The sequence below is a fragment of the Cetorhinus maximus genome, chromosome 2 (genome assembly GCF_964194155.1).
Source record: "Cetorhinus maximus chromosome 2, sCetMax3.hap1.1, whole genome shotgun sequence".
Taxonomy (NCBI): Eukaryota; Metazoa; Chordata; class Chondrichthyes; order Lamniformes; family Cetorhinidae; genus Cetorhinus; species Cetorhinus maximus.
Window position 1 is genome coordinate 194,713,087 of NC_135880.1, and position 125,174 is coordinate 194,838,260.

The 125,174-nt window shown below is 44.7% G+C and overlaps 1 protein-coding gene across 2 annotated transcripts; it reads right to left on the minus strand.

Annotated features, from left to right (window-relative positions):
• Window positions 1-38,139: 38,139 nt before the first annotated feature.
• On the minus strand, window positions 38,140-116,550 carry fez1 (fasciculation and elongation protein zeta 1 (zygin I)). 2 transcript variants are annotated; one of them, XM_078531261.1, is made up of 9 exons: window positions 115,863-116,550; window positions 94,046-94,145; window positions 69,236-69,337; window positions 67,153-67,300; window positions 58,910-59,181; window positions 49,367-49,447; window positions 48,355-48,430; window positions 40,684-40,749; window positions 38,140-38,550 (listed from the first exon to the last, which is right to left on the minus strand). In XM_078531261.1, the coding sequence occupies exons 1-9, from the start codon at window positions 116,183-116,185 to the stop codon at window positions 38,534-38,536; spliced, it is 1,185 nt and encodes a 394-aa protein (XP_078387387.1). In that variant the 5' UTR covers window positions 116,186-116,550; the 3' UTR covers window positions 38,140-38,533. The 2 variants fall into 2 exon arrangements, with proteins under 2 accessions (XP_078387387.1, XP_078387395.1); XM_078531269.1 differs by lacking the exon at window positions 49,367-49,447.
• Window positions 116,551-125,174: the final 8,624 nt, after the last annotated feature.

Below are 125,174 nucleotides of genomic sequence, written 5' to 3' on the forward strand. Positions count from 1 at the left end.
TCTGTGAGAGTTAAACAAAATCTGTTCTAGCAGTTTCAATAGCTGTTTGTTCACATAACCCTAAGCACTATCATTATAGGATTGTTACTGCTTGACTGCTTTTTACAACCTATCCTTATCACAGTTTGATTGACAGCTCAGGGAGGTTATTAAAGTTTTTGATGTGGGGTTATGAGTACAAACATTTATGTTTATAAGGGATTAAGTATTTGAGGGGATTTAAATGGGCTTTCATGAATGAGAGTGTTTTTTTTTATATACTGAAGTCTGTAATAGTTTTTTAAACCTTTATTTTATTTAATCTCAGCATGGCTCCTGAGTTCTGCCCACGGTGGATACCGGGTGAGCTTGCATGGAGGGTGTAAGGCAAAAGGTGGTGGGTGGGTGTCACAAGTTGGCATGAATTGGTATTGGATCTATAAAGGGACCATGGAGATGTGTGGGGATCATGATTTGGCATGAGTTGGCACTAAGTTGGCAAAGAGGCTATAAAGTTCCATGGATTGGCATGGGGGTATGAGAAGCCTTTGGGTGAGGAGAGGGGCATGAGTTAGCATGTACGGGCATAGGGAGTGGGTGGGATTGAATGTTTGTGAGGGGTGAGGGCTAGAGGGCCAAATGTTTAAGAAAACAATAGCGATAAAGTCCCAGTGAATCAAGGTGGGCCTTTTAGACAGCCCACCTCAGCACTCAGCAGCCGTGTGGCTGACTCTGATCTGTGTCCGGGAGTGTGTGCCCACCCCAACCTGCACCCGCCTCCCTGCAATGAAGATCCCACCACTTGGGCACAATTTCCTGACTCTGTGCAACTGCATTGGGAGAAGAAATCTAGGTCTATATTTCATAACCACATACTTTAAACCCGAAAATCTCAACAGGACACTCCTCATTCAACTTTTATTTCCACCCAAGGTTTCGCCTATACTTTACAGGATCTTGAGAGCTCCTTCACTTCTCCTGGGACCAAACCAAAGTATGCCACATCACTCAGGAATTCACTTTGATTCTAATCAATGTTTCCGCTATCTTCTGAGGTATGAGGTTTCTTGGGGTCCTTCCACTAGCATAAGGCTAGGCAAACCCTCCAACTCTCCTTCAGCACATCACAATTATGGACTCCCCAGCTCAAGCATGGGCCTCACTGCATTCTTCCTTAGTGACCTCAAATCAGAAATGTCCCTGGTTCCTGATAGCCCTCTGCTCCTGGTCCACTGCTCCTGGCGGACTCTCTTTCTCTGCCTTTTCCAAACTGCTCTGGGCCCAGACTTCAACTGCCTCATTTTGTGACAAATCACTCAGATAAAACCCAAAATCAAAACAAAAAACTCCCTACAATCTAACGTCCTGGCAATGGGCCACACTTGGGATGTTCTAGATGGAGATTTAAATTAAGCATCTCCAAGTCCTAAACCTCTTATTTGTTCTGGGAAACCATTTGAATAATTGAAGCCCCCTTACTGAGAAGCTGCAGACATCCTGCCTTCACCAAGAATCTCAGAGAGATAGCCCATTGTTTACTTTTCAATACTTCCCTCTATGACCTTATTAAACAAACATAGGCCACCCTTTGATTTGCAATTACTTCAGGTTTGTTTAACAGCTTCTCAAGCCAGGTGTTTTCATTTACCCTGCATTTAAAAATTTCAATCCCCAAACTAAACATTATGCCCAATAAACATGAATTATGAAATTACATATTTGTAACATGCAACACACCCACTGCCATACTTCCGTTTCCTTAAGGACAACAGTGTGCAGAATCGCAGGGTGAAGAGCAGGTCAGGTGGAGGCCAGGCACGCCTGCATCTTCTAAGCCCAATGCAGCAGATGACGTTCCACAACCATTAGAGAGTACATTGCGTCTGGCAATGCCGAGAAGATTGCAGACAACAAATTGCTCCAGCCTCATGCCCCTTCTCAACACCCACCCCAACCTCATCCTACTATCTGACATGAAGTGCAAGGCTGTTAATGGCGCGCCCATGGACTTTTCTCTTCCTGTCTCACCCTCAGCCTTCCCCTTCTGCTTTCTCTCTTTCAGTCGCCTGTAAGTTGTTTTGGGGTGGTTAGGATTAGTTTTTAACTTGGGGGGGAGGGTCAGTTTTTATCAAAAGAAATGAATTAACCCCAAACCCCTGACTAAGTAATGCATGCATTGATTAAGTTACAGCATTGATTAATACTGATCTCAATTCTACAGTATTGATTGCAGAAGTTTAAAACTTTCAGTTTATTATGTATTGCAATGAAGGCATACAATTGTCTGTGAGACAAAGGCAGCATGAACTCCAGTGATCCCTTGCAAGTCTGCGATTGAAAGTCCTTGATATAGCCACTTTGTCAAAATGTACCAGCGGAAATGAATATTGTATTAGAGAAGTGAATAGTCTGTTGTACTGCATGAATAGGACTCTGCCCATCTCACACACAGGTCTCTTATCAATTGAAAGTTGCAATTAAAAACCAATCAAATTAGGCTAGTAATAGACAAAGCCGATTACAGTTTGATTCTGACTGCAAGCTGGTGCGACAGTCAGAAAGGGGTTAAAAACAGAGTTTTGTAAAGTCTCGTGGCACAGTAACAATTACAGATCCTGGAGGCAGCAAATCATGACAGACAATGAGATCTCAAGAGTAGAGGCTCAACTGAACAAGGAATTCTCCATGAATGGTTTCAACATCAAGTCCAGAGGGCCTGAGAGGGTCTACGTCGTGTGTGTGAAGCGGAATGTGTAACCAGCTATCCTGAGTTTTCTATTAAGTATAATTTTACATATTGTTTTACTTCCTAATAAATTTCCCCGAATTACTATCCAAGAATCCTGATTGCCAGTTGGTGAAAGTCTCATATGAACAAGGATTAAAAGGATCTTCTTCAGACAGGAGAGTTAAGGGTGTTTTATGATCTATAATTGATATATTATTTATACTTAATATTTATTATTTACGCACCCAAAACTGTTACCTACTGGGCTACCACAGCCTCAGGGGGAAAAGTGAGAGATGCACCACTCCACAGATGGAGAAGCACAATCACTTGATCCGACACACACAGCCACCAGGTACTTGTGTGAACCTCAGAGGGTAGCGCGAGTTGGGATCTGCTCATTGCGAGTTACCAGGCATGGGAGGGCTGCAGCCAGGGAGGGGGAAAGGATAACTTGTGTGCCAGCTCACCAAGGGCGAGGTTGTACACAGGTTCTGCTATTGGCAACTCAGATGAGGACTTTGATGGGGTCAGCCCTCTAACTTTCCTTCAGCACCTCACAGCTGTGGACTCCCCAGTTCAAGCATGGGCCTCACTGCATTCTTGCTTAGTGACTCCAAATCAGAAATACCCCTGGTTCCTGATAGCCCTCTGCTCTCTGATAGCTGATGAACATGAATACCATTATACTTGGTGCATTGGCAGGTCTGTTGTCGCTGTCAAGGAGAATGGAGGAACCTGACTCTAATGTGGCATTGCATGGAGCTTGAAGCCCATCCTTTCCACCATGGAAACGGTGACCAACTCTTTGACTGCCCTTGCAGACCCAGCTGTGGTGCAGAGTCTGGCGGCTACTGTCTCAGCTATCAAGGCAGCACAGGTGGAAGCCACCCAATATCTTAGTGTGCAATGGTAGCTTGGATGGGACTCATGAGATCCATGTTGCTGCAATGCATGATCAATGCATGGCTACGGATTTCATGGGATGCGAGCATTGCTGGCTAAGCCAGCAGTCGTTGCCCATCCTCAACTGCCCTTGAGATGCTGATGGTGAGCCGCCTTCAGTCCATGTGGTGTAGGTAAACCCACAGAGCTGTTAGGATGGGAGTTCCAGGATTTTGTGCCAGTGACAGTGAAAGAACGGCGATATATTTCCCAAGTCAAAATGGCGTGTGGCTTGGAGCAGAACTTGCAAGTGGTGGTGTTCCCATGCATCAGCTAGTCTTGTCCTTCTAGGTGGTAGAGGTCCTGTGTTTAGAAGGTGCTGTCAAAAGAGGCTTAACAAGTTGCTGCGGTGAATCTTGCAGATGGGACACACTGATGCCACTGTGTGCTGGTGGTGGAGGGAGTGAATGTTTAAGGTGGTGGATGGGCTGTTGTTGTGGATGGGTTGCTTTGAACTGGGTGTGGTTAGAGCTGCACTCATCCAGGCAAGTGGAGAGTATTCCATCACGCTCCTGACTTGTACTCTGCAGAATTTCCAGCCTCTGACCTGTTCTTGTAGCCACCACATTTATATGGCTGGTCCAGTTCAGTTTCTGGTCAATGGTAACCACCAGGTTGTTGATGGTGGAGTTTCAGAAATGGTAATGCTGTTGAACATTGAAGGGAGATGGTTGGACTTTCTCTTGTTGGAGATGGTCATTGTGTGGCACTTGTGTGGCATGAATGTTACTTACCACTTATTAACTCAAGCCTGAATGTTTTCCAGGTCTTGCTGCATATGGGCAGACTACTTCATTATCTGAGGAGTTGTGAGTAGAACTGAGAATGGTGCAATTATCATTGAACATCCCCACTTCTGATGGAGGGAGATCATTGAAGAAGCACTTGAAGACGGTTGGGCCTAGGGTACTACTCTTAGGAGCTCCTGCAGTGACGTCCTGGGACTGAGATGATTGGCCTCCAAGAGCCGCAGTTATCTTCCGTTGTGTTAGGTTCGACTCCAAAGAGCGGAGATCTTTCCTCCCCAATTCCCATTAACTTCAATATTCACCCTTGTGCATTCCCATAATGCCTGTCTTGCGAGTGCCTTTGGCTGGCCAATGCAGTGCCCAATGCAGTGCCAGCATAGCTGGTGGAAGACTGTTGAAACTGCAGATTGTCTCAGGATGAAGGCAGGATAGTGGGTATTCACTGACAGGATGTGCATGGTCGCACACCAACTGCACATTGGTGGGATGATAGTCCTTGCAGTTCCTATACCTCTCCCCATTGACATGGGGTGCAATAGAGCCACATGAGTACAGTTGATGGCTTCCTAAACCTTTGGGAAACCTGCTGCCCTGGCAAATCCACATTTCCCCTCCACCTACTTCTCTCTGTTTAGAGAGAGAAAACAATGAAATCACCTCTTCCTGCATAAAGGGCCTCCACTGCCTCCCAAATATCACAATGGATTGCATACTGAGATATGCTTGCTATATTACCTGCTTCCACCTGAAGGAACCAGTGATATAGAAGTTTAATGTTATTGGCAGTACCATCCTCATCCTGGTATGAGGCTACAGGTCCTCTCGATGAAGGTGGCATAATTCTGTGACCATCTGCTTGTTGAATCTGTGGTTCCTCAGGCACTTCTCCTGGCTGAGGTAGAGGCATGAGAAGTGCTCCCTGATAAGCCATGGTGGGTAGGACCTTCTGTGGAGAGCCATCCTCCTCCTCCCTCTGTGCAGGGTTTTGCCTTTTCTGCAACCTCCACTCCATTTACCTGTTATGTTGCAGTCCCAAATGCAGCCCCCATACCTGTTACAGATTTGGTGTGGACAGGTGACCAAATCCTCCGCTTTCCCTGTATGGATGCATCAGCTTAGAACAGCACCTCCAAAAACACTCCAGAGTACTTCCACAAACTTTGCCACAGCAGAGATAAGTCAAAGGTACCTCAGCTGAAAGTTGGATAACTAACCCTTTAAACCTTGAGTGGGGTGAGTGGGGGGGTGAGGGGGTGTGCTCCCTTTTACAGCTGAATGCAGGTTCAGATGCGAAATGATTAGCACAGACATTCACTGGACATACATGGTCCGACTTTCAAAAGCATGTGTCAAATCAGCCAGAACGGTTGACTGGCATCCCAATCTGAGCATCCCTGATGCTCCTGGTGCGCACATGTATACCTGTCCTAGTGCCCTTCCCAACATGGGGCGCACATGTGTACCTGTCCTAGTGCCCTTCCCAACATGGGGCGCACATGGGCCATGCCAGAGCGCTTCACACCGCTTTTCGAGAGTTCGGAGCTCTGGTAATGCTGGTACTGGGAATGCTGCTGGGCCCAATTTCAGGGCAAATGTGTTGGCGTGTGGCCGCCAGGGTGTGAGGGAAATATTTAGAGTGCCAGAGAAGAGCTACTAGGAGGGTCAGAATAGACATCTTCTAATCTTGTGAATTTCTGCCAAACATAGGGTGGCAGAAAAGTGGGTGAGGGGGTAGGGTGGCAGGTAAAAGGGTGAGAGGTTAGGATGGCAGATAAGTGAATGAGGGGGTAGGGTGGCAGATATGTGGGTGAGGGGGTAGAGTGGCAGGTAAGTGTATGAAGGGGTCGGGTTACAGGTATCTGGGTGAGGGGTTGGGTGGCAGGTGGGTGGAAGAATAGGGTGGAAGGTTGGTGGAGGGTAGGGTGGAAGGTAAGTGGATGAGGGGGTAGGGTGGCAGGAGGGTTGAGAGTTCAGATACAGGAGAGTTGAGAGTTGACAGGGTCTGTGCTAGACTTTGTTGGAGTGGAGATTAAGGTTGGTACCCTGATCAAACTAATTGAACAGGCAGGTGGTGATCAGCTCCTGATCAGTTTACAATATCATCTTTTAGATTTCATTGACAGATCTCACAGTATTGTGTTGAATTCTTACCTGGGCGTGAGACAGTGGATGAGCTACTGACGGGATCTGCAAGCAAGGAGGAAATTATTAAATTGAGTACCTACAGTGAATGAACACTGGTTACAAGGGGATTTTCCAGTCCTTGTGCCAGATACAATTGAAGTCCTGGAGAACGTGTTCAGGTTACCAGTCAAATTTAAAGTGTAACTATCCCCATCCTTTGATTTAATTTCAAATCCACCCAATCTTAAACCATTATCTAATCTTTAAATTCTAGTCTACCCTAATCTATTTATCTAACCACTCTGTTAACTGACCTCAAACATGAACCTGACTATCAGTTGTTGCTTGAGGCATTACCTAGCCCTCAAACACTAAGTTGCATAGCCCTCTGGTCAGACACACCTTGTGTACAATGTGTCCATTTATAGTTGCCAGGATACAAGGGGAACATTCAAGTGTTGGAGACGAGTGACAAGAATGATCCCTGAAGACTTTGATATGAGGTAAGTCTGAATAAACTTGGATTTTTAGTCCAAGGGGCAAGACATGATCTCGTAGAGATAGCCAAGAATAAACGGTATGGAAGAGATGTGTAATCATTATTGCTCATTTTAAGCTGTTTGGCTAAAGTCAAGATTTACCCACTTGCTTTGAAATGACTCCAGGGATTTGCCTTTTGTTACTCTGCCCTGCAGGCCTTGGAAAAATATTGCCTTTACTTAACATATCTGAGAGAATGGTGTTATATTCCTACCTTGGCGGGAGGCATTGGATGACAGAAGGTTCTGGCAATCTGGAAAAGAAAAAATATTGAGAAAGCAATTGATCGGGTTACATGTGGTGATCTAACCTCACTTCTAAGGTGAGATTAAGGTTCTGGTGCTTTATATTGTGTAAGCACGAGAGCTTGGTATTTTTAGTCAAGGAATATAGATCAGGTAGGGTAGCCTCCTGGTCTCCCAAATGAGAGATTGTCCCAGGTTTGGACACTTTCCCTCTGGCCTCTCACCTCAAGTTTTGCGAGTCAAACTTTCTCAGCTCATGCCTCTTCGATGAGGCTTCCCAGATCAATGTCCTGTGCATAACAGGCATGTAAGTTCTAAATTCAATGGACTTTGGAGGTAGTGTTTCTGAGTTACAGTGTTTAGAAAATTGCATTCAGTTCTGGGCACCATATCTCAGGAAAGATAGATCGACCTTTGAGGAGTTGCAGGCTTGAATGAAAGATTGTGGGGTGATATAACTGAAATGTTTAAGATAATTAAAAGATTTAAGAAGGTAGATAGAGAGGCAATATTTCCTCGAATTGGGAAATCCAGAACAAGAGGACACAACCTTGTAATTAGAGCTAATGTCTAGAAGAGCTTCTTCACACAAAGGGTAGCGGTAACTTGGAACTCGCCTCTGAAAAGCTATTGAGGTTGAGGGTCAACTGAAAATTTCAACTCAGAGAACTCTAGTGTTTTATTCATCAGGGATATTAAGGGATATGGAAGCAAGGCAGGTAAATGGAGCTAAAATCAGTCATGATGACACAGTTGAATTGCAACACAGAATATGAACATCCCATGCCAATTCATAGAATCCTTCCTAGATGTTTCTTTTCAATACAAGTTAAGGAATAAAAACAGAAAATTCTGGAAATGCTCAGCAGGTCTGGCAGCATCTGTGGACAGAGAAACAGAGCTAAGGTTTCATGCCAGTGACCTTTCACTTATTTTTTACTTGTTTTTATTTCAGATTTCCATCATCTACAGTATTTTGCTTTTGTACAAGTGAAGGAATATTGAGTGCATCTACAACTTATGGTCCATTGCCCATGCAATTAGTAAGAAATTCTTACAGAATTTTATGGAGAGAAAACTGAGATCCCTTGAAGAGGCAAACGGAGTTGAAATGGAGGATAAACTAAAAATAGTCTATTATTTTCTAAAGTATTTTCAGGAGAACACATTAGTAGCATTCCACTAATCATTGTCGACAACTAAACCTAATGGTTCGCACTGGCCAGAGGAGTGGTCTTTACACCGGAAGAGGAAGACTGGAGACACGCCTGATACTGGGCCTCAGGCTTCATTTAAATGAGACCAGTGTGGATATCCACTGGGCTTTCCCAGGTAACTCATTAGGGAATTGGTATTGGATTCAGGGTCGGCCTGGCACTGTGCTCAAATAGGATTTTGGAAGGGAAAGGAAGGTAATCAGGAGGAGCAAAAAATTGGGAGGGGGGAGAGTGATCGGGGCAAAGGAGGCAATCAGAATATTGGGAGATCGGGATGGCGGGAAGCAATCAGGAGAGAGGGAGGATGATCAGGTGGGAGGGGAAATTGGGAGTGCGGGGGTGGGGGAGGGGAAGTGAACAGGAGGGCAATCAAGTAACAGCCAGTAAAGGTCTTTGGCTTTACATTTAGCTAAGTTTTTTTTTAACAAACTTATCTTTTATGGTAGAAGAAAAGAAAATGCTGGAAAAACTCAGTAGATTTTGCCTTTATCTTTTATGGTGTTGGTCTCCAACAGTCTCCTTAAGGATCTCTGCTCATGCCAAACATTGATTATGTTTTTAGGACAGTCCAATTTTGCAAATGATGCCACAAATAGGTGTTAGGCACCAACATTTCCATATGTTTCAAGTAAGGGCCCGCCCTGATTCTTTTTCCTGGTGTAAGTGTGATCATCGAGAGTTTGGGCCCCTAGATTAAATTTCCTCAAACATGTGAAGTTTGATGCCATTGTGCCAATGCTAGGAACATGGGGTCATGAATAGAGCTCTATTGCAGACCTCAGAGCATCTGGATAAATTACATCTCCATACTTGCACACATAATGGGGAGGTGGTGGTGTAGTGGTATTGTGTCTCGACTGGTAATCTAGACGCTCAAGGGACCTGGGTTCAAATCCCACCAAGGCAGCTGGTGGAATTTGAATTCAATAAATATCTGGAATTGCTGATTGTTGTAAAAACCCATCTGGTTCACTAATCCCCTTTATGGAAGGAAATTTGCTGTCCTCACCTAGTCTGGCCTATATGTGACCCCCAGACCCACAGCGATGTGGTTGATTCTTTAAAAACAGTGCCCTCTGAACAAGGGCAATTAGGGATGGGCAATAAATGCTGACCTAGCCAGTGATGCCCACATCCCATGAACAAGTAATTTTAAAAAACACCGGTAACTTCACTTTGTGCAATATGACCACTCCCATACAGTAAAGGCTGGCTTTCTCTATGCTCAACAGTGTGGGTATCACCTGCCATCTATTTCACATATGTAACTTGTGGATCCATCTCTGCCATTTTTCTCTTCCTACTCAAATCTGGGACTAGATGGCCAAGTGCATAAAAGCCTTCAGAAAAAGAGGAAGGTAACGTAAAGGAACCACACAGGCACCTGCTAATGCCACATTGATTTTAAATAAAGTAAAGGACAGATGAATGATATACAAACGTGATAAGCTTTCATCCTCTAATATTATAGGCAGTCATGCTTGAGGTGCCTTCATCAATGGTGGTGCACATGCCTCCCACTGATGCCAGAGCATCAGTAACCACAGCTGGAACTTCTGAATTCTCTTCCTAAACCTCTTTGCTTCATTTGTTTCCGCTCCAACTCCAAAATGTTCTTCAAAGTCTCAGCTCTTTACCTCTTTGTGCCTTTGATCATCTCCTCTAACCTTTCTTCCTTCTTCACAATTCCTTAGGTGCCTGAAACTCATCCAGAGCCATGGTTGTGAAAGATAGTCCAGATGCTCAAGCTGTTGCTGTTAATATGCCTCCAACTCCAGCCTTTTATTTGAAAAGCATCCAGTATTTGGGTTCTTTACTTCAATCTTGCATTATTAAGATCTTTAATGTGTGTTTATGTTCTGCTTTGATGGAGTTCTTTTCTTCCCTTTGGTCATTCTCCAGGTTCCACATACCCACAATTAAAGTCTTATTACTTCCCTCTCTAAATTTGTCTTTTGAGAGAAGCTTAACATTTTCCTCTACATTTGTAGTTAGTCCATTTAGATTCAACGCATGTCTCCTCTATCAGACCAAATTTACCTCAAAAGCAGTCTCAGTTATTCATAACCACTCGACCTGGGCTGGTCAGCCACTCATTATCACTGACCAGTTATAATACATTCTTACCTACACGTGTTGCAATGCCAATGGGTTTGTTGTTTGTACCTGAAAGAAAGAATGATATTGTATCATTAAACACATTAGCACTGGCAAGCTAACAGCCCCAGTAAAGTGAAGTAACAATTCTAGCATTATAGACAGTGGATGCTTGGAAGTTAGTCTTTGTGCTGGCAAATCAAGCTTTCAGTACACATTGGTGGTAGCCCAGGACTGCTATGGCTCCTACTGATAAGTACAACCAATTGGGAGGAGCGTTTTCTGGATCTGGAGGTGTCATTGACTGGGGTTGGGGGGTATTGCAGCATAAAATACATGGGGGAGAAATTGAATTCATTAGTGCCCATTTTTCAGATATTACGAGTGTTACCAGAGTATCAAAATGGTGCCTGAGGCACGAGTATGCATTTATGAGGTGAATCATGATGGGCGCCATATTGATGTCAGTGTTCGTGTGCAGGTAATGAACACCTGTTGGAAGTATGGCGAGAAGGCATGACATCAGTTAACATGGAACTCTGATTTGAAACTAGCGGTGTCATTTTGGAGCTTGGTGCTCCAGTCAGTGCTCTTTCTTAGCCTCACACAGCTTAATGCACATTCAGCAACAGGAAGGATCTCCCACCAGCACTATTTTAAAAGATCATCAACTATAAGTGGGTTATTTGCTGGTTGCCCTCTTCTGGATACTTCTACAATTCTACAAGTGTTTGGTGCTTTTGAGAGTCCTTTAAAATTGCTAACATCTACAGCAAGTGCTGTAGCATGTGCTGAAGAACCTTTTGCTGACTTCAGACTGCTATACAAATCATTTGCTCCCACACATGGATGCACTAGTAAGCATTCTCCTTAGATCACATAATGACTTGGAGAATGGAGAGAGGGCTTGCAGAGCAGGACAAGCTGCTAGAAGAGGGAGGAGGAGGAAGGGGGAGAAGGCCTCTCAGCAGGAGACCATATCTGCCCACTTGTTCAAGGAGCAATTCTGCAGCTCATGCTTTACTGAGGAACAATATGGGAGATGTCTGCACTTCAATAAGAACATCCCCACCGAAATCCGTCACTTGATGCAGCCACAATTACAACCTCAGAGGAGGGAAAGGGTCACATTGCCATTGGCTATAAGGGGAACTGTGGGGATCAACTTATAAGTGTCTGACTTCTTCCAGGCTGGAGCTGGAGATATTTGCTACTTTTCATGTTTGCCAACCATTATTGTGTAAGGGATGTCACTGGCACTCTTTATTTAATGTGAGCTAACTACATTTTAGTTATTTTTGCCAGAGACCAGTAAGTAGAGCAAGCAGGGGCTTCACTGGTATTGCAGGTTTCCTCATGGTGCATGATGTCTTTGACTGCATGCATATTGCTTTATGGGAGTCACATGTTGACTTTGCCCTATATTGGGATCAAAGGGATTCCCCTTCCCCAATGTCCAGCTGGTATGTGACCATAGGCAGCGAGTCACAGAGATCGATGGCAGATATCCTGTCAGCTGTCATGATTCCTATATTCTGCGAGTCCACTGTGCAAGCTGCATTTGACCCACCATGGCAAAGGCTGGCCACTGGAAACAAGAGCTGTCCACTGCCAACATGGCTGATGGCTCTGGTGCCCAACCCATGCACACATCTGCAGTATGCATACAGTGAGAGCCATCCTATTGCAATGATATGGCAGGTGGCATTTGCCAGGCTGACCAAATCCCAGAGGGAAACTTGGCCAGGCCATTACAATGATTTTTCAATTTGTATTTATTACGAGAAGATTTGTACACTGAAGTCAGAAGTAATGAGTCCACTATCACCTTTAGAGATTTTAAAGATTAAATTAAAACATTTATTAACAAAAGAAAGAAAAAGTTAAATACACACAAGATTACAGTTACATAGTTATCTTCAGTTTTATAACAGTTCTCACAAGATTTCTACTTAACTAGACTCCCAACAACAACCCCTTTCAGGAGCTAGTTCAAAATAGATTATTAATCTATAAAACATCCAGCAAGGTTACCACAAGCATTAACTGTTGCTGTAAGGGAGGTGTCTCACAGCTTCTTTCTCTCTCTCACTAGACAGTGAAACTCCAAAGGCTTTTAACATAACTTTGGTTACTGGGGCAACAAACTTCTCCAGAGTGGTTGAGGCTGTTTTCCACAAGTCTGTTTCACAAATTGCACCTTTCAAGATCTCACAAGACCACACCCATACAGATTTCCATTCTTCTCTAAATATATTTCCTCCTTTTTGATCAGTAAATTCCACTGTCTCAACTTGTCTTTGGATGTTACTTTTCCCAGAATATATAAATCTTTTAGGTTGTCATTGTCGCCAGCACTCTTGGGAAAAATAAATGTAATAACTTTTCCCTATTTACCTTGCCAGTTGTAAACATCTTACCATGTGCCTTTGAAAAGACAACAACCTCTCCATTTCTCTAAAAATGCAAATACCATTTTACTTAGCTCGTCCACTAGCATTTCAAACACTTGTTTTTTACACTTAACCCCTTTGAAGATTCAAACCTTGCAGTCGAACTGTCCGCAGTTTGCTTAAATTATTCACAGAAACATACACACACACAAACCTGCTTTAAAATATCTCACAGTAATATCAGGAAAAATATGATAGTCCCTTTACACAATCACACAAGGTGAGATAGAGCAGACAACGGGTGCACTAAAACTGTGCTTCCACTGCCTTGGCCACTTCAGTGCCTTGGTAAAGAGTAGGTACCAAGAATTATGGTGGCCTGTTACAGGCTGCAAATCCTCACCATCATCGAGGGAAGCCCTTGCCACCGGTGATACGGTGAGCAGCTGAGGAGCAGGAGCACAAGGAGGAGGGGAAAGAAGGGGAAGAGGAAGAGAGGATCAAAGACTGCCTCCTTTCAGCATGTTTTCCTGTAAGTAACTTGGCCTTTATTTTTGCATTGCGCCTGAGCAATGTGTCCGCAACAAAGTGAAGGCTAGATGTGGGACTGTTCATGAATGGGGTTAGGATTGAGATTGCTGGTATCACACTTAGGCAAGTTATACACAAAATATACCATCTGAACCAAAATTTATAAATGAAATCCTAACATATTGAAGACAAAAATTGGCTAGTGGCTTCTGCACGCTCCCTTAGTGCTTGTCTTCCACATGCCTTTTCCTTGCCTAGTGCTGCTACACAGTGCTACCCCAGTGGCTGCAGCATAGCTGGTGATAGGCTGCTGATTTTCAGTGGGGGGAGACCGCAGGTGGCCTGGAATGATGACCATGAGCAGTTTTGGGCCTAGAAAGCTTGGCTGCAGACTACGCCATCTTGGCCTGGGCTGGCTGGCTGCAAGAGCACTGGCAGAATGGCAGGGCTGGGAACAGGGGTCAAAATAAAAGTTTTTTCTCGAGGGCTGCTTTTTGATTTTTTTGGGAGCTACTTTTTGGCTTTCAGGGGCTCCTTTCTTATTCTCATGAACTCCTTTATTGTGATGCAGTCATGCAACAACATTACCTTCTGATTTTATGTTGAATTCTTTTTAGGGTTTTCTTCTTTAGATAGATAAGAAACCACAAATACCAAAGATTGTATATATACTGATATATATTAGTAAAAGCTTTTAGCCTGGAATCTAAAAATATGTTTTGTTAGTTTATAAATAGATTATAATTATAAATAGATCTCGCATACTCCATTTGCAAAATGAAAATTCTAACTACTTGGCACAAGGTAAGTTATTAGGAATGAGTCTCACATCTAGAGCCCCTTTTAAAATTTAATTACAAGCATCCTCCAGCACTCTTTGGCTTTTGTCTGCAAATTTCAAGGGCAGAATTTTCTGGGTGATGTGCAGGGGAGCAGACCCCGCACGTCAGCGCTTAAAATGTCGCGCGCTGACATCAGGCGAGCGTGCCGATGTCAGCGCACACCACCGCGATATTTAGCTGGGCGAGCGCGCGATGAAGCGCGACGCACGCCCGCCATTAGTTAAAGGGCTTGTTAAGGCCCTTAACTCGGCAATCAACGCCGATTTTGAGGCACCCGTGCGATCTTCGGCTCGACACACGGGCGCAACGGGCAGGTGGGTAAGTGACTTTTTAACAAAACTCATCCACGGGCGGGATATGTGGGCTCAGAGGGGTTGTTAATATTTTATGTGGAGTATTTATTGCAGAAAGTGTTTTAAACTTGCCTGTGTGATTGTTAGTAGTTCAGATCGATTTCCAGCAGCTTTCTCTGTACTTTGAAGCTTCAGCTCACAAGTCTGCAGACAGTAATCTTTATCGGGCCTGCAGCTTTCCAGAGGTCTCCATTTAGCCTGGGTATGGGTTCTGACATCTCCACTGGAGGCAGCCCCTCTGAGGATGAAGGGAGGGCTAGAATAAGGAGGAGGCCAGGAGTGGACAATCAGCCTCCAGGGGAGTCACCTTTGGGAAGCCAGGCGCAGGCACAAGGGGCGCAGGGCCAAGAGGTTGTCCAAGGTGGAAGTGGCCATAGAAGACCCCACCATCCTGCTGCCAGGGTATACAGGTGGCGAAGCAGCTACCTCAATATGACTGAGGTGCAGTGCCGAAGGAGGCTCCGACTGTCAAGGGAGACAGTCAACTACATCTGTCAGATGATTGGCCCTGAGATATCTCCTCACCGTGTGGGTGGACACCCAATGCCAGCAGCTCTGAAGGTCACAGTTGCCCTCCACTTCTGTGCATCTGGCTCCTTCCGGGGCTTGGTGGGTGATCTTTGCGATGTCTCCCAATCAGCTGTCCACACTTGTGTCAAGCAGGTCACAGACGCTCTGTTCAGACGGGTATTGACCTTCATCCACTTCCGCTACGACCAGGCAAGTCAGGCACAGTGAGCCAGAGGCTTCGCGGCCATTGCTGACTTCCCCCCGCGTCCAGGGTGCAATAGACTGTACACATGTGGCTATCAAGGCGCCAGCGGATGAGCCTGGTGCCTTCATCAACAGGAAGAGCTTCCACTCCATGAACGTGCAGATAGTGTGTGATCACAGGATGCTGATTCTACAAGTCTGTGCAAGGTACCCAGGCAGCTTCCACGGCGCTTACATCCTCAGACACTCCCAGGTGCCGGGGCTCTTCAGTGCTCCGGCTCAGCTGGATGGTTGGCTGCTGGGTCACAAGGGCTATCCCCTCAGAAGGTGGCTCATGATGTCTCTCCGCCATCCAAGAACAGAAGCTGAGCAGCGCTACAATAGGAGCCACGTCTCCACAAGGGCTGTGGTGGAGAGAGCCATCGGTCTTCTCAAGGTGTGCTTCTGATGCCTGGACTGCTCGGGGTGCATTCCTGTACCCCCCAGATCGTGTCTCTGTGATAGTGGTAGCATGCTGCGTCCTGCACAATCTTGCGCTGGAAAGGGGGGATGCAGTGGACGATGAAAATGTTGACGCAGTGGATGCGGCTGCACATGATGAATCCAGCAGTGGCTCAGAGGATGAGGAAGCACAGGGTGATGATGAGGGGCAGTACACCGACCCGCAGCTACACCAAGGAGGCAGGGACACCCGGGACACTTTAATCCAACGAACCTTCAGCCACACACATGGATCTGCAGGACCAGCATTGCCTGGCGCTTCCACACGTGGTACTTAAGTGCTACATATTCCACCTCATCAGCTGCAACTAAGGGCTTAGTACAGAAATATCAATGTCCACTAAAACACTCATGATGTGTCTGTGAAACAGACAAATGCAGCACAAAGGAAACACCCTCAGCCATGGTCACAAATGTGGATTTTATTCCCATCTGTCCGATGGTGCCACAAAATACATAACAAAACGTTGCTCCGACGTTGACAAAAATAAATTCCCTAATCTCGGGGCAACAGAAAAGCACCAGTGACAAACCCGTGGAGTGCCTAACGTGCCTTATGCTTAGGTTTGCGGGTGCTACGTCTTGGTGCCGCCCCATCGCTCAGAGTGGCTTGTGAGCCAGCCTGCTGACTCTGCTGTCCTGTTGGCCTCGATGACCTTGGCGGCCGTCCTCTGGCCCATGGAGCCTGTGCTGGCCCCGCCTGGGAGGGAGTGGCCAGTTCCAGAACTGGCATCTCCCCAGTTGTCGCAGCCTCAACGGATGCAACGGTCACTGGCAGAGGGGTGGAGGAGCTGCTGCTCTCATCCAGAGCGCCCTGAGAGGAGCTCGCAGCGACGACAGGCAGCTGCTGCCCCAACGTGAGGGCACATTGGACCTCCCTGCTCACCGCAGATGGAAGGGCACCAAGCGACAACACTTGGTGCCCAGAACATCTCCCACATTGCAAATGACCACCAGTGGCCATTAGTGCTTTGAGGGTTTGCAGGTCAGAGCGTAACCCAATCAGAAGATTCTCAATCCGATTGAAGCCCCTCTCCATGAGAGTCGCCAATCTCTCAATCTCTGGTGGAAGCCTGATGATCTGACATGAGGTTCATGCCATCACTGACACTCTGCCTGGATTCCTCCACCACAGAGACCAAGTGAAGCACACCGTCATGCAACCCTGCCAGATGCTCCCGTGCACCCGGCCGTTTGTCCTGCAGCTGCTGCATAGCAGCCAACTCCAGAGGCACTCCTGTCTGGATCTGGAACTCCGCCCTCCGGAACCAGACCGCGAATGCCATCAGCATTCTCTGTCCATGCCATCTCCTCCAGCGATTGTGAAGTGCCCTCTCCACTGTGCCCCGGGACACTAGCCGATGTTATAATCCCCACCGATGTAGTAGTTGCTGCGCTGGTGCCCGGCTGGCTGAAATGATGTGACGCTCGTGCCAATTGATGCCCCTCTGGTGTGGAGGGGGGGCTCTGGACTTCGTGCTGGTGGCCATGTGGTGGTGATGCTGAAATTAACAACAAGGACAGTGATGAGTTAGCGTTCAGTCAGTAACACCATTCATCCCTTTCCCCTACAGGCTCATAATGCGCTCAACCTTCAAGAACCTAAGGAGACGAACATTGGTGGGGTGGTAAATAGTCAAGAGGAGGCCCAAACATTACACACGCATACAGACAGGCTGGTCAGATGGCCTAAGGAATGCCACACGGAATGTTATGTGGATAAGTGTGCAGTTAAGCACTTGGGCAAGACAAACAAGGTACGGGAATACAGGAGTAATGGTAGGACCGTGGAAAGTCAGGATGATTACAGGGAACTTGCTGGGCAGACCCGTTAAGGTAGCAGAACAGGAACATAAGGTGTTTAACAAGGTAAAAGCCAGACTTACCTTTATTAGCCGAGGGATAGAATGTAGGAAAAGGGAGGTCATGTTGCAAGTGCAGAAAACACTGTCGAGGCCACAGCAACACTTATGCGTTCAGTTGTGACCTGCACTTCATGGGAGGGATGGGATTGGAGTGGAGAGAGTGCAGAGGTTCCTGACCAGGATGCATGCTGGCCTGGAGAGTTGGAGTGATGAGGAAACATTGCAAACACTTGTGACATTTGCCGTGGAGCACAAGAGATTGACAGGTCACATTATTGACCTTCATACCATTATGAGGGGCAGAGAACGGGTGGACAGGACCTCTCGCCACGCTGCTACCACCTCGAGAAGGGCAGCAAGGCAGGCATCAGAGAAGCAAGGGGCACATTGCCCCCCCCGCTGGCCTACCCTGCAGCCTGCCCTCCTCCTCTGGCCTTCCCTCCACCGGAGCCTGCTGTGCAGACCCCCTGCACCTGGAGCTGGCCATGGTGAACAGCCTAAAGGAGGCTGCCTGGCCTTTCCTTATACAGACTGCTGGTTCCCCATTGGAACCGGCGGCCTGAACACGCCCGCCGCAATTTTAAAAATCCCGTTCTCCACGGGAGTGTGAAATGCGCTGGGTGGGCCTTAATTGGCCCACCCGCGCAAAATGGCGGCGCAGCCCGGATCGCCGGTAGCAATCGGCTCCGCGCCCACCCACCCAACGAACAGAAAATTCAGTCCCAAGTTTCTTTCCTCTCAATATTTAGATTTAAAGTGAGTGCTGACAAACATGTCAGGATACTGATTTCCAAAGGTCCAACATTGTGCAACAAGAGGAATACATACAAATTATTGCTGCAGCACCAAGCTAACCATCAGATAACCAATAGGTTAATTCACAGTGAAGGAACGGCGATATATTTCCAAGTCAGGATGGTGAATGGCTTGGAGGGGAACTTCCAGGTGGCGGTGTTCCCATCTGTCTGCTGCCCTTGTCCTTCTAGGTGGTAGTGGTTATGCATTTGTAAGGTCCTGTCTAAGTGAGTTCCTGCAGTGCATCTTGTAGATGGTACACACTGCTGCTATTGTGCGTCGGTGGTGGAGGGAGTGAATATTTATGGATTGGATGCCAATCAAGAGGGCTGCTTTGTCCTGGATGGTGTCAAGCTTCTTAAGTGTTGTTGGAGCTGCACTTGTCCAGGCAAGTGGAGAGTATTCCATCACACCCCTGACTTAGCCTTGCAGATGGTGAACAGGCTTTGGACCAATTTAAGTTAAAGCACATGCTGTTTATTTACACAGGTAACAGAACTCTAACACAATGTGTGCTTCTCCAACCAGGCCTATTCTAAACTACTGATTAACATTGTAGCCCACACGACAAAGCCATTGGGTAATACAGTCACATTGTCAATCTACTCACATTCTCTTAAAGGTCTATTGCATCTCAGATTACCTCAGTCCCAATAGTCCAGGACCAGGTAAGTTTTGGGGGTCTCAGGGCGGGGAAGGTAGGTGACGCCCAGGGTGAGGGGTGGCGGGGGGTGGGGGGCGGGGGGGTGGGGGAGTGGGTGTTGGGATATTGCTGGAGAGTTCGGGGGATGCGGGAGAATGATTACCTCACAGGGATCAGACCTTTTGAGGAGTGCCCGATGTTAAAAGGAGGCTGCTGATGGAGCCCCTCCACCACCTCCTCCTTCCCACCCGAGGCCCGAACAGGGTTAATTTTCAGGTATACCCCCCGCTGCCCCTGAACTCCTCCTGTCAGCCTGAAAATTGAGATTGGGTGGGAAACGGCTCTTAAATGGTCAACAATTGGCCACTCAAGGGCCTCAATTAAGGCAAGGGCAGGTGGGCCTAGGCCTCACCCATACCAGTTTAAAATTGTGGAGCAGTGGAGGCGGGCATGAACCCAGTGGGAAGATCCTCCAAAAAATTTTGCGATCAGCCCTCCCACCTACAAACCCACCGCTGGGGAACGTAAAAACCTGCCGGTAAGTGTGAAGGTACCAAACAAACATGGACATCCTTGTCACTAAGATTGAGGCCATCCAATCAGTTACCTCTGTAGCTTCCCTCCCTTTCCCTTGTGATCCTGAAAATACTTGTGCTTTGTTATAGGAGATCCCTGGAATTTTTATAGCATGGGATGGGGGTGGGGGAGGAAGAAGGCGGGGGGCAGTGGGCACAGTGTGTCAGAAGCAAAGAAGTTAAGAACCCTTGCCTTAAAGTGCTTCAAGAGTGACACATGTGGTTTTTTTTTATTCATTCACAGAATGTGGGTGTTGCTGGCTGGGCCAACATTTATTGCCCATCCCTAATTGCCCTTGAGAAGGTGGTGGTGAGCTGCCTTCTTGAACCACTGCAGTCCATGAGGTGTAGGTACACCCACAGTGCTGTTAGGGAGGGAGTTCCAGGATTTTGACCCAGCGACAGTGAAGGAACGGCGATATATTTCCAAATCAAGGTGGCGAGTGGCTTGGAGGGGAACTTCCAGGTGGTGATGTTCCCATCTATCTGCTGCCCTTGTCCTTCTAGGTGGTAATGGTCATGGGTTTGGAAGGTGCTGTCGAAGGATCCTTGGTGAATTCCTGCAGTGCATGTTGTAGATGGTACACACTGCTGCTACTGTGCGTCGGTGGTGGAAGGAGTGAATGTTTGTGGATGTGGTGCCAATCAAGTGGACTGCTTTGTCCTGGATGGTGTCAAGCTTCTTGAGTGTTATAGAAGCTGCGCTCATCCAGGTAAGTGGGGAGTATTCCATCACATTCCTGACTTGTGCCTTTGTAGATGGTGGACAGGCTTTGAGGAGTCAGGAGGTGAGTTACTCGTCGCACGATTCCTAGCCCCTGACCTGCTCCTGTAGCCACAGTATTTATATGGCTAGTCAAGTTCAGTTTCTGATCAATGGTATCCCCCAGGATGTTGATAGTGGGGGATTCAGTGATGGTAATGCCATTGAACATCAAGGGGCGATGGTTGGATTCTCCTTTGTTGGAGATGGTCATTATCTGACACTTGTGTGATGCGAATGTTACTTGTCACTTGTCAGCCCAAGCCTGGATATTGTCCAGGTCTTGCTGCATTTGGACATGGACTGCTTCAGTATCTGAGGAGTCACGAATGGTTCAGAACATTGTGCAATCATCAGTGAACATCCCCACTTCTGACCTTATGATGGAGGGAAGGTCATTGATGAAGCAGCCGACAATGGTTGGCTCTAGGACACTAACCTGAGGAACTCCTGCAGTGATGTCCTGGAGCTGAGATGACTGGCCTCCAACAGCCACAACCATCTTCCTTTGTGCTAGGTATTACTCCAACCAGCGGAGAGTTTTCTCCCTGATTCCACAACATCTCATGGATGTCCAACCTTGAGTTGCTAGAGTCTGTTCGAAATCTATCCCATTTAGCAGGGTGGTAGTGCCTCACAACACGATGGAGGGTATCCTCTATGTGAATGCGGAACTTCGTCTCCACAATGACTATGTGGTGGTCACTCCTAACGATACTGTCATGGACTCCAGTTTTGCTAGGGCTCCTTGATGCTACACTCAGTCAAATGCTGCCTTGATGCCAAGGGCAGTCACTCTCACCTCACCTCGGGAGTTCAGCTCTTTTGTCCATGTTTAAACCAAGGCTTTAATGAGGTCAGGAGCTTAGTGGCCCTGGCAGAACCCAAATTGGGCATAAGTGAGGTTATTTCTAAGCAAGTGCCACTTGATAGCACTGTTGATGACCCCTTCCATTACTTTACTGATGATTGAGAGTAGACTGATGGGGTGGTAACTGACCGTGTTGGATTTGTCCTGCTTTTTGTGTAGAGGACATACCTGGGCAATTTTCCACACTGCTGTGTAGATGCCAGTGTTGTAGCTGTACTGGAACAGCTTGGCTAAGGGCGCGGCAAGTTCTGGAGCACAAGTCTTCAGTACTATTACCGGAATATTGTTCGAGCCCATAGCCTTTGTAGTATCCAGTGCCTTCAGCCGTTTCTTGATATCATGTGGAGTGAATCAAATTGACTGAAGACTAGCATCTGTGATGATGGGGACCTCCGAAGGAGGCCGGGATGGATCATCGACTCAGTACTTCTGGCTGAAGATTGTTATGAATGCTTCAGCCTTATCTTTTGCACTGCTGTGCTGGGCTTCTCCATCGTTGAAGGTGGGGATATTTGTGGAGCCTCCTCCTCCTCCAGTGAGTTGTTTAATTGTCCACCACCATTCACTACGCCATCGCCTCCCCTAATGCAATATCATACATGCCAAATGAGGCAAGAGTTGCAAGTTTCCAGCTTTACTGAGTTCAGCTTCAAAACCTGCCATGATGGGTTCTGAACTCAGCTTTTAGACAGTTGGTTTGTACCATGACTGCATTACCCTACCCTATAAATATTAATAATCACTGCTCTAATATCGTTAGTCCGCTGACGAGCTTGATCTTGTAGCATTAGGACAACTTTAACATCAAATTATAACAGTGAGTTGGTTTCTGTTTCTGTTTATTCCTTGCTTCCTTGAATGGAGGCTTAGATACGCTGATTTTGTCTGCACTCGATTGTGATTCTTGATCCCATTATGATATTTTCCAATAGTAATTATGAAGTTGGGACTTGTGGCTCAGTAGGTAGTGCTCCTGCCTCTGAATCAGAAGCTCTAGGTTCAAGTCCCACTCCAGAACCTATTGGCCATGTAAATAGTGTTCATGACACGGCCAAACAATCTGATAATCAGCCTGCTAATCTTCCCAACACACCCATGGCAGGTGATAAGAGTGAGAGAGATTCCTGGATGGCCATGCTTGATATGGAATGGTGCCCCTCAAGATATAACCACCTCTCCCTCTCTTGGGGACTACGGTTAATTATGGGCAGACTTTGAAGTTATCAAGATTCACTTATAAACAAACCTGAACTCGTCCAAAATCACATGCATGTACATTAGGATGGGAAATATCACAGATCATTCCTACCCGTCTTGGGAGACGAGCTGCTGCCGGCTTTACTCTTTCTGATGAATGATGCTCCCCAATCATACAGTGCTTCCCCTAAAAGAAAAACTAACCAGGTCGTAACAATCATGATCTTCCCGCCTGGTCTTTGGTGAACTGACAGCGCACTCACTTGCAGCTGCCTTAAACAGGCTTTGAGATTATTGTGATGTTTGCTGACACTGTGAAGTGTAACAATGGTGTGGCATCACCAGATGTAACCTCTGCAGGAAATCTTTGATTTTTCTGCCCACTAACTACCGATGTTCAGTCTGGGTTCTGCCAGGGCCGTTCAGCTCCTGACCTCATCACAGCCTTGCTCCAAACACGGACAAAAGAGCTGAACTCAAGAGGTGAGGTGAGAGTGACTACGCTTTGCATCAAAGCAGCATTTAACTGAGCCTGGTATCAAGGAGCCCAGCAAAATTGAAGTCAGTGGGAATAGGGTGGGTGCCAGGGTCGGGGGTAAACTGGTTGGAGTCGTGCCTAGTAAAAGGGAAGGTGGGTGTGGTTGTTGGAGGCCAATCAACTCAGTCCCAGGACAATGCTGTTTGACTTCCTTAGGGTAGTGTCCTAGACCCAACCATCTTTAGCTGCTTCATCAATGACCTTCCCTCCACCATAAGGTTAGAAGTGGGGATGTTGGTTGATGATTGCACAATGTTCAGCACCATTCTCAACTCCACAGATACTGAAGCAGTCCATGTCCATATGCAGCAAGACCTGGACAATATTCAGGTTTGAGTTGATAAATGGCAAGTAGCATTCACGGCACACAAGTGCCAGGCAATGGCCATCTCCAACAAGAGAATCTAACCACCTCCTTTTGACTTTCAATGGCATTACCATCACTGAAATCCCCACCATCCACGTTGGGGATCACCATTGATCAGAAATTCAACTGGATCAGCCAAATAAATACTGTGGCAACAGGAACAGGTCAGAGGCTGGGAACTCTGAGGTGAGTTTCTCACCTCCTGATTTCCCAAAACCTGTCCACCATCCATAAGGCACAAGTCAGGGGTGGGATGGAATATCCCCAGTTGCCTCGATGAGTGCAGCTCCAAAAGTACTTAAGAAGCTCAACACTATCTAGGATGAAGCCAAGCACTTGATTAGCACTCATGTACCACCATAAACATTCTCCTCCATCACCAGTACAAAGTGGCAGCATGGGGAACCATCTCCAAGATGCACTGCAATGACTCACCAAGGCTTTTTTGACAGCACCTTCCAAACCTGTGACCGGTATGTACAAGGGCACTAGGTGCTTGGGAACACCACTGCTTGCAAGTTCTTCTCCAAGATACACACCATCCTGGCCTGGAAATATATCACTGTTTCCTCACTTTTGTTGAGTCAAAATCTTGGAGCACAGTCCCTACCAGCACTGTGGGTGTAGCTACAACATATGGACCACAGCGGTTCCAGGCAACAGCTCATCACCATCTTCTCAAAAGCAATTAGGGATAAACAATAATTGCTGGCCTTGCCAGTGATGTCTACATCCCGTGAATGAATAAATAAGAATTAGTTTCCATCAGCTTGTGCAAGAACATTTGGACCTTGTGTTGTTAATTTTCCCTTCTTCCCGAGGATGTACTCTGCCTTTATTCCTCCCTGAAATGGCCACACTGGGATTATGAACAGGAAAACAGGGAATCTTAATTTCACCAGTCAGTAGAGTAGCAATTAGCTGCAACACTAGCCACACTGATTATTCTTATGTATTATGGTTAGGCCATTCACGCATTGGCGTGTGTCAGTATGGGTCAGAGCTAACCATAAGACATAGGAGCAGAAATTAGACCATTCAGCCCATCGAGTCTGCTCTGCCATTTAATCATGGCTGATAAGTTTCTCAATCCCATTCTCCCGCCTTCTCCCCGTAACCTTTGATCCCCTTACCAGTCAAGAACCTATCTATCTCGGTCTTAAATACACTCAATGACCTGGCCTCCACAGCCTTCTGTGGCAATGAATTCCATAGACTCACCACTCTCTGGCTAAAGAAATTTCTCCTCATCTCTGTTCTAAAAGGTCTTCACTTTACTCTGAGGCTGTGCCCTTGGGTCCTAGTCTTTCCTACTAATGGAAACATCTTCCTTACGTCCACTCTATCCAGGCATTTCAGTATTCTGTAAGTTTCAATCAGATCCCCTCTCATCCTTCTAAACTCCAGCGAGTATAGACCAGAGTCCTCAAACGTTCCTCATATGTTAAGCCTTTCATTCCTGGCATCGTTCTCGTGAACCTCCTCTGGACCCTCTCCAGGGCCAGCACATCCTTCCTGAGATACGGGGCCCAAAATTGCTCACAATATTCTAAATGTGGTCTGACCAGAGCCTTATAAAGCCTCAGCAGCACATCCCTGCTTTTATATTCTAGTCCTCTCAAAATAAATGCCAACATTGCATTTGCCTTCCTAACTACCGACTCAACCTGCAAGTTAACCTTAAGAGAATTCTGCACTAGGACTCCCAAGTCCCTTTGCACTCCAGATTTCTGAATTCTCTCCCCATTTAGAAAATAGTCTATGCCTCTATTCTTCCTACCAAAGTGCATGACCTCACACTTGCCCACGTTGTATTCCATCTGCCACTTCTTTGCCCATTCTCCTAACCTGTCCAAATCCTTCTGCAGCCTCCCCGCCTCCTCAATACTACCTGTCCCTCCACCTATCTTTGTATCATCTGCAAACTTAGCCAAGATGCCCTCAGTTCCTTCATCTAGATCATTAATATATAAAGTGAAAAATTGTGGTCCCAACACTGACCCCTGCGGAACTCCACTAGTCACTGGCCACCATCCTGAGAAGGACCCCCTTATTCCCACTCTCTGCCTCCTGCCAGACAGCCAATCTTCTATCCATGCTAGTACCTTGCCTCTAACACCATGGGCTCTTATCTTACTGAGCAGCCTCCAGTGTGGCACCTTGTCAAAGGCCTTCTGGAAGTCCAAGTTGATAACATCCATTGGCTCTCCTTTGTCTAACTTACTAGTTACCTCCTCAAAGAATTCTAACAGATTTGTCAGGCATGACCTCCCCTTGATGAAACCATGCTGACTTTGCCCTATTTTATCATGCACTTCCAAGTATTCTGAAATCTCATCCTTAATAATGGACTCTAAAATCTTACCAACGACCGAGGTCAGGCTATTCGGCCTGAAATTTCCCGTCTTTTGCCTCACTCCCTTCTTAAACAGGGGGGGTTACATTAGCGATTTTCCAGTCCCCTGGGACCCTCCCTGACTCCAGTGATTCCTGAAAGATCACCACTAACGCCTCCACTATCTCTTCAGCTATCTCCCTCAGAACTCTGGGGTGTAATCCATCTGGCCCAGGTGATTTATCCACCTTCAGACCTTTCAGTTTTCCTATCACCTTCTCCTTGGTAATGGCCACCATACTTACCTCTGCCCCCCGACTCTCTTGAACTTTGGGGATGTTACTCATGTCTTCCACCGTGAAGACTGACGCAAAGTACCTATTCAGTTCCTCCGCCATTTCTTTGTTCCCCACTACTACTTCTCTAGCGTCATTTTCCAGCAGCCCAATGTCCACTTTTGCCTCTCTCTTACCCTTTATATATCTAAAAAAACTCTTGCAATCTTCTTTTATATTACTGGCTAGTTTACCCTCATATTTAATCTTCTCCCTCCTCATTTCTTTTTTAGTTGTCCTCTGTTGGTCTTTGTAGGCTTCCCAATTCCCACTGCTCTTCGCCGCATTGTATGCTTTCTCTTTAGCTTTTATGCTGTCCCTGACTTCCCTTGTCAGCCATGGTTGCCTCGTCCTCCCTTTAATATGCTTCTTTTTCCTAGGGATGAATTTTTACTGTGTCTCCCAAATTACTCCCAGAAACTCCTGCCATTGCTGTTCCACTGTCTTTCCTGCTAGGCTCATCTCCCAGTCAATTTTGGCCAGCTCCTCCCTCATGCCTCTGTAGTTGCCTTTATTCAACTGTAATACTGTTACATCTGATTCTATCTTTTTCCTCTCAGATTGCAGGGTAAATCACCTGTACCTCAAATACCGCAGTACCTCAGGAAGGAAGTCTTATTGTATTTATTCTTATCTGTAAAAAGGATCACATTGTAGAATTGTTTATCAACAAGTTACTTCTGATTTGCTTCTTCTGGTGAGTGGGGAGATTTTAACTTATGGTTAAAATTGCAATGGTTAACATTCCTGGCCCATTCTCACTCACCAACCATTTTAACTCGATCTTTCCACTGGGCTGCCCACCTAAATTAGACAGGAACCTCATTCATCTATACAAACTGGGATGTTATGATGTATGCAGGACCCCAGGGCAATTCAGAGGGTGCAGTGTACACAATGAACACTCCATTTAGTGAAGTCAAGAGGAAGAGGCACAAAAAGGTGAGCACCAACCGAATCGGGCAACCTGCAACACTTCACCAGTGACATAAATCAGGCTCAGGCCTTGATTTGGCTTCAGTTTTCTACTGGCGAAAGTGAGTGGGTGCCCAGAGCTCTCTGCTAGCAGAATCTATGCTCAGATCTTCCTAGGGATATAGTCCAACTTCCAGGCAACCTTTGGTGGAAAAGGGAGGGATACCTTCCCAAACTGAAGTCCACACCCACTTTGTGCTCTGATGGGCTTCTAGTGGGCAAGACCATTATCAGGTTGGGGGAGGGGGTATCACCTCAAAGAGTGGGACTCTTCACTTGAAGAGATGCTATTCTTGCATATCAATATGGTCCTGCATGCAGACACACATCACCTTGTGCAATGTGCATCCAGGTGGCAGTCGGTAAGAAGTAGTCTGCTCCTAGTCTGTGCATCAGTAGCGAGTCCAGTGCAGTGCTGTGGCATCAGCTGCAAGTTCATTATGCAACAGAGGACTGGCAGTGTGGATCACCTGTGGCCTGAAACTTGACTCTACCTCCTGATGGCATCTTGAAACACTGACTTAGGGCGATAGTGCCCTGGAGTGACATATTGGGCCACAGCCAACAGGACTCATTCAACACCCCCTCCACAGCAGCAACTGTGTAACACCGCCAGTGTTGAGGGGGGAAGTGGTGGTGGCCAGAACTGGTCTGCAGATTCCTGGAATCAAACAAAATGGATCAAAGTTGGGTAAATGGTGTTGAGGTACAGGTCATCCATGATCTAACTAATAGCCGAGCAGGTTTGAGTGGTTGAATCATCTTACTCCCATTCTTATGAAAATAACTATAATGGGGCGAGCTTTCCTTGTTTTCACTGTTTGCACTAGAGGGGTAATTTCACGACTTCATTTTACCAGTAGAATGCCTCACCCATCTGGATTAGTGTGTTGGAAATTCCACATGAATACTATGCTTCTATTGGTTAATGTTGTGGTGTGGATCATGATCGATGTTTTATCGTACAGTGAAGGAGGCGCAGTAATGCTACAAGGTGTCACCTCCTAGTGGGAATTCTCCACCTTTGTACTGCTAGCAGGAAACTTGGCACACCTGGGACACATCAGTATATACCTGGTTCATTTCACACTTAGACAGCTAATGGCACTGGAATGGTGCATTGCCCACCTGTGTATGAGGAAGTTCATACATGAGTAAGAAAAATATGAATGATAAAAAAGGATGATATTAACTTTGGCTGATTTCCAACCTCACTCTTCACTAATACCTCTACTGCCTCCATGTCCAGAACCTCCAGTGTCCCCCAGCTCTGTGAGGAATCAAAGATTGCAGCTTAGTTGCTCCCTCCCCATCCATTCTGATGCTGATTATGTGTAGCTTTCTCCTGTAGATGGATAAGGGAGATATGCTGGAGGAACAAATAAAAGCTCATGTTCATATGACTCAAATGCCCAGGCCATCAATTACTTTAAGTGAGTGTGCAACCACAGAGTGTACAGACACCTTGTGTGAACAGTGTATTTTTGTGCCTTGCTACCTTTAATGGACACATTATGAACTATCTTAATAAAACATTGACAAACTTTAGTCACTGAAGTTTAGGTGAACGGCTATGAAGTTATGCTTTGACTCTCAGATGCAAATTCGCATTGAAATGCTATCAGGAAACCTTGTCAGAAAATATTGCTAAATTACGCAAAATATGAATACACTTACCATGCCAACAACTTAACCCAAGTGCATTTCTTCTTTGCCTACTTGCTCAGGTTTCTGCCATAATTGAAACAGTATTGGTTCTCTCTGAAGCAAGATGTTCCTGTGACCCTTCTGTTCCACTCCAAGAAGATCCACTTTTCTCTGTAGCACTGTCTGCAGAAGGAAACACCTCCAACCCAGCATGTCAGAGCTGCACTGTTCAGTCTCCTGCCATTTAAAACGTATTGTTCTGGAGGCGGGTGCCCCTTTAAAAATGACCAACAGTCCTTTAAGAGCTGCTAGGATCAGACATTTCTCCCCCTGAAGTACACAGAACCAGCATATTGTGCCGCAAAATACATTTAAATAAACTGAATGCTTTTAAAAAGAGTGAAGTTCCATTATGCACTGCAAGACGGTGAAAAGCTTAGGTAGCTTTGTGCTGGGATATTATTGACTTCAAAGATTATAACAGCTGGTGAGATAGTGCCAGATAGGTAACATATTAAAACAATTTCTGAAGAAATGTATTGTTTATATATAATGTATATTATAAATGTATTAATGGAAGTAATAATTATACAAGTGGAATGTCACTAAATCCATCTTCCAGTTTATGCACTTCAAGCAGATCACCCTCTTCCTCCCGCTTAATTTGTTCTGGTGATCTTATTTTAGGTTTCACCCTCTGTGTCAACTGATGGAATTGACTTCTGAACTTTTTCTTGACCCCTGTACTCCAGGTCTCCAATCTGCTGATCAGTTTGAATTGAGAATTTGCTGTTTCGTTGGACATCTGATGTAAAGATTCTGGGTCAACAGTCAATGGTTTCAACGGCTCTGATGTTAATGGGGGATCCCACAAGGTGGACCAGAGGGACAGGTCCTGGTCATTATAGAAGATAGGACTGCTGCTGCCTGTTGATAGGGAATCGGCGTCACTCTCCGAACTGACTGAGCCACTGAAATCTGCTGTTGCTATTTGACAAATTAGAATGATCGGCTCAGATAGCGCCTCAGTGTTTGCACTCGTTCTGCAAATTTTCGTCTGTACCTTGGCAATATCTTTCATTATTGTAAAATCTCCAGACTTCTCACTGGTTAACTGAATCATCACCTCCTCATAGCTGCCTGAGTCTGGGACTTCTTTCACCTTGTCATTCAGGTCCTCATGCATTGCAGTTACCTCCTCCACTTGCCTTACTTGCAGACTGTACACCTGCTCTCCTTTTGCAGCCACTGAGTGTTCCTTGGCACCAGATGATATATCACAGCCCTTTTCAGTGTTTAGGGATTCACTTTTTGCACAGCTGTTAAAAACCTTTTCATTTTGGGGAACTTCAAACCCTTCTCGAGTTCCGTCTATACGTCTTTGCTCTGGACTTTGTTGCCCACGTCTAGTCCATGGTTCTACCATCTTGTCTCATGGCTTATTGAATAAAAAATCCTGAGATGCCTCCTCATATCCTTAATTCTTCTTCTCTGTCACCAGCTATTACCTCAACCAGCACCAAAGCCAGTACTGAATAAATCATAATATTGACCCCACATTTAGCAGTTGCTTCAAATACTTGTGTATATGGCTGCTTTTTGGGCTTTGTGATGTTAGGTACAAATATGATGGCTTGTAAGTTGATGTAACAGAGTAATTTAACATCACTAGGCATAACCTGTCTGGTCAGGTTTAAACTTTTAACCTCTAGCTAGCTACTATAAGTACAGTAAGCCAGGTTAAGGGATCACCTTCCTCCATTTCTAAAGCATCAGCAGTGTCTCAGTGTGTCTCACTGCTGCTTCTCAGTCAAAAGGTTGTAGATTCAAGTCCCACTCCAAATCCTTGAGTCAAAATCCAGCCTTGACACTCAATACCTTTCAGGTGAGATGTTAAATTGAGGCCCCATCTGCCATCAATGGAGGATGTAAAAGATCCCATGATACTATTCTGAAATAGAGCAGTGGAGTTCTCCCTGGTCTCCTTGCCAATATTTTCCCATTAAACAACATTATCCAAACAGATTATTTGACCATCATAACCTTGTGATTTTAGGAACCTTGCTGTGCACAAATTGGTTGCTGAGTTTCTCACAATAGTGACTACAAAAAAGTGCTTAATCATCAGTAAGGTGCTTTGAGATGCCCTGAGAACGTGAAGGCGCCACATAAATGCAAATCTTTCTTTACACAATTTTCTTTCTGGAAGCAGGCGGACAGGAGCCCAGGACATCTCATTGCATGGGGCTAAGTTCTATACTGCATGGTTGAATGTGGAGGATATGTTTGTATGTGTGGGATATGGTTGCATGTGGAGGATATGGTTGAATGTGGAGGATATGGCTGTATGTGGAGGATGTGGTTGAATGTGGATGATATGGTTGAATGTGGAGGATATGGTTTAATGTGGAGGATATGGCTTAATGTGGAGGATATGGTTGTATGTGGAGGATATGGTTGTATATGGAGGATATGTTGAATGTGGAGGATATGGTTGTATTAGCAGGATATGGTTGAATGTGGAATGTATGGTTGTATATGTGGAGCATATGGCTATATGGACGATATTCTGAGATTTGTTTTCACAAGGATGGTCATTTGGTCATAATTCTTGGCAGAGTTCCAAACTGAGTCATTACCAAACAGTAAATAATAAAAATTATATTTCACTCTTGGTTGTTTAACAGCTGCAGTCTTCACTTTAAAATTAATTACTTTTACAACAAATGTGGGAATTAGCAGCGGGACTCTAATTCCAAATCAGTGCTGATTTCTCTCAGCCTCAATCCTTCCATCTGTTTATATTGTTCCGTTTCCAATGGTTTAGTAGATTGTGTTTATTCCTGTGACTCCAGTCCTTCAACATGTCAGCCTGGCACATGGCTTTTGATGTACGACTGATGGCCACTGCTCAATGACACTAGTAGTTTTGCAGCAGAAGCTGGAGATGCTAAGAGCAGGCAAAGGAATAGTAACCTGCAGCTTCTCCAAATACAGGGAAGGCAATCTGAGGAGGAAGCACCACATGGTGGAAGTTGTGAGACCTGACTCCAGTTTAGGATCTGGAGAGTCTCCATCCTATTGAGTCACGCACCCACTGGTATTGAAGCATACATTCAACAACAAGTCTAAACAGGGATTACAGGTCAATGCTACAATTCGTCCTGTGACTGCCTACAGGCCACAGGAAATATGCCAATGGCAAGAGCAACCAGCAATATGGACCACCCCTCCTTTTTAAAGTGGGTAATGTCCTTTTGATTAACTGACAGGGCATTACTGACATAAAAATCATCCCTGGTAACACTGCCAACGTAGCACCCTATCAGCACTGACCCAGTGCCAAGCCAGATTACACTCATGCCCTGGTTTGGACTTGAACCCATAACATTCTGATTTATAAACCTGAGCTGCTACACATGCTGCGATGTGGCAGGATTTTCACTTTGAAAAGAGTTGGACTAGTTCCATGTGTATAAAACATTGCAAACCTTTATTGTCAATTATGTTAACATTTTCAGTTACAACTTTATCATGTCTAGCAATTATCTGACAGACATTAGTTACAGAAGTATAATTTTAAAGAGACAATATCGCTTTCTTTTTAAATGGACTGCAAGATTGAGTTTAAATTTGTCTGTAGTGGTTTTAGCGAGTAGCGGATAATGTGTTGTGGTTTTGTTGCTCTAGATGACCCCCACCATCTACTCTTAAACCCAGCAACTCCCTCTGTGATGAGTCGCAGAATTTCCTATTACTAAGGAAAAGGGAATCGTTCCTGAACTGGATCATCCCCTCTTGGAAAGAGTTGCGGCATCCATTTCACTCCATATAAGTTTAACTCTTGCTTTGGGCTGGGGGACAGCGGGGCTCTTATGTCAGGGGAGAGGGAGAGAAATTTTGTACAAAAATGTAAAAAAAAAACTAGGCAGCCCCCAGTACCAGGGCAGGAGATAAGAGAAGATCCACCTCATTCCTTATTGATGGTCTATTCAAGTCCTTGGTCTGCCTCTTATTCCATTCTGCCTGCTACTGAAGGTGGTGAGCACTGTCAATCATTGCCTGGGCCAAATGTTCTAATTTGCAGAATACTCCACTGGTGAGGGGTGGGGGAGTGGGGGAGCGAGGAGAGAAAAAACTTCCACAACACACCACATGCTGACCAATCATAAAGCACAAGTGATATTGTCCGGGCAGTGGTGCGGGAGGGGGTAACTATGCCTATAGCTACAGTACCAAGTCCCATTGACCGTATGCAAGCCAGAGGTAGGTCAATAATTAGTGCATTGGAGTGTCAGGCCCTGAAGTTGGACATCCAAGTGAGTCAGCCAGAGATACTGCCGGAGCAAAATGCGCTGGTGTGTCAACAGAAAGTAACACTGGAAGGTGTCTGATCTCTGAACAATTTTACCTTGTCAAAATAATTCAATAACGTGAATGTGGGGGAGGAGAGGATGTCCAGACTGATTCAGCGCACAAGAGAGAAAAACAGGATACATGGGTATTGTCTCTTTAAAGGTGGAACACTAGAAGATGTGTACACATCATTACAGGAAAGCAGTCAGACAAGCATTTGTTTGGCAGAATCTCTGTTTCTATTCTCTCACAAAAACAAATCAGCATAATGTAACGATCACTACTAATATTTGTCTTCCAGTATCAATGAAATACATTCACTTATTGACCAGTGTGACACCATACTCAATCCAGGTACTTTAGCTCTCTTTATTGACAGCATCCATGAGCCTTTGGAAAGCAAAACCAGAAAATACTCAATTACACAAAAAGGTCCACCAGCATCTGTTAAGGTGGGTTAATGTTTAGGTGGAGACCCTTTCTCTAGACTTGGACTTGCTATGTTTTTGGCACTTCCTTGTTCTGATTTTAGATTTCTAGCATTATGCATCGTAGTTTACTTGGAGTCCAACCAATAGAATGTAATTTTTTGGGGGGGGGAGTGAGGGGGAGGCATGTGAAAGTTTTAAGTTTAGAGCCTCATTATTCCCCCTGATCCACAACCTTTCATTTTGTGTGAGTCCAGCTGTACACATGTTCAAGTGACAAGAGTTTTACCATAAACCACAATCATTGCTTAAAATAAGATAAATCGTGAGTTACAGCTGCAGCTGTAAGTTCGAGAATTGACACAAGGTTTTTCTTTATTTCTGTCTTTGTATGATTTTTGTTTCAAGCCACATCTTGGTGGAACGCTTTTTAATTTTAGTGTCTTTGCTCTGGTTGGATATTCTCAGGTCTGTGAGAGCATGCGTTACAAGCAGAGTGAAGTTCCTTTTAACTGTCCCATCGAACACTCCCAAATCAGCTATGGCACTGGTAAAATGCAGAATAACATTTCTACTACTCTTCACAAACAATGCGTCTTAATCTCAATCTCAGCAAAAAAATGCTCTCACCCCTAGACCAGAATAACATTTCCAACTCTTTCTCAGCAATCAAACAGCCCATTTGATTGGCACCACATCCACAAACATTCACTCCGTCCACCACTGACACACAGTAGCAGCAGTGTGTACCATCTACAAGATGTACTGCAGGAACTCACCAAGGATCCTTCGACAGCACCTTCCAAACCCACGACCATTACTGTCTAGAAGGACAAGGGCAGCAGATAGATGGGAACACCACCACCTGGAAGATCCTCCCCAAGTCAATCACCATCCAGACTTGGAAATATATCGCCGTTCCTTCACTGTCGCTGGGTCAAATTCCTGGAACTACCTTCCTAACAGCACTGTGGGTGTACCTATACCACATGAACTGCAGCAGTTCAAGAAGGCAGCTCACCACCACCTTCTCAAGGACAACTGGGGATGGACAATAAATGCTGGCCCAGCCAGTGAAGCCCACATCCCTTGAACGAATAATAAAAAAAAAATCCTTGTAACCTCTCTGAGGGAGACCATCAAGTTAGAGCCTAATCAGTGTTAAATTGTGAGCAGTTTTGCACTGTGGATTCACACACTGGAAACTGGTTGGAATCTATGAGAACTCATGTCATTTAGGGGTGATTTGTAAACCCATTACACCTTGGATGCACTTGTCCGTGGGACAGAAAATTGGGCAGGGACCCAACAATCCAAAATATCATGTCAGGCACCTAATTCTGACTGACTTGTACAAGTAACTCTCAACAAATCTTCAATGTGCATAATTCATAGTGTCATCTATTTCCTTGCTGCAGTAGGATATGAATCGTCGCCATCAATGTTTCACCCAGGAAGGGTGAGTAATGTGGGTCGTAAGGTTAGATTTCTCAAAGCCTCATATTCTGTAAGTCCACTGTCTAAGTGGTTACACTTCCTTCTTTACATAAACCACATTCATTTTGGAAATGAATAACTAGTCAGAACACCACTAAGATAATACTGAACTATGACTAATCTTCAGGTTTATTGGGCACGATTCTCTCTTCAGAAACACTAAATTTGAACAATGAAAGGTCGCCATCAAACACACTGTTTAAAGTTTGAATTTCACTTTGTAGAAAGTGTTCTGGTTTGGATCACTGTGATGACTGAGGCTCTTGCACATGTTTCAAACTGTACATCCACCTCTGCATGAGGACCGGGCCAGAACAAGACTGATGGAGACTTCCTTATGAAAGAGTAGTTTTCCCAATTGCTCCACGTAGATTGAATGCATGCTTCAGGGAAAAAGCACAAAGCCTTTGTGAATTTCAGTAGCCTACAATCATCGGAGCATTTGGTACAGGGGTAGGCCACTTGATCCTGTTCCACCATTCAGTTAGGTCATGGCTGATCTGCATCTTAACTCCATCTAACCCTGCCTTGGTTCCCCAATCCCTTATACCCTAACAAAGATCTATCAATTTCAGTTTTGAAATTATCAAATGAACCTTCGCCTCAACAGTTCCAGATTTCCACAACTATCACAGGCAAACGTTACGGTCAGTTTAAGGTTTTCAGCGCCTTTAATTTTTAAAGGTTTCTTACAGCCTGGGCCCTTATAAATATCACACCCAGGAAGGGTGAGTAATGTGGATCGTAAGGTTAGATTTTTCAAAGCCTCATGTTCTGTAAGTCCACTGTCTAAGTGGTTACACTTCCTTCTTTACATAAACCACATTCATCTTGGAAATGAATAGTCAGAACACCACTAAGATAATACTGAACTATGACTGATCTTCAGGTTTATTGGGCACGATTCTCTCTTCAGAAACACTAAATTTGAACAATATTTACACAATCTGCAACACACTGAGCAATCTATCTTTGCCATTGAGGACGTGGATGGTACAATGAAGCATGAACGCGTCTGCTGAAAGAATTCTGGTTTCTTAGGCAACACCGAATTCAATAGGAGCAGGATTATAAAGCGCTAAGGAGCAAGCATCAGAAGTCAGAAAGCAATTTTCCCCTCTATTGGAATTTTCTCCTGAATTGGAGCAAATTTATTTGTGCTGACTGCTACCCCTCCCTCCCCTAATTGTTCCGTGGTTTCAACCCCAGCGTCTGTTAACGCCCGATTTCTCCCATGGTGTAAATGTAGCAAATTATGCCATGGGAACTCACTACACTCACAGCAGCAGCACCTAGTGAGATAGGCTTGACATTTGAAACCAATTTGAAAGCTGGGCACTAGAGCTCAATATGTACCCGCCCTTGCCAGCCAACAATCCTGCAGCTTCATTGTTGCCATAGCAACATTTACTTGATTTACGTGCATGGCTTATGCAAAACAAGCCCATGGTCAAAAATGCAAGCATCCTGCATCATAAAGGGAAGCAGTCCACTGAGATCAAAGCACAGATTCAAACTCCAGGTGAGATGGAATCAGGATACATAAGGAAATTGAAGTTAAGGGGGCTGAATTTCTGCAGGAATTCACACAAATATTCACTACTACACTAGCAGAAACGTTGTTTCTCCAAGGTTTCCATAAGTGATAAAATTCTGGATTGGCTCTTTCAGTTTTAGTGGAATGACCGGATGCTCTGAATGTTCCTTCCTCCATTTATGTCCTCTTTTGAAATTCAGTAGGTTACATGAAAGGGGAAGAGTTTGGGACTGGAGAGAGGTCATATCACAGAGAGAGAGAGAGAGAGAGAGAGAGAGAGGGCTACTTAACAGGCCATCTCAGAGAAGTTTCTTACAAAGAAAGGACATGCTTATATGGTAAAGGAATATTACAGAGCGGGCAAGCTACAAGATGGTCTCCTCACTTAGAGATCACCGCAAGAGTCATATTGGACTCGAAACGTTAACTCTGTTTCTCTCTCCACAGATGCTGCCAGCCCTGCTGAGTTTTTTTATTATAAAAGAGGCAAGGTGTGTTAGAAAGGACACATTAAAGACATGGCATTTTATATAGAAAGGTCACTTTATGGAGATGACCATTACAGAGCATTGAACAGAGGAAAGAGCCAATAGATACCTTTATAAGGTAAGAGAGTAGAACTGAAATGGTAAGCAGCCGGGCTTTGTATTGGTCTGGCACGGCACAGCAATGGAAGCTGCTCGCTGCAGCGTGTTTTCACTGTGCTCTGATCATGTAACAGGGAAATTGTTAATGGCTTCACTGACCAGGGAGATGCTGGGACTGAAATTTTGCCAAATAGCATCTTAATTGAGTTCCTTTTGCTGCTGACAGTAATGCTGGCCGGCTGGTCATTCCACTCATGTTAGTTTACAAGCTCACCATTCGATGACCAACTATGAAGACCACCGTCGGAGATGTTTCCCTGAAGTCATAAATGATGCTAAAACCATGAATGCGAATCATCCCAGATATGAAAACTCTTTCCTATTCCAATGGAGCTGTCCCCACTAGAGAATAGCTGGCACAGTGAGAGACTTTGGCTCTGGTGACTTCGGCACAAATCATTTCCCAATATCTGTGCATCAATATGGATTGTGGTTCAGGTGAATACTTCCATTTATCTGCCCAAATATCTGTTGGAGCAAGAACGAGCAATTGTGAGATATAATTGTCACTTGGTGGCAACTACTGGAAGTTATCAGGTCTGCCCTGGTAACATTGTTATTTGCCCTGTTGACCACCTCAATCTCTGCAGTACCTCTGCTATTTGAAACACAGTCAACTTCAAAAGATTTCATAGAGGATTCCTCACTATTCACTATTTTAGGTCTGCGGCACATTGAAATATCATGACAACCCTGTGGCTTTAATGAGACTGCCACATCTTTTGACCCTTCAACCAATAACAAAAGATCTGTGTGATCCATCATGGAAGCGGAGTTAACTCAGAACAAATGAAACAGCAACAATACTTACTGGAAATCCCCAAAAGCAGGACTGGATTATTATACAGGCTTTAATTTCCATAACCCCAGCACAGAACATGCCCAATGATCAAGACGAGACAGATTAAGTACAGCTAGATTGTTCCTGTTAGTTTCCATGCTGTTTGTGGATGCTTTCTGCAATTGGATTATTGACATCAACCCCAATATCAGTTGATCCTTAAAAATATGTTATTTACAAAACCTTTCCCGAAGCTTAAGAAACCACATTCTTTTCATTTTGGTCATTCCCATTCTTCTAGTTGATGGAGACAGTTTCACGTAGTTAGCAGTCGGGAAATTATTTTGGCCTTGGAATGCAGCCTGCAAGCGGAAATCTGGCAGCCCAGTCAATCCTGGCTTTCCATGGGGACAATGCCTGGATTTAAGTTGGGCACAAAACTGGAAAGGAAAAGAGACATGTCAAAACAAGATGGAGATATGAAGGGCAGACACATGACATACATGTCAAAACAAGATGGAGATATGAAGGGCAGACACATGACATACATGTCAAAACAAGATGGAGATATAAAGGGCAGACACATGACATACATGTCAAAACAAGATGGAGATATGAAGGGCAGACACATGACATACATGTCAAAACATGATGGAGATATGAAGGGCAGACACATGACATACATGTCAAAATATGATGGAGATATGAAGGGCAGACACATGACATACATGTCAAAACATGATGGAGACATGAAGGGCAGACACCAAATGACACACATGTCCAAATATGTTGGAGATATGAAGGGGAGGCACCACATGACATTAACAAGAAGCTAACAAGACCCAAAATTATTCTGCCAAATTGCACACAATATCTTCTTAGAATTCTCCAGAAGGATACAAGATCCCAGATATTCATTAAACCTTCATATTAACTTCCATCTATTGTTTTTGTATTTATCATTCGACCTGGGGGGGGGTGTCGGGAGGGGGGGGGGGGGGTGCTTAACCACGTTCAGCTGGCAGACTTGCTGCTCCACATCCTGTGGGCCTCCATTCACAGTCTATCCCCTTGTGGGATCTTGGCCAATCTGAGACTCAGTGTTCATATCAGCCTTCATTTGGTGAAAGCCCACTATATCAGAAGGTCATGGATTAAAGCCCCACTCCAGAGATTTGAACACATATCCAGTCTGACTCCAGCATGGTATGGAGGGAGTGATGTACTGTTGGAGATGATGCCTCTCAAATAGGAAAATAAATGGAAACCCTAACTCCTCACTCATAATTCTTTGCTGCTAACGGAAGACTAGCAGAGGAGGTGTCCTGACCAACATTTATCCTTGAACTAACACCACTAAAAGAGGTTATCTGGTCATTAGTTTCCTTGTTATTTGGGGACCTGATTGTGTACAATTTGGCTGCTGTGTTTCCCTATGTTACAATAATAATAGTACTTCATTGCTTGTGAAGTACTTTGGGATAAGAACATAAATACATAAATAGATATGAAATAGGAGCAGGAGTGGGCCATTCAGCCCCTCAAGTCTGCTCTGCCACACAATAAGATCATGGCTGATCTGATGATGGCCTTAACTCCACTTTGCTGCCTGCCCTCCATAATCTTTGACTCCCTTGTAGATCAACAATCTCCATGTCCTGAGGTTGTGAAAGGTGCTATATAAATGTACATTCTTCTTTTTGTTTGCTCTCAAGCTCTAAAAGAATGTAATTAGGAGGAAGAATGAACTCACTTTCTACCTAACAAGTGAGAGGGCCATATTAAGAATTAGAATCAGTTAAGTGATTTTTCTCAAATGGTCTCCATTTGGCAGGAGCAGGATTGAAATCGGGAGGTGATGATATGGGGAATCACGTCCATCATTCTGTCGTATAACAGCATCCTGACTGTGGTCTTAAACCAAAACCACAGCTAGGTCTGCGGCCATTAAGAAAAAGTTAGTGAGTAGCACTACTCCTGCAAGCATATTTCATAAGAACTGACAGATACAATACTAATTTTTGTTCTTTCCCAGTCTCAATTTCCTGCTTTTATACTTTACATTCTCCAGGTCATTTTCTGAGTAACTGCTCAACTGGAGAGAAATCAATTCTTAATTCCCATCCATGAGGATCAAGAGGGACTTGCCTCTCCTGACCTTGCTGAACCAATGCTGGCCAACAGGTATCCTAAGGTAATAAGAGGGAAAATATATAAGCAATCTCAAACTGTATGACTCTTGCAGCTAAATCAACTCCTATAGTTTTAACCGTCTCATGGTGATGTACCAGTAACCCTGTGTGCTGCACAGCCAACTGACCAGACATTAGTCAACACCAATTATCCTTCATACATTGAGTCTCCCAATCCATAAAGCCAAGAACCACAGATGAGCATCTTCCCAGGTTTCATTTTGAGCACTTTGGGGTGGCCAGGCTCAGCAAAACATTGGTGGAGGAGGCTAATTGCTTGCCAGACTGAGGACGGTGTGAGGTGTGGACAAGAAGAGAAAGAGGGCAAAGAGAACATGTTCATTATATATACACATTTCGGTATTTTAAAAAAATTCTTACCTTTTAAAATGTAGTCTGTCAGTAACACTGGAACCTTCTCACTGTCCTCCTTCATGGCCAGAAGAACTGAGGGAAGATCATCATTTGATTAGTGGCTTCAAACTTTTTGGTACATGTCCACCACATGTTCTCTGTACCTTTGATGCTTTGGGTTCCATTTTTGAACACTCTACCCTACCCCACTCCTGGGGCAGAATTTTACGACTTTCCAGCAGCGGTTTTGTAGGCAGGGGGCCCCGTAAAATTCCTCAGATGGTCTTCCCACCAGGATCCCGCCCACCCTGACCTCTCCATAATTTTAAGGTGGGATGGGTGGAGACTAGGTTGCTGCAACAGCCATTTCCCCAATTGAGGCCCTTAAGTGGCCAATCAATTTTCAGGCTGGTGGGAGGAGTTCAGCAGCTCAGGGGGTGGAGGGGGAAGAGCCCAGATGGTGATGCTGCTCAGGCCTTGGGCAGGAAGTCTATCAATGGCCTCCTTTCAACATCGGACACCCCTCACCTCTCCACCAACAAGGTCTGTCCCACATGGGTGCTCTCTCCCCACCCGCGGTCTCTCCGCCAACATCCCCAACCCCTCTGCCCACCTCCCCGAGCCTCACCTCCCCTTCCCACCCTGATACCCCAACGCTTGCCTGGTCTTGGACTCCCGGAACTTAGTTTCTGGGGATTGCTTGTGGTCCCAGCCCTGTCCACTGCAGCTTTTGGCACTGCTGGGGCTATCGGCCGGCAACTCCCTGAGGTGGGGCTTCCTCCCAACTGAGGGGTGGAAGACCCGCTTCCAGCCAATTAACGCTCCTTGGAGGAACTCCTTGCTTCTGTTGGACAGCTAGTATCTACGGCGATGCGTTCTCCAGAGACACTTCAGGGTGGCAGGATGGGAAACCCCACCATCCTAAAAATCCTGGCCCTGACGTTGCTAACTTGAGCTGTGAGAATCGCCATTCCCTCAGCTCTCCCCACCCAACCAGCCATCGTTCCGATGGCTGCAGTTTTTGCCAACAGGAGTGACTGGATGGTAGTCAGAACAGGAGTAACTGGATGGTAGTCAGGGCAATAGTTCCCCTCAAATTCAACTAAATGGCCCCCACCATTGCTCTGGCGGAAGTCAGTTAACTGAGCACAGAAAGTGGGAATTTAGTCACAGGCCTAGGCCCAGATTTTTTTGAGGAAGGAGTTGTGAAATTTCCCAACTCAGCAAACTTGTCTCCTTGATAAAGACCCCCAGCCACCACATTTTCACTATTGGGAGGTGGAGGCAGGATGGAGTCAAACCCAACGCAGCAACGTGGCGGGGGAGGTGTGGGGGGTGGGGGGGGGGTGGTGGTAGATGAAAAGGCCTTGCAAGCTGGAACACCCACCTTGGAGAATGAGAGGGCACAGAGTTAAAGTGAATAGTGAAAGGAGCAAAATTGATACGAGGAGAAAACTTTTTACACAGTGAGTGGTTAGAGTTCGGAATGCACTGCCTAAGAGTGTGGTGGAGGCAGATCCAACTGAAGAATTCAAAAGGGAACTAGATTGGTTACCTGAAAAGGAAGAGTGTGCAGGATTACGGAGAGAAGGCAGGGGAGTGGTACTAGGTGAGCTACTCATTCAGAGAGCCAGTGCAGGCACAATGGGTTAAACAGCTTCTTCTGTGCCATAACAATTTTGCAATTCTGTTTACTGGGACATCAGCCTAGTTTTAATGATGAAAGTCTGGCCCTCAAACTCTCACCATCTCTCAACCCCCACCACCCACCCACCCCACATGCCTCCTTATATCCCTTCTATGCCCCTCATATTCCCAAAGCCCCTTCCTTGCCCACCCATGCATTCTCCATACCCACTCACCCAGTATCCATAAAGTACAGAACAGAAACACTGGCAAGTCTTGAAAGTCTTTGAAGTAATCCTAATGTTGACACAATAAACCAAGACCTTGGAAAAATCCTTTGAAAATAAAAGCTTACAACCTATTTAAAGTGTCAATCAACCACAGCCATTCATTGTATCAATGTCAGAAGCTTTAATCCACTTTGGACATCCTAATCTTGTGCAAATAAACACACAGGTTATTACAGGGTTATAGAGATCTATCAATCAAAGTTTTCCTTCCCCTCTGCAGCTGTATAAACATTACTTCCTGAGATCTAAGTGCATTAACCATTCTTGGAGTTCAGCCAAGCATTGATAATGAGGACATCTGACAACTGTATCAACAAAAGCAGGCTGAACAGATGGCTTTATTACGAATGCCTGGCTGAGCTCCAAGAATGGCTAATGCACTTAGATCTCAGCAAACAAATGTTTATACAGATGCATAGGGGAGGGAAAACTGCATTTGATTGTCATCTCTATTACCTTGTAATAACTTGCTGTTTCTTTCAAGAGCTTTTCCATTGCCTGTCTGTTTATTTAAACAAAATTAAGAGGTCTGAAGTGAAGAAAAGCTTCTGACATTGATACCATGAATGACTGTGATTGATTGACAGCTTTGAGAAGATAACAGGGCCAATGTATTTCAACGGGAGTGCCAAATGCCTGTTTTTTGCTTTAGTTGATGACAGGAGACTGTGGTTTCCCCATGGTTCACGACGACTCAGAATGGGTGTGATTTACATCTACCTACAGAAGGGGGCCTGATTCCATCAAAATTAGTAGGGTTTGGGTGGGGGTGGCGGAGGTGGCGGTTGGGGGTGGGGGGTAGGACGGGGGGGTGTTGGGGTGGTTGTTGAGATGCTCACCTCTGCAATGGAGCCTGCAAGGTAGGAATGTTCCGTGCAGGCTCCTACCCACACCCTTATCACTGGGTGACCAAAATTGCCACAAATGGGAATCGGGTGGGAAGCCAGGAATCAAGTCCCATCTGCCATTTTTAAATGCCTCCTGAGTTGGCCTGACTCGGTGAAAATCCGTGCCCTAGTATCTGCCAGGCTTTGATAATTGAAGTTAGAAGCTCATCAGAACAACAAGTGTGCACTCACTTCATAACTTTGGGCTATATATTTAGGTGTCAGCTATGACTCAATGGGTAACATTCTCAACTTGGTGTTAGAGGTTGTGGCTTCAAGTCCTACTTCAGAGAGTTGAGCACCAAACCCAGGCTGGTATTCAATGCAGTACTGAGGGAGTACTGCACAGTTGGAGATGTCCTGCACTCAAGGAGATCTGCACTGAAGGAGATCTGTACTGTTGGAGATACTGCACTGTTGGAGGTGCGGTCCTTCAGATGAGATGTTCTATTGAGCCCCGTCTTCTCTCTCAGGTAGGTTAAAAAGATCCCATGGAATTATTTTGAAGAAGTACAAATAAGTTTCCCTGCTGTTGCTATGACCAATATTTATCCCTCAACCAACATCACTAAAAATGGTGATCTGGACGTGATCAACATGGCAGTTTATGGGAGTTTTGCTGTGCATAAATAGGCTGCCATGTTTCCTAAATTACAACAGTAACTACTGTTCAAAGGTATTTAACTAGGTGTAAAGCACTCCAGGATGTTCGGCGGTCATAAAGCGAATTCATAGAATGATACAGCACAGAAGTTGGCCATTTGGCCCATCGTGTCTGTGATGGCTCTTTGGCACAGCTATCCAATTAACCCCATACTCTGTAAATTTTCCCCTACGAATATTTATACAATTTACTTTTGTAAGTTATTCCTGCTGATGCTTCAACCCCCCCCACTTTCAGATCACAACAACTTGCTATGTTCCACAATGTCACCTCTGATTCTTCTGTCAATCACATTAAATCTGTGTCCTCTGGCTACCGAATCTCCTGTCACCAGAAACAGTTTCTCCTTACTTCAACAAATCCTTTTCCGATTTTGAACACCTTGATCAAATTTCCTATTAACCTTCTCTAACCCTAAGGAGAATAATCCCAGCTTCCCTCGAAGCAAAATACCGCGGATGCCGGAAGTCTGAAATGCGAACAGAAAATGCTGGAAATATTCAGTAGCTCAGGCAGCACCTGTGAAGAGAAAAACAGAGTTAGTGTTTCAGGTCGATGACCTTTCATCAGATGAAAGTCACAGACCTGAAACATTCACTCTGGGCTGAATTTTCACCTTGGCGTGCGGGCACGCGTCCGACATGTACGAGCGTGAAATAGTGCGCAATGATGCTGGGTTGAGCGCCCCAACATCATCGCGCACTCACGCAATATTTTGGTCGGCGGACGCGCGCGGGAGTCAGCAGCGAGCCTGCCAACAATTATGAGGGCTGTTAAGCCCAAATCGAATTTTTCCCTGCCCGTAAAAACCTCACAGTCGGCGGGCGGGCGGGCGAATAGGCCAAGCGGCCTTTGCATTTTTTGCGAAACCTCATCCACGAGAGGCATGAGGTTTCGGAGAGTGATTAAAAAATATATAAAAGCTTTTAAAACTGATTTTTAGCACGTCCCTGCTCATGTGACAGAGTCACATGAGGGGACATGTTTTCCTTAATTTTAAAACATTTATTTGTAAAGTTAAAAACCTTCAGCTCCCTGAGGCAGCTCTCCGCCTTCAGGAAGCGTTCACTGAGCACACCCGCGAGCATGCGCCTGACTTCCGCACTTGCCCTCCTCCTCCTCTTCCCCACACCCAAGAGCGTTTCAGCACGCAATTCACGCTGGCCGGCTGTTAATTGACCAGCCAGCGTGAAATCGCGGTCCGGGCCCAATTCCGGCCGACGGACTGTTGCGCAGCTGCTCCTGGGCCCGCCCGCCCGATAAGGGGAAAATCCTCCCCTCTGTTTCTCTCCACAGATGCTGCAGTCTGTTGAGTATTTCCAGCATTTTCTGTTTTTATCCCAGCTTCTCCAGTCTCTCCACAAAACTGGAGTCCCTCATCCCTGTAAATCTCTTTTACACTTTCTCCAAGACCTATAAATAAAGGCAAGCCTTTCTTTTTTCTTATACACAGGTCCAGTTTTTGACCTTTCTCAGCATCAACCATTCCAAGGTCAGGCTTGACATAGACACAGAGCACAGCTCCTTTTATTCCATTTCAGAAACCTGTCTCAGTACTACTATCAGAAGAGCATCAATACTGCACTAGAATGAGAATTTGGTGTCCCATAGTAACCATTCTTAAGGTCTCTCTGACCGATGTTCATTTATCATTGACCTCTGCAACCTTTCACCAGCTTTGTGCTGTTTACCTCAAGCTCTTGACCTGTGCAGGAATCAGATTCAGTCCCTAGAGTCTGACTCACAGCAACAGCCAGTTCTGAAAAAATGCAACACTTAATGACGCCACAAGAAAGAAAATTCAGAATGCAAAATAGAAATGATAAAAGATAATTGCCAGTCATTCGTACCCTAATCTAGAAGGTGGTTGATTGAAGAGGGCATTTGGCTGGGAGCACAGAGGAGCCTCATCATTAAACCCAGTGTGTTGCTCCCAGCCAGCTAACAGCATTGTCTCCCCCTCGCCTACTGAACATATGGCTGCCATTAGACAAAACCATCAGCTATACAGTGAATGAGCTTGCAAGTGGAGGCCTGGGGGTAAGATGTCAATACCTCCCGTCAGGATTAAGGAACCCAAAAGAATTTCTTTTAAAAAAACACTTGAATGGTTGGTATCAATTAGACACTTGTTACAGTTTGTTGACCCAAATGAAATCAGCCTCTCGCCAACATTTTGAGGAGGATTATTCTGGTCACCGCACAGGGACAATACAGATATGCTCGCGAAGGCTGTGGTTAAAAAATTCTAAAATCATAAAAAAGTTTCTTTGAATATCTTTATGACGTTGCTGTGTAATTCATCCCCAGTATGTCTGGAGAACAAGTCATTGAATAAGAAAGCTTTTGATTATAGGAGAGAATTAGGCTTTTGGATGCTTTGCGGCTGCATCCCCAGTATAAATACATACGGAATGTACACTGGGCAGCAGTCCATTGTGGAAAATAAGTCACCAACTGATGTACAGGTGGAGGAATAAGGACCATGGAACACTGGACACATTCAGCAATCCATCATTATTGCAGCTAAGCATATAAATCTTGCCCTGCACATCCTTGAGTATTTCTTTGAATGTATACATGCTACCTGTTACTGTGACCAGGTCATTTTCTAGAGTTGAGATGCTATGATGCTATGAGATGCTATGCCCATGGCCTGTGGAATGTTGCTCTCACTAATCAGTAAAAGATTATAGAACTTATTGTGCACATCACAGAACAAGACGAGGAAAGGGTGACATGGTGAATTGGAATACCGATGTTCACTGATGTTGAAAGCAAGGTCAAAGTATAGGTTTAATCCCTGAGCTGCTTTCTTCCCAGTTTGAGGGTAATTTTCTGAGAGAAAGCTATAATATTCCTCAAATTCATGTGGGGTGGCCGGGGTGGTGTTGGTGAAAAATCAGAGAGGACAACAATTCCATTAGGTTTTAGAATGTCTCTCCCCAGCTAGTTAGAGGGGGCACCAGCAGCAGGGTGACCATCATCAGCAGAGGGGACTAGGCCACAAACAAAAGAAATCACAGCACAAAATATTGAAAAATAGAATGAAAGTGAAGCACCAAAAGAGTTGGAGGCATGAAGAAAAGAATAAGGACACATGAGAGAGAAATATGCCAGGAAAGGGACACCAAACCAGCAGAAAGAGTGCAAGTAATAGACCAAAAACAAAAATAACTGGAAAAACTCAGCAGGTCTGACAGCATCTGCGGAGAGGGATACAGTTGACGTTTCGAGTCCATAATGTCAACTTTATCCCTCTTCGCAGGTGCAGTTAGACCTGCTGAGTTTTTCCAGATATTTTTGTTTTTGTTCTAGATTTCCAGCATCCGCAGTATTTTGCTTTTATGTAAGTAATAGATGTTTTATGTGGAACAGAGTGGCAACACTGCAATAGCCTAAAGGCAAGATATTTTCAGTGTTACCTTTATGCAAACAAAAAGCAGAGCTGAATTTCAGGGAAATGATCCAGCAACTACACTTCGGCTTTATAACTCCTGTCAATGGATAATCAGGAGATGAAGAGATATTTCTCCCAGGTTATTCCAGCTCTCTGGTTATGTGACTGCTGCATTACAAATTAAATGCCATTACTTGTGGGTATAATCATTGGCTATGAGGTCAATTGGCAATAAACTCTCACTCCTGCTCCTGGGTCCAAGTCCTGGGTGATGTGATGGGGTTCAACTGGAATCATTGGCCAATTTGAACCAAGTTGCCACTAAGCATAAAAATGTCATTCAGTGAGATAAAAAAAGAATGACTATGTTTAGTGGAATTAGCACACTGGTGATGTAGTGGATTCACTTTCCACTGGATTAAGGGGGACTATTATGGCAGATTATTACTCCAATTCTAACCTTTGCATTACACACAGCTCCAAAAAAACACAAAAAAATGCTGGAAATATTCAGCAGGTCAGGCAGCACCTGTGGAGAGAAACAGAGTTAACAGTCGGTTTTTTTTCCAGTCCTGCCAGTGGCAGGCAAAGTCATGGGCGGGACGAGGAAATTTGGAGTGCAGTCCAAAAGTCCATTTTTGGCCGCTTTCCAAATTTTCCCACCCCACTGGCAATGATACCCTGGCTGCTGGCAAGACCGGTAAATCCCAAATGTTTCAGATAGAGATCAGAACTGACGAAAGGTCAGCTCAACCTATCCTAACAAAAGTGCCAATCTGATCGAAAAGTTGTTTCAGTGAAAAGTGAAGTATGTGTTTTTAAGTAACTCACTTGTGGTCAGTATTTGAAGGTCGTCGACTGTTGGCGGGGTGTTTTTCTTCTCATATGGTATTACTGTGGTTAGGTACTGGATACAAAAAAACACATTGTTAGTATAGTGGCAGAAGTTTTGGTACTTTCCCTCCATGCACTAATGTTGCTGAGCACAAACTTCTCATAACTGGAGAAACGAAACATGATAGGAAAAGGAGCAGAGGGGGATTTTCAGGCAAGTAATGGCCACAGTGCTTGCAAAGTGCAAGATTCAAATATATACACATTTCAGGCTACTTATAAACACAGTGATAAATCAATATTCTCACTTTCCATACTGATTAAGTTTGTCAATAATACTTTGTATTAAATATTCCCCCTTTGACACCTATAGGAGTAACCCATTCAGATTCTAATGAATCATAGACAGAGATGCAGACAGAATGATTGTATGAGCCACCACATGTTCTACATTCTTCTGTAGAAAGAGTGGCTTTCAAAAGGGTTGTGATATATCAATTTGAGTATAAGAATTAACAGTATCCCCTCCGTACTGCTGAGTGCTTCAAAAATATTGCAATTGGTCAACCAGTTAGAAGCAGTAAGCCAGGCTGCAAGGTGAAATTTGAAAGTTGCCAGAGAGCTGCCGACTGCTATTGTTTTTTAAGGCATAATAAGTCCAATAACTTTCCTTTATCCTCCAGTGGTGGCTCATTATAGGATTGCCAACTCACGTATTTCTGGGTGTTTCATCATGTGGCTCCTCGCTTCCAACCACCTTCCCACTCCAACAGCATCTCCAGTAATTTTATAAATTAATTAACAATTCTCCTCAGAGAAAAATGAAAGCAAAAATAAACACACCATTTTATTCATTGATTTATCCCACGACTTTTCTTCGCGGCTCCTTGTAGCGATGTCCAGGAAATTAATCTTTAATTTCTAGAAATTTCAGGACAATCTTAGAGTGTTGGCAACCCGTAGCTCTTTACCAACAATATAACAGGGAAACAACACAAAGAGCAGCTACCTGTTTATCGTTGCCTGAGTTTCCAAAGGTCTGTCGAATGCCACTCTGGATGACACTGGAGATTCCTTCCATGCTAAAACGCTGACAGTCATGTTTGATAAAAGGAAAGGGAGTTATCAGAAGTTCGAAGCAGAGGGCAGCCAGGTGACAATCCAAAACCACAACTTCTATTTCTGCAGCGTCTTTAACCAAGTAAAATGTCCCACTTCACGGCAGCGCACTCAGGCAAAATTTGACACCAAACCGTGCCTAATAATATTCGCGCAGGTGACCAAGAGATGGTCAAAGAGGTAGTTTTAAGAAGGGTCTTAAAGGAGGAGAGTGAGGAATAGAGATGGAGAGGTTTAGGGAGGGAACTCCAGGTCCAGACAGCTGAAGGCACGGTGACCAGTGACGGAGTGAAGAAAAGCTGTGATGTGCAAGAGGCCTGAAAACAATGACCCTGTCAACTGATTGACTTCCCAAAACAGATCTGATTGGTGCATACTATACTGTATGATGTCATTACAAGCGAGTGAGTCATGTGACTGATTATTGCTCTGCATTAGTAAATTTACATTAATTATTCAATCACAGTGTGGAAATGGTCATGGACCTCTGTCACAATCACCCCAACAACCTGAAATGAGACAAGCTGTTTTTAGGGCCCCATTAAGCCAGAGACTTCTGTAGTATCTATTGCGCAGAAGCAGGCCAGTTGACCCAAACAGGCAATGTCAGTGTTTTAATGTTGCTCATGAACCTTCTTTCACCTTACTTTGCAGAATCAAGGAATGGCTGCAGCACAGAAGGTTATTCAGCCTGTCGTGCCCATGTCAACTCTCTGTAAGAGCAGCTCAGCTCACCCTTTCTCTATAGCCCTGCAAATTTTCTCTTCATGTGGCTTATCCAATTCCCTTTTGAAACCTGTAATTAACTGTCTCCACCGCACTCTCAGACAGCGCTTTACAGATCCACACACTGTGTTAAAAAACCATTTCCTTATGTTACCAATGGTTCTTTTAATCTTCTTAAATTGGTGTTCTCTGGTTCTTGATCCTTTTGCCAAGATAAATGGTATTTTTATCTACTCTGTCTAGGCCTCTCATGATTTTGAACACTTCTATCAAATCTCCTCTTAACCTTTCCTTAGGAAAACAAGCCCAGTTTTCCGATCTATCCATGGAACTGCAGTTCGTCATCCCTGGAACCATTCTCATAAAGCTTTTAACTTTCATTTAACCCTTAGCTTGACATCAGCACAAAAATCTAGGCTGATACTCCAGCGCAACACTAATGGAGTGCTGGACTGTCAGAGATGCCATCTTTCAGAGTGGGCATTAAACTTAGGCCCTAGCTGCCCTCTCAAGTGGACAGAAAAGCTCCCAAAAAGCACTATTTCGAAGAACAGCAGGTGATTATCCCACTATCTAGGCAAAGGTTTATTCCTCAAGCAACACCTAAAAAACAAATGATCTGGTCATTTGTTTCATTGCTGTCAGGGGAAGCTTGCCGTGTGCAAATTGGATGATGCATTTCCAACATTACAAAGAGAGTGGCAACACTTCAAAGCCACTTTTTTGGCTGTGTAGTGTTTTTGGATATTCTGAGATGATGAAAGGAGCGATATAAATGCAAGTCTTTCTTTAATTAAGGTTATTTTTCTCATCTCTGCATTCTCTACCGTCACCTCAAGCACCATAACATTCCCTAGGTGATAGGATGGACGTTCAATTGCAGACGAACAAGAGGTCACAGTCTACATGGCAGTCATTCTCCCAACGCTCCTCTAGGGCTGTGAAACCTGGGTGATATATCGCCGGTACCTGGGAAAGGTCAAGACATACAATCAGCGCTATTTATGGAAGATCCTGAATGGATTGCTTCACAAACATGGGCGTTCTCCAGGAGTAAGGCATACTGAGCGTAGGGGCAACCATTCTCATGTGACAACTGTACTGGGAAGGGCGCTGCATCAGAATGCTGAACACTTGCCTTCCAACAAGCGCTCTCTACTCCCACCTTGCGACTGGTCAAAGATCATAGTGCGGCCAGTGGAAACATTTCAAAGATACCCTGAAAGCTTACTTGCAGAAGATTGGCTTTGACCTCAACAGTTGGGAAGAAAATGTACTGCACCACCCACAATGGTGAGCCTTGCTTCACCAAGGTGTAGTTGGTTTTGAAGCAGGGCAGGTGACGAGGACTGAAGAGGCGAGAACAAGAAGAAACCTCACCTATATTCACCTTTCACAACCTCAAACCCTCATCGACCACGGACTGACGAATGACTGACTGCCGATGTGGAATGTGGATTTTGATTTTTTTCCCTGTTAATGCTGTTGCTTCCTTAGCCTTTTATTTTCCCATTGCCACCCCCTTTACCTTGCACTGACTTCACCCCTATCTCTTGCAGCCCCTCTCTCCCTTTCTCTTTCTCTCTCTTCCTCTCCCTCTACTCTGGGACTCCATGGCAGGCATCCTCCTCACTCCAAGGGACCACCATTAGAATTATTCAATTGCATCCCAGGCCTTAGGCTGTTCCTAAGTTTGCCATTAGGGGGCACAAAGGGAGCAGCACAAATTGCCTTGCATTCCATGATGTTGCATCTTTTCCTTTGGATTTGATCTGTACCACACTTTACCTTTTCAAGACTTACGAGAAATGTGGGGATGCTGGCATCAGTGTGAGGATAAACCGGACTTCACTATTGCCCATTATAGCTGACATGAGATAAATATCCTCTTCGACAAGACAACCATAGCCCATAAAGAAAGAGTTTGCATTTATATATCACCTTTCATAACCTCAGGACATACCAAAGTGCTTTACATCCAATTAAGATCTTTTGAAGTATAGTCAGTGTTGTGATGTAGGCACCACAGCAAAGTCTGACAAACAGCAATAAAGTAAGTTAATCTGTTATAGCGATGTTGGTGGAGCAATAAATATTGACCAGGACAAGTTTCTAAATAGAATTTTTTATGTACTCCCGAGAGGGCAGACGAGCCTTGGTTTACTATCTCATCTGAAAGACAGCCCCTACAATGGTGCATCAGAATGTCAGCCTAGATTTTGTGCTCGAGTCTTTGGAGCAGCAACTGGGAACCCACAACCTTCTAACACATAGGCAAGAGTGTTATTGCTGAGTTGCGCTGATACCTTTAGCCTCCAGAGGAAGTCAATATCTTCAGAAGAGGGAGGAAGAGAAGTGATAGAGTTCGCTTTTACAGTTACTTAATCTTTGGAGAGGATAGAAATTTAATCTCCAAACACCAGAGAATGGAATTTGTCTGAATATTGCATCCAAATAGGCTGGTTAACTAAAGTGACTGGAGCTCCCAGTGTGGTCTGTCCACATAATTATTTCATTAGGCTGGATTTAGCTTTAATGTTGAGTCAATATTACTCAACGCAGAGCAGCAGAAGGGTAAATGTGAGGTCAGGAATCTGAATGACGCTGCAAAGGAGATTTCCCAAGCTGTTCAAATAAACAAAACTCACCAGATAATTTAAGCCGATATTATCCCTTTGTCAAGCTTATACATTTGAGCAAAAAGCTCTGACGCACAGTTTGTTTCCTTCCTTAAACCAAGCTGTGTGAAAAAAGAAAGGGAACCTCATCCACTCGTGTCGATAATGGGTTTGGCAGCATAATGGCTAAGTTACTGGACTGAGGAGAAGAGTATTTGAGGACCAGGATCTTAAACTTGAGACTAAGGTCATGGTTTACCAGGTAGCAGTGATCCCCATGCTCCTGTACACTTGGGAGACTTAGACAACCTACAGCAGGTACCTCAAAGCACTGGAGAAGTCCAGCCAGTGTCCATTCGCATGATCCTCCACACCCAGTGGCAAGAATGGTGGTCCACCAACAGCATCCTCTCCCAAGCCAATCTGCCCAGCACGGAACATAGGACATAGGAACATAGAAAATAAGAGCAGAAGTAGGCCATTCGGCCCCTCCACCATTCACTAAGATCATGGCTGATCTGCTTGTATTTCTAATTCCACATTCCCATCTACCCCTGATAACCTTTGATTCCCTTGCCTAACAAGACTCTATCTAACTTTGCCTTAAAGTTATTCAATAACCCTGCCTCCACTGCCTTCTGTGGCAGAGAGTTCCAAACTCACGCAACCCTCTGAGAGAAAACATTTCTCTTCATCTCTGTCCTAAAAGGGCACCCTCTAATTTTAAAACAGTCTCCCCTAGCTCTGGACATACCCACAAGATGAAACATCTTTCCGTATCCACCTTGTCATGATTGTTCAGGATCTTATATACTTCAATCAAGACCATTCAGGATCTTAAATACTTCAGTCACCCCTCACTCTTCAAAGCTCCATGCCCAGCCTGTCCAACCTTTGCTTATAAGACAACCCACTCATTCCAGGTATCAAACTAGTCAACCTCCTCTGAACCGCCTCTAACGCATTTACAGCCTTCGTTAAGTAAGGAGACCAAAACTGCACAAAATATTCGAGATGTGGTCTCACCAGTGCCCAGTATAACTGAAGCATAACATCCTTACTTTAATGATCAATTCCTCTCATAATAAAGGATAACATTCCATTAGCCTTCTTGATTACGTGCTGTACCTGCACACTAACTTTTTGTGATTCATGAATGAGAACACCTAGATGCCTCTGCACCTCGGAATTCTGCAGCCATTCTCCATTTAAGTAACACTCTGCTTTTTTCATTCTTCCTGCCAAAGTGAACAAATTCACATTTTCCCACATTATACTCCATCTGCCAGATTTTTAGCCACTAACTCAACCTATCTACATCCATCTGCAACCTCATGTTCTCTTCACAACATACTTTCCTAGCTATCTTTGTGTCATCTGCAAATTTAGCTACCATGTCTTCACTCCCCTCATGTAAGTCATTGATATAAATTGTAAAAAGTTGAGGCCCCAGCACAGACCCCTGCAGGACTCCATTTGTCACATTCTTCCAACCAGAAAAAGACCCATTTATGCATTCCCTCTGTTTTTTCCCAGTCAGCTAATCTTCTATCCATGCTAACATGTTACCCCCTACACCATGAGCTTTTATTTTATTTGTTTTATTTTATTTTATTTTTCTTTGATGTGGCATCTTATCAAATGCCCTCTGGAAATCCAAGTGCAGCATGTCTACAGGCTGCCCTTTACCCATGGCGCAAGTTATCCCTTCAAAGAACTCCAATAAACTGGTTAAACATGATTTCCCCTTCACAAAACCATGCTGACTCTTCCCCATTATCTTGAGTTTTTCTAAGTGCTCAGCTATAACCTCCTTAATGATCGATTCTAGCACCTTCCCTACGACAGACGTCAGGCTAACTGGCCTATAGTTTCCTGGTTTCTGTCTCTCTCCCGTCTTGAATAGAGGGGTTATATTTGCTACTGTCCAATCTGATGGAACCTTTCCAGACTCTAGCGAATTTTGGAAAATTAACACCAACACATCTATGATCTCATTAGCCACCTCCTTTAAGACCCTAGGACGGAGTCCATCAGGAGACTTGCCGGTGACAGCTCCAACAGTATGCTCAGTAAGGCTTCCCTAGTGATTGCAATTTCACCAAGTTCCCCTCTCCCTTCCACCTATTGATTGACGGCTATGATGGGAATGTTTTTTGCGTCCTCTGTTATGAAGACAGAAGCAAAATGTTTGTTCATTTCATTTGCCATTTCCTTATTATCCACTGTTAACTCCCCATTCTCACTCTGTAGAGGATAATCACTCACTTTACTTACTCTTTTCCTTTTTAAATACATGCAGAAACTCCTGCTATCTGTTTTTACATTTCTAGCTAGCTTCCTCTCATACTCTAATTTCTTTCTCCTAATAAAACTTCTACTCATTCTCTGCTGTTCTTTATATTCTGACCAATCATCTGACCTGCCACTCAACTTTGCGCAGTTATATGCTTTTTCCTTATGTTTGATGCTTTCCTTAACTTCTTTAGTCAACTAAGAATGGTGGGTCCTCCCCTTAGAATATTTCTTTATAGTAGGAATATACCTATTCTGAATTTTCTGAAGTATTCCCTTAAATGTCTCCCATTGCTTCTCTATTGATCTATCCCCTAGCCTAGTATCACAGTTCACTTCAGCTAGCTTAGCTCTTATGCCCATATAGTTGCCCTTATTAACGTTTAAAACACTAGTCTTAGATTCTTTCCTCTCTCTTTCAAACTGGATGTAAAATTCAATCATATTATGATCGCTGCTACCTAGGGGTGCCTTTACTCTGAGGCCATTAATTAATCCTGTTACATTATACAATCCCAAGTCTAATATAACCTGCACTCTGATTGGTTCCAGGACATGCTGTTCTAAGAAGCTATCTCGAAAACATTCTATGAACTTCTCATGCAGGCTACTACTGCCAGTCTGATCTTTCTAGTTTATACGTAGATTAAAATCACCCACGATTATTGCCTTTGTTTTATCCCAAGCGCCCAATATTTCTTCTTGTATAGTTTGTCCTACATTGCGGTTACTGTTAGGGGGCCTGTAGACCACTCCCGTTAGTGACTTCTTTCCCCTACTTTTCCTCATCTCCACCCAAACTGATTCTACATCCTGATCTCCTGAACCAAGGTCATCTTTAACTATTACACCAATGCCATCTTTGATTAACTGTGCTACCCCTCCACCATTATCTAGCTTTCTATTCTTCTTGAATGTCATATAATCGTCAATATTCAGGACCCAATCCTTGTCATCCTGCAGCCACGTCTCTGTGATTCAATGTGTGCTATCAATTCATTTGCTTTGTTATGAATGCTACGCGCATTCAGATATAGAGCCTTGAGTTTTGTCTTTTTGTTAGCTTTGTGACATCTAATCTTGACTATTGGTACATTCTTAGGTTTTTCTCTCTTTCCCAACGGTATAGCCTCCGCTTTCACCAGTACTGATGCCAGTTCCCCACAAACTGGAACTTCTCCCATGCTAATCTTTGAGCCACGCATTCATCTATTTAATCTCGTTTTCCCTATGGCAATTTGCACATGGCTTAGGTAATAATTCAGAGACTATTACCTTTGAGGTTCTGCATCTTAACTTAGTGCCTATCTCCTCATACTGACCATGAAGCCCTTTTTCCTAGTTCTACCTATGTTGTTGGTACCTACATGGGCCATGACAACTGGATCCCCTCCCACTCCAAGTTCCTCTCCAGCCCTGAGCAGATGTCTCGAACCGTTGCACCAGACAGGCAACATAGCTGTCTGGACTGTCGCTTTTTGCTGCAAAGAACAGTGTCAATCCCCCTCACCATACTGTCCTCTACTACTACTACATTCTTATTTGCTCCTCCCCCCCTCAGCTTTAACAGCTTCCTGTACCATGGTGCTATGGCCTGCCTACGTATCCACCTCGCAGATCTCGCCTTAGTCCACACAAGTTTTGAACACCTCAAACCTGTTTGACAATTGCAAACTCTGAGGCTCCTCCCCTACTGTCTGCTCAGTCCCTTTACCTGCCTCACTCACGGTCACATCCTTTTGTCCCTCACTGCTGATCAAAACAGACGACCCTATTCTAATAGGTGAGCCCATCTTCTGGAACAAAGTGTCTAGGTATTTCTCCCCCTCCTTTATGTTGCACAGTGTCTGCATTTTGGCTTCCAGTAATAACCCTGATCTGGAATTCTTCTAGCTGCTTATTCTTTCTGCAGATGTGTTTGTCATGAATCACCTTGGTGTCCAAAAGCTCCCACATTCCACAGCTGCAACAGAACACCTGTCCTGCCATTGTTACGTATGTTATTTAGTTACTTTAGTCACTTTCTTAATTAATTTAGAATAGTTCCTTTGTATACTGCAATTTACTGTGCCTATTAGGTGCTAGTACCGCCCACAAATAAAACTGAAGTTTATAGGATTCTTAATTTATTTTATTTTAACACTTTTATTTATCTATTTTATTTGATATTTCTTTTGTTTTATTTCAGTTTTTGCTCTTTTTACTTATAGAGCTACCTTAACTCCTGTGTCCTAACTTGGCTATTAACACACTGTCCCTTACACCAAGCACTTACCGACCAATCAACTTACTAGTTTCCTGTGATGTCACAGTTTTTTTTTCACTCGAGACGTTAATCACTCAAAACCAGCTCCATTGGGTGGGACATGTCATTTGTATGCCTGACACCAGACTCCCAAAGCATTGTTCTATTCAGAACAAGGTCGCAGCAGGAGACTCTCAGGAGGACAGTGGAAATGCTCGAGCAATCTCCACCAAGCCTCCCTGAAGAGGTCGAATATACCTGCTGGCTTGTGCCTGACCAAAATGGAGAGGGCTCAATCAGGAAGGCACTGATCACATCTAGAGACATCATTGGGAACGTGCTGAGGCAAAGGTGAGGCCTTCAAACCTCCAATCAACCCATCTACCCAACCTTTCAAGCATCACCTGCCCGGCATGTGGCAAAGTGTGCAGATCGGGCATTCAGCTTATCAGCCATCGCAGAACCCATCGAACTGGAGTGGAAGCAAGTCATCGTCGATCCCAAGGGACTGTCTAAGAGAAAAGAGAGCAATCCAAAGGCCTGAACTAATGATCTATGACATGGGTTCCAACCCACAGCAGCTGAGGAATTTATATTCAATTATGTAAATAAATCTGAAGTTAAAAAACTAATATCAGTAATGGTGACCATGAAACTACCAGGTTGTTGTTAAAAAAAAAAACCCATCTGGTTCACTAATGTCCTTCAGCGAAGGAAATCTGCCATGTTTACCTGCTCTGGCCTTTATGTGACTCGAGGCCCACAACAATGTGGCTGACTAGCCTAGACTGCATGCAGGAAGGCAGCCCATCACCACCCTCTTGAAGGCAATTAGGGACGAGCAATAAATGTTGGCCTTCAAGCATCACCCATATTCTGTGACTGATTGAAAGAAACAACATGGTAGAGAGGTGGAGGCAGTTAAGGCCTCCACTTCATACCTTCCCTGAAGGAGAAATTACTACAGGGTTGAGATAATGGCAGCCTCTCCCTCTCCTCCAAGCATATCATTCAACAGCAAAACATTTTATTTATCCATGGGCGTCACTGGCAAGGCCAGTATCAATTGCCCATCCCTAACTGTCCTAGAGAGGGTGATAGTGGGCCACCTTCCTGAATACAACTGAGAGGGTAAGCCATTTCAGAGGGCAGTTCAGATTCAACCACACTGCTGTGAGTCTGAAGTCACATGTAAGTCAGGCCAGTTAAGGACAGTAGACTTCTTTCTCTCAAGAACATTAGTGAACCAGATAGAACTTTGCAACACCTGGTGGTTTTATGCCCACCATTACTGGAGCTAGTTTTTTATTCCAGATTTTATTTTCATTAACAACTTATATTTCCCAGCTGCCATGATGGATTTGAACTCATGTCTCTGGTGCATTACTCCAGATCTCTGAATTACCAGCCCAGTAACGTAACCACTGTGCTATCAAAACCTGTATAAACATGCAAGGACAGTGATGATACACAGCCCCACATCACCAAAGTTCGGCTGGTAACGAAGAGCATCAATGTTGTTTTCACCACACAGTGTCCAGGATCTCACCTTCACAGGCATGTGGTTTGCTCTCTCCTGCCTGATGCTGGCCGGAATTCCGCCTTTCTCCTTCTTTTTCTTCTTCATTGTTTCCCGATGCTCCTTCTGCTTGTTCTGCACCTCGAGGAGTATGGAGATGAAGCTGTTTTTCACCTCCTTCTCAAACTCTAGCTCGTCACGCAGTGCCAGCTGCTCTATCAGCTCCTCCGAGTAATCTTTAACAGCCAATTCAATCTGCACCAACAGCTCACCCACTTCATCCTCGGTCAGCTGCTTCACGTCTGCACAACCAAAACACACAAGCGTGTTTTAAGCCTTTCATTCAGAATTGACTTAATTCTTTTCTATCTGGTTCTTCACTGTAGTTATATTTGTGTGTATCCCTCTCCCCCATTCTATTATCTCTGAAACTATTCCTTCTTATTGTTCTGACTGTAGATAAGTCAATGGTTGGGATGGTGTTGGCTACAGAACTCATCGTAGTCTGGTGTATGTTAACAATAAATCTTTATTTGTTACTTCTAACTATATACATATATACAGTAAAGGGTACAAGCATATCGCCATCTCTTGGTCTTAACACGTCTCTTGCCAACACCACATTAATCCTAAATCTGGGCATGTGCCTCCTTTTATCACTGTGTGTGCAGTATTTTACTCAGCCCCACATTAACCCAGTGAATACCAGGCTCTTAGAGTGTTCTTGGGGAGGCTGGTGCAGTATAAGAGCCTGGTATTCCCTTTGCTTCACTACTGGCAGCCGTGTCATCAGATACTTAAGCCCCACAAATTGCAATTCCTTCTCTAAATCCCTCAGTTCCTCCGCCCTTCTCTCCGTTGAAGCCCTCCTTTAAACCAGTCCCACTGACTAAGCCTTTGATTAAAACCCCTATTAGCTCATTCTTTCACTTATCATTAGTATAAATGAATCAATTCCCTCATTTCGATCCCAGTCTCTAACTTGTAGCCAGCTATCCGTTACACTCAATATAAAGCTCTCGATTATATTTTAGCCAGTATTAAAAGTTCCCACCTGATGCACATCATGAGTCCGTGAAGCACACAAAACAAATTGATTGATTCCAATTTCAATTCCAATTTGATTCAACTCCAGTAACCAAAAATCATACTGAAGCAATCACCACCACTTAGCTGTATTTATATATTTGTTTATGCTCTGGAATCCGAAACTCTGAAGTATTTCTCAGTCTACACAGTTCCCACATGAAACAACAATGAAAACTCTGATGGGTTTGGAAATGTTTTTAATTTAATAACAATTAAGACGTTGCAGCCTTTCCAGGTGGGTTTCCAAGGTTTCCTTAGCAACAGAATAATGCATTACGCATTACTTGCTATTACCATTCATACACACAGATGTGGCAAAAAAAATCCCTAAAATTGGCCGGAGGCATACTTAAAATTGACTTTTCAGCAATCCTGCTGAAACTTTGGGTGAATAGAAGGGTCAAAGACCCGTCCAAGATTCCATGAGAGAAAAAAGCTCTCACAATTGGCATTTGTAATTAGTGACTAGAAAATGATTGGAAACAGAACCCCTGCTCTTCTTGATACACTAAAAATAAGATGATCAATACTGTTAGCATTGCTTGAAATTAAGACCAAGGTTATTGGATGTACAATGGTTTAAAAACCTATGCTGCCACTTCTTGAATCTGAATTAAATCCAACTTAGACCAGGGGCATGAACATCTCTCACTGAGTGAAATGAATGACGGCAATTGAACGCTATTAAAATGTTCTCAAATAAATAAATGACCTAGACTGTGGTTACAGGGAACAATTTGAACATTTCCAGATGACGCGAAACTTGAAAGCATTGTGAACTGTGAAGAGGATAGTGTTAAACTTCAGTTGAACGGGTTGCTGGAATGGGTGGACAAATGGCAAGTGACATTTAAGAACATGAATAGGAGCCAGGGGTAGGCCATTTGGCACCTTCAGCCTGCTCCATCATCACCTCAAGCCTGATCTGCCATTCAAATAAGATCATGACTGATCTATTGTGTGGCCTTAACTCCACTTCCCTGCTTGCCCCCCCACAACCCTTGACTACCTTGTAGATCTAAATCTGTCAAACACTGCCTTGAATATATTCAGTAACCTTGCCTCTACTGCTATCTCAGGTAGAAAATTCCAAAGATTAACAACCCTCTGGGAGAAGAAATTCTTCCTCATGTCCATTTTTGGAGCTTATTTTGAAACTGTGCTCCCTAGTTCTAGATTCCCCTGTGAGGGGAAACATTCTCTCAACTTCTACCCAGTAAAGCTCCGTCAGAATCTTATGTGTTTCAATAAGATCACCTCTCTAAACTCCAATGAGTATAGGTCCAACCTGCTTAATCTTTCCTCATAAGGCGATCCCTTAATCCCAAGAATCAATCTAGTGAACCTTCTCTGAACTGTCTTCAATGCAAGTACATTCTTTCTTAAGTAAGGAGGCCAAATAATACTCAAGGATTATGTAATCAAACAGAGCCAACTTCATGAATGGAAAATTGTGTTTGACAAATTTATTAGAATTCTTTAAGAATGTAACAAGCAGGGTGGATAAAGGGGAAGCAATAAATGTAGTGTATTTGGATTTCCAAAAGACATTCAATAAGGTGCTACATATAAGGCTACTACATGAGATAAGGGCTCATGGTTATTGGGGGTAATACATTAGCATGGATAGAGGATTGGCTAACTAACAGGAAACAGAGAATCAGGATAAATGAGCCATTTTCAGGTTGGCAAACTGTAACTACTGGGGTGCCACAGGGTGCTGGGGCCTCCACTATTTACAATCTATACAAATGACTTGAATAAAGAAACTAGGTATACGGTAGCCAAATTTGCTGATGAAGCAAGGTGTATCGAAGGCACAAATAGTCTGAAAAGAGATATAGGTAGGTTAAATGAGTGTGTAAAAAAATTGGAGTATAATGTGGGAAAATGTGACGTTGAGCACTTCAGGGGAAAATAGAAAATCAAAAAATTAGTTAAATGGAGAAAGACTGCAGAATTCTGCAGTACAGAAGGATCGAGGTGTCCTTGTACATGAATCACAAAACATTCGCATGCAGGCACAGCAAGTAATTAAGAAGGCAATGGAATATTGGCCTTTATTGCAAGGGGGATGGAGTATAAAGGCAGGGAAGTCTTGCTACAAATGTACACAATACTATCACCAATGTTATGTACATAAAAGAGGTTGAGAGAAGATTTGATAGAGGCGTTCAAAATCATGAGGGGTCTGGACAGAGTGGATCAGGATAAATTGTTCCCATTGGTGGAAGGATCGAGAATGGGGGGCACAGATTTAAAGTGATTGGCAAAAGAAGCTAAAGCGATATGAGGAATGGAGGGAGGTAGAATTAAATAGGAAACTATAGGCTAGTTAACTTGACATCTGTCATGGGGAAGGTGTTAGAATCGATCATTAAGGAGGTTATAGCTGGGGACTTAGAGAAACTCAAGATAATTGGGAAGAGTCAGCATGGTTTTGTAAAAGGGAAATCATGTTTAGCCAATTTATTGGCGTTCTTTGAAGGAATAACATGTGCTGTGGATAAAGGGGAGCCCTTGGGTATGCTGTACTTGGATTTCCAAAAGGCATTTGATAAGGATGCCACATCAAAGGTTATTGTGGAAAATAAAAGCTCATGCTGTAGGGGGTAACATATCGGCTGGATAGAGATTGGCTGGCTGGCAGAAAACAGTGAGTATGCATAAATGGGTCTTTTTCTGATTGGCAGGGTGTGACAAGTGGAGTCCCACAGGGGTCAGTGCTGGGACCTCAACTTTTTACAATTTATATCAATGACTTAGATAAGATGAGTGAAGACATGGTAGCTAAATTTGGAGATGACAGGAAGATAGGTAGGAAAGTATGTTGTGAAGAGGGCATAAGGAGGTTGCAGGCAGTTATAGATAGGTAGAGTGAGTGGTAAAAAATCTGGCAGATGGAGTATAATTTGCGAAAATGTGAAGTTGTTCATTTTGGCAGGAAGAATTAAAAAGCAGAGTATTACTTAAATGGTGAACGGTTGCAGGATTCCAAGGTGCAGAGGGATCTAGGTATTCTAGTGCATGAGTCACAAAAAGCTAGCTATTTAGGTACAGCAAGTAATTAAGAAGGCTAATGGAATGCTATCCTTTATTACGAGAGGGATTGAATGTAAAAGAAAGGACGTTATGCTTCAGCTATACAGGGCATTGGTGAGATGGCATCTCGAATATTGTGTGCAGTTTTGGTCTCCTCGTTTAAGGAAGGATGTAAATGTATTGGAGGCAGCTCAGGGGAGGTTCATTAAATTGATACCTGGAATGAGTGGGGTGTCTTATGAGGAAAGATTAGACAGACTGGGCTTGTTTCCACTGGAGTTTAGAAGAGTGAGAGGTGACTTGATTGAAGTTTATAAGATCCTGAACGGTCTTGACAAGGTGGACATGGAAAGGATGTTTCCTTTTGTGTGTGAGCCCAGAACTAGGGAGCACTGTTTTAAAATTAGGGGTTGCTCTTTTAGGACAGGGATGAGGAGAATTTTTTTTCTCTCAGAGGATTGTGCGACTTTGGAACTCTCTGCCTCAGAAGGTGGTGGAGGCGGGGTCATCAAATACTTTTAAGGCGGAGGTAGATAGATTCGTGTTACCCTAGGGCATTAAAGGTTATCGGGATTAGATGAGAATGCGGAATTCAAAACACAAATAGATCAGCCATGATCTTATTAAATGGCAGAGCAGGCTCGAGGGGCTGAATGGCCTACTCCTGTTCCTATTTCATATGTTCGTAAAAACTTGTTTACACAGCAACTCATTAGGATCCGAAATACACGCCTGAGAATGTGATGGAGGCAGATTCAACCATAGCTTTCAAAAGAGAATTGAATCATTATCTATAGAGGACTTACAGGGCTACAGGAAAAGGCAGGGGAGTGGTACTAGGTGAAATGTTCTTACAGCAGGCCAGCACAGACACGAAGGGCCAAATTACCTTTGTCTGCAATCATTTTATGATTCTCTGATTATATGATCAAATTAGTCAAAGGGGTTGAAGAATCATGTTCTGATTATTATAAATGTGTCATACATGTGCCTTCCCTTTTCCCTCTTATATGACTCATAGGTAATGTGAAATGATACTGGGCCTTAGAGGGTTAAATTATGAGGACAGGTTGGACAAACTTGGCTTTTATTGCTTTGAGTATAGGAGATTGAAAGGTGACCCGATCAAGGTGTTTAAAATATTAAAAGGATTTGCGACTGTTTATTTACAATTTATACTAGAGAAATTATTTCTTCTGGTGAGGGAATTAAAAATTAGGAACCTAATCCTCACTATTAGAGCTAGGCCAATCAGGAGTGAAATCAGGAAGCACACATTCACACAAAGGTAATAGAAACCCCAAAAGGCTGTGGATGCTGAGGGCCAATTAGAATTTTCAAGACTGAGTTAGATAAGGTCTTGTTTTGTCCTAATATGAAAGTATATGAAGCAAAGATGGGAAAATGGAGATGAAGTCTAGATCAACCATATTATAACTAAATGGCAGAGCAGACTTGAAGGGCTGAATGATGTGTTCCTGCTTCTAATGTTCCTATCCTCACACGTGGCCCTGAAGACCTGAATCACATTTAGGTTGTCTTAATACAGCTAGCATTCCCTTCTTCCAGCTAATGATTCAATCGGTGTAATTTTTGCCCAAAGCAATTAAGAGCTGTTGATTATAAGTGCTTGATGTGCGACTGTCTAAGACATTTACCACCAAATATGGAATCTCTGCCACAAAGTGTTGCACTCTGGTTAACCAGTAAATAAAATTTGAGCAAAGCCATATCCCAAAAATTATTTGAAGTGGAAGCGAAGGCATTTGAAATAAAAATTGAAAACATCCTGTCAGGCAGCATCTGATGGATATTGACTGAAGTAAGGAGAGCACTCCTCAAACTCTTAGCTCCATAGATAGGTTTTTTCAATTTGACAAACACTTCCTACGTTGCAGTAAAACATGTAAAGTAAGCCACCCTAATTACTGGCATCAGAGACTGTGCAGGACATTGGCTATCGAAATTGGACTTTGTTGCATCCATTTTACACTTATAAATAAAGTCCACTTTCCGCTGCCTTGTAGATAAATTAGTTCCCTTCTATACACAGAGTCTGATCTAAACAGATTTTGCTTCACGCCAATCTTAGATATTGAATATAATATGAGCTGGCGATAAATAGAGAGCTCAATTAATGCTGAGTTACAGTAATCCAATGGGCAGGATTGTCCTGCCCTAACACCGGTGGGCATCATCATGGGTGGGACGGGAAAATTTGGAGAGCCCTTCAAAGCCAGCTCTCCGAATTTTCCCATCCCACCCGTGACTATGCTCACCGGTGTATAAGGCCAGAAAATCCCGCCCAATGGAACTGCCTTAGATATTAATTCTGCCAGTTAATCCACCTGAATATCTTGCATATGCATAACATTAATTACAATAAGTGTGTTATCCTAGGTACGTTAATCAATGTTATGATTTCATGGACTAATTTCCTCTTTGAAGGGGAGGTTAATTGATTCACTCGGCAGCTTATACCTAGCGGGCTGTTGGTATGGCAACATTAATGTAAAACGTGGTCTAGTTACTGGAAGATGGTTTGGTGAGCCAAGTTTGGGCATCTATTACTTCCCAAGATGGGAGAACAGTCAATTTCCCGATGGTTTGATGAGGAGTCAAGTTGAAGGTAATTCATCTGATGCCTTTGATTAATATTCCTTAGATATTAGTTGGGTTCCTAGATCCCAATGTTCTGATTGTGATTTAAAAAAAAATCCGATTATACAATGATTTGAATAAAGTAAACAACACAATAAGTTCAGTGGAATTTAGTGCTTAAAAAAAAGTGAACCAATTTAAGTGGCTAAGAATTAAGAACGTTTTGGTGAAAGCTGTACTTGCACGAAGAAACCTTTACACTTCTTACTTCGAGAAATGATTTTGTTTGGGCGCTTTGAAGCTTTGCAAAAACTTATGTTGGCAGCAGCTCTTTAACTATCATTTTAATTCAGTCAGAGGAATTTTTCTGGGTGGGTTGGGGGTGAGGGGAGAGGTAAGAAACACACTTCCTGTCATCAGAGCATAAAAGAGAGTTAAGGTTATCGATAGAACTTAAGACTTAAGATTTAAGAAATAGGAAAAGGAGTAGGTCATACGGCCCCTTGAGCCTACTCCGCCATTCAATAATCTTTTATCTTGATCTTTTACCTCAGTTACACCTTCTCACACATTCTCCATATCCCTTTATTCCCTTAGTTTCCAAAAATCTATCAATCTCTTTCTTGAATATTCTCAGTTACTATGTAGCCATGGACCTCTAATGGTGAGGAATTCCAAGGATTTAGATGCTTCTGAGTAAAAAAATTGCTCCTCATCTCCACCCTAAATGGCTGACCACTTATCCTGAGACTAACAACCCCTAGTTCTAGACTCTCCAGCTTGGGGAAACAACCTCTCAGCATCTACCTTACATGTTTCAATGGGATCAACTCTCATTCTTCTAAGCTTCAGAGAATATGAGTGATTGGCACTTTCTATATCATTATAAAAATACAACATGGTGGCAGCAGTGGGATTGGGTAAACATGTTAAAGGTTCATTTATTGAGATTAGACACATGCAAACATTTATGTAAAGGTAGAAAGCTTGAACACAGCTGTGCTGTGTTCTGCTCACTGGCAAAAGTGAAACTAAGACTGGACCGCATGACACTTCCCTTCTGGTGATGTCATAGTGATGTCATAGTGAGGGGTCTTCTGTTTATATGTTATATTATCCTTTTTATTGATTTCTACCAGATCTACAAAATCTATTCTCAGTGTTGGCGGAGGGGGTGGGGATGGTGTATGCCTTTTATTAAATAAAAGTATATTATATGTGACAGGTATAACTATTTTTATTGGTTAAGGGTATTAAGCGATATGGAGTTAATGTGGATAATGGAGTTGAGACCATTAACAGCAATGATCAGTCTAATTGGTGAAACAGGTCTGAATGACTTCCTCCGGTTATCATGTTCTTAACCTCCAACTTGTTGTGGGCGAAACCACAGGAAATCTGCTTTGGCAGTTTGCAAAGGGCTTGGGAAATGTTAAGCTATTGAACTGAGAAATGTTCTCAAAACCATGAATGTAAATATACCCCCACCCCTACCCACCCCATACAGAGATCCATGTAATGGCAAATTACTAACACCTCACCTTCCGTCTGGATGTTATTGTTGCTGATGGGTGGTTTTAACACCTGCACCTCTTGTGAGAGGACTGGAACCTTGTCAGACTGTGATGGAGTCTCCTCAACATCAGGATCAGGGGAATTCTGCATCATCTCTTCAATCTCCTCAATGACCTGCAAGTAGATTATCAGGCGCTTACATCCCAGACACTCCGCTCACTTAACTCTTTCCACTTTTTTTTCTCAGAGTTCCGGCAGCTTTTTCACAGAGTTATTACAGCACAGAAGGAGGATACTTGGCCCAACATGTCTGCACTGGCTCTCCGAAAGAGCAATTCACCTAGTGCCATTACCCACCTTCTCCCCATTCTTCCCTTTCAGCTAACAGTCCAATTCGATTGAACCTGCTTCCATCACACTCTCAGGCAGTGCATTCCAGGCCTTAACCACTCACTGTGAGAGAACTTTTTTTCTCATGTCACTTTTGCTTCTTTTGCCAATTATTTTAAATCTGTGCCCTCACGTTCTTGATCTTCATGAGTGGGAACAGCTTCTCCTTATCTCCTCTGTCCAGGCCCCTCATGATTTTGAATACCTCTACCAAATCTCCTCTCAACCTTCTCTTCTCCAAAGAGAACAGTCCCAACTTCTCCAATCTATCTTCATAACTGAAGTTCCTGATCCCTAGTACCATTCTTGTGAATCTTTTCTGCACTCTTTCCAATGCCTTCACATCCTTCCTAAAGTGCAGCACCCAGAACTGGACACAATACTCTAGCAGAGGTCAAACTGCTAACTTATACAAGTCCAACATTACCTCCTTGCTCTTTTACTCTGCCTCTTTTGGAGGTGTCCAATGGTTAGTGTATAGATGCACCGCCTGGTGTGATACTGACCCATACCCATGTATATTTTGGGTTCCATCGTCAGTCTGTGCTGAATTAGTGAGGTGGTAGGAGGGATGCTACCATTGAAAAAAGTGCCTTGCCAAAGTCACAACTTCTCTTTTAAGCTGCCTCGTCTTTGACCCTCCGTTCACTGATCCGGCTATAGTTGCTCAACTGCTCCTCCTCCTTCACCTTTGATGCTCTTGTCTCCATTAACAACTTTAATCTTCCCCATCCTAGTTGCCCCACCTGATATCGCCCCGAGCACAGACCTGAACTGAACTCTGGTTTAGCAATCCATTGCCAGGTCTGGTTGGCACCACAAGCCTCACTCTCCTCTACCAGAACCACACACTATATCAGGATATTCTTGTACAGCAAAGATAATCTGTGGCTTCTTTTCTCTGATATCAACCAATTCCTGAAACTCCTTTCTGCTGTTCTTTCTACCCTCACATCCAACAGCATGTGCAGGGAGCTCATGGACTTTTTAGTCATGTGAATATGACTATTCATTTAGCTTTCTCTATTGCTTCCCTTTACCCCCAACACTCCCAAACAAGGATTCTCATTGCCCGAGCTAAACCCTTGGGTATCTCAGTTTCTTTTGTATCTCCGTCATGCCTTGTTCATGTGACCAATATTCTGTTCTCACAACCCCATTCCCACTAAACTATTAACCACCCAAGTTCCGTTCCTGGCCTTCATGCTAGCTTATAATGAAAACGGTTTCCTCTTCTCAAAGCTTGGAGTTAATCACTATGGCCAAGATTTAAGACACTTTCCTTTTTGCAACAGCCCCTAACCCTCCATTTCAGAGGCATATGAACAGTGGCAGGTGATTAATCAGCCAATATACTTCTGTCATATATCCAGCTTTTACTGAAAGTGATGGTTCATCAGCCTTGAGCTGAATTCAAGACATTTCAGATAATATTTTGAAGAATAAAGCTCAGGGCATCATCAGCTAATCCTAAATGTGACTCACTCTCTACTTTCAGTATCCATGAGCCTGGGATAGGTTGTGCTGAATGATAGGCAGTAGATAACTCAGCACGTTGTGCCCCATATATCTGGCTGCATTAAAGTGCTGGACTCGCTCTTGCAACTAGACTAATAGTATCTCTTGAAGATGATAGATCCAATGATGTATTTCAGTTGCTTTTTATTTTGCTTCTTTGGATAAGTGTGTTTGTGTTCTTTGCTGCCTTTGAAGATTTACCTGTTCAGCTGTGAAGAGAGGTTCCTCACTTGTACAGGATACGATGATGTCCAACTTCTCAATTAACTCTCCATCCTCAGTAATACTGTCCTTGTCACTGGCCTGACAATACATGGGAAAAGAGAGGTAAAAATAGGACTACTTTATTGCAGTCTTTCTACATAAACCTTCTTCACTGTATGAATCACACGTTCTTTGATGTAGTCCCTCTCCCAATGCATTTGGCTTCCCAGGCAAAAGCATCCCCATTGCCTTGGTCAACTGCCTTCCAGAAGTTAATGACTTGTTGCAATGTTAAGTGGAAAGAGTTCCTTTGCGACATGACCATTTCTAATTTTCAGTTTGATGAATACCACTACCACAGGCCTAAGCAAAGTCACAAATTACACCCAGTGCGATTGTGCACAATTCCCCCCTGGACCCCTCCGCAGCCCTCGATATGGCAGACCGCACTATCCACCTCCAAAGCCTTTCCTCCATTGTCCAGCTCCATGGGACTAGCCTCAATTGGTTCCAGGCTTTCCATCCAATGGTAGCTCAATCATTTCCAGGAATGGCTTTTCTTTCTGCCCACGGACTGATTCTGAACTAGAAGCTTATTGATGTTATAATCCTGCCTTCAGAGCTAGCACTATTATGTAAACAAGGGAGTACCGCCTTGTGAGATGACTCTGTCCCCACCTCTGGGGGCCAGTAGTATCACAGGATTAAGGAGTGATGCAGATTCGAAATGTGTGTTTTGGCCCATCAAACATGCACTGGAGGTTTTCTCACAAGTTTGGACTTTACTCTACCATCTGTCCGTCGTCATAGCGTTAAACAATTTGCCAAGAGCTTATCTATGATCATCATAGAGTCATATATGGCACAGAAGGATGCCATTTGGGCCATCTAGTCTATTTTGTCACTACATGGGTAATCCAGTCAGTTCCCTTCCCCCGCTCTATCCCTATAGCCTTGAAAGTTCATCTTCTTCAAGAACCCATCCAATTTCCCTTTGAAATCATTGAGCATCTCTGCTCCCACCACCCTTGTGGGCAGCGAGTTCCAGATCATTACCATTCGCTACATAAAAAAGTTCCTCCTCACATTCCCCCCTGCATCTCTTACCCAAAACTTTAAATCTGGGTTCCCTAGCCCTTGTATCATCAGGTGATGGGAACAGTATTTCCTTTTCTATCTTATCCAAATGTGTCATAATCTTGTACATTTCTATCAAATCTCCCCTCAATCTGCTTTGCTCCAAGGAGAAGAAGCTCAGCATCTCCAGCCTAACCTTGTAGTTAAAATTCTCCTGTCCTGGAATCATTCTGGTAAATCTCTCCTGCACCTCACGCCCTTCCTAAAGTATGGTGACCAGAACTGGATGCAATACTCTAGTTGTGGCCTAACCTGAGCTTTATAAAGGTTCAGTATAACTTCCCTGCTTTTGTATTCAATATCTCTTGTCATGAAGCTATTAATGTGTATAATGTTATTGGAAATTATTAAAGCCAGCTAGTCTGGGTGCTTTGATACTGGTCGGTTTGAGGTGTAAACAGAGAAGTAAAAGTACATTTGCATTTTGTTGAATAGTGAATTCAAGAGTGGGGGTGAAATCTTGTACCTAGCTGGGAGAGACCAAGCAATATGTTTATATTACAACAAAATTTGTACTATGAAAGGGGTTTATTATTAGAAGAGGTGGAGTTTAAAGGGACTGATGATACAATGAGAATTTACATTCAAAGAGAAATGTTGGGTATAACAGAAGGGTAGTTTTGTGTGTGCAGGGCAGAGGCATGTAACATCAAAATAGCTGCAAGCCTAAACTGTCTACAAATGGACCAAAGTGAATGGAACCTCATTTTGATTTGTAAGGCGAAAATGCTTTGCCTGGTGTCTGCTTAAAGTCTATGGGCTGTTGCCTTAGTGGAGATTATTTTGGAAATTTGTTAAAAAGTTATGATAGCAGTAATTTGTAGTCATGTGTATATGTTTAACTTGTGTAAATTAATGAATGCCTTATGTAGTTTGATACAAAAACCTCCCAAGAACTGGTGGTCTTATTCCTGAATTCAGAGCTGCATCTCAAAACATACCTATTGAAAATATAGGTTTTGACAGTTGTTTAAAGTTTCCCTCTGGGATTTTAAATAACTCAGCCTTTACCAACCGCTGTGTCATAACATCTCTATTCACAAAGTCCAAGGTTTCATAGGCTTTGCTGACCACTTTCTCAAAGCGCCCTGCCAACTTCAAAGGTTTATGCACATTAACCTCAAGGTCACTCTGCCCCTGCACACTCTTTGAAATGTACTATTTGGCCTATATTGCTTCTCCCAATATTGAACACCACCCCATCCCACCCTGCACTTCTGTGTATTAAATTCTACCTCCCACTTGTCTGCCCATTCTGCTAGCCCATGTCCTGTTGCAGTTGGTTATTCTCACTGTTTGCCACCCCCACCCCAGTTTGGTTTATCGGCAATTTTTTGAAATTTCACTCTATACACCAATATCCAGGCAATTTACATATAGCAAAATAAGGCAGTGGTCCTAGCACTGACCCTTGGGGAAGATCAGAGTCTACCATCCTCCATTTTGAAAAATAATCATTTACCATGACTCGCTGTTTTCTGTCCTTAAGCCAATTTTTCCAAGTTGACACTGATCCTCCTATTCCATGAGCCACAATTTTGTCAACCAGCCTTTTATGTGGTACTTCATCAAACACTTTATCAAAATCTATACAGACAACATCCACCACATTCCCTTCACCAACCTTCTCTGTTACTTCATCAAAAGATTGAATTAGATTCGTTGAGCATGATCAGCCTTTTACAAATCCCCGTGTCAGCTCTCCTTAATTAACTGAAACTCTCCAAGTGCCTTACCCACCAGAGATGAGAGACTAATTGCAGTTGCTAGGACTGTCCTTATTCAAGAAAGGGTGTAAGGCTATCATATTTGCCACTCTCCAATCCTCTGGCACCTCCTCCATATCTAGGGAAGATTGGAACATAAGAACATAAGAAACAGGAGCAGGAGTAGGCTGTTCGTCTCCTTGAGACTGCTCCGCCTTTCAATAAAATCATGGCTGATCTGATCGTGGCCTTAACTCCACTTTCCTTCCTGTTACCCAATAACCTTTGACTCTCTTGTCCATCAAAAATCTGCCGAACTCAGCCTTGAATATATTCAATCATCCGGCCTCCACAGCTATCTGGAGAGGAGAATTATAAACACTAACCTCTTCTCTGTCTTAAAAGGGAAACCCCTTATTTTTAAACTAGTTCTAGATTCCTCCATGTGGGGAAACATCCTCTCAGCATCTACCGCCCCCTTCAGAATATGTTCCAACTAGATCACCTCTTATTCTTTTAAACTCCAATGAATATAGGCCCAACCTGCTCAACCTTGCCTCATAAGACAAATCCCTCATTCCAGGAAGATTATGGCAAGTCCTTTCGAGATCTCCAACCCACTTCCTTTAGTAACTGAAGATATAAGACATCCGGACTGTTACATTCTACTTCTCCTTGACCTAAATCATGCACCAGGATTGGTGAAACAATAATGTGCATTATTTATGTGAAGATAAGACTATATACAGATAGAGTTAGCTTGAAGACTATTGTATACACATCTGACCTTGACCACTGTTGCTTGCAGACTGTCTACAAGTCATGGGATTCATACATCACATCCTGTCAATGTGATACTTAGTGACAGATACTCTCCTTAACGGTGTATGTACAACATATCACAAATTCCCCCTTTTTTCTAATTAAAGGTTTACCTTAAAAAAAATCAAACTATTTACATGTTTGGAGGGCAATTAGGAGTCAACCACATTGCTGTGGGTCTGGAGTCACATGTAGGCCAGACCAGGTAAGGACTAGCAGATTTCATTCCAAACAGGGCAATTAGTGGTGGGCAATAAATGCTGGCCTAACCAGCGACACCCACATCCCATGAATGAATAAAATAAAACACACACCCTTGCTTTTTTAGAAGGTTGCCTGGCCTCTGTTTGTGGCTTCTCATTATGTTGAATCACTTGTTTTGGTTTTTGCTTTCTGCATTGGTTTTTCCAGTCTCCTCTGGTGCCACATGCCTTGGTACCTACAGCTTTAAAAGCTGGGCAATTTCTGGGTGCAAGTATGAGACTGTACCGCCCGCATTGGCTATCGTGCCAATGGTGGACAAATTATGCATAGCCTGTAGACTCTATCTGTCCAATAGTATGGCTTCGTCCTTGTATCCACTTTGTAGTAGTGCTTCCATGATGTAACTTTGGGTTGGTCCAAGAGGTCTTTTTTGGAAAACTTCTTTTAGGGTGGTTACTATCACAATCTCGATTATTCGGTCAATGTGGTATTGATTGACAGTAGTTTAAGATTGATCCCTTAATGATACATGCACATCATTTCACAGAGCAGTGTCTGATTCAATCTAAACATAGCCTGACTTTCTAGTACCTCCTGTCTCTCAATTTCACACCTTCCATTATCTCTACCATCTCTTTTACCGACAAATTTCTCAGGTTCCTCTTCCTTACTAAACACTGATACAAAGATACTCCCTCGTCCATCCCCACCCCCTTTCCGTTTCTTCCCCCTCCCTTTTGTTTTTACCAATAGTTTATATAGATTTTTCTTTTCCCACCTATTTCCATTATTTTTAAATCTATACCTGTAATGCCCTGTCAGTCTTTCCACCCCACCCCCACTAGAGCTGTACCTTGAGTGTCCTGCCATCCATTCTTAATTAGCACATTCTCTTAGATAATATCACCACCTTCAACACCTCTTTGTTCCTTTATCTGTGGCATCTTTTGATTATCTGCTCCTATCACTGCTTGCTTGTCCATACAACCACCACCCACCCCCCCACAACTTCTCTCCCCCCACCTTAAACCAGCTTATATTTCACCCCTCTCCTATTTTTACTTAGTTCTGTTGAAGGGTCATGAGGACTCGAAACATCAACTCTTTTCTTCTCCGCCGATGCTGCCAGACCTGCTGAGTTTTTCCAGGTAATTCTGTTTTTGTTACTGATACAAAGAACTCTTTAAATAGTCTAGCCTTGCTCTGTGCCTTTAAGAATATATTACTCTCTTTGTCTCTAATAGGATCCACCCTGCCTCTTACTACCCGCTAAATATCCTGGCAAAATTTGTAACTAGTAGTCATTGGCTCACTGCCTAGTAGTCTTTTGGTTTTTACTTTGAATAGCTCTGAGTGCATTCAGAGCCTTCTCGCTCAGGTCTCTCTTGTGATGAATGAGAGTGGATTGCTTGGCTTCAATGACAGGTTCCATCACATGATGTTAGCTTCAAACCCATCAGCATTTTTCCACTCCTGCTTCCCTTTTGTTGAGAGAGAAGTATTGTAGCTGGTGTCTCAAAATAGGTTCCATTTCCTTTTGCACTCTGTGTGGGAATGCCGGGAGAGAGCCTGTACAATCGAGTCGAGGAACTGTCGGCTTTTATGGGGTCAGGCAGTGAGGCTGACGTTGATATGAGAACGGAATTGCTGCTTTGAGTGAAAAGCTTCAAAGGCTGCATCATAACCCTGATGCACAGCAGGGAGTGATCTGTATCACAGTCAGCGCTGTGGTAGCTGCGTGTGCTGAGTATTCTGTTCAGGGAGTCACATCTGGTAATGATCAGATCCAGCTGGTGCCAATGCCCTGATTTTGGATGTCTCCGAGGCACCTTGTGGCATGGTTTGTTCTGAAAGAAGGGGCAATATTAATGGCCCAATGTCGGTCTCACTCGTCAGCTGATAAGCTGGGAAGAGCCCTGCGTCACCTTTTTTAGGGAAGGCCGGCCATATTAAGTGACATTCAGGCACTTAACTGGGTAGTGAAGGGCCTTTCTCAGGATCAAGTACCTTGGGGAGAGGTAGGGGGCGTGGCGGATGTGGGGGCAGGAGTCCGCCAAGAGCTGCTGGCCAATCAGAGGCCAGCAGCTCTATTGAATTGCAGCACCACCAGAGAGGCAGTGGTTGCTGCTGGTACTACACCCACCTGAGGGCACGGATGGTCGCTGGATTCCAGGCCGCAGGTGAGTGGTCGCGAGCGGGGAGGGCGGGGTTACAGGGGAGGTTGAGGTGGGGGAGGTGGGTCAGCTGAAAGGGCAGTAGGCTGGTTCTCAGCGGGCCCCCCCTTCTCTATGCCAGGTCCTTCCATCCGGCATGTCAATCACGGCTGTCTTGTATGCATTATCGAACAGCTGCAAGTCACTTCAATTGAATGCACACGGTCCTTGCCAATTGAAGAGTTGGCATCTTGTTTCTTTTCATTGGTTTGTCTGCTGCATTGGGTCCTATCCACTTTTGAGTAGAGTCTCTAAGCTTCAAGCACTCACTGAAGCAGATGGACCCTGGCAGGTCAGCACCTCACCAGTCAGGGGCTGCCCATCTTCAGGTGGGCAGTGACTGACCAGTGGGATATGATGGCTCCTTCCACCATCGGAGGCAGCCTGTGGCACCCATTCTCCACATCAACTGAGTTGGGCTTTTCACATGTAACTGTTGTCTCCCGTGTTCTGTTAACATTCTGACATTTTTAGACATCAGCCCACCTTTGGGCTCCACTCCAGACTTTTTGTTTTACTTCAACTGTCCTGAGGTGTCGACAAGGCAGTGGAGCTATCACCCATAGCTGGGAGTTTGGTCCATGAGTGGCAGGGTATGTCCACATTGGGTCTGCACACTACATGTCTGGGGGGCCAACCCACCTCCGAGTTCCTCTGAAATTTTAGCTTGGGGCTGCGAGGGAGGCAGTTCCTGTGGCCGGAATTTTCCGGCCTGCCTGCGGCGTGGCTGACAAGCCATTGAAATCTCTATTCACATCGGCGGGACTGGAAGATCCCGCTGGCACGAGGGGCTGGAAAATTCCGGCCTGTGTGTCGCCAGTGTAGCCGGGGACTTGCCGATCGAAAGGCTGTACAGGGACACATTTGGCTGCCCTTTTCGCAATGCTGCCAGTCAGTGGACTGAAAATGAGAATCAAATTAGCACACAAAAGCGGAAAGCATGTCAACTCTCTTCACCCACATACTGGACGCGTCACGTCAACCTGTTGGACACACACTTCCTTTAAGACACTCCTTAAAAACTACCTTTTTATTTAAGCTTTTGGTTGCTCTTCTCAAAGTCTCCTTTTAACTGATCAACTGAACTGCCTCGGTGTGATTTACTATGTTAAGCGTACTATATCAGCCCAAGTTGTTGTTGCTATAAAGTTTACAACAGGAGGGTGGAAATGATCAACACTTCATTAACATATGCAGATGGGGCAGGGGCATTCCACATGCAGTTTTCCAATTTTAAGACTTGCAGACATTCAAATTAAAAGACATCTATTAGTACGCAGGGATTCTGGGGGGCCAGAAGCCTCAACACAGCTTTGGCATATCCAGTGACTGCAATGGTCAGCTGCAACTAGGAATTGGTTACTATGCCACAATACAAGCCTGTGGGAGTGGTACTAGGAAGCTGCCCTGTTTGCAAATACCTCCGTGACACTCAAACATTAGGTTCTTCACTGGTCCGACACTTGCCTGTAAGATCATGCCTGCGTTCTCATTTCATTCCCTTCATCTGTTCCCAAGTCACTTTTTAGTACCTCCACAGCAGCCTTGGCAATCTAAACCTTTCCAAAGACTTTTATAATTGAAAGAAAAGGAAGACTTACAATTACATGGCAAACTCCCACAAACAGCAATGGGATAATGATCAGGTAATCTGCTTTTTGTGATGTTGATTGAGGGATAAATATTGGCCAGGACACTAGGGATAATTCCACTGATCTTCTTCACCATAGTACTTTGGGATCTTTTACATTTACCCAAGCAATCAGATTTTGGCTTTGGTTTAACATCTTATCTGGGGATGACACTCCTGACAGTGCAACACTCTTTCGGTACTGCACTGAAGTGCCAGCCTTACATTTTGTGCCCACGCCCTGGAGTGGGACTTGAACCCAGAACCTCGTGATTGATAGGCGAGAGTGCTACCATGGCTAACAAGGCATTGTTCCACTCCTAATCTGACACTCTCCTTCAATTGTCCTTTACCTTAAATTTCATTTTTATTAAATTTCATTTCATATGTGATATTCCGCTCCCAGCAGTACTGAGTTCCCTGAACCAATTCACCTCTTTATTGAAAGCTAAACAAATGAGTAGAAAATTGGATGCAAACAACGTAATAAAACCCACCATTAAGGTCCACAGAGACAACATTTTTTATTAGAGAGAGATAGACAATTGGTTATATATAGCTTGAGGGGCACCACTCTGAAGTGTGGGGCAAGGTAAGAAGACAAGCTTCCATGAACTATCATAGCCGGTAAGGTGATTGAAACCAGGCCACGAGCGCCATTCTGCATCACACCAGCAATCTAAACTGTTTGAGAATTGCTTTCTGCCAAAGATCCGCATTTATCTGAGGGAAAAGAACTTGTATTTCAAGGTCTCACTTATCCTCGATAATGCACCCGGACATCCACACTCTCTCGTAGAGAGCTATCCAGATGTTGACATTTTGTTTTTACCCCCAAATAAGACCACACTTATCCAGCCAATGGACCAGGGGGGTCATTGTGTCCTTGAAGGCTCACTACACCCAGAGAAGTTTCAGCCACATCCTTCATTTTCAGGAAGCAGACCCTTCAACCACAGTCCGTGATTGCTGGAATCAATGCAACATCCTCATAGCAATAGGCATAATTAAGGACTCATCGGATGAAGTTAGAGATTCAGCCATAAATGCCCGCTGGAAAAAAGTTTGGCCTGAGGCTGTAAATGATTTCACAAGGATGTTAAAGTCACTGTAAAGCATTTTGGGATGTCCCAAGATTGTGAAAGGCATTATATAAGTGCAAGTCTTTAACTGTTGAGGGCTTGCTTGTTGAGGTACTTTTGCTATACTGGAGATGATTGAATGAATGTGATTGCAGTGTGAAAAAGGCTCACTAACTAAATCCAGCATATAATGGGCACAATTAGATTCGAAAGCAACAGGGGCATCACCGTGAGAAAGAGACTGAGACTGATGCCCCACATGTGCCAATCAATAAGCAAGGACAGACTTTACAACCTTTGATCAGCAAAATAAAGTCAGTGCATCCCATGTTCTGTAACACTTCCAACATGAAGCTTGCTGCAGGCTGAGCTGTTCTGGATCTAGTTCAGCGTGATGAGATGAGGTAGGTGATGAAAAGGCTATAGATAATCTCCAAGAGAATCGCATGTGTGAATTTCAGTAAAGTACATAACCCCAGTGAGCACAGGTAGACACAGCGGACGTGAGAGAGCATTCAGTCACACAATATGTACACCGACATTGTTGGATTCTGAGGTGCTGACTAACATTCAATAATATAAACAAGGCAGCAATGCGTTAGGCAGCAAGATCTGTTAATCCCAGTGACTGAGACTGACTCAGGCACTCAAATAGGATCTACACAGATGTTGAGACTGGCCCCAGCCCAAGTTCATTTTCAGCCAATCAGTAACAAGCTTATATAAAAGCACTAATTTTCAGACTTGCCTTAAACCTGGGATCCCAAACTGCAGCTCCTTCTTCACCTCTCTGTTGCTCAGATTCCAGTCAATTACACTCTGGTGGCAACTAGTGTTGGAGAGAGACTCTGAATACACAGTCTACGCCAAGCTGTAAGCTAATTTTATGTTAATTAAATTCTATGCTAATTGACATGGCTCTCGTACCATGTGCAGGGGCACCGCAGATGGCCTCAATGAGGCTGGGAGCATCTGCCTTCAGCCCCGTGCTCTGCATTTCCTCACAGGACAATGTAGCCTTTCAAATACAATGTAGATGCCATCATTTGGGAAGTGATCTAATTTGCAATGCATAAAAAATATCTCTAAATAACTTGTTCTGCACCCCAGATGTTTAACACTCTAGTGGTTCTACATTAGTACGCAGGACTTTTCAGCAGACAAGCCGATCAGTCAGCCCAACCCTTCCATGCCAATGTTCAGATTTAAGCTTTCTCACACCTTACTTCATCTTGTCCTATCAACATAATCTTCTAGCCCTTTCTTTCCCACACCTCCAGCACCTCCCGACCCCATACCAAAGTACTCGGGCAAAATGGCTTTGGTCTATTGGAAGTTTTTCAGCATCATTCTAGGATTATTACTAAACTTGAAGAGCAAACGTTGGTGACAACAGGAATACCCTTTAGTCCAACCTGCTCGCACTCTCTAGGTCCTTATCAGTCACCGGTAACACCTTGTTTCTCAAAGTTCAAAAGTAACAGGTTCAAGCCTCACACTCAGTGTAGTGTTGAGAGAGTACTACATTGTCAGAGGTGCCATCTATCACACCAGATCATCGAATGATACAGCACAGAAAGAGACCATTCACTCCATCGTACCTGCACCAGCTCTTTGAAAGAGCAATCTAATTAGTTCCTGCTCTTTCCGAAACTTTCCTCCAAATCCTTTTCCAGATTTATCCAATTCCCTTTTGAGAGTTACTATTGAATCTGCTTCCACTGCCCTTTTAGATATCCAAGCCCAGCTCCTAATAAATTTGATGCTTTTGTTGCCATTTACCTTAAATATTTATCCTCTGATTACTGACCCTCCTACCAATGGAAACAGTTTCTCCTATTTATTCTTGATTTCGAAAACCTCCATTAAATCTCCTCTTAGCCTTCTCTGCTCTAAGGAGACTGACCTCAGTTTCCCTCAGTGTCTGCACATAACTGAAGTGCCTCAGCTCTGTTACCGATCTAGGAAATCTCCTCTGTATCCTCTTGACATTCTCCCTAAAGAATCTTGCTCAGAATTTGACACAATGGACTGGACTTTGCCAGCCTCTCTGGGATGGGCTGAGAGGCACAGGGAGAGCCTGTAAAATTGTGAGGGAAGGCAGTGGGTGCAGTGCCCTTCGCCTTCCCGCTGCCATGCCATTTTGGCAGCCGTGGGGAAGGTGATGGACGGCCCTCCCACTCAGGGCCCAATTGAGTCACTTAATTGGCCAATTAAAGGCCTCTTCCTGCCTCCACTTGCATTAAACCTTTAACAGGTGGGCCCTCTGCAACCAGGTAAACCCAGGGAGCCTCCCAACGGGCTTCCTTTTTGGGTACTCTTTGGACCACCAAGGCATCCCCTACACCCACCTCTGGCGGCAATGGTGCTGGCTGCCTTCACTAGCCCTCCCTCCCTCTACCCTCAACTCGGCCCCGACATTCCTAGGCCACATTTACCTAGTTATGAGGCAGCATGTCCACTGCTGCGCCCTTTTCCTCCAGCGGCAGTCCTAGCAGTGGTCACTGCTCCTGGTGGCGCTGTTGAAGCTGCTGTGCTGTTGGTCATCTGATTGGCTGGCAGCTCTTGGGGGTAGGAGGCCATCCTTAATTGGCAGCTGCTGTCAAAGTGTGACTGCAGATGCAGGTTGCCACACCCCCGCTTTTATGCCCATTGGCGGGTCCCAATCGCCAGCACTAAATTCGGCCCAAAACTCCGACCGGAGCCCAACCAGTGCCTTATAATAGTTTAGAATAACTTTGCTGCTTTTGTATACCGTGCCCGAGTTCTCTCTGAATTGACTCAAACTCATTCATACTCTCCCCTTCATTCCGGCTGACTCATTTCACAACTCGATTACCCGTGGTGTAAATCAGGCTTGTCCAACCGGCTTTGAGGCCCCTGAAGCCACTGTTCAAAATGTCTGTCAGTCAGATAAGTGAAGAAGAAGATTCTGCAAAGGGGCTGCTCCTCCAATCACAGGCCCTTCCTCTCCTGCGTTTGCTGCTGATAGGCTCAGCAAAGGCGGGGAAGAAACAGGCAGTGAGTGTGCTGAGGAAAGACAGGTTTTCAGTGGGGTGGGGTGGGGTGAGGGTGGGAGAGTGAGCCTGCTGGGGCCACAAGGGCAGTTTGAGAGGGTCTGCCACAGCCATGGGAATGGTGAGCCTGCCGGGGCTAAGGGTGGAGGTGAGCCTGCGGGGGCCAAGGGGAGGAGAGACAGTGAGATGCGGCAGAGCCCAGGGTGGTGGGGTGGGTGTAAAGACTGACTGGTGTGTGAGAGAGAGAGTGAGTGTGAGTGATAATGTGAGTGTGAGAGAATGTGTGTGAGAGAATGAGAGTGTGTGTGTGTGTGTGTGTGTGTGTGTGTGGCTCACTCCCAGTCTTAAGATTCTCATTCACGCTCATCCCCACACACCAACAGATATTCACAGCCACTCACACTGGGTGAGGGTGTGAGTGAGCACCCTGAGAATGGCAATAATCAGACACACACTGTGACCCTCTCACACTCTTAACTGTCATATTTATTCATTACTCTTTTTAAAAATATTATCAATTTATTACTTTTACACTGCTTTCTTTTTGCTCAACAAGCGGTTTATTTTCTTCATACTCAATTTTTTTAAAAATTCACATATCTTTCCGAAATTTGCTCTTCGGCCCCTTGAGTGAGAAAAAAATGGAAATGTGTCCACCCCCCGCGCAGCCCGGAGTGGAAAGGTTGGACAAGCCTAGTGTAAATTAATTTGTCTGAGTTCACTTCTTACTTTAAAATGGGCAATCTAACCGGTGGGTCTCTATGAGGTACGGAAGATGCTGTGGCTGTGAATAAATAATTTGCTTTCATATACTTCTCTATGAACTGAATGGATATCGGGTGAGGTCAGGATTGGGTTGTGATGCCTTTGCTGTGGAACAGCATGTCAACATTTCCTGCCCATCCTTGCACATAAGGAAAGGTCATTTGGCCTCAGAGTGTGGGCGGCTAGCACGTGCTCAACTTTAATCAAGTTCAGCACCTTCGGCAGAGGTGAAAGGAGGGGGGAGAAACCAGAGAAAGAGTGAGTATGTTAACTCATTGCTCCACTCACGTTCATTCATCTGAACTTGCAATTAGAGACTAAGGCCAGGAATTTGCCCTTGTCGGGCAGGCTAGACAGGGGAGGGCGGAGAGAAGGCGGGGGAGGGCGGGGGAGGGCGGGGAGAGGGCGGGGAGAGGGCCGGGGAGGGCGGGGAGATGGCGGGGGAGGGCGGAGAGAGGGCGGGGGAGGGTGGAGGAGGGCGGGAAGAGGGCGGGGAGAGGGCGGGGGAGGGCGGGGAGATGGCGGGGAGAGGGCGGGGGAGGGCGGGGGAGGGCAGGGAGTGGGCAGGGAGAGGTCGGGGGAGGTCGGGGAGAGGACGGAGGGAGGGCGGGGAGAGGGTGGGGGAGGGCGGGGAGGGCGGGGGAGGGTGGGGAGAGGGCGGGGAGATGGCGGGGAGAGGGCGGGGGAGGACGGAGGGAGGACGGGGGAGGGCGGGGAGAGGGCGGGGGAGGGCAGGGAGAGGGCGGGGGAGGGCGGGGGAGGCGGGGGAGGGCAGGGAGAGGGCAGGGAGAGGTCAGGGGAGGGCGGGGGAGGGTGGGGAGAGGGTGGGGAGAGGGTGGGGAGAGGGCGGGGGAGGGCGGGGGAGGGCGGGGGAGGGCGGGGTGAGGGCGGGGAGAGGGCGGGGGAGGGTGGGGGAGGGCGGGGGAGGGCGGGGGGAGAGCACGGGGGGAGAGCACGGGGAGAGAGTAGGGGAGGGTGGGGGAGGGGGCAGGGTGGGGGGAGGGTTGGGGGGAGGGCAGGGGAGGGTGGAGGAGGGGGGGACACAATTTCATGCTGGCCAGACAATTAAGGCCCACCCAGCGTGAAACGCATGCTGCAGCGCTGCCTGTGGGGGGGTGGTGGGTGGGGGGGTGGGGGGTAGTTGGGGGTGGTTGAGGGGGTTGGGGGGAGACGAGTGGGGAACTTGGTGCTTGCGCGTGCAGGTACACGGAGGAAAAGCTCCCTGAGGCACAGAGACGCCTCAGGGAGATGAAGATATATATTCAAAAAATAGAATTTTAAGGTGTTAAAAAACATATCCCCTCATGTGACATGAGCAGGGACGTTTTAGAAATTAGTATGAAGATGTTTCATTTTTTTTAACGACGTATCGAAACCTCATCCCGCCCGTGGATGAGGTTTCGCAAAAAATGCAACGGCCGCTTGGCCTTTTCGCCTGCCCACCGGCTGTAAGGTTGGATGGGCAGCAAAACATTGAATTCAATTGGAGTGTTGATGGCCTTTTTAGGCCTGTTAATTGTCAATGGGCGTGCTGCCAGCTCCTGCATGCGCCCACCGACCGAAATATTGCGCGAGTCGAATTTTTGTAGGGACGCCCGCCCGACGTCATCGCGCATTATTTTACGCTGGGGTACCCGCCCAAGAGCAGAAAATTCTGCCCTAAGTGAAGAGCAGTTAAAGCCCAAGACATGAGCTTCAGCAATCACAAGAGACAGATTGATGGTGATTGATCAGAATAAAAGAGAGGGACAAGGAGAATTTCTTTTAATGCAGTGAGTGTTATGAGCTGGAATGAATTGCCTGAACGGGCGGTGGATGCAGATTCAATAGTAACTTTCAAACAGGAATTGAATGTATACTTGAAAAGGAAAAATTGTGACTGCTACGGAGAAAGGAGTGGGACTAACTTAGCAGCTTGTTCAAAGAGCTAGTACAGGCACAAAGGCCTGATAGGTTTTCTTCGATGCTGATGATTCTGAGTTTATATGCTGCAGCAGACACATTAAGACAGACTTTAATTCTCTTCCTGCACCAATGCGCTGGATCATGAGTTCAAATCCCACCACAGCAGCTGTGGAATTTGAATTCAATTAATAAATCTGGAAGCTTGTCTGTGATGGTGACCATGACAGGTATCACGACTGGAGTGGAAAAAAAACCATCTGGTTCATTCATGTCCTTCAGGGAAGGAAATCTGCCATCCCTACCTGCCCCAGGACCCACAGCAATGTGGTTGCTTCTTCACTGTCCTGTGAAAATGGCCTAGCGAGTTACTCAGTTGAAGGATGGCCAACAAATGTGGGCCTTGCCAGCAATGCCCACAAATCCCAGTGATGCCTACATCCCATGAAAGGATTTTTTAAAAACTCACACAAAAAAAAAATTCACCATTCGGGACCTTGGTTCAAACAGACCTGCACATGTGAACAAAGAGGCATTGAGGTGAGAATCAGTTTAAACTGAGAGGCCCACCAAAGAGAGGCATGCAGCGTCTGCTGGTCTCACATCAGCACTGGATGAACACTGACTCTTTACCAGCTCAGACACCACTTAAGATGGTCAAAAACGGTCTCCTCAGGATTTCCTACTCCTTGATTGTACCTGGCAAAAGGGAAACCCCAGAACTAACAGGGTACAGTGTGATGCAGTGGACCTGTAATCTACAGAGCGAGAGTTCAAATCCCACCACTGTAGTCTGAGAATTTGCATTTGAATTAAAGGAAAGCTTGATAAATAAACGAGGGAGAAAGGAATAGAAAGATATGTTGACAGGGTGAGTTTGATTAAGGTGGGATGAAGTTTCCTGTTTCTGCACTTTCAAATTCGACGTATTTGAATTCAGTGTAAAAGAATCGGAAATAAAATACCAGCAAAAGTAACCTTTAAACTTTGACTTGTCATAAAATTCAAATTACTTCAGTAATGTGAAGGAAACCTGCCATCCTTACTTGGTCTGGCCTATATGTGCCTTCAATCCATTCCAAAGCGATTTACTCCAAATGAATCTCTGCAAGTTCCCCTCCAAGCCACTCACCATCCTGACTTGGAAATATTTTGCTGTTCCTTCATTGTCGCTGGTTCAAAATCCTGGAACTCCCTCCCTAACGGCACTGTGGGTGTACCTACACCACATGGACTGCAGCGATTCAAGAAGGCGGCTCACCACCACCTTCTCAAGGGCAATTAGGGATGAGCAATAAATGCTGGCCTGGCCAGTGACCCCCGCATCCCATGAAATAATTTTTTTTAAAGTGGCCTAAAAGCCATTAGGTTCAGGGAAAAACATGTTGGTATTGTCAACATATCCACATCCCGAGAATTAATTAAGAAGCAGGGGAGAAAGATCAATGCTTAATACGCAATACTTAAAACAGCAATAGCTTCTACAAGGCATGAGGTTTTCACTCAGTGCTCCGGAAATTCAAAATGGCAAAGTTCCTTGTACAAAAGTCCCAATTTTACCCCCTGACCTGTGGTAGTATCGGTTCCTTATTTCTCCAGCTGCCCTGTTAAGTTCCGGTCTAATTTTAAAATCCATTAGAATTTTGACACAGAACGAAATGCCACTCGCCATCACTTTCACGCTGGCTTCAACCTGTTAATTCTAGGCTAGCAGATGAAGAAATCACAGGCTGCCATGTACAAACTGAAAATCCATTTCAATCCTGAAGTGATACTTATCGTAAATTAACTGGTTCTAGCAGCTTTCAGGCCTCACTGCGCATCATCTGTAACTGAATTCAATCTCTGCATCTTTAGCTCCTGAAACCACATGCCAATACAGTGGAGCTTCATCTGACCCTGAGGCAACAACAAGGCCAGATGTGCTACTGCACTTCTCAGAAATAAAGACCCAAAGACATTTATGTCCCTCTAAATTCTGATAATAGCGAAGGTGGGGAATTGATTTGGGGGCAGGCATTTAAGCGTTGCCAGTTCTGGCTGGATGTATCCCTGAATGCATCATTACATCTCCTTCCACCTCCAACCACCTCGCCCCCAAAAGTCACATCACTGGTCATCCAACACATCCATCCTCATGGACTATAGCCTTCCAGTGCAATTTGGAAACCCAACTGACTCATTGTTAGCTGGTTGAATGATTCCTGCCTGTCAGACATTTTTCCTCTCTCTAATATTGTTGCAACTAATAAACAGAAGTGTTCAAAGAAGATGAAAAAAATTACACCTTTTATTAAATGTCCCTATGACTTTTCTCCTGGGTTGCTCACTGCATGTGGCCTGGGCATTGATCTTTAATCCTGGAGGGTTGGCAACCCGACAGGAATGGGACAATCAGCCATTTCACCATGATTAATGCTTTTAAGGAAGGCCATGGCTCCCCACTGGGGACCAGCAACTCTGTAATCATTTCTTGCCATCTCTTTTCCACAATGATATCGCTGCAAAGTACATCTTCTGCAAAGCCCATCAACTGGCTGTGACTGTGCTTGCAGCAGATTGGACGGGCTCGACTGCACCATTCTGCCAAGGATCTGTCCAAAATTCAACATTTAAATCAGTCCATTCAATTCTTGGCAATCTACAACTTCTATTTCATTCTGCACAGATACCAGCCTGGGAGCTGATAACTCAGGATGTGGTAAGGGCAATAGAATTGACACTCGCTGTGGTTTTAAGGCAGAAAGGTCTAGAAATTCAGCAGCATCCGACCTTGGGTGCCTCGCCTGCAGAGTGCCAGCCATCACACTCATACAGGAAGGTCGAGGAGCCTCGGGCTTCATTATCATCTAGATGGTGCAGCGGGAGAAGCCTGCTCAGGTTCATGCTCCAATGTTCAGGTGAGTGAGTGATTGTGTATGAGTCCGGGGGATCTGGAGGAGGAATCACTGGGTGAAAACAGGGGAAGGCTGGAAAATAACATTGTGGAGGGTGTGAGTGTGAATGGAAGGGACCAGGAGGTCAAGGGTGTGTTGGGGGGTGGTGGGGGGGGTGGAGTGGTGGATGGGGGTGGGGTTGGTGTTTGACAAAGGGTTGGGGGATCCTGAAGGGCGGGGTCCGGAGTGAGGTCAGAAATGTTGGGACTGGGAGTGACAGCAATTAAGGCAAGAGTGCTAACCTTTAAGCCACTCCGTGATGCTTCATGTTGCTTTTCCTGAAGATGCTGGCTGCCTTAAACACAAGCCAAGATTGCAAGAGGGAATAGATTCAGGTGTTAGGCCCCTTATTCTCATGTGTAATGGCTGAATACCTGCTGCTGATATGGGTAAAGAACACCTTGCTTTTGGCCGTTATCAAAATGGCATCTGGCAAAGCTGCTGCCAAAGCTGTGCACGCATGGACACAAAACACCACCTCAGTCTTAAAAAACTGGAAACTACAGAGTTAAATCTCTAGCCCAAAGGGACACATATAAAGAAAAGAATTTCACATGATACATAATGCAGGCTGCTGGATGGATAAACACCAGAATATAGGACCTTCTGTTAAATCTCTCTGGGCGAGATTCACCAAGTCTGGCATGCGATGAGCTACAAAGCTCCCCATGAACGAGAGTGGATTTACTATTTGTCAGATGAATGGCGCATACGTTTTTAAATTTGGTATTGCATGTTACAGAGAATTTACAACATTAGAAAAGGCTATTTGGCCCAACTGGTCAATGCTGCCATTTATACTCCACATGAGGTCTGCCAACCCTGTTAATCTAATCCTATCAGAATACAATTTCTCCTATATGAACTTATCTAACTTCTCTTTAAGTGCCTCTATGCTATTTGCCTCAAATACTTCACGTAACAGGGCCTCTAGCATCAGGTCGCAGACAGCACTGAGCAGGGAAACTGGTCGGCCCCTATGGCGCCCCTCCTTGCAGGGAGCAGTGTCCTTGACAAGCTGAGGGCAGAGCTATGGTGCCATGAGGTGAGGGAGAAAGTACAAGGACTTACCCAGACCTAGCGAGTGGCAATGTGGCAGGAGCCTAGGGCAGCTTGAAGCCCATGAGGGTGCCCAAGGAGCCAGGAAGAGAATTGGATACCTAGTCAAACCGACTGGCAGCACCTCTGAGTCTGAAACGCCTTCCAAGAGAGGGAGTGAGAGAACAGGGCTGCAGCCAGGAGTCGGGCCACAGGACAACCCTGAACAAACCTGATGAGTGATGGTGTCTGGGGAGTTGAGGCCCCAAATAGGACAGAGATCTGGAGCATTAGCAGTGACTTCTTTCTGTAAATGATTTGTTTCTTGGAGCTCTGCTTTGTCTGGAGGGTTGAGACTGCTCTGATGCCAGTGGAATAAACAAACCTTTTTTTATAACCTTTGTACTGTCCGTATGCTTAAATCACATATTACATCTATGTAGTAATGAGTTGCAAATTCTAACCAGTCTCTGGGTACAGTTATTCCTTCTCAAGTATACTTTGTGATTTTTTAAGACCAGGAACATAAAGCCTTTAATTTTGAGGCATTAAACATAAAATTTACTAATAAAATAATGGCCAGGGGTTGAAACACAATATAGCTGTGACTTGCCCCATTCTTAAATCTACATCACAATGACCTGTGAACGGAAGGTCTGAATTAAATATCGCTGCATGAGAGGAACAGCTTGAAATATTCAAATCCTCGAAAATATTAAACTTTGAGGATCCTTAGAGGGAGGGCAGCCCATCAAGCAAAATCCAACTTAAAATGCATTTCTTGTTTAGAGAACTATTGACTTGCTTATGGGTGAGTCACACTGGCTCATTTCCAGGGATAGGCTTTCACATCAGTCACTTTCTGATGCAAAATTTAGATTCAGAATTTATATTCACATTTCATTGTTGTAAAGACGCTACTGCAGGACTGTACAATGAATTGTAGTGCGTATTACACACAATAGAATGCAAGATATTCAGCTACTGAACATGTATAATTCTATTCACAGGTCTCTCTCCCATATTAAAGAAAATGCTTATATCTATTATGCTTCCTCAGTGGTTAGTTGTGGCTAGTCTCTTTTCCTGCTTTTGTTTGCTTCTTTTTAGATTTGATATCCTGCTGTCATTTTGCAGCTACATACGTTTCACCATACTTAGTAAGAACAGCAAAGATTATGAGATAAAACCCTGCCTTATTTAAGTATTTTACTGTAGGTATATGCAAAATATTTGTGTTTGTTCCATATTCAATGTAAATAGGAGGTTTCACAGGTAAATCTGTCTATCAGAGACTCCAATGCTGATCAGTTAATGTGAGGCAGACATTGCTGTTCTGAGGGTTGTTTTGAAAGGAGAGACATACGGAAACCCATATGTGTTTAAGAATGTGAAGCAGTCTGCTGCTGCTTTTGGGATCAGTTACTGAGTGCGGGCAATACAGCCTCACATTGTACATCACTTCACTGCGGAGTTATCTGTCCAGTGCTGTGGAGATTAGTTTGATTAAATTGTCAACGCTTTCTCTTCACTGCTGAACAGTGCTAATTAACACTAGAGCAGAGAGCCTCTGGGTCATGGAAACTGAGAGAGTCTCACTATAGCGAGTGCAAGATGCGCTCAATCTCAGCAACGTCTCCGAGGTGTACCATCCCTTGGGTCCTAGGCGCTGCACATGACAAACTGGCCTGGGGGAAACTAACTGCCTCTCTCAGCTCGAAAAGCAAAATTGTTCATGGGTCTGTGTCTGTTTTAACAGTTAGATGTTACAGAGTGCAAACTCCTCATGTGGGGGTTACTGACTATTTGTACACCTTAGGCTGGATTTTACATGCCCCTGCTGGGCGTGTTTCCGGTGGGGGAGGGCACATAAAATAAGGCGGGTGGCCTGCCCACCACTTTCCTGCCCACCCCTGAGCTCACCCCTATAACATGGTAGGTGAGCCAGTGCTGAAATCAGCTGCCTGCCTGCCATATTTAAATAAATAATTAAGGGTCAATTGAGCTTGTTAACAAGCCAAGTGACCCCGATAATACATGGCCCACACCATAATATGGTTGGCATCCAGGAGGGAGCGCGCAGGCCGTTTTTGTAAAAAGCCTTTAGAAGAGCAGGAAGGAAGAGGGAGTACTATTTTTAGGGGGTACTATTTACCCATTGGGGTGCAGCCCCCCTCCCCCAAGATAGTACTCCCTCTTTCTTCCTACCCACGTGTTCTCCAAAACGCAGCAACCCATTTACCTCCACCCCCTCACCACCCCTCCCTAACTGGCCAAACCCTCCCTGCCCAAAACTTACCTCGCTCCAGGGTCCATTGGGCCTTCTTCTTGGGACCGTTGGCAGTCCCAGCAGCACCCACTAATGAGGTCTTGGCACTGCCGGGACTGCTGGCCAATCTGATTGGCTGGCAGCTTCTGAGGGTGGGATTTCCTCTGCAGTGAGGGGCAGGAGTCCCACTCTGCACAATTTAGTCCATCCACAGCGTGTGTTGGCTCCAGGGCAGCTTGGCATGAAGGGAGTTGGCTTCCAGCTGACTTTCTTTCCAGAGGGATGACCCTTCTGCCAAAACCCCTCCCCGTAATATGTAGGCCTTTGTGTGAGACTAACAAAAAGCTTATATCCATTGTGCGGCAGTTACAGCCCATGGAAATATTCCTCATATGGGACTCGTATGGGCACTGCCATGCCCAGTAAAAGGCATGACATATTCAGAACATTAAACATGGACTTATGAAAACTTTCAGAACTGCTTTTATTTATTAAAAAATGGATATTCATGAACTGTTAAGATGGCTGCCAAAGGGGTAAGGTGACCTTTGCAACTTCAACACAGACTATCAATCTTTTGGAAAGTTCTGAATTGAATCTTAACAGCTGGAGGTCTCCCCCTTGAATGCACTCCTTTGTGGAATTCACGCCTGCCACTGTTTGAAGCTTACTCCAAGACACAGAGTCAATGGACACCTTGACTCTATGTCTCCAGGTTTGCAATGTAACAAAGCAAAGCTGATTACACCAGTTATCCATAAGTGAAGTGTGAAAGACCACCATCTACTGCATATCAATGACTGTTGAACATGTGACTGAAACTGGTTTTCTGATACTGCAATCCTTTTATCCCAAAACTCAGCAGAGGTCTGGGGGCAGCCTTAGAATAACAATGACAAGACCACAGCTACAGAGAAAGGCTGTGCCAACTTTGCCTTTTAAGAACCAAGCGGCTTAAAGGTATTTTTAAAAAGCCTCCCAGCCTGATTCCAAAGCTTCAAATTCATCTGTAAAGAAATTGGACCTCTTGATACAACAGCCACAGGTGCCTGACTTCATGGCCTGCTGAACAACCTCCTCTTCATAAGGAACCCTTTGAAGCTATCTGAACTTATCAGAACTACCGTTCAAGAATGGGAAGAAGCTTCTTTCTTTACTGGACTCACAAAGACATATAAACTGTTAAGTATTCTTTAGGCTTAATACTTGTAGAAATGCACTACCTTCTTTAATTGTATTTTTCTTGAGTGCGTGGTATGTGACTGATGTAGCATTTAGATCTTTTGGAGTGAGTGTGCAAATAAATAATTCTTTTTGTTTAAACCCTCAAAAATCTACTGCTGATACTTTGAAAATTGGCCAACACACTAACAAGGGTTTAGAAACATTTGCATCCATTTTTTCAAGCTTAAACCATACTGATTAGGAACAGAAGGGAAAGAAGTTGGGCATTTCAGTTTATCTCTCCTTCTCTGTCTGTAACACCATCCAATAGGTTTTTGTATTTAATCTCATTTGCATAATTTATTCAATTCCATATGTGCAGTTTATTTTAACTTTCTCAACTCCAGCCAGAATCTCTGCGTTCTTAATTGCTTGCCGCTTTAAAAATAGATCAGCTACTTGGATCAGGCGTAGTGAGAGGTGTCTCACTAATACTAGCCCTTAGCTGAAAGCAGCAAATTGGTTCAGAGAACATTCATCTATTGTCCCGCAACAACTTGCTGGGGGACCCAGATATTTCATCCAGTTCCAATACCACTTCCTTAAACACAGCAACCAGACCACCTCATAACTGGTTAAGTTACAACTTCACTGTCCAGGACTATGGGAATAAAATGGATGATATTGGCATCAGCAGCAGGGAGGCGTATATAATGGCAGTTAATCTAACATCACCCGTTTTATCAGTGAAAATTAAAATGAGCCCGAGTGAACCCAGCAAGGTTTGATTGTTAGTCTGGTCTACCCACTATCTGATCTGAACTAAGTTCACTAAGTTAACCTCAGTTATTACAGTAACTGTAGTAAGCAGGTTGAAAACAGACATCTGATCATTATCACATTGCTGTTTTCGGGACTATCCTGTGAGCAATTTGACTTTTGCATTTCCCACATTGCAACCGTGGCTAAACTTCAAAAGCGCTACATTGCCTGTCAAGTGCATTGAGATGTCCCGAGATTGTGAAAGGCACGATATCAATGCAAGTCCTTTCACTTTTGTCAGCACTATTGATATTGCTAATCAGGTCTGCTCTTCTGAGGTGGGATCTGCTGCTGCTTATTTACTTTCAGGAGTCAGGACCATTCTAGCTCCTGCGTGGGTCTGCAGTGCGCATCCCAGCACAATCTTCCAGGAGGCAGCCTCCTAACTGGCTGCCCCTGGATCTGCCTTCCAATTAAGGATGGTGGGCTGGTTTCTGAGGCTGCAGGTCCAATCAGAGGGCCCACAACATTGGGAAGCTGCTAGCTCCACTGGGAGGAGTGGGCGCTGCTCTGGTAGAAAGGGGCACCTCAAAACAGAGGGATCCTCATAAAATTGATGAAATGAAGAGGAAACAAAGAGAAAGGAGGTCCCTCAGAGCAGTGGGGAAAACCCTCTGGGAGATTTACCTGAGCCAGCTGTGTGGCCTTTCCTACCCTCAGCCCCATCATTGGGACATGGAGCCTCTGTCCCTGATGGCCATGATGCCTACCACCAGGACGCTGCATCCACAGAGTGCTGGACTCCTCACTGAGCCGGGGGGAGGTGGGGTGGTGCTCCCTACTGGGGAGATCCCAGCAGAGTCTTTCCCTGCACCCCCCTCCCCCCACCACCCATTAGGCTCTTAATTGATCACTATTGGCTACCTGCTGCTGCTGGGTTGGTAGTTGCTGCCATTGTTCACCCATCTCCGGCAACATTGCCGGCAGGCAGGAATCCATTGGCCCATTCTCTAAGTTTGTTCCCGGTCTATGCTTCAAATCTGCCTCCACGGACCCGGCAAGACTCCACCCATGGTTTTTGCCAGCAAAACTCTACCCTCCAGGGGTTGATCCCCGTTGGTGCACAGTTCTATGAGTTCCAGTGACTATGTGCTATTTGGTCCTGGAGGCCAGCACAGCTGAGTCCGATCCTGTTCTTATCTACTATCGATGGGTACATGTGTGCACTTGCCATGGGGGATGCTGGATAATGACCAGGAAAGAATTTCCCTCTTCTGAACCTAGAGGCATTAAAGCCAATTGTAATTCCCTCGCCCCCCCCCCACCTCCCACATTCACACTGGACTGAGATCAGCTAAGTAACCACAAGAACTGAAACTAAACCTGGGGCCTTCTGATCGGCACAGCTTACTGACTCATTGGATAATTTCTTTTCCCATTAAGCTACCACTGGAACTTGAGCAACAACAGTTTAAAGCATAAAAGATTTAGAGGCACCAGTGAGCATGGAGGTATTTCTAATTATAACTTTGAGGCTCCATTGTTGATTCAAATGACCATTAAGAAAGAACTTGCATTGATAATCGCTTTACAGCCAATGAAGTACATTTTGAAATGTACACTGTTGTAATGTAAGAAGTGTGGCAGCCAACTTGTGCACAGCAAGCTCCCAGCAACAGCAGTGAATTAAATGACCAGCTCATCTGTTTCTCCTTGATGTTAGGAGGGGGCTAAATATTGACCAGGACCCAGGAAAGAAAATTACTGCTCTGTTTCGAAGAGTATTGTGAGGTCCATTACAACTGAGAGAGCAAATGGTGCCTCAGTTTATCATCTCATCTGAAAGACAGTGCCTCGGAAAGTGTAACCCTCCCCCGGGACTGCACTGAGGTGCTCAGATCTCTGGAGTGGGACTTGAAGCAGAAGTCAGCCACTGAGGCAAGGCTACTTTATTTTAAACACTGATCACTCTACAAACAAACTTATCCGTGGGCTATCAATGTGCATGTACTATCCTTCATGAGAAAGGTTTCTGAATGAAGAGTAGCTAGGAAGGGATATGGGACATAAACCAGCACTAGTCTATTCAATTAATGTAAATTGATTTATTTTTCACCGTTGATAGTGTAAATGTTTCCTCAGTTGAGGCCTCAATGTTACCTCAATGTTGGAGAGATTCATATTGAGCTCCTGCAGCCGTGCTGTCCTCCAATCCTCAGCCGTGCTCATTATGTAGTTGTCAGTCAGAGCATCCCAGATCCTGGAATAAGAAAAGTCATTGTTAGCTATCAGCTGCAAGCAGCCTCTCGTTACAGCCCAACCCCATCCATGGAGTACAAGTGCCTTTTGTGATTGCAAACTGGAGCAGCATCAGGGGTGAACAATCTTCCATAGCCAACAACTTGTGCCTTTAGTCTGATTAACTCGTTGATGAACAGAAACATTTCTCTGTCTGCCCAGTATCAATCCGAAGGTGTTATGCAGCAACCAGGTCTCAGGCACAATCATGTGGAAAGATTAGGTACAAACAGTTCACAGACAACACTGGCAGGTGGGCAATATCCAGCCTTTTCTTTCCAACTCTCCCAACTCCACCGACACCTTGCCAACCCTCCCCAACACCCAGTCAACTCTGCCCGATACCTCGCCAAATCCGTCTGACACCTTTCCCATCTCCCAGCTCTGACCTATACATGTTCATGCTACCCTCTAAACCTCCTCTCCCCCCACAAAGCCCTCAACAACCCCTGTAACTCTCCAACTCATTATCATTTCACCAAATTTTTGGATATGCAGATTTGTAGGTACAATATAATGGTTAAATGAGCAGAAAGGTGCTTTCCTTCCTCAAAATGCAGCTGGTCAAAATCCACCTACTCTGTATCGTGCAGGTCAATGCCCTCTTCCCAGCCAGCAGCCCCAAAGCTTTCGTTTTAGGACAATCATCAATGTCTAGCTTATTGGAAAGTGCAGAGAATGGTTCTTCAGAAAGCAAGGCAATCCTCTTCAATCCTGCCACATGAAACTCATACTGCAGCCACAGGCAGCTGAAGTGTGCAGATATAACAACTGCCAGGATGATTAATGACATCGGAAGCTGTGCTTATTTGTTCTGACAGGTTAGGGGCACCTTAGAGTGCAACCTGCTCCCTTTCCCACCAGCTTCAATACCGCGATATATCTGCTGCATGCTCCACCATTATGTTAAATAATGAGAGCAAACCATAGAGGTGGAGGACAACTTGCAATCAAGGCCAGAAGCTGGACATAGAAAATGACCAAGAGGCCATTGCTTCAGAAACACCGATGTCTAGAAAGACTGCAGATGCTGCTGCAGTTGGCACACAGATCATAGGAGACTTGAAAACTTCTTAACAGCGTAATGTATGGCTGGCAGTGTTCTGTCCAGGCTTAGACAGGCCTTGCAGACTTGGTAACTGCTGTATTGCGGAGATGGTGGTATGGTCATAATTTCAATGGACTAGCAATCCAATGGCCCAGGCTAATGGATTCAAATCCCAGAACAGCAGCAGATGGAACTTAAATTTATTTAATATATCTGGAGTATAAAGCTAGTTTCAGTAATGGTGACCATGACAACTATCATTGATTGTTGTAAAAGCCCATCTGGTTCACTAATGTCCTTTAGGGCAGGAATTCTGCCATCCTTACCTGGTCTGGACTACATGTGACTCCAGACCCACAGCAATGTGGTTGACTCTTAACTTCCCCTGAGATGGCTGAGCAAACCATTCAGTTCAAGGGCAATTAGGTATGGGTAGCAAATAGTGGCCTTGCCAGAGATGCCCAGATCCCATGAAAGAATAAAGATAAAACTGGCCTATTCGAATGTTCGAATGTAAAAAAAAAAGCCTGTCTTACATGGACTTTGTGAGGCCTGAATCAACAGACTGCTTAACTGTGGGAGGGAGCAGGCTGTCCCTCAGGCTGCAGCCGCCTGCTTTCTCCTCTATCCATAGACTGCGATTCACCAAATCTTACCTCCTCAAGCTCACTATTTAATATTTGTAAGGTGTGTATAGCCGGTGACTTCTAGCTGGCAGCTTGCTGGTGATTTTTTTTTAATATCACAACCATGTCCCTGGTTTCTTGATCCTCAATATAACAGATCCACAGCTGACATCCCTTTGGTTTCCTTTCTAATCCACAAAGAATACTTAGAAAATGAACAAATTAATCACAAGCCACATGAACATTTAACCATCTGCCTCTGGCCCCATTGATGTCTTCAGCAATGACCAAAGTGAAGAAAAAAGTCTCTTGCTGCTGGGGTTTTTTTGCCCCTAACAAATTCCAAAGGCAAGTAAGTACCTGTTGATTAAACCTAAAAGCCTGACCTTGGTGCCGATGTAAAGGCACCAGCTGCAGATGCAACAACACCTCTCAAAAAAGACCTTGGGCATCTTCAACTCGGCGATCATTGTGCTTCTCTGCGTGGGTTCCTCATTAAGCCAGATTTGTGCTTTTGCAGACAAGTCCGTCCCTTAGAAAACAAATCATTATTTTGTGCGGTGAAGCACAACAATTCACTCATTTCAGGTCTAGTTGGTAACAACTATTTGAATTTAATGTCGGGAACAAACTCCTCTATTAGAAAATTCTGCAAACCTGTCACATTAATATTAACAATGGCTTCTCCTCCTTCTTCAAATGTCCTTAGTTTCTATTTCTGCTTCTTTTTAAATCATCGACTGTCTCAACCTTTATTTGTAGATTATGAAGTAAATCACCCGTGAGTGTTGCTGCAGACTTCCAACTCACTGACTTGGTTTCTGCATTAATTATCTTGCTGTAATACATCTCTCCTCACTGATTAGACATACAATAGGTATACTGATTTAGTCCTGGGAATGTCTGGTCTGTGCTCTCTTGAGTCCCTTGGGTAACTACAATTCCTTATCTTGACTTTGTCAGCATGGTTACGCTGCGTGTGTGTATTTACTAACACACCTACTCATTCCCCCTCGCTGGCCGTGGAGATACAATTCATGGTGCGTTTTCAATTATAATCAAATCCTTGGCAACTAACAAGGCATGGCTTGGAAGTAAAGAGAGAAAATGTTGGAAATGCTCAACAGGTCAGACAGCATCTGTGGAAAGAGAAAATTTTACTGGATCCCCCACACTAAAGCCAGCCTGATTGACAGGCATGACTGAGTAGGGAAAATCCCAAGATATTCTATAAGTATATCAACGGGAAGAGGATAACCAGGGAAAGAGTAGGGCCCATTAGGGACAAAGGGGACAATCTATAGGTGCAGCCAGAGGACATTGCTAGAGTGCTGAATGAATACTTCACATCCGTCTTCACCCAAGAGAATGAGGATGAAGGTATCGAACTCGGGAAGAGAGACTGCGAGGTTATTAAGCAAATTGATATAGGGAGTGACAAGATATTGGAGGTATTGACAGGCTTAAAAGTGGACAAATCTCCAGGTCCAGATGATTTGTGTCCCAGACTGATGAGGGAGGCAAGGGAGGAGATCGCAGGGACTCTGACCGAAATTTTTAATTCCTCTCTGGCCACGGGGGTGGTGCCAGAGGACTGGAGAACAGCTAATATGGTTCCGCTATTTAAGAAGGGTTGTAGAGAGAAGCCAGGGAACTACAGGCCAGTGAGTCTCACGTCAGTGATAGGGAAACTATTGGAGAAAATTCTGAAGGAGATAATCTATCTCCACTTGGAGAGGCAAGGTTTGATCAGGGATAGTCAGCATGGCTTTGTCAGAGGCAGGTCATGCCTAACAAATTTGATTGATATTTTGAGGAGGTGACCAGGCGTGTAGATGAGGGTAGTGCAGTTGATGTAGTTTATATGGATTTCAGCAAAGTCTTTGACAAGGTCCCACAAGGGAGACTTATAAAGAAGGCAAATGCACATGGGATACAGGGTAATTTGATAAGGTGGATTCAAAATTGGTTTAGTTGTGGGAGACAGAGGGTGATGACAGAAGGATGCTTTAGTGACTGGAAGCCAGTGTCCAGTGGCGTACCACAGGGATCTGTGCTGGGTCCCCTATTATTCATCATTTATATAAACAACATAGATGACTATGTGGGGGGCAGGATTAGTAAGTTTGCGGATGACACAAAGATTGGCCAGGTGGTTAACAGTGAGGTTGAGTGTCTTGGGCTATAGAAAGATATAGATGGGATGGTCAAATGGGCAGATAAGTGGCAGATGGAATTTAACCCTGAAAAGTGTGAGGTGATACACTTTGGAAGGAGTAATTTGACAAGGAAGTATTCAATGAACAGCATGACACTAGGAAGTTCTGAGGAACAAAGGGACCTTGGCGTGTGTGTCCATAGATCTCTGAAGGCGGAGGGGCATGTTAGTGGGGTGGTGAAAAAGGCATATGGGACACATGCCTTTATCAATCGAGGCATAGATTACAAAAGTAGGGAGATCATGTTGGAGTTGTATAGAACCTTGGTGAGGCCACAGCTGGAGTACTGTGTGCAGTTCTGGTCACCACATTATAGGAAGGATGTGATTGCACTGGAGGGGGTGCAGAGGAGATTCACCGGGATGTTGCCTGGGATGAAACATTTAAGTTATGAAGAGAGGTTGGATTGACTTGGGTTGTTTTCGTTGGAGCAGAGAAGCCTGAGGGGTGACCTGATCGAGGTGTACAAGATTATGAGGGGCATGGACAGGGTGGATAGGGAGCAGCTGTTCCCCTTAGTTGAAGGGTCAGTCACAAGGGGACATAAGTTCAAGGTGAGGGATAGGATGTATAGCGGGGATGTGAAGGAAAACTTTTTTACCCAGAGGGTGGTGACGGTCTGGAATGCGCTGCCTGGGAGGGTGGTGGAGGCGGGTTGCCTCACATCCTTTAAAAAGTACCTGGATGAGCACTCGGCACGTCTTAACATTCAAGGCTATGGGCCAAGTGCTGGTAAATGGGATTAGGTAGGTAGCTCGGGTGTTTCTCACGTGTTGGTGCAGACTCGATGGGCCTAAGGGCCTCTTCTGTACTGTGTGATTCTGTGATTGTTGGGTGTGGAAATCCTGTGGCTGCAGTCCGGGAAGAACTGGAGTTTGGCGGGGATTGGGGATAGAAGCAGTGGTGCTGGGGGTTGGCTGGAAGTCGAGCAAGGTGATGAAGGCTGGGATGATCCCGAGGTGGTCGAAGATCGTGGAGGATCAAGGACAGCTCAGAGGGTGGTCGGAAGTTGGGAAGCAAAAGGAAAGATTGAGTGGGGATTGGGGGATAGTCAGTGATTGCCGGGTAAATCAGGGATAGGTGATGGGGACATTGCTGAAGGTGATCGTGGCGTGGGGGAAGGAGGAGTAGGGGATTGCAGGGGGAGTCGGCGATCGCAGGGGGAGTCGGGGATCGCAGGGGGAGTCGGGGATCGCAGGGGGAGTCAGGGATCGCGGGGTGGAGAGTTGGTAATTGCGGGGTGGGGAGTCAGTGATTGTTGGGGGGGAGAGTCGGTGATTGTGGGGGGGGGAGAGTCGGTGATTGTGGGGGGGGAGAGTCGGTGATTGTGGGGGGGGAGAGAGTCGGTGATTGTGGGGGGGGAGAGTCGGTGATTGTGGGGGGGGAGAGTCGGTGATTGTGGGGGGGGGAGAGTCGGTGATTGTGGGGGGGGGAGAGTCGGTGATTGTGGGGGGGGAGAGTCGGTGATTGTGGGGGGGGAGAGTCGGTGATTGTGGGGGGGGGAGAGTCGGTGATTGTGGGGGGGGGAGAGTCGGTGATTGTGGGGGGGGAGAGTCGGTGATTGTGGGGGGGGGAGTCGGTGATTGTCGGGGGGGAGTTGGAGATCACAGGAGGGGAGTTGGGGGTCACGGGAGGGGAGTTGGGGGTCACGGGAGGGGAGCTGCGAATCACAGGGGATCTCGGGCCAAAGAGTCAGGAATCGCAAGAGGGTGTCAGGGATCGTGGGGGTGAAGTTGGGGATCGCTGGGGGGGGCGGAATCAGCGATCACAGGGAGAGTCAGTGATCATGTGGGGGGAGTCAGAGATCATGTGGGAGGAGTCAGTGATCATGTGGGAGGAGTCAGTGATCATGTGAGGGGAGTCAGTGATCATGTGGGGTAGTCAGTGATCATGTGGGGGGAGTCAGTGATCATGTGGGGGGAGTCAGTGATCATGTGGGGGAGTCGGTGATCATGTGGGGGAGTCAGTGATCATGTGGAGGGAGTCAGTGATCATGTGGGGGGAGTCAGTGATCATGTGGGGGGAGCCAGTGATCATGTGGGGGGAGTCAGTGATGACAGTGGGGGATTAGGCATCAGTGGTTTATGGGCAGTCAGTAATTGTGCAATATGTTGGAGTGATTGGGGATCTGTTTATATGGGTGTGTCAGTGATCACAGATGGGTTGGCGATGAGGGATGCCAGTGGGGAGATAGTGGCACCCAGGAAACCCAAACAACAGTTTAAAAATAAAAAAACCTTAATAAAATGACGGTGCGCAGTCTGAAAAGACTTCAAAGCAGTTCCCCGGGAGCAGATTGATTGCCTGTCCCTAGTCCCACCTTGACGTGGGCTGATTTTTTAAAAAACATTTTAACTTTCCTGTTTCAGGAGTTAACTCGAGCCCCAGCATTTCAGCTCATTGAGCAGAACTGGGAGAAGTTCAGGAGGAAACAGTTTTTAAGGTGGTGTTGTATAGAGGCTGGAAAAGCAGGGCAGGGCTCACTTCACCAGGACTGACTGCAGGCTAGAGCTCTCTGCTCCTGGCAGGGGAGGGACGGGGTCAGATCTCCATACTTTCCTTCCCGGTGTTGATGCAGGGTGGGCTCCTTGCAGGGCCCCCAGCCTCACGGTGGGGGCTCTTTGCTGCAGTAACGGAAAATGCAGCAGCATTGCTCCTAACGCAAAAAAAAAAGGGAGGCCATTTAAAGCGGTGAGCCAATCCTCAAGTGCAGAACATTACTTGTTGTCCGGTGTAAAATTGGTAAGTAGATCCTACAGAGTCCTTCCACAACAGCCCCTAGAACCATTTCCAGCCTACTCTTGGCGCTCCCTGGAATCAGGGAAACCGGAAGAGTGGCCGAGACGGACAGAGTTGTGAAGAGGCAGCCAGGGATCTTCTGGACAGGGGATGGGGGTGATGGAGGCCATGAAAGAAACCAATTCTTCCCACAGTTGGCAGCCACCATCCAAACTAAGGCTCAGCTGGGTCAAGAAGTGTGTTTGTTCAAATTAAGGTTTCTCTGTTGCAATGAGAATCTTTCACAGGAGAAGGGCATTCAGAACTCAGGCACAGCAAGGACTTTACAGTTATGGAATCAACCCATTTAATTTTTACTGCACTTAAGTCTGCAGTCAAGGTTGAGCCATCTACAAACTGGGCTACATGCCCACAACTTGTTGTTAGTTCGAAGTGCGCCTAAGTATTCGGCTGACACATCAGCTCCCCCACTTGTTCAGGTGGCAAAAGCAAATAGAACTGATCTGAACCGACTGATCCAAGCGTGTCCTGAGTTAGCTGAACTTAGCTGGGACTACAGTTCAGGCACCACATCTGGTCGAACTTGGCCCCTCTGTGTAAGTAAGGGAGAAATCAGCCAGGGTTTCATAACTAAACCCTTGCTAGAAGCTGCCCTCATACAGTTTTAAAGTGAGGATAGGCTTGAGTCTTGCACACAGGTAGGAACATAGGGAGATGGGACCAGGAGGAGACCATTCAGCCCCTCTTGAGTTAGCTCCACCATTCCATCCGACCATGGCTGATCTTTCCCTCAAATCTATTTATCCACCTTTGCTCCATACCCTTCATTTCCTTACCTAGCAAAAATCTGTCAATCTCTGTATAAAAGCTCCAGACGACCAAGCATCCTGCAGCCTCTTGTGGTACAGGAGAGTTTCGGATTTCTACAATCCTTTACGTCAAAAATTGCTTCCTGGTATTTCTCCTAAATGGTGGGGCTCTAATTTTTAATGCGACGATCCCCTCTCATTCTTGATTTTCCCACCAGAGAAAACACTTTCTCTCCATCTACCCAATCAAATCCTTTTAGCGTTTGAACACCTCGGCCAAGATTTTGGGGTACGGGATCAGCTGGGAAACGGTCCGCCGTCTGCGATTGGGCCCTGACTGCGATTTCACGAATTAACGGTGCGCGCTGAGAGCCTCAACGCTGCCGGGGTTGGGGTGGGGGGCGGGAGGAGTGTGAGCGCGGATGTTCGCGCATGCGCTAGGGCGGGGGGGAGGGGAGGGGGGGGTTGCGTCCACTGGAAGCCCCCAGAAGGCAGGGAGCTGCTACAGGGAGCTGAAGATTTATAGAAACAAAAATAAAGATTTCAAAAATCCCAGAAAAGATTTCCACGCCGAGGGCTCACTCACCTGCGCATACAGATAATAAAAATCCTGCCAAAATATTTTTATTTTTAAAAGTTAATCTCGGAAACCTCATCCCGCCCGTGGATGAGGTTTCCTCAAAAATCCCAAAGCTTGGCCGATTCGCCCGCCCGCCAGCCGTGAGGTTGGACGGGCATTGAAAAGTACTGCTTAATTCATTGATTAATGGGCTTAATCGCCCTCTTAATTGTTGACGGGTGTGCTGCCAACTCGCACACGTGCCCGCCGACAGAAATATCGTGCATTATTTTACGCCCGATCGGGTCTTGCGCACCCCCACCCCTGGGATGTAAACTCCTGGCTCTTTGGCTAAAGCACTCTTCAATCTAGAGAATACAAGACAAGTTTATGCTGAACAGCTTGCTGACCTGTGGATGGTAATTTGGAACAGTTATCAGGAGGCTGTGGAAACAGTGCGTCAGCAGATATTTCAGGCTTTTAAATGAGGTTTGATAAAGGTTAGCAATTATTGCATTCAGATGCAGTTCCTCTGTCTGCTACTTTAATGGCAATGTTTACTCATCGAACCAATCCATTAAAACAATAGCCAAAGGAACTTCATGCACTAAGTGTTTGTCACTGATGTTTGCCATAATGCAATTTCAAAGCCTTACATCCATTAGATTCATTAAAAATGATTGTCACAGCAAGGAGCACAAAGTACTTTGTTATCAACAGGAATTCCTATATCAACAGGGGCAGGTACAAGTACAAAGAAAATAAATTGATAACTAATAGAGATTTGGCAGAGAGAAGAGAGGATGAGATGTCTTTTTCACTGGACACAGCAGATAGAGGGGACCTGGATGACTGTTCTGCCAGATTTACCTCCATGTGCTCCACCCAGCAGAGATATATGTCTCAGTGTGCCTTGCAGGCCTCATTAATACTCCAGGAAAATGTTGCAGTTATTCTAACCTAGGGCATGGCGAATATAAATTTAAGCCATTTAACATCAATGGCTCGAGGATTGTGTTGTTGTGTCAGGGGAATATATTGAGCATGTGCTCAGAGTTTGCTGTTAATAATCGGTCCTAAGGTATGAAATACAATAGGTGGGGCACATGCCTCTCTCCCTGCTCTGTGACTGGACAGCACTGAACCAGCAGTTTACAAGGCATGTGGCCCATTGATGAGATACAGCAGTCCTTTTTATTTTCTTTTGCAGGATGAGGGCATTGCTGGCAAAGCAAATATTTGTTGCCCATCCCTAAATGCCCTTGAGAAGGTGATGGTGAGCTGCCTTCTTGGGCTGCAGCAGTCTGTGTTGTGTCAGTACACCCACAGTGCTGTTAGGAAAGGAGTTCCAGGATTTTGACCCAGTGACAGTAAAGGAATGGCGATATTGTCCAAGTTAGGATGGTGAGTGGCTTGGAGGGGAACTTGCAGGTGTTGGTGTTCCCAGTCATCTGCTGCCCTTGTCCTTCTAGGTGGTAGGGGTCGCGGGTTAGGAAGGTGCTGTCTAAGGAGCCTTGGTGAGTTGCTGCAGTGCTTTTTGTATATGGTATAGATTGCTTCCACTGTGCATTGGTGGTGGAGAGAGTGGATGTTGAAGGTGCTGGATCAGATGCCAGTCATGTGGGCTGCTTTGTTCTGGATGGTGTCAAGCTTCTTCAGTGTTATGGGAGTTGCACTCATCCAGGCAAGTAGGGAGTATTCCATCACATTCCTGTCTTGTGCCTTATGGTGGAAAGACTTTGGTGGGGGATCTCAATCAGGTGGAACTACTCTAATTCTTCATTCATTCTCTTGGCTTCGGTTGGAGTTTCAGATAGGAGTAGGAAATTTGGGGGTAACTTAGAATTTGGGTATTGATGCAGACCAGGCAACACTAATTCAGCTACTCGTTGTCCATCTCCCCTGATCTTTGAAAATCAGGAAAGGTGTATGACGGGTAGCTGATCCAATTTTACACATGTTACACTATCGCACAAGGTCAATATTACATTCCCTGCCCTCCCAGTGACCAGCAATTCAATCATCGGAGAATGAAGCTACTATATTCTGACAGATGAACCAACCTTCTTGCCCATAAATAACATGGATGTTCTCTGCATCGTATTTTGACTCAAATTTACCCCCAAGCGGTAGGAGTGGAAAATTGTGTGCAAGTGAAAGTTAAAAGGGATGGGCCCAATTAAAGGGGAGTATCACTATGGGGTGACAAATTCCTGAAAGACACGAGAGCCTCAATAAGTCATCTCAACCCATGCCAAGACTGAAGGGGCAGAGCTTTAAAACATGATGGACAGAAGCAAAGGGTAAACGAAACTTAAGCGGCAGTATGGATCTGCAGGTAAAGGATGATGCAGTCCCATATCGGATCTCGGTGTCCTAGCAATAGCAGAAATGGTTAGTGCATTTTTGGTGGATGTGGCTAAATAGGATTAACTGGTTTCTGACTGCAAATGCCTTCTTTCCAGCAATTCCATTGAAACACAGCACACTGTAATCAGGATACTTCTAAGGAAGTAATTACAATTACAGCTAGTCAGGATTCATGTGCTAAGCTCTGCTGTTGAAGCTCATGAATTAGTCTCCACGCAATCCTTTACTAAAGCAAAGCGTGTTCACTGCTGTCTGCAAATACACTTAAGCCGTGCTGGGAGGTGAGCCAAGCACAATGCCTGTGCCTCCTCATATCAATCTAGATTCAGTTGGTCGCACTCTGACTTCCAAGTCAGAGGACCATGTGTTCAAGTCCCACTCCAAAGATATAAGCACATAATCTAGGCTGGCACGTAAGGGCAGTACTCATACAGTCAGAGTCATAGAGATCTACAGCACAGAAAAAGGCCCTTCGGCCCATCGAGTCTACGCTGGTCAAACAAGTACCTAACTATTCTAATCCTATTTTCCAGCACTAGACCCATAGCCTTGTATGCCATGAGATTGCAAGTGCACATCCAAATACTTATTAAATGTTATGAGAGTTTCTGCCTCTACCACCCTTTCAGGCAGTGAGTTCCAGATTCCCACCACTCTCTGGGGGAAAAAAATTCTTCCTCACATCCCCTCTAAACCTCCTGCCCCTTACCTTAAATCTATGCTCCCTGGTTATTGATCCCTCCACCAAGGGGAAAAGTTCCTTCCTGTCTACCCTATTTATGCCCCTCATAATTTTATACACCTCAATCATGTACCCCCTCAATCTCCTCTGCTCCAGGGAAAATAACCCCAGTCTATCCAATCTCTCCTCATAACTAAAACTCTCCAGTCCAGGCAACATCCTGGTAAATCTCCTCTGCACTCTCTCTAGTGCAATCACATCCTTCCTATAATGTGGATTCCAGAACTACACTCAATACTCTAGCTGTGGCCTAACCAGAGTTTTATACAGTTGCAGCATAACCTCCCTGCTCTTATATTCTATGGCTCAGCTAATAAAGGCAAGTATCCCATATGCCCTCTTAACCACCTTATCTACCTGTCCCGCTGTTTTAAGAGACCAGTGGACATGCACACCAAGGTCCCTCTGATCCTTGGTACTTCCCAGGGTCCTACCATTCATCGTATATTCCCGTGCCTTGTTTGTCCTGCCCAAATGCATCACCTCACACGTATCCGGATTAAATTCCATTTGCCACTGATCAGCCCATCTGACCAGCCCGTCTATGTCCTCTTTTAATCTGAGGCTATCCTCCTCACTATTTACCACCCCACCAATTTTCATGTCATCCGCGAACTTACTGATCAACCCTCCTACATTCAAGTCTAAATCATTTATACATACCACAAACAGCAAGGGACCCAACACTGATCCCTGTGGAACCCCACTGAACACAGGCATCCAGTCACAACAACACCCCTCGACCATCACCCTCTGCTTCCTGCCACTCAGCCAATTCTGGGTCCAATTTGCCAAATTGCCTTGGATCCCATGGACTCTTACCTTCGTTATCAGTCTCCCACCTTCGTTATCAGTCTCCCATGCGGGACCTTATCAAAAGCTTTGCTGAAGTCCAAGTAGACTACATCAAATGCATTGCTGAGGGGATGCCACACTGTTGACGGTGCCATCTTTCGGATAAGAAGTTAAACCGGTGCCCATCAAATGGACGTAAAAGATCCCATTACACTGCTGGGCATGCAGGGAAGATCTCCCCGGTGCCCTAGCCAATATTTAACATCACTAGCATCATTAAACTGGGTGATCTGGTCATTTACGTCAGTGCTGTCTGTGGGAGTTTGTCATGTGCAAAATTGGCTGCCACCATTCCCACATTACAACAGTGGCAACACTGTAAAAGTGCTTGATTGGTTGTAAAGCACTTTAGGATGTCCTATGGTCACAAAAGGCGCTATATAAATGTAAGTCTTTCTTTTCTTTCTACTTCTCTTCCAAATATCAGATGTGTCAGATGGGGGAATCTCAGTAAGGTGCCAGTAACTACGCTCCAACACAAAGTAATTATAACAACTTGCACAAGGCTAGCAAGACATAACCCCAAAGTCCCACATCAATGAAGCAGCCGCCTGATTTGGCAGGACTTTTAATTATTGTTTCCCCTGCCTGCTGTAAGATGGAAAGTGGAAGCAGTTTGGTGGGTGAGACATGACTTACTTTCATTCTCTTTCCACGACCAACCAATTCTCACAACATTAACAAGCAGCCCGACCCCCGCTCGCCCACGGGAAAATGCTGCCCCATGTCTTGACATTGAGTCATACATTCCAGGGGAAGTTCCAGCTTCTGTCCCTGATCTGTGCTGAGACAACAAAAGTAGTGTATTACTGTGCCTCAGTAAGGCAAACTACATGTTTTTTTTACCTGACTTCAGTCAAAGACAAACAGGGTTTGTGCTGATCATTTGTAGAAGTCATGGTTTATGATTGGGAGAATCCCAGGGTAATTCCTAGCAATAATTGGGCTTTGAGCAATCTCACTGTTGCATTTTAGATTTCACTGTGCACAAATTGTGTATCCCTACATTGCTATACATCAGTGGTGACACTTCCAAAGTGCTTAATAGGCTGGTTCACTTTGGGATGTTCTGAGGTAATTACTAATTGTCTTTTCAAAATTGGCTTCAACAGATTCCTCACGATGTTGTGACTGGAAAGAAACTATCCAGAGAATATCTATACTTTCTATGAGAGACACGTCCATGAGAGAGCGGCCTGGCTCCTTCATATATCTATCAGTCAGAGTATAATAGCTTCATTCTAGGGAATGATAGGTGGTCCCCAGGAGAACAATGGAGGGGGATATGACTTTAGGCAATAGTAGAAAACGGGTAATGTGAGTTCAATTATATATCTCTCCCCACTGATGTCATTGGAAATGGGGAGAGCTGTATAATGAGTGCTGATCAGGTATCGCCCAAGGACATTACCACAATGCCATGAGATCCAGCAAGACACCTTTAAGGAACAGAAATGCCCCACAGATTAGGTTTTATGCACCTGCGAAGGCTTCGACTGAGACTGGGATATCCAACAGGTGGAGTGGGACCAGCTGGAGAGAGACAAGGCTACTACATGGGTCACTGACTCCATGGTGATACCTCAGGACAATTGCCGCCACTGTCTGGGGCAGCCTTCAAGTAACCTTACATGTGGCAGCTCAAAGAAGCTACAATAAGCAGAATCAGCGGCAAGGACCTTACCTCCCCAAACCAACATTGGTATGTGACGGGCAGGGAACTATTGGGGTAATGCTGCTGTGGGAAAAGATTAAGAAATCCCCAGTGGGAGAAAAGAGGCAGCAATACATTTCACTGCCCTATTTCCCTAACTTCAGGTGGGACTGAGGGGGAAAATCCCCCCCTCCCCCTCCCCCTCCTGGTTTGAAAAGCAAACAAATCTGATGGAGACTGATGAAAGGTCGTCCACTCGAAATGTCAACTCTGGTTCTCTCTCTCCATAGATGCTGCCTTTCCAACATTTTGTGTTTTTATTTCAGATTTCCAGCATCTGCAGTATTTTGCTTTTGTATTACATGGAGACTGGTGTGCACACGTTATTTACTTAAGTGTTCAAAATGGCTAAACATCTTAATCGCCGGAGAATTGAGAAGAATCATTCAATCACTAAATGAGATAGCTACAGTGTCAAAGTGAAACAGCAAATGAACAGTAGTGGTTGGGTCCTCAGCTCCCTGCTTCTGCCTGTCTATTCCATGGGGGTTGGCTATGGTATACTGCATGGTGCCAAGGTAGGGTTGCCAACTGTGATTAAATGGAGGTTTCATCACATGACTTGCCTCCACACTCTAACCATTCATCGGCCAACACATCTATCCTTGTGACACACTGCCTTCCTACGCCAATTGGAAAACAAAAAGACTCATTAACCAATTGGATGATACTTGACTGTCAGCCAAACAGCTTCTGCCCCCCCCCCACCCCACCTCCCCCATCCCCCCTGCCATTTTCAATATTTTTATATCTGGCAAAGAGAAATGTTCAAAGAAAATGAAAAAAAAAAAAATCTCTTTTAATGTCCTGATGATTTTTCTCCAGAGTCGCACACAGCAGTGTCCTGGAGATTGATCTGCAATTCCTTGGAGACTCCAGGCAAATCCTGGAGGGTTGGCAACTCTATGTCAAGGCCCGTTTAATGCTTCATCAGCACCTCAGACAACAGCTACTGAAAAGAAACGCAGACATTCTGGGTTCTTACTGTTTTGGATCAGTTTATGTATTGTGTGTCATGTGTTGTATGCTGAAGTTCTTGCTACAGTTTTCTCCTTCTGTCTAATTAGCTTTCTTGTAACTAAATCCCTTATTATTGCTACACTTAGCTATCCTTGAGTGTGGTATTTACTGCATGCCGGGTATTGTCAGCACACGTGATAGCTGATGCTACATCTTTGGATGGTGCCGCCAACTGGAAGCATGTTGGGGAGGGAGAGGAAGGGGGTCCAAGGCCAATGGTGTGTGGGCAGGAGGAGCTGCTTTGGCTACAGCTAGATGGGCAATAAGTGAACCAAATAAGAGCTGTTCCAAGCTGCACAATGGAGTAGACAGGTGCATATCCCATGTAATCTCCAGCATCATGTCCCAAATTAAAGTGTTAACTATTCATCTTTCGTACATTATCCCACTCCTAGCAAACATATGAGCAACTCTGTTGCTTTGAAAATAATACTGGTGGAGGGCCCAAATTCTGAAGCAAAATGAGCTTATATTAGCTGAGGTGGCAAAAGGAGCATGAGAAATTGCTTCAGTGTCGTCAGGGATATGGGAGAGAACAGCAGCCACGGTCCCCACTCCTGTTTGTTTGTCAGTCTCACTATGCAGATGTTAGGTGAGGAAGGATCAAGCTCTGCATGCAGAAACACTCAATTCACTCACTCTGATGAGTCACAGAAATTGTAAAAGACTTGTATTTACAGAGGGCCTTTCACATTGTATTGACATCATGGTTAGGACAGGGCGATTGGTTGAGACTAGCTATCAAAGCTGGTGTGAATAAGATTTAGTCAAGACCACAACCCCTTGAGAAAGAATGAGCTTGCATTTACAGAGCACCTTTAATGACATCAGAACACCTCAAAGCACTTCACAGCTGATAAAATACTTCCGAAGCATAGTCACCACTGTAATGTAGGTCAAAAACAGAATTACCTGGAAAAACTCAGCCGGTCTGGCAGCATCGGTGGAGAAGAAAAGAGTCGAGGTTTCGAGTCCTCATAACCCTTCGGCAGAACTTAACTGTAATGTAGGTGACACTCCAGCCTATTCCCACACAGACAGGCCCCACAATGTGTAAAAACAAGTTAGTCATTTTTAGTGATGTTGGTTGAGGGTAAAATATTGTTTAGGACTAAAAATCATAATGTATAAAACCTTAGGAATAGCTGTCTGTAATCCATCACCCTAACAACAGTGAAAGGGATGTGTTTTACCACTTTATTCACACTCCAACTTACCCAATGATTGATAATTCCTGACTATAAAATATGGAGCATATCCTTTGGATGTACATACGATGTACACATTGCCTTTAACTTGTGTCCTTCCATTATTCTTTCCCATGTTCTTATTATTATTATTACGGGGAGAAGGCGGGAGAATAGGGTTGAGAAACTTATCAGCCATGACTGAATGGCGGAGCAGACTCGATGGGCCGATTGGCCTAATTTCTGCTCCTATGTCTTATGATCTTATGATCTTATTAAATCTCTTTCTGAAAATCGAATAGACTCAAATCCCTCCATGGCTTCACCCCTTTATATTGCTGTAACCTCGTCCAGTCCCACAATTCTCCAAGAACTTTGTGATGTCTAGCTGCCTTCTTACCCATCCCTGCTTTTCTTCTCCTTACCACCAGTGGCCATGCCTTCAGATGTTTCAGCCCTAAGCTCTAAAATTCCCACTCTAAACTTCTCTACCTTTATCTCTTCTTTAAGACACTCTTCAAAAACCTACCTCTTTAATCAAGTTTTTATCGTCTGTCTTAATGCTTCATTATGTAACTTGGTGTTAAATTTGATCTGATAATGCTGTGATAACACTTGACTATGTTATAGATGTTACACAAATACAAGTTGTGCTGTGAAGGGTTCAAAACTTGCTGTCGTGATAGACACGGATGAGTGGGCAAAGACTCTAGCAGTGGAGGGGAGGTGGTGGCGTAGTGGCATTGTCACTGGACTAGCATTCCGGAGACCCAGGGTAATGCCCTGGGGGCCTGGGTTCCAATCCCATGACAGCAGATGGTGGAATTTGAATTCAATAAAAATCTAGAATTAAAGTCTAATGATGACCATGAACCCATTGCCAGATCCACAGCAATATGGTTGACTCTTAACTTCCCTCTGAAATGGCATAGCAAGCTACTCAGTTGTATCAAACTGCTAAAAAAAAATCTAAAAGGGGTAAAACCAGACGGATGATCTGGCATTGAACTAGCACAGGAAAGAGTCAATGCAGTGTTGAGTGAAGTCAACAAAAGGATAGATCCGAACCATCCCAAACAGCCTAACTATCTTCAGCTGCTTCATCAATGACCTTCCCTCCATCATAAGATCAGAAGTGGGGATGTTCGCTGATGATTGCACAATGTTCAGCACCATTCGTGACTCCTCAGATACTGAAGCAGTCCATGTCCAAATGCAGCAAGACCTGGACAATATCCAGGCTTGGGCTGACAAGTGGCAAATAAAATTCGCGTGACACAAGTGCCAGGCAATGAACATCACCAACAAGAGAGTGTCTAATCATCACGCTCCTTGACATTCAATGGCATTACCATCACTGAATCCCCCACTATCAACATCCTGGGGGTTACCATTGACCAGAAACTGAACTGGACTAGCTATATCAATACTGTGGCTACAAGAGCAGGTCAGAGATTAGGAATCCTGCAGTAAGTTACTCACTTCCTGACTCTCCAAAGCCTGTCCACCATGTACAAGGCACAAGTCACGAGTGTGATGGAATACTGTTCACTGGCCTGGACGAGTACAGCTCCCACAACACTCAAGAAGCTTGACGCCATCCAGGACAAAGCTTCCCACTTGATTGGCATCCAATCCACAACATTCACTTCCTCCACTACCGATGCACAGTGGCAGCAGTGTGTACTATCTACAAGATGCACTGCAGCAACTCACCAAGGCTCCTTAGACAGCACCATCCAAACCCACAACACTACCGTCTAGAAGGACAAGAGCAGCAGACACTTGGAAACACGATCACCTGGAAGTTTCCCTCCAAGCCACTCACTATCCTTACTTGGAAATATATCACTGTTCCTTCACCGATCTGGGTCAAAATCCTGGAACTCCCTTCCTAACAACACTGTGGGTGTACCTACACTACAAGAACTGCAGCGGTTCAAGAAGGCAGCTCACCACCATCTTCTCAAGGGCAATTAGGGATGGGCAGTAAATGCTGCCAGCAACATCCACATCCCATGAAAGAACAGTCAGGTGAATTGTTTGTTCCAATAGGGTTCAAGGTGATTCTTAAAAACAGTGTGGACTGCACCACATTTCAAAATTGCTGCCTGCAGTCAGTAATTTGTTTAATGAATAAATTCAGGGATTCTGCACTGTGTGGGGGGATATCAACACAGGGGTAGATAGGAGGACAACACCATTGTGCCATTCATAAACTTAAATTCCCATTGGGTGAGGTTCACAATCACTAAAATAAATCCTTATATCCCAACTATAGAGAATCAAACACATACAGCAATGTGCTCCACACAAGATAAGGCACAGATGGGATGTGGGCTCAGAGTGTTGAAATAACATCATAAATCATACAGGGCAAAGCTTGGCTGTCTAGTCAATCTCACGCAAATACCAAGATGTGTAAGCTCCTTGAAACAAACTCCAACTTGTGTTATTCCAAATAATATATGCAAGCAGCCTTCATGGAGACAGTTCTGTGTTTCTCGGTGCAAGATAAAGAGGAAAGGCTTGACCTCAGGTTGTGCCAAGGTGCTTTACAGCCACTTTTCCAAGTGTAGTCACTGTTGTAATGTAAATGGTATGGCAGCCAATTTGAGGGCAGCAAGCTCCCACAAACAGCATTGTGTTAAAGACCAGATTATCTATTTTTATGAGGGATAAATATTGACCAGGATACCAGGGAGAACTCCTCTACTCTTTCCTGAAATAGTGTTATGGGATCTTTTTATGAGCGGATAGATGTGGCCCCAGTTTCACTTCAGTTCACTTTGCTGAGGGAACACAGATAATCACTGGTTGATATCAACTAACATAATGAATTATCGGTCAAATCTGGGACATTCCTTATCGGGGTCGTTCTACATCACTTCAGTTACCAACTGAACAATTAGGATAATTTTAACCTAACTTGCCATGTGACTAACCCATAAGATGGGGTGGAACGGCACTATTGTACCTGCTCAGTATTACTCAACATTGACTTCAATGCACAGCAGAATTGAGTGTGGCGCAAAACTGGCATTGGAGGTGAACCCATCAGCTTCCTGACAAGCGGGTTAGGCTAAAATTGCCCCCATTAAAAGAAACCCCATATATAGGTGGATGGCTGAACAATAAGAGATACTAACCAAGGTTTATCATGTTTGCTATCAGCAGCCCGTGATTTATAGCAAATGGGCTGGAAAACATGGACTGGTGACTGGAGGAGCAGAAACCCCCAGGCAATGTTACCACCATCGACATAATTATCTATCACACTGAGATTTCTCAAATCACTTTTTACATCACAATTTACTTTTGGACTGTTGTTGGATAGTTAACTGCAGCAGGTTTTCTACATTCAGAGAGAAGTGTTCGCCAAGATACCAATTAATGCACTGCTCTTTAAATAGTTACAGGATCTTTGCTGAACTACTCAAAGAGATGTGACCTATTTTATGCCTCATTTAAAGTACAGCATCTCTGATCATGCAGCACTCCTTCAATGGAAGATACGCCTAATGTGTTGAAGCCCTGATGTAGAATTCTTTATCTTCTGACTTAAAGGAAAGAGTGCTACCCACTGGGCCATGCTGGTTCACAGATACATAGCAGGCAGGCAATTGGATACATTTTTGTTTGAAGTGACATTAATGCTCGATTAGTTCAGGAAGCTTTAGACCACTTATTGCACTGGCAAGAACTTCCATATAACAATTGTATTGATCTTGTGTAAAGGTTTCTCACTGCTCTGCCATTTTCAATTTGATTGCAGCTGACAAAGGTCCCAGATCACATTCCAAAATTTCCTGAAGTAATCCTGTCTTAACATCACTGACTACGAGACTACTCTGCACTCCAACACCATCACCAATTTACTACTAATTTGATCCCCTGACCATTTATGTTTCCTCCATTCTTTTCTCTCCTCAAGGTACTCTGTTACCATTCTTCGTCTGGTGGCGGCCCTTCCTAGTGACCATAATGCACAGGTAACCCTAGGCAATTTGACTGTAGGTGGCATCACAGTGTTAATAGTATGTTAATTCTATTGTTAGGATAAACAGGTGAAGGGCATTATTTAATTAAGTACTTTGAGCACATATAAATAGGGGATAATAGTCCCTGGTGGTCTAGCAGTTAGGATTCGATGTTCTTACTGCCTCAGCCTGGGTTCGATTCCTAGTCAGGAGTGAACAGTTATAAATAGGGAATAGCTGGGACACTGGATGGGATGGGGGAGGGGAAGCTATGAGACTGAACAAAGTGAATAAACTCTCTTAGTAAAGAACAGCTTTGTGTGTTGGTTTTGACTTCACCGGCTTGAATTCTATTAACACAAAGTAGAGTCTGACCTTATTCTTATAATATATGAGCTCATGGCAAATACACTCACATGACTGCGCACACACACACACACACCTTCCAGATTGTTGGATAATGATCAGAAGAAGAGTTAATATTGAGCTTTCTTACCCACAAGCACCGGGGTTAACTGCTGCCCCCTCAATACAGCACCAGGTGAACCCAGCCAATTCAACATACCTGGAGATAGCACCAGACATCGTCCTGCTTGTTGTGGCTCAGTGCTATACCGACTAATGCTCTTACCCACAGAGGCATCAAGGGAGCTACACTTCTATTTCCCACTAATTGGGGGACATGACAAAGGACAGCCTGCTTCAAATTGACAGCAATGCTTTCCCAATGTCAGTGAAAGTGGGACACATCCAGGGTGAGCTGTGTGCTATCATCATGTGATAACACTGCCCTTTCATTGAGGAATGCTTCCCCACTGTTGAGTCCGGATATACAGAATCTGTCCTCCTTAAAGCATATGTCACTGGCTTCTGCCCTTATTAGAGGAACACTGGGAATAACAATAATAATAGCAAAAGTACTCCGACAATGTTGGGGGCTGATGTACCTCAGAGTAACAAAGTGGCATCAAATGGGCAGCGCTGGCATCGGCCTTTGACCCTTGTGGGATGTATTACATCTCATGTGGGAATACTTGCAGTCTGGGTTTTGTCTTTATGACCCTCTGTAATGCAGAATTATCTGTAAAACATCTCCCTCTCACTCATTCCCCCTCTCTCTCTCCATGTCTACATACATGCTGACAGCTTTGTGCCTCGCTGCAGGTTGAGATCGCTGCAATTTTACAACGTTGCTCGTCAATTCATTTATTTTTTTTTTTTAAAGAGATAAAATATCTTCTGGAATCTGCAGAACATGTAAAACACATCGTGTGCATATAGCACCCCCCCCCCCCAAATTTTAATCACAAGCATCTAAAATCTCATTCTGTATTGAAAGCACATCAGAAGCAGGGCTGCGTTACACAAGGGACTTGCGACAGCAATTGGGACATTGTGGTGGGGTTTAAAAAAAAAACAAACATTTATGAATTTGCTTTTCCCTTTAGTAACCTGAAGGTGAAAGTAGCTGAATACTGGGTCAGGGTTAAAGTACACCTTTTTAAATGACAAGCCGGGAAATCAGGAATATACTGAGTGGGCATCTAACAATGTCTATTGCGATGGGTCATATTCCCACATGCATCAGAAGCCTCTTGACTTAATTCAACTCCGAGGATGACTTACTCATCGAACAAATAAATACATTTTTTTTGGTGGAATGTGTGAAATCTCCACAGCGGCATCAATCCTAATTCAAGGCACGTCTTTTGGAATGATTTTAATTGTGGATTAAATTGCAAAGCCTCAATCTGTCTTTCTGGAATTACATTTTCCTGTGAGATTGTTTGTCACAAAAAAAAGCAACTCACTCATCATCTCTGACCAATTCTTCCTCCTCCACCGTCTGTTTTTTCACCGGGGCCAAATTCTCCGTCTTCTCGTTGTAATTTCGGAAACAATCGTTGAGTTTCTCATCGAAATCGTTCACCAGGTCCTCCATCGACTTGAAACTCATCATCTCGGTGCTGAAATTGTCCAGCTCAGTCATTTCTTCCAGCTGACGGGAGAGCCCCAGGGCGCTCACCGAGCCCAGCTCGTTCAGGTTCTCCTCCTCCAGCTGCCGGGCTCGGTCGGGCTTTGACTCGTAGAAATCCTGCCATTCCTCATCCAGGGTGACCAGAGGAGCTGCCATCACGGCGGGGAAAGGGGAGAGGCAAAAAAAAAACAACAACCCAAGAAGCTTCCCGAGCACCGAGCTGCGGAGAGACTGCGCATTCAACAAGGTGAGATCATCATCATCATCCTCCTCTCTGCTCCAGTGAAGAGCAGCCGGGGAGGGTGGGGGAAGCAGGCAGAGGCTGCACCTCTCCCTCTCTCTCTCTCTCCCCTCCCTCCCCTCCACCCCCAAACCAGCCCCGAGGACCACTCGCTCCTGCCGCCTTCCTTCCTTCCTCCTTCCCTTCCCAAGGTCGGTTGAGAGGCGGTGGTTGGACCCCGCTCACCACCTCAGCCCAGTGACCTTAATCCCATGTTTGACCCTGACAGCACCAGCAAGATGCTGGGAGGGGGAATAGGAGGGAGGGGAGGGGGAATAGAGGGAGGGGGAATAGAGGAGGGAAGGGGAGGGGGAATAGAGGGAGGGGAGAGAAGGGGAGGGGGAATAGAGGGAGGGGAGGGGAGGGGGAATAGAGGGTTGGGGAGGGGGAATAGAGGGATAGAGATGGGGAGGGGGAATAGAGGGAGGGGAGCGGAGGGGGAGAATAGGGAGGGGAGGGGGTGAATAGGGAGGGGGAGAATAGAGGGAGGGGAGAATGGGGAGGGGGAGAATTGGGAGGGGAGGGGGCGAATGGGGAGCGGAGGAGAGGGGGAGAACGGGGAGGGGAGGAGGACAATAGGGAGGGGAGGAGGAGAATAGAGAGGGGAGGGGGAGAATAGGGAGGGGGGGACTGGAAGAATAGGGAGGTGGAGGGGAGAATATGGAGGGGGGAGGGGGAGAATAGGGAGGGGAGTGGGAGAATAGGGAGGGGAGGGGAGGGGGAGAATAAGTGGAGGGGGAGAATAGTGGAGGGGGAGAATAAGGGGATGGGGAGAATTGGGGAGGGGGAATGGGGGGAGGAATGAGGAGGGGTGATATTGGGGATGGGAGAATAGGGAATGGGAGAATAGGGGGATAGGGAAAATGAGACGATAAGGATAATAGAGGGATGGGGAGAATAGGGGGAGGTGGGAGGGGGAATAGGGGCAATGCGGGAGTGGGATGGAGAGGATAGGAAGGTTGGGGATATGGGGGCAATGGGGGAGATTGGGGTAGATAGGTGGGGTGGCTGGATGGGGGAGTGCTTCAGGACCAGTTCCATCCATCTCCCAATATTCCACAGAGGTTACTGCTCAAGAACCCCCAACCTCCCCTCATTCAGCCCAGGATCAAATAGAATGCCAAGGTTACGGACACAGACCTGGAACAATGCTGCTCTGCATAGCTGAACCTGGTACACCATTTTATTTTGATGTAACTACACTTGGCTTCCTGCTTTACTGGTAAACCCTGAAACCGAATAGTTAAAGTACAACCCAAAGATTCCCACTCAATTCCCAGCTAAACCTCCCAACCACTGACCTTCAACACAGGTGAGTATTCACATCATAAAGTCTTCCTTGGGTTAAGAAGACTGGAATTCAGTTGAACAAAAAAAAGAGTGTATATGTGTCTGATACCCCTTCAGTATTGGGGTTGAAGCGGCAGCCTACAATATAAGCTGAAGCCCTGGAGTGGGATTTAAACCTATAACCTTTGAGGGTTAGGGGTAAAACTTCTACCTTTCCAATCAGGCAGACATGGAAGAGCAAATATGTGACAAGATATGTAGACACAAATATGTAGACACATTCGGGATTCAGTGGCTGTGATGCAGAAACATTCAATGATCCAATCAGTGTGTGCCACAAAGAGGTTTTGTAATTCAGTGACACAGCCATATGCAATGATCCGGTGAGTGACCCAAGCTTTTGCTCACCTGTCCTCATATATCTTGTGTGGCTCAGCGTCACATTTTGTCTGATACTGCTCCTGTGAAGCACCTTGGTTTGTTTTATGACATTAAAGGTGCTATATAAATACAAATTGTTGTTGTTGTTGAGTGTGAGACACACATGCTCAATGATGCGATCATTGTGTAACACAGACATCTGCAATGATACAGTCTTTATATATAACATGACGCTCAGTGATATTGTGTAGCAGAGTTATGCTGATACAGCCAGTGTGTGATAGAATGCATGCACACTAACTCTCCACTGCCACTGTGTAATTATTCATATCTAGCATTAAGGATTCAACACTAAACAGACTGAACTACAGCAAGAAACACCATTTGTAACATAATACCAAAAGAAATAATTCAACAGAGTTCTAGCATTAACAGTGGGTACCACAGGCAAGGCACTCACATCAGTGACAGCCATGGATGCTGCAGGATTACTGTTTCCTGAGTACTCTCCTAGCGCTGGTTTGCCTGGCAGTAACTGGCTTTAGTGCAAGATTGCTCCAGGGTCAAATTAAATAAGACAGTAGGACAGATACTGACAGCAAGTCCTGCAACATTGATTAGCATACAGTAAAACAGAACTTTAACTAGAGTGCAGATACAGGGGGTCGAATATAGAACAGAGACAATAAACTCAACCACTTAGGTATACTAAAAGCAAAAGATAAAAGCAAAATACTGCGGATGCTGGAAATCTGAAACAAAAACAGAAAATGCTGGAAACCTCAGCAGGTCTAGCAGCATCTGTGGAGAGAGAAACAGAGTTAACATTTCAGAGGAAGAAGGGTCATACGGACTCAAAACGTTAACTCTCTTTCTCCCTCCACAGATGCTGCTAGGCCTGCTGAGTTTTTCCAGCATTTTCTGTTTTTCTTTCGCTTATATAAACTGTTCATCCAGTTCAGCATACTGATGTAGAAGGCGACTCGAGCACCAGTTGAAAACTCCATCACATATTGCACCAAGGTTGTAGCAGTTAGTTGAAGTTTGTCAAGCCGATGACACTTTAGGTGTACAGAACTCAAATAGCTGTCCTAATAATGTCAAGGACCCTGATAGGAGCCAGTCCTTAGCACCCGTACTGCTGCTGTTCTTTATGTACTCTTTGAGTTACCAGTTCTGGTTGGATGTGTTCTTTGAAATTAATTACATAAATTACCACATTCAACACTAAGCAAAACAGTCTTTTAACCCTAACTCCAACATAACTAATAAATTCAAGTGTTCAAATGAATTGGAAAAACATCCAATAATTATTCTAATGTCACTATGATCTTTCTACTGGGGTTGCTTTTAGCAATGTTCAGGAGATTAATCTTTAATTCCTGGAAACTGCAGGATAATCCTGGAGAGTTGACTGCCCAATATGCTGCCACACGCATTGTTCAGGCTCCATGGCCTGAAGCTTATGAGCTCCCTGCACATGTTGCATTTCGTGAAGTGGCCCAGAATACTTCTAGCACCCCGAGTATAGATGCTTGGGAATTGTTAAGGCCGCAAAAAATATTTAATATAGACCGCTAGGGTCCAGAATGCAACTAGAAGACCTGAACTGTCCTCCAGTTACACCATGTGGGCATTGTAAAAGAGGAGGTTTTAGCTGAGTCATTGCTGTTAAGATGAACCCATTCATTAGCATTTCCTGTCAGTGTCTTGCTGTTCATTTATCCACAAATTTTAAATGACAAAATAATGTGGGAAACAAATGAGCCAATTTGCACACAGCAATGTCCATCAAACAGCAATAAAACAGGAACATAGAAACAAGAGTAGCCATTCAACTCTTTGAGACTTCTCTGTTGTTCAATTAGATCATGCTTCATCTGTATCTTAACTCCACTTGACTTAGTTCCATTACCTTTAATCCCCTTATGGAACAGAAATCTAACAATTTTCAATTGATCCCCAGCCTGAACAGTTTTTGTGGGGAGAGAGTTCCAGATTTCTGCTTCCTGAAATCACTTCATAATAGACAGATCTAATTTTAAGGTAATGGTCCCTTGTTCTGGACTTTCCCGCCAAAGGAAATAATTTTTCTCAATCTACACTATCATATTGTTTAATTATCTTAAACACCTCAATTAGATCACCCTTTAATCTTCTATACGCAAGAGAATAGAAATCTAGTCATTGCAACCTGCTCCCATAATTTAACTCTTTTCAGCCCAGTATCATTTTGATGAGACTGTGTGGCACTCAATCCAAGGCCAATGTTTCCTTCCTGAGGTGTGGTGCCCAGAACTCAGAAAATGTATCCTTACAAACACACCCCCTACACATGGGGGTGAAATTAAAAATGGGCAAGGATTCAAAACAGGCAGAATGCCATCAGTTGCCCGTTTTATGCCCCGTTCAATATTAAATACTGCTAAAATCCAGGCGGAATGTAAAACAGGTGTCAAATGCAATATCTCCTGTTTTACGTCCCCCATTCATGTCCAACCCAGGTCCAATTTAATCCTTGTAGTGATCAGAGCAATTATCATCTCCACACTGTCTAAATTTTCTTTGAACCAATTATTGGCAGGTTTTTAAATCAATGAATTAAAAGGAAGTAATGAGTGCCCTTTTTAAACTGCAACACAAATACAACATTTAATGGAAACTTAAATCAAATTAAAATGACATTCCTGGGAGATGAACTACATTCCCTCTGCCCCCTAATTGTGGAAGGCTTCAAATGTAGCAACGCACAATGCATGTTCCGTCCCCGAGGACACATGAGTGAGGAGGTAAATGCAGAAGAGAGGCAGGCAGTCAGGCCAACCAACCTCCTCCAGGTCCATCTGGACCTGTTAATGGCTACCTTCTCTACACTGTCTAGCTCCAGGTTTTAGAACCAAGACCTAATTACATTGCCTCCTATATTGTTTCATTCTTTTGCGCTCAAGCTGTAGAACTCATTGCCTTTCTTTGCCCTTTCTCTTACAATAAACTGGCCTTTGAACCTCAAGCTTGGCATCATCAGCCACTACTCTTTGAAGTATCTCACCTTCTCTCCTATGTTTTTCAACCTTGCTGGCATTCTGCACTGCAATGGCAAATACCTAAAGACCCACACTGCAGAAACCAATTATTTCTTAAATGTTCCTGGAGTTTTCTGCCTCCACTAACTTCTTCCACCATCACTGGAATATCACTCCTGTGTCTCAGTGACTAGAACTGGACACAGTATCAGTGTTTAGTCTGAACAGTTTGATCACAATTTCCTTTCAATTTTTTCCCATAAAGTTCGACGTTTACTTGAAATGTTGGTTGCTGCTCTGAATTGGTTGGACATGTTGAGCAATGGATCTATCAAAACTCCTGAGTCTCTTTAAACATCATTCTTAACTATTTCAATACCATTTATGTATCCCTTATTTCATCTCTCCTTATATGCAGTACATTAGACTTGTCTGCATTAAATCTGATCTGCCATTGTTCACTTATATAATGTGTCCAATGCACTTTGTAATTCATGAGCAGACTTCTTCAAACCCAATGCCTCTTTTAGTTTGGTATTATCTGCAAATCTAACTAATTTGCTTTGAATTTCTGAATACAAGTAATCAAGGTAACTTAGTAATAGTATTTGATCCTTTGCTTCCATTGATCACAAATGAGCGAGGCAGAGTAGAGAGTCTCTTATTCAACTGTGGAGCTCCAGTTGGAGAGCTGTCAGCTCTCAGTGCCTGGGTTCCTGCACGGAGAAATGGAGAATAGATAATTGGACAATGTACCATTGTGTGGCTGGCACCTGTAGTGCGGTACTTCAGTAAAGATTGCTGCTTTCAGGGCACAAAGGGAGAAAATTGGAGCAAGGACAAACGCTGCCATTAATAAAAACAGCAACAAAACAGAAGGAGGAACTGGGCTTTTAATGGCTCATTTTAAAATGTACTTTTGAGGAACAAGTAAGAGTTTTTATCTTCTAGTCTTGGAAACTGGTTGGAGAGAAATCAGAATGAAGAATGGACAATGTTATACTCCTATTCTACTGCACTCCAGCTTTACACCAATGACTTTGCACTCAGCCTTACCATACAATAGAGGAATTGAAAATAGCTTGCTTCATAAAATGAACCCGTTGTAGACTCTTCAATGAGAAAGACCATCAACTTGAAATGGATTAAGGCAGCATCATGATCAGTGTGAGTGTGTTACCTTCAGTGGCTATATCAGTAAATTCACTGATGGGTAACTGTGAAGAATTCTACAACATATTATGGTGGAATTAGATCCTGCATAAAGTTAAAAGCTGCACATAATCAGATTACTTATAATAACGGTACATGACTCACACCTGTGTCTAAGCTGTCACCTCATATTAAACTTTATAGGAGTGGGGTTCACAAAGAATGGATTGTGTACACAAGAGAGAGAAGCAAAAATAGACCATAGGACCCGCCAAGCCTGCTCCGCCATTCAGTACGATCATGTCTGATCTTTGGCTTCAACATTACTTTCCCACCCGCTACTCATATCCCTCGATTCCCTAAGAGTCCAAAAATCTGTCTATCCCAGCCTTAAGTATATTCAGTGATGAAGCAGCCACAGCTCTCTGGGGTAGAGAATTCCAAAGATTCACAACCCTTTGAGTGAAGAAATTTCTGCTCAACTCAGTCCTAAATGGTCAGCCCCTTATCCTGGGACTGTGCCCCCATGTTCTAGATTCCCCAGTCAGGGGAAACAACCTCTCAGTTTCTACCCTATCAAGCCCCTTCAGGATCATGTATGTTTCAATGAGATCACCCCTCAGTCTTCTAAGCTCCAGAGAATATAGACCCAATTTACTCAGCCTCTCATCATAGGACAACCCTCTCACCCCAGGGACCAATCTAGTGAACCTTTGCTGCACTGCCTCCAACATGAGTATATCCTTAGTTAAACATGGAGACTGAAACTACACACAGTATTCGGGTCTCACCACATGCATACAATTGTAGCAAGACTTCTTCATTCCTGTTCTCCAATCCTCTTGTAATAGAGGTCAACATGCCATTTACCTTCTTAATTGCTTGCTGTACCTAATTTCTCAGTTCCTTGTGCGAGCACACCCAAGTCTCTCTCAATATCAACATTGACAAGTTGCACACCTTTTAAAAAATATTCTGCTTTTCTATTTTTACGACCAAAGTGAATAATCTCACACTTAGCCTCATTATACTCCATCTGTCGTCTTGTTGCCCACACACTTAACCAGTCTCTTTCCAGCCTCTTTGTGTCCTCCTGTTAGGAATTAGATCTAATTTAAGCAATTAGTATTTGTGGGTGTTAGGAATCAGCTATAGCTTTAAGTTTAAGTTTAATTTATATTTCTGCATTTGTATGTCAAAAGAACCTGAGTTTTAGGTTCACTTTAAACTGATGCCTGCAACTCTCGGGGGTTTGTTTGCATACCTGTATTCTAATAAAGTTCATGACTCTTGAAGTAGGAAAAACTATGCTGTTGCCGAGCAACAGGGGGGCCCACAGAGACAGAACAGCAGTTTTAGTTCAGTTGAAATCAGGTGCCAGGAGAAGCTGGACACAGGAGAATGAACTGCAGGAAGCAGGTTCCAAAGAAGAAGTCCCAAAAGCAAGGAGTGGAACAGGAGAAAGGTCCCAGGAAGAGTGTGAAGTCAAGGGAGAATAACAGGAATCTGAACAAAGTCCTGTTCAGCGAAGTTAATGTAAGGAGCAGAGAAGAAGGCTCCAAATTAAAGGGAGAAAGCTGCAGGAAGCAGACTGAAAGCAAAATAGGCTTGCGAGAAGCCAGAAGATCCAAGGAGACCGCCAAAGCTCTGTAACTCTTTACTATGGGCCTAAGAAGCAATGATGTTCTATTGGCATGGCTAAGTATCTGAGAGAGAGTGCATGGAAGACAAAGCTTGAATGCACGTGGCGATCCAGGGAAGATGAACATTGGAAGGAGAGATCAAAACTCTGGGTGTGGACCCTTGTGGAAGGCATCTGAGAGAAAGCGTCATTTGGAAGAAGATTCCAAAGCAAATTCTTTGACAGTGGAAATTGGAAAGCCTCGTCTGAAAGTAGGAGTTCAGTGAGACCGGTTGGCTCAAGTATCTGGCGGGAGCTGATGAGAGATCCATAGCATCTGATGGAGTGGCGTCTGTCACTTGGTTTCAGAGCGTGATTTGTCCGACCACAGGTCGCCTATTGGTTTACATGTACAGTGTACTTACTGTGAACATTAGAGCATAAGATAGCTTTTGTAACTTGTGGTATACTTACGAACCTGAAAAACCTGGAGAGGTATAGCCGGGCTTAAGGAGTAGTCTAATATAGTTCATCTTTTCTGGTTTAATAAATGTTTTATTCTTTTATTAAAAGTTCATCATCTGACTCCTGTGACTGGTCAGTAGCCATTCTCCACATTTCTAAACAAAAAATAAAAGTTCGGGTCTATCAAGCTAGGTTCCACTCTGGATCTGACTTGTCCAGTAATAACGTCAGCTGGGATCATAACACTCCTCACAACTTACATTTCCACCTGGCTTTGCATCAGCAAACGTAGATACATTAATCTCTGTCTCTTTGTCTAAGTCACTAATATAGATTGTAAATAGCTGAGGCTTCAATACTGATCCACTATCCACAGCCTGCCAACTTGAAAATGTCCCATTTATGTCTACTCTTTGCTTCCTGTGCATTAACCAATCCTGTATCCATGCTAATATATTACTCCCAACTCTATGAGCCCTTATCTTGCCTATTAACCGTTTATGTAGCACTTTATCAAATGCCTTTTGGAAATCCAAGTACAGTGCTTCTGCTGATTCTCTTTTATCTACCCTACATTCTCAGAAAACTCTAATAAATTTATCAAACATGATTACATGATGCATGAAAGATCATTTTTACTTGGTCCACCCAGTTTGAGTTGCCAGTTTAGACAGGCTGCAGAGTAAATCTCCCGCTGCATTGCTCCATGAAGTACTACCAAGTTAGGTATAAAACAGGCTCAATGTTAGCACCCCAATTGCTTCCTCAGTTATGATCAACAACAATAACTTGCATTTATATAGCACCCAAGGTACTTCACAGGACTGTATGCAAACAAACTTGACACTGAATGACATAAGGAGATAATAGGACAGATGACCAAATGCTTGGTCAAAAAGGTAGGTTCTAAGGAAGGAGAAGAGAGAGGTAATG

Coding starts and splice junctions, on each gene's coding strand:
- fez1 (XM_078531261.1), bottom strand. CDS start 116,185: ATGGCAGCTCCTCTGGTCACCCTGGATGAGGAATGGCAGGATTTCTAC. Junction 94,146..115,862: donor GAATTGGTCAGAGATGATGA/GTGAGTTGCTTT, acceptor TTCTTATTCCAG/GATCTGGGATGCTCTGACTG. Junction 59,182..67,152: donor CAATAACATCCAGACGGAAG/GTGAGGTGTTAG, acceptor TTGGTTGTGCAG/ACGTGAAGCAGCTGACCGAG.